General features: G+C 49.2%; 6 protein-coding genes and 2 long non-coding RNA genes across 16 annotated transcripts; 4 read left to right on the forward strand and 4 right to left on the reverse strand.

The window, feature by feature from the left end:
* Positions 1-18,908: 18,908 nt before the first annotated feature.
* BCAT2 (branched chain amino acid transaminase 2) lies at positions 18,909-33,360 on the reverse strand. Of its 3 annotated transcripts, none has more exons than XM_061172345.1 (12): positions 33,183-33,360; positions 29,781-29,965; positions 29,476-29,550; positions 28,945-29,148; positions 22,977-23,087; positions 22,780-22,899; positions 22,460-22,623; positions 20,897-21,039; positions 20,642-20,727; positions 20,252-20,392; positions 20,105-20,179; positions 18,909-19,321 (listed from the first exon to the last, which is right to left on the reverse strand). In XM_061172345.1, exons 2-12 carry the CDS (start codon positions 29,820-29,822, stop codon positions 19,283-19,285), a joined length of 1,200 nt encoding a protein of 399 aa, XP_061028328.1. In that variant the 5' UTR covers positions 29,823-29,965; positions 33,183-33,360; the 3' UTR covers positions 18,909-19,282. The 3 variants fall into 3 exon arrangements, with proteins under 3 accessions (XP_061028328.1, XP_061028329.1, XP_061028330.1); XM_061172347.1 differs by lacking the exon at positions 18,909-19,321 and adding an exon at positions 19,529-19,711; XM_061172346.1 differs by lacking the exon at positions 29,781-29,965.
* Positions 29,889-33,739, forward strand: LOC133077566 (uncharacterized). Its single transcript, XR_009697783.1, has 3 exons — positions 29,889-29,933; positions 31,143-31,262; positions 32,594-33,739. It is a non-coding gene; the product is annotated as an uncharacterized LOC133077566 (long non-coding RNA).
* An 806-nt stretch (positions 33,740-34,545) lies between these two features.
* LOC133079084 (uncharacterized) lies at positions 34,546-35,680 on the forward strand. Its single transcript, XR_009698038.1, has 3 exons — positions 34,546-34,687; positions 35,018-35,057; positions 35,603-35,680. It is a non-coding gene; the product is annotated as an uncharacterized LOC133079084 (long non-coding RNA).
* On the reverse strand, positions 35,016-51,251 carry HSD17B14 (hydroxysteroid 17-beta dehydrogenase 14). The gene is made up of 9 exons (XM_061174374.1): positions 50,719-51,251; positions 50,171-50,209; positions 49,898-49,980; positions 49,309-49,375; positions 45,836-45,927; positions 35,962-36,066; positions 35,642-35,709; positions 35,429-35,525; positions 35,016-35,338 (listed from the first exon to the last, which is right to left on the reverse strand). The coding sequence occupies exons 1-9, from the start codon at positions 50,804-50,806 to the stop codon at positions 35,165-35,167; spliced, it is 813 nt and encodes a 270-aa protein (XP_061030357.1). The 5' UTR covers positions 50,807-51,251; the 3' UTR covers positions 35,016-35,164.
* A 33-nt stretch (positions 51,252-51,284) lies between these two features.
* PLEKHA4 (pleckstrin homology domain containing A4) lies at positions 51,285-76,776 on the reverse strand. 6 transcript variants are annotated; one of them, XM_061174369.1, is made up of 20 exons: positions 76,275-76,776; positions 75,605-75,694; positions 74,235-74,342; positions 72,127-72,199; positions 71,912-72,012; positions 71,652-71,761; positions 70,860-71,069; positions 70,221-70,500; positions 69,511-69,597; positions 68,489-68,536; positions 68,288-68,368; positions 67,979-68,128; positions 66,591-66,689; positions 64,565-64,705; positions 63,180-63,279; positions 63,032-63,108; positions 54,591-54,752; positions 52,573-52,631; positions 52,051-52,163; positions 51,285-51,749 (listed from the first exon to the last, which is right to left on the reverse strand). In XM_061174369.1, the coding sequence occupies exons 2-20, from the start codon at positions 75,686-75,688 to the stop codon at positions 51,487-51,489; spliced, it is 2,346 nt and encodes a 781-aa protein (XP_061030352.1). In that variant the 5' UTR covers positions 75,689-75,694; positions 76,275-76,776; the 3' UTR covers positions 51,285-51,486. The 6 variants fall into 6 exon arrangements, with proteins under 6 accessions (XP_061030352.1, XP_061030351.1, XP_061030354.1 ...); XM_061174368.1 differs by having other exon boundaries at positions 76,154-76,776; XM_061174371.1 differs by lacking the exon at positions 74,235-74,342 and having other exon boundaries at positions 76,154-76,776.
* A 1,381-nt stretch (positions 76,777-78,157) lies between these two features.
* PPP1R15A (protein phosphatase 1 regulatory subunit 15A) lies at positions 78,158-81,320 on the forward strand. Of its 2 annotated transcripts, none has more exons than XM_061173639.1 (3): positions 78,158-78,391; positions 79,070-80,458; positions 80,897-81,320. In XM_061173639.1, the coding sequence occupies exons 2-3, from the start codon at positions 79,079-79,081 to the stop codon at positions 81,239-81,241; spliced, it is 1,725 nt and encodes a 574-aa protein (XP_061029622.1). In that variant the 5' UTR covers positions 78,158-78,391; positions 79,070-79,078; the 3' UTR covers positions 81,242-81,320. The 2 variants fall into 2 exon arrangements, with proteins under 2 accessions (XP_061029622.1, XP_061029623.1); XM_061173640.1 differs by having other exon boundaries at positions 79,075-80,458.
* Positions 81,321-83,003: 1,683 nt separating this feature from the next.
* TULP2 (TUB like protein 2) lies at positions 83,004-90,009 on the reverse strand. The gene is made up of 12 exons (XM_061174375.1): positions 89,978-90,009; positions 89,472-89,523; positions 88,921-89,047; positions 88,100-88,237; positions 87,740-87,904; positions 86,791-86,912; positions 85,828-86,139; positions 84,821-84,933; positions 84,185-84,299; positions 84,001-84,099; positions 83,592-83,763; positions 83,004-83,307 (listed from the first exon to the last, which is right to left on the reverse strand). Exons 1-12 carry the CDS (start codon positions 90,007-90,009, stop codon positions 83,174-83,176), a joined length of 1,581 nt encoding a protein of 526 aa, XP_061030358.1. The 3' UTR covers positions 83,004-83,173.
* Positions 90,010-90,900: 891 nt separating this feature from the next.
* NUCB1 (nucleobindin 1) lies at positions 90,901-112,267 on the forward strand. Its single transcript, XM_061172971.1, has 13 exons — positions 90,901-91,139; positions 91,528-91,664; positions 94,287-94,394; positions 97,109-97,241; positions 101,459-101,562; positions 103,992-104,177; positions 104,456-104,546; positions 109,535-109,593; positions 109,873-109,965; positions 110,056-110,148; positions 110,489-110,659; positions 111,162-111,258; positions 111,372-112,267. The coding sequence occupies exons 2-13, from the start codon at positions 91,539-91,541 to the stop codon at positions 111,482-111,484; spliced, it is 1,374 nt and encodes a 457-aa protein (XP_061028954.1). The 5' UTR covers positions 90,901-91,139; positions 91,528-91,538; the 3' UTR covers positions 111,485-112,267.
* Positions 112,268-120,942: the final 8,675 nt, after the last annotated feature.

Genomic DNA, 120,942 nt, shown 5'->3' on the forward strand with positions numbered 1-120,942 from the left:
TCACCCGTGTTGTAGCAGATGTCAGAATTTCCTTCCTTTTTGGCTGAATAATATGCCATTGTATGACTAGACCACATTTTGTTTATCCGTTCACCTATCAATGGGTATTTAGGTTGCTTCCACATTTTGGCTATTGTGAAAAGTGCTGCTGTGAACATGAATGTACAAAGATCTCTTTAAAAACCCTGATATCCAGAATTGTATTGCTGGATCATATGGTAATTCAATTTTTAATCTTTTGAGGAATTGCCTGTGATGGTTAATTTTATGGCTCAACCTGACTGGACTAAAGGATGCGCAGATAGCTGGTAAAACATTATTTCTGGGTGTGTCTGTGAGGGTATTTCTGGAAGGGATTAGCATTTGATTCAGTAGACTGAGTAAAGACATGAACCCTCATCAGTGTGAACGGGTGTCATCCAACCCATTGAGGGTCCAAATGGAACAAAAAGGCAAAGGAAGGGCAAATTCTCTCTAGCTCTTTTTGAGCCAAAACATCCATCTTTTTGTAAGCTTGGACATCAGAGCTCCTGGTTCTCAAGCCTTGAGATACCAGGCTCCTAGGTTTTCAGATCTTTGGCCTCAAAATGAGTTATACTACCCGCTTTCCTCCTCCTCCAGCCTGTAGATAGATTGTGGGACTTAACCTCCACAGCTATGTGAGCCAATTCCTATAATAAAATCTCCATATATATATATATATATATATATATATATATATATATATAGTATATATCGTATATATACTATATGATACGTATATGGTATATATACTCTACACTGATGTATTTTAGCTGTGGAAGTAGTCAGCGAACATTTAGAGGAAAGTTGATTGTTTGAAAATTAACTAATTACCAAAAAACCCCAAATAGTTGTCAACATTTATGTGAGGTGATATTGTAGATTTGATTTGCATTTCCCTAATGATTCGTGATGTTGAGCATCTTTTCTTTTCTTTTTTTTAAATGCAAAGCGCTTTATTTATTTATTTATTTATTTATTTATGGCCATGCCACATGGCTTGCAGGATCTTAGTTCCCCAACTAGGTATCGAACCCGGGCCCCCTGAGTGAAAGTGCCAAGTCCTATCCACTGGACTGCCAGGGAATTCCCTTGAGCATCTTTTCACACATATATCTTATATATATATATCATATAGATGTATATGTATATCTTCTTTGGGGAAATGTCTATTCAAGTCCTTTGCCCATTTTTTAATTAGGTTGTTTGCTTTTTGTTGTTAAGTTGTAAAAGTTGCGGAGCAGCTAAGCCTGTGTGCCACAACTACTGAGTCTGCGCGTCAAAACTACTGAGACTGTGTGCCACAACTACTGAAGCCCGCGCACCTAGAGCCCATGCTCCACAACAAGAGAAACCACCGCAGTGAGAAGCCCGCGCACCACAAGGAAGAGTAGCCCCCGCTCACCGCAGCTAGAGAAAGCCCGCATGCAGCAACGAAGACCCAATGCAGCCAAAAATAAATAAATAAAATAAATAAATTTATTTTTAAAAAACCTGGAAAATGTTTACTCTACCAGTCCCTGAAAGAACTACTGAAGAACGTAAATTTACCAAAAGAAACTGAGACAACCATGGCCTCAGACTGTTAGACAGCAAGCGTTACTTCAAGAAGAAAGTGCAGCAATGCTTGTCATGACCACAAGGAAATAAAGTGTGATCCTAAACTTTCATACCCAGACAAACAATATAATGTCAAGAGACAGTATTTTTTTTTGAATTTTATTTATTTTTTTATACAGCAGGTTCTTATTAGTTATCTATTTTATACATATTAGTGTATATATGTCAATCCCAATCTCCCAATTCATCACACCACCCACCCCTGCCACTTTCCCCCCTTGGTGTCCATACGTTTGTTCTCTACAACTGTGTCTCTATTTCTGCCCTGCAAACTGGTTCATCTGTACCCATTTTTCTAGGTTCCACATATATGTGTTAATATACGATATTTGTTTTTCTCTTTCTGACTTACTTCACTGTGTATGACAGTCTCTAGATCCATCCACGTCTCTACAAATGACCCAGTTTTGTTCCTTTTTATGGCTGAGTAATATTCCATTGTATATAGGTACCACGTCTTCTTTATCCATTAAGAGACAGTATTTTTGAACATGAAGCTTTGTATACCATATACGTATATATAATGTATGTATTATATACTGGGTGTGTATATATATGTAGATACACACATCTATACATTAGGTATATATACATATGCACACACATATATATTAGGCATATATTATATTATTATATTATTATTTTTATAATTCCGTATCTGTTTATGTATGTTGAAAACCATGAATTTATGACGATATAGCCAATTCAAGTCTGATACCTCTAGCTTTCTCCGTTCCATATGTACACCCTCCTTCCTCCGCAGTGAGAAATCTGACTTCCATTTTCCTTAATTTACCTCTTTGATCGATTCCCCTGTATGTTATCCTTCCCCTCCCCAACTCCCACCCATACCCTCATCATACAGCTGGGGTTTTTACTCCCCAAGCCAGAACCCTCTCCCAGCACACCTCCCACTGGGGTGCTCCCACTGTGCTGAGCTGCTCCAGAAGTAGATATCCTTTTTAACCCACTAAGGTCCTGACACCCCATTCTGGGCCATTGTCTCCACCTCCACCCCAAGCTGGCCTTGCCTGCCTCAAACAAGAGCCTTAGGACTGTATTGTTTAGGAAGAAAAGGAAAGGGAAGAGGAAGAATATTTGACCCTATTTCATGCATTTAAATATATCAGTGCTTTCTTTTTTTTTTTTTAATATTTATTTATTTATTTGGCTGCGTCGGGTCTCAGTTGCCGCACGTGGGATCTTCGTTGCCACGTGTGAGATATTTGTTGCGGCATGCAGGATCTTTAGTTGTGGCATGTGAACTCTTAGTTGCGGCATGCATGTGGGATCTAGTTCCCTGACCAGGGAACGAACCTGGGCCCCCTGCATTGGAAGAGGAGTCCTAGCCACTGGACCACCAGGGAAGTCCCTCAGTGCTTCCTTTTATGGCTTCTAGATTTTGAGTCATAGTTCAAAGGTTTTCTCCTCACCCAGGTTATAAAGGAATTTTCCCATGTTTACTTTTCATTCTTTTATGGTTTCATATTTTACATTGAAATCTTTGAGCCATTTGGAGTTTATCCAATGTATTATTTTTTCTCTTCCTCGTTTCTATTGGGTTGTGGGGTTTTCTTTATTCCCCTTTTTTCATATTTATTTTTTAATCAAAGTTATATATGCATCTGGTAAAGTCACGAAGTGTTATGTGTTCTGTTTAAACTTCCACATCTTGTCCCTTTGGCAATTGATCCCTGTAATTAGTGAAAACCATGTTAATCACTGAGGCAGATAAGCTCTGAAATATCTATGGTTTAGGCAATTGATTTTTAATTTTCCTTCATGTAAAGTCCAATCAGCAGAGAGGAAGAGGGACAGGAACCCAGGCTGATGGCAGCTGTGTTGTCTTAACATGTATCTCTCAAGGTCTCCCTGGATACAGTAGCCAGGCTCCAAGATGAACCCCAATCATTCCCACCTCCTTACAGCTACATGCTGTGTAGTCTTCTCCCACAAGAAGGGTTGGTTTATGTGACGGGATGTCACTTCTGCGATTAGGTTATAGAGACTGTGGCTTTCATCTTGGGCTCTTTCTCTCTCATCGCCTTCTCTGGGGGAAGCTAGTGTTACCAAGTCCAAGCTCATGCTGCTCACCGCACAATAGGCCAATAAATCGAGAGATGCATTTTTGGGGCAAGGAATAGCGACTTTTTATTCGGAAAGCCCACAGACTGAGAAGATGGTGGACTAGTGTCCCAAAGAACCACCTCCCCTGAGTTAGAATTTAGGCTTCTTTTATACTAAAAGGGGAGGGGGTAAAGTCCTCGTTCCAGTCAGACCCTGGAAGGGGTGTGTTAATTTCTTTCCTCCCACAGCCATTCACAGGTGGGCCTGGTCAGGAGGTTTCCTATGAGCTTAACAAAGATATTTTAGCTTAATGTTCATTACCTGGGAGGCAGGGTTCCCAGAGATGGGCCATTATGTATAATTTAAGGTTATAGGCAACATCCCTTTAGTGATTAACTTGTAGCAAAAGCAACAGAATACAAAGGTTAAAGTAAAGTAAAAGAAACCAGTCCAATATGGAGTCAGATTTGTTCTTCCCTATTGTACAAGCTCCTGTGCCATGAGGACACCCAAACAATCTATGGAGACACCTTCAGACAGAGAAGAACTGAGGTCTCCAGCCAACAGCCACATGAGTGAGCTTGGAACTGACTCTTCCAGCCCCACTGAGCCTTCAGATGACTGCAGCCCTGGCTAACAGCTTGACTGAAACCTCATAAGAAAGCCTGAGTCAGAACCACCCAGCTAAAGCTGTTCTGAATTCCTGACCCTCAGAAATTCAGTGAGATAATAAATGTTTGTTATGTTAAGCTGTGAGGAATTGGGGCAGGGGAGGGGGGCAGTAATTTGTTACACAGCAATAGATAACTAATACACTAGCATCCACATCCAATCAGCAGGTGGAGAAGAGAGATATGGACACATTGGGAGATTTTTATGAACCAGGCCTGGAAGTGGAGCAGAGCTCTCTTGCTTGTATTCCATTGGCCAGAACCAGTCACATGACCTCACATAACCCAACCTTCATGCAAGGAAGGCTGGGAAATGTAGTCTCTCCTTGGGCACTATGGAAAGGGAACACAAATTCTTGGTGGTCAGCTGACCTTCTCTGCCACCAACATTCCTCTGCCTGGAGGATTCCTCTCCATCATGACCCAGTTCAAATGTCACCTCTTTGAGGAGAACTTTCTCAGTCCATTAGCCCACACCACCTCTCAATGACAACTCTCACTCTACTAGATCCTCACTGAAATGTGTAAAATTGGGGTCAGGGCTGGGTTTGCTGCTAAACATATCGGATTCACCATCCATCTGTATATCCTCCCCACAGCCCTGTTTTCTGGGGCATTAAAAGTGTGTTTCAGCATTGCTTCTGGGATTTTTTTTCCAAGCTGCTGATCTCCACTCAGCACTGTGAAGCTCATACCTTTGATGCTCACACACAGGCAGGCAATGAAAATTTGTAAGACGCCATGGATTATAAGATGCATCCTGGGGCTTCCCTGGTGGCGCGGTGCTTAAGAATCCGCCTGCCAGTGCAGCAGACACGGGTTCGAGCCCTGGTCCGGGAAGATTCCACATGCCGTGGAGCAGCTAAGCCTGTGCGCCACAACTACTGAGCCTGTGCTCTAGAGCCCGCGGGCCACGACTACGGAGCCCGTGTGCCACAACTACTAAAGCCCACGTGCCTAGAGTCTGTGCTCCGCAACAAGAGAAGCCACCGCAATGAGAAGCCAGCGCACCGCAATGAAGAGTAGTGCCTGCGCACCGCAGCCAAGAGTAGCCGCTGCTCGCCACAACTAGCGAAAGCCCGTGCGCAGCAATGAAGACCAAACACAGTCAAAAATAAATAAATTAAATAAATTTTTTTTAAAAATGCATCCTTATTTCAGAGGTTAAAATGCGCCCCTTAGATCAATGAAGCAGGGTACATCAGATATTCTGCCTGTTGGATTCATTTTGCCCTTTCATGGCATCCAAGCTAGCAGGTGGCTGCTTTACCTATGCAAGACTGAGTCGTAAATTAGAGCGTCAATATTTTGAAATACTCAGCAGGAGAAAGTTCCACTGGGGTTAAAATCCATTTGCCTTATCACAAGAACTGTCAACATTACTTTTGCCAATGAAAGAAAAGGGAAAACTGTTAGGTTAATTTTTAAACTTTTTATCCTGACATATAGCATAAATACTTACTACATAAATAAAACTGAAATGTATGGTAGATTAGTTTCCTAAAGTTGCTGGACCAAAGTATTATTAATTGGGTGCCTTAAAATAACAAGAAATTATTCTCTCACAGTTCTGGAGGCCGGAGGTCCAAAATCAGAATCACCAAGTCGAAGTCAAGGTGTGGGGACTTCCCTGGCGGTCCAGTGGTTAAGACTACGTGCTTCCACTGCAGGGGGCATGGGTTAAATCCCTGGTGGGGGAACTAAGATCCCGCATGCCGCAGCACCATGCAGTGAGGCCAAAAAAAATTTTTTTTAAAAAGAAAGAAAGAAAGAAATCAAGGTGTGGGCAAGGCTATGCTCCCTCCAGAGGCTCTTAAGGGAGAATCTGTTCTTTACCTCCTCCAGCTTTTAATGGTTACCAGCAGTCCTTGGCTTGTGGCCACATGACTCCAATTTTCAAGGCCAGCATCTTCAAATCTCTCTCTGCTCCATCTTTACATCACCTTCTCTTCTGTGTGTGTCAAATATTTCTCTGCCTCCCTCACATAAGGATACATGTAATTGCATTTAGGACCTGCCCAGATAACCTAAGATTATCACCCGTCTCAAGATCACTAAGTTAATCAGATTTGCAATAATCTTTTTTTGTTATATAAGGTAACATTTGCTGGTTCCAGGAATTAGGACTTGGATACCATTTACAAGGACATTTTTCAGCCTACCACGTACAATTTAAGAAATAAGTATGAAGCAAACTCCTTAGCCACCACCACCCAGGTTAAACAATAGAACATTGCCTGACCCAATTTCTTCCCACCCACACTAGAGGAAAACTGCTGTATAGTCTAAGCATGAGAAAATATTAGACAGACTGAAACTGAAGGGCATTCCGCAACATACTCAATCAGTATCCTTCAAAACTGTCAAGGTCATGAAAGACAAGGGAAAACTGAAAACTCACAAATTGGAGGAAACTAAGGACATAGGACAACTATATACAATGTAGCATCCTCGATGGATCTTGGAACAGAAAAAGGACAATTGTGGAAAAATTGATGACATTCAAATAAAGCCTGTCGTTTTGTTAATAGTATCGTACTGTTAATTTCTTAGTTCTGACAAATACACCATTGTTATATAGTTTGTTTGCATTAAGGGAAGCTGGGTGAAGGGTATAGGAAGTTTCTGTACTAGCTCTGCAAATTTACTTTGTAAATATGAAGTTATTCCAAACTGAAAAGTTGATTTGTAAGAAAATCACTATCCCACCAGAACGGAAGGAAAAAATGAAAAAACAAAACACACACACAAAACCCTAAACTAAACTAAAAATATAAACAAAACTGAAAACACCAGGTGTTTAGCCATTCATCTGTTGATGGACACTTAGTTTGTTTCCATATCTTGGCTATCGAACATAACGCTGCTATGAACGTCAGGGTGCATGTATCTTTTCAAATTAGTGTTTTTGTTTTTTTGGGATATATACCCAGGAGTGGAATTGCTGGGTCATAACGTGGTTCTATTTTTAATTTTTGGGGAAGCTTCCATACTGTTTTCCACAGTGGCTGCAACCTCCTGTGTACTTTAAATCCTCTCTAGATTACTTCTAATACCTAATACAATGTAAATAGTTATAAATAAATACCATGTAAATGCTGTGTTAATAGTTGCCAGCACGCAGCAAATTCAAGTTTTCAATGAGCCAACTAATACAAAACAGCATGAAAAAAAAAATCTCACAAAACAGCGTTGAGTGAAAGAAGTCTTATTTTATTTCACTTTCGCCTCTCATACGTGGCTGGTAGGGGTGTGAATTAATACATCAGCAAATCCTGTTGGTCTGACCTTTCACCTGCACCCAGGATCCAATCACTTCTTGCCCCTGCCACAGTTACCAGCCTGGCTCTGCTGCCACCCCCGTCACCTGGACTCTTTCCATTTACAGCAGGTCAAGGTCCTTTTCTGCTCCGACCTCTTTCCTGGCTCTGGGCTCATTCCTAGAAAAGCTTTCATGCTCCCCGTGGGCTTACAAGGCTCTGAAGGATCTGGCCCCTCTCGTCTTTGCCCTCATATTCCACCCTCCCCTGGCTCGCTCACTCCGTTCCAGCCACACTAGCTTCCTCCAAGTTCCTGGGACACATATGGCACCCTCTAGACTTAGGGCCTTTGCACTGGCTGTTCTCTTGGCTTGGAATGCTCTTCCCCCCAGAAGCCCTCATGGCTCACCCCTCAGCTTCTTCAGGTGGCCTCTCCAATGCCACTTTCTACAGGGAATGAGATGCTATTAGGGAACTGTTAATTTCATTAGGTCTGGTAAAAGGATTTATAGCAGAGGAGAATGTCCTCATTGTTGGAAATACAATGTGAAGCTGGGGGTGGAGGGAGTGAAGACGTGTGAAATGAATTCTAATCTGGTTCAACAAATATAGAAATATCAGACAGAAGAAGCAAATGTGGCAAATTGCTGAATGCTGGTGGTGGGTATAGGAGTGAACTGTACTATTCTTTCTACTTTTCTGTACATTTGACATTTTTCGTAACAAAAAGGTTTTCTAAATGACACCTAAGTGAGGCTTTTCCCGACCACAGTATTTAAAATTATACTCCCTTCGGGCTTCCCTGGTGGTGCAGTGGTTGAGACTCTCCCTGCCAACGCAGGGGACACGGGTTCGAGCCCTGGTCTGGGAAGATCCCACATGCCGCGGAGCAACTAGGCCCGTGAACCACAATTACTGAGCCTGCGCGTCTGGAGCGTGTGCTCCGCAAGAGAGGCCGCGATAGTGAGAGGCCCGCGCACCGCGATGAAGAGTGGCCCCCACTTGCCACAACTAGAGAAAGCCCTCGCACAGAAACGAAGACCCAACACAGCCATAAAATAAAAATAAATAAATAAATAAATAAGCAAATATGGTTAAGTAAAAACAAAAAACAAACCCAAAAAAACCATTAAAAAAGAAAATACCTTGCTAAAAAAAAAAAAAAAAAAAATTATACTCCCTTCCAATACTCCATCATCTTTCCCTGCTTCATTTTTTTCCATAGCACTCATCTTTAACATACATGCATATGAGTTGTATATACTTTATAATAAATATATACATTTAAATGTACAAACATATTATACTTCATGAAATATAAATGAACTTCATGATATAACACCTAAACATATTATACTTAATAGTATATAAGTATGTAAATGCTTACTAATATATAATATATAAATACAGACTTTATAATATACATATATATACTTTACAAGAAATATAAATATATAATATATAAATATACTTATATAAATATACAATAGAAAGTATATAGTTTGTAATAGTAATTTTACCAATGTGTGGTATTTACTCTTGTCCCCTGCTGGATCTCCAATCCCAGCCTAAGGGCCTGGTACACAGTAAGCTCTTAAACAACATTTGTGGCATGAATTAATTCCTATTCCTGGGCCTCAGGAGCAGGATCAAAGCTCCCTGGGAGCAAGTAGTTGATCACCTGGGATGTTAGGGTGCCCGGAGGGCAAGGCCGCACTTCCTCTGCTCTGTGTGTGTCTAGCTGGGCCCCACCAACTTTTAGTGCCCTGTTGCTCCCGGTCGCTGCCTGGTCCCGGACAGTGTGACAGGCACAATTGTCCTATTTAATCTCCCAACAAGCCCATGAGCGAAGTGCTATTATTATTCCCATTTTATAGATGGGGAAACTGAGGCTCAGAGAGGGGGTCACTTTGCCCAAATCCACACAGCTAGAAAACGGAAGAGTTAAGATTTTAACCCATAGTCTAGCCGCGAAGTCCACGTTCTTAACCACTAAACCTTACTTCCTGGGGAGGGCGCGCGGAGGGGTGTGGGTTAAGTCTAACGTGCTTTGCACCCTCTTGCCTTTAATAAATTTAGTTTCTTGGAAGAAACATTTCCTGGCCACTGGGATTTGAGTATGTGTGTGGAGAGGGATCCCATTAACCCTCCCTGGCTGCTTGGACTGTCTACCTCCCAGTAACGAAGGCCCAATGCCACCTGGGTCACTTTCAGCATCCGCAGATTTCCACCGACCCAGAGCCGCGACCTGAGGTCTAAGCCTAGCGACCACTGACGTCATGAGATTTCAGCCATCCGATTGGCTACGCCTTCTACGAGCTTCTCCGTCAACTGAGAAATTGGCAGGGTGGGCTGGAATAGGGATTCTTAATCAGGAGTTATGGATCAGGGCTGGACTCCTAAATCTTTTGAAATCACATGCAAATTGTGGGCATATAGCATAAACCTTGGTTTAGGATATAGGCGTGGGTTGGTGAGGGGCTGGGGAGAGAGACATCCTGAGTTACCCAGCCCCTTATCACTGAAGTAACATGGGCAGAGAACCTCTGAATCTTAGCATTCCCATCTGCAAATGGAGAGAAAAGAAATACTGTAGGGTAGGTGCCTAGAACCCGTTCAGAGAAAGCCTCGGAAAAATGCTAGCTATTATTTGACTATTATGGGCAGCCTTTAGCATTCTGTACATTTAACACATTGTGCATGTGTGTTAAAATTCATATAACATAAAATTCACCATTTTAGCTATTTTAATGTATACAATTCTAGGAATTCCCTGGCCGTCCAGTGGTTAAGACTCGGCGCTTTCACTGCGGAGGGCCCGGGTTCAATCCCTGGTTGGGGAAATAAGATCCCGCAAGCCGTGCGGCCAAAAAAATAAATAAATAAACAATAAAAAAATAAAGTATACAATTCAGTGACATTTAGTCCATTCACAATGTTGTGCAACCGTCCTATTATCTATCTAATTCCAGAACATTTCATCATCCCAAAAGGAAACCTTGTCCCCATTAAGCAGTCACTCTTCTGTTCCTTCCCTCCCTCCTGCAAAACACTAATCGGCTTTCTGTCTCTATGAATTAACCTATTCTGGAGATTTCATATAAATGGAATTATACAATGTGTGGCCTTCTGTGTCTGGCTTCTTTCACTTAGCTTGATGTTTTCAAAGTTCATCTGTGTTGTAGTGTGTGTATTTCATTCATTTTTAAGGTTGAATAATATTCCACTTTTCCCCAGCAGCTGCACTATTTTGCAATTTCACATTCCCATTGGCAAAGCTTAAGAGTTCTCATTTCTCCACATCCTCACCAACCTTGTTTTCCTTTTTTTGTTGTTGTTGTTATAGCCATCCTAGTGGTGGTGAAGTGCTATTTCATTGTGGTTTTGATTTTCATTTCCTTAATGATTTGTGTGTTGAGTATATTTTCATGTATGTTTTGGCCATTTGTAGTCTTCTTTGGAGAAATGTCTATTCAAGGTCTTTGCCTGTTTTTGATTTGGATTGTCTCTCAAGTTGTAGGAATCTTGTGGGAGGAGCAAGGAGTTGTAGGAGCCTTTATAGATTCTGGATCTAGACCTTTATCAGGTATATGATTTGCAAATATTTTTCCCATTCATGGGTTGTCTTTTCACTCTCCTGATAGTGTCCTTTGATGCACAAAATTTTTAATTTTGATGAAGTCCAATTTATCTATTTTCTTCTTCTGTTGCCTGTGCTTTTGGTGTCCTAAGAAACCATCGCCAAATCAAAAGTCATGACGATTTATCCCTATTTTTTCTTCTAAGAGTTTTATAGTTTTAGCTCTTACATTTAAGACTTTGATGATTTAATTTTTGTATCTGGTGTGATGTAGGGGTACAACTTCAGACTTTTGCATGGAGATATCCAGCTGTTCCAGCACCATTTATTGAAGAGACTATTCTTTCCTCCTTTGAATGAACTTGGCTCCCTTGTCAAAAATCAGTTGGCTGGGACTTCCCTGGTGCTCCAATGCATAAGACTCCACGCTCCCAATGCAGGCAGCTCGAGTTCAATCCCTGGTCGGGGAGCCCGCATGCATGCTGCAACTAAGACCCAGCACAGTCATAATAAATAAATATTTTTTTTAAAAAATCAATTGGCCGTTGATGTATAGATTTCTGGACTGTCAGTCTACTCCACTGATTTCTATGTCTTTATGCCAGTACCACATTGTTTTGATTACTGTAGCTTTGTAGTCAGGTTTGAAATCGAGAAGTGTGAATCCTCCAACTTTGTTCTTTTCCAAGATTGTTTTGGTATGTGGGGTCTCTTGCAATTCCGTATGAAGTTCAGGGTCACCTTTTCCATTTCTGCAAACAAAGGCTGGGTTTTTGTTTTGTCTTGTTTTGGGATTTTGATAAGGATTGCATTGGATCACTATATTTCTTTGGGGAGTACTGTCATGTTAATAATATTGTCTTCCAGTCCATGAATGCAGGACACCTTCCCATTTATTTATGTTGCCTTTAATTTCTTTCAGCCATGTTTGTCAGATTTCAGTGCATGAGACTTTTCTCTCCTTGCTCAAATTCATTTACACGTATTGTATTCTTTTTGATGCTATTGTAAAGGGAACTGCTTTCTTAATTTCCTTTTCAGATCGTTCATTGCTAGTGTAAAAAATATAACTGATTTTTGTGTGTTGCTCTTGTATCTGCAACTCTGCAGAAATTATTTATTAGCTCTAAAAGGTTTTTTTTTAATTTATTTTTTGGCTGTGTTGGGTCTTCGTGCGCGCGCGTTTCTCTAGTTGCAGTGAGCGGGGGCGGGGGGGGTCTGACAGGTTTTTTTGTGTGGATTCTTTAGCATTTTCTATGTATAAGATCATGTTATCTGCAGATAAAGATAGACTTATCTGCCTTTACAACTTAACTGCCTTTTATTTGTTTTTCTAGCTTAATTGCTCTGGGTAGAACTTCCAGTAGATTTTTGAATAGAAGAGGCAAAGGCAGCATCATTTTTTGCTCCCGATGTTAGAAGGAAAGCTTTCACTCTTTCACCATTGAGTGCGATATATGCGGAGGGCTTTTCTTAAATACCCAAGCCAGTGTTTCTTTTCTAAAAAAAAATTATTGAAATATAGTTGATTTACAATGTTGTGTTAATTTCTGCTGTACAGCACAGTGATTCAGTTATACATATATAATACATACATTCTTTTTCATATTCTTTTCCATTATGGCTTATCACAGGATATTGAATATAGTTCCCTGTGCTGTACAGTAGGACCTTGTTGTTTATGCATCCTATATATAGTAGCTTGCATCCGCTAATCCCAAATTCGCAATCCTTCCTCCTCCCCCCACTCCCCCCCCCCCCCCCCCCCGCCTCAAGCCAGTGTTTCTTAAACACCTCCTAAGAGGAGTCTTCTCAAACAGGTGTCCCTCCAGATGTTTGTAAATTTTTATAGCGCAATAAAACTGTTTTTAGCCAATCACATTGAAAACTGCTGAAATTTTTTTGGGTGCTCCCACTGTAGATCGCCTTTCTGCTCTTTCCGCCTTTGAGGCTTTAGCCCAACATTGGCCGCCAGATGGCGGTGGAGGCATCTCGCAGCAGCGCCTGAGACCGGAGCTCGCAGTGATTGCTACTAATTTAGCTGAGATTTCTTTACCATTTATTTTATTTTTTAAATTTATTTTTGGCTGCATTGGGTCTTCCTTGCTGCGTGCGGGCTTTCTCTATTTGCGGAGAGCGGGGGCTACTCTTCGTTGCGGTGGGCGGGCTTCTCATTGCGGTGGCTTCTCTTGTTGCGGAGCACAGGCTCCAGGCGCGCGGGCTTCAGTAGTTGTGGCACACAGGCTCAGTAGTTGTGGCTTGCAGGCTCTAGAGCGCAGGCTCAGTAGTTGTGGCGCACGGGCTTAAGTTGCTCCGCGGCATGTGGGATCTTCCCAGACCAGGGCTCGAACCTGTGTCCCCTGCATTGGCAGGCGGATTCTTAACCACTGCACCACCAGGGAAGTCCCCTCAATTTAATTTTATTCTTCATTATTTTGTCTTATAACAAGGAAGAGTTGTTTATTTATTTGCTTATTTATTTATTTATTGAATATTCACATCATCATTTTTATATATTACTGGATGTTCCTGCATAGAACATAAGTGATTTTTATAAATTTCTTTGTTTCATCACTTAGAATTGGTGTTTAGCATTCACAGTTAGACTAAATCTGATTTTTTGGACTTATTAATTATTGTTTGCTTTTTAGAAACCAGTAACAGTGTTTGTATCCAAAAGCATGATTGTCAAACATGATTAGTGAAATTGAGGTATTTACAGCTTCAGATAATCAAATTTACAAAATGGCTTTATTATATATGAATACAAGGATTTTTTGGTGACCTTTTCAGAATTCTGATTAAACTAAATGAAGATTCCCATTTTGGTTCTTTCCACTTAGTGTATATTTATTTATTATTTTCTAATGAAGAACATCCTTAAGCATGAAGATGACATAATATTTTGAACAAAATCAATTTTCTAAAGCCATTAAGATCTATAGTCTCCTAAGTATTAAGCTGTATTAAATACCTTAATCTATACAAATGTTCATTTTTCCACAGAATTCAACAACTTTTTCAATAAAGCTGAAAAATCAGAATCACAAGGCAAATTCAGTTGTCAAAAATAGTAAGAGCAATTTTATAGTGCTTTCTACATGCCAGGCCCTGTTCTAAGCACTTTACATTTAATCACTCATTTAATCCTCAGTATAGCCTTAATGGGTGGGTACTATGATCTTCATTTTAGAAATGAGAAAACTGAGGTTCAGAGAGGTGCACTCACTTCCCCAACATCACACAGCTGTTAGGGGATTAAAAAAAAAAAAAGTTGATCTTTAATTAGGCAACATATGAGGGTTAATCTGAAATGTGAATGTGTGTACCCCAGTAATTCTTATCTGCAACCTAAGTGTCTTATTCACATTGAAAAGTGATCAAATGAAGCAATAATGATAAGTAAGGCTGCTGGAATCTTCCTACGGAATGTCTGTCTCAAACAGAAAAAGCTTGGACCCTTTAAAATGTCTACGAATGCAAAACAAGAAACAAAGTTCTTTTATGTGATAAATTGCAACCATATCAGATTTGTTGCTTATTTTGTTATTTAACCAACACTGACATCGTTTTGCTAAGTGCCAGGCATTGTCCGTGGACAGCAGTTCTTAAACCTTTTGGTCTTGAGACCAAAAATCACTTTACACTCTTAAAAATCACTGAGAACACTTAAGAGCTTTGGTTTATGTGGGTTACATCTATCCATATTTATAGAATAAGAAATTATGACAGAAAATTAACAAAATATTCATTCATTCACTTAAGAATAACAATAGTTAACCTACTGCATGTCAACATATGTCTCTGTTTACTCTCAGGTGCTTCTGCCTCAAGTGACTTTTAAAAAGTAAGTTTAGGGCTTCCCTGGTGGCGCGGTGGTTGGGAGTCTGCCTACCAGTGCAGGGGACGCGGGTTCGGGCCCTGGTCTGGGAGGATCCCACATGCCGCGGAGCGGGTGGGCCCGTGAGCCACAATTGCTGAGCCTGCGCATCTGGAGCCTGTGCTCCGCAACGACAGGGGCCGCGGTGGTGAGAGGCCCGCGCACCGCGATGGGGAGTGGCCCCCGCTTGCCGCAGCTAGAGAAGGCCCTCGCACAGAAACGAAGACCCAACACAGCCAGAAATAAATAAATAAATAAATTAAAAAAAAAAAAAAAAAAAAGTAAGTTTAGGGGGGCTTTCCTGGTGGCACAGTGGTTGAGAGTCTGCTTGCCAATGCAGGGAACACGGGTTCGAGCCCTGGTCTGGGAAGTTCCCACATGCCGCGGAACGGCTGGGCCCGTGAGCCACAACTACTGAGCCTGCGCGTCTGGAGCCTGTGCTCCGCAACAAGAGAGGCCGCGATGGTGAGAGGCCCGCGCACCGCGATGAAGAGTGTCCCCGCTTGCCGCAACTGGAGAAGGCCCTTGCACGGAAACGAAGACCCAACACAGCCATAAATAAATAAATTAATTAATTAATTAAAAAAAAAACCAAACTAGATGTTTATCCTCAAGCAACCGCTCTCTTTAAAAAAAATAAAAGTAAGTTTAGGGACTTCTCCGGTGGTCCAGTGGTAAAGAATCTGCCTTCCAATGCAGGGGACGCGGGTTGCATCCCTGGTCGGGGAACTACGATCCCACATGCCACGGGGCAACTCAGTCCGCGCACCGCAACTACTGAGCTCGCATGCCTCAATGAGAGAGGCTGTGTGCTGCGAACTACAGAGCCCACGTGCCCTGGAGCCCGCGCGCTGCAACAAAAGATCCTATGTACCTCAAAGAAGATCCCGCTTGCAGCAACTAAGACCCGACACAGCTAAAAAAAAAAGTCAGTTTATACTGTATAGCACAGATAACTATATTCAATATCCTATGAGAAACCATAATGGAAAAGAATATTTTACAAAAAGAATATATATATGTATAACTGAATCACTTTGCTGTATAGCAGTAATTAACACAACATTGTAAATCAACTATACTTCAATAAATATACATATATAAATAAAATTTTAAAAAAGAAATAAAAAGTGAGTTTACCTCTCTGAGCCTGTTTCCTCAGGAGGGCCTCTGCCTTTTTTATCTCATAACAATGGCTATGTCAATAAAAAAAATGTTGCCTGCCATATCGGTAAATAAAGGATGCTGCAGCCATCAAGCCGTTACATTACAGCCGCCCTAATGGTGAGCCCTGAGGGATCTCAAGATAGAAACAGGATGCCAGCCATCAAGCGGTCTACTGCTGCCGCCACCCCACGCCCCACCCCCCACGGTGCACCCAGAGGAGACTCAGGATGAGAAAGCACAGGATACTGGCCCCAGATAGCTGAGGTGCATATCAAAGGAATGATTTCAATGAGCCCAGACTCTTGCATCTTCCCATACATAGAAAAGTGTGGGAGTTCCCTGGTGGCCTAATGGTTAGGATTCTGGGCTTTTACTGCTGTGGGCCAGGTTCAATCCCTGGTTGGGGATCTGAGATTCTGCAAGCCAGCATGGCTGGGCAAAACAAAAACAAAAACAAGGCACTAAATTCCTTAACTTGAGGTATCTGGTTTTCTTTCTTTTTTTTTTTTTTAAGATTTTTTTGATGTGGACCATTTTTAAAGTCTTCATTGAATTTGTTACAATATTGCTTCAGCTTTATGTTTTGGTTTTTTGGCCACAAGGCATGTGGGATCTTAGCTCCCTGACCAGGGATCGAACCCGCACCCCCTGCATTGGAAGGCGAAGTTGTTACCGAGTCCAAGCTCGCTCTGCTCGCCCCACTACAGGCCAATAAATCGGAGATGAGGTGTTGAGGCAAAGAATAACGACTTAATTCAGAAAGCTGGCAGACTGAGAAGATGGCAGACTAGTGTCTCAAAATAACCATCTTATTGGGGTCTGAATGCCAGTTTCTTTTACGGAACAGAGATGAGGAGGGGGTGAGGAAGTAAAGTAAAAAGGCCATTCATTTGGCCTGGCTCGGCCAGCCTGGGGAGGGGATGTATTAATTTCTTTCCTGCAGCCATTCACAGGTGGGCAGGGTCAGGTTGTCTCCCTGTGAGCTGAACAAAGGCACTTTAGTCTAACATTCAGGCAGAGGGGCAGGGTTCCCTGAGGCAGGCCATTATGTATGATTATAATAACAAAAGCAATGAAAAGCAAAGGTTCAAAGTCAAAGAAACAGATCCAATGTGGAGTCAAAATTGACTGTTTCCTGTTACAAAGTCTTAACTACTGGACTTCCAGGGAAGTCTCTGGTTTCTTTAATTAACAGTGATCTTTTGATGTTCTGACTACCCAGTCTTCGTTGCAAAAACTCCTATATATCCTGGCTCCCCCCACCCCCTTGCCTCTTCAGAGCAGTATCTCAGAGCGATCTAAGATGCTGTGTCTCTGGCTTAAGTCCCCAGTTTTGTCTGCCAAATAAAACATAATTCTCAACTTTTAGTTTGCGTATTTTTTTCCCAGGCAACAGCTACTTACCCTTTCCTGATCATTCCCTTAGGATTCAAATCTAAGATAAAAATCTGGCCTAGGTCTTCATCTGGGACCAAGTCACTGGCCAGCAACCGAACTGGCTACTAGAATCAGGGATTCTCCCTGGATGCAGTCAGCTCTTGGCCATCCGGAGATGTACGGAAGCAAAGAAGCTTTTGACTGCAAGTCACACACACACACACCCACACACACAAATACAACTGCAAATAACAAAAGATAAAGGACCTGACAAAAGTGACTTAAATGGGTTTTTGTTTTGGCTTTTTTTTTTTTTAACAAAACAATCCAGAAATCAGACATTTCCCAGTTGGAGGAGCTGGGTCTTCTCTTCGTGCTTTGCCACTTTCAGTGTGCGGGCCTTGGCACTCTTGGCCAAGAAATGGCTGCAGCAGCTCCGAGCATCACACTTGCAGGTAATCCCAGACAAAGCAGGTAGAGAAGAAAAGAAGAGGTAGCCCTTCTGGAGTGTTTCATTGAGGGAAGACAGCTTTCCCAGAGGCCTCCAGGCAAATTTCTCCCTGTGTCCCCTAGGCCTGTGGCCTTCCCTTGAGCAACGATTGACAAAAGGGAATGAGGGGGCGTGGCATTGGTTGGCTGCTGCCCCCAAAATCAGAATTCTAGTCCCAAAGTTGATGGCTGCCGGACAGGCCTCAGATGGAGTCTGCCCAATAGTCCCACAGGGTCTCCCTCCAACAAACTGGATCAGAGGTCAGGTGGCAGACCCCAGGTTACACACCAAGCAGATAACAGAGGCAGGTTTGAAGCCAGATCTGCAACCAGTTATACCTGGTCCTGCAGGGGCAGCTCTGGGTGTAGAAAGACCCCTTCTGGGTCAAACTGGAGGCCAGGAGAAGGGTCCAGGCAGGAGACAAGCTCTGAGCTGAAGCCAAGAAGAAGAGACAGGGCAGAGTCTGGGGAAAGAGGACAGGGCTGGGGACTCATGGGCTTTGGGGGAAGGGGTACAGTGCTGAGGGGTCTGGCCTAGTGGCTGGAATATACTAGGGGGCTGTCCCCAAGATGTGGCAGCGGGGGAGGCACGGCTTAGTAGGGGAAGATGCTAAGCTCAATTTGTGAGGTAGTGGAAAAATCTCTCTTGTCAGAGAAACCGCCAGGACACTGGGGGCTTGGATTTCTGGGCTCTTGAAAATGAAATGGGCTGAACGCGGGGATTCCTGGTTAAGGCCCTAGAGTCCCTGAGTTGCATCATTGGAGATGACACCTAATGGCTTGTTCTTTGGCATTTTATTTCAAAATTGCAGCTAGGAAAAAAAATCAACGGCAGCACCGGTTGATCCGGCCTGAAAACGGAGATGCAGAGTCCGAGTCAAGGTGTATCCTTGACCCCACAACACGGAGCAGCGGGGAGTCCAGGTCCCCAAGGCCTGAGTGGCAGGGCTAGGGGCGAAGACGCCTGGGTCGGGCCCTTATGGCTTTGGGAGTGTAACGTGGGGGCACCGGAAACCCAGGCGTCCCGGCCCGCCGCCTTTTATTTCATATTGCACTTCAGGTGAATCACTGGTATGGAGGCGAAGGTCCAACAGGGACTGGATGCTACAGGTCGGTGGATCCGTGGGGTGGTCCAGCACAGCCCGCAGCATCACACAGGTAGCATCCACTCGTGGGCTTTTGTTCCATACTGCGGGATAACACAGGCGGAGGTGAGAGGAAGCCACACTACAACTCCCAGCAGGCCCTGCGGCGTCCCAGGCTGAGTGCTGGCGAAGTTGCACCCCAGGACCTTATGGGAAGTGTAGTCCACTTCCCAGAAGCCCACCAACAATCACGGGGAGGGGGAGTCGTGGCAAGGATGGCGCAGAGGCTCACGGGAGATGTAGTTCTGCAAAGAGGAGTTCTTGTAAGACCCTGAAGGCTCTGGGAAAAAGTCGTTTTCAGCTGAGTCAAGAGGTGTAGTTCTAGGTCCGGATGCACAGGAGTTTACAGACGCTCACACGAGTGCCAGGAAAGGCAAGATACCTCGGTCCAGACGAATGAAGATACCTCCAGAGGATTATGAGAGGAAACATTCCTAGGCCACAGAGGGGGCCACGGTCCAGAGGCTTGTAGGAGCAAGATTTTTCAGGCCAAAGGAATAGCCCGGGGCTCCTGGGGATCCTTGGGGATCCGACCTCAGTGGCCAGAAGGCTGGCTTAAGGTCCCAGAAGCTCATGGGATGGGGATTTCTCAAGCCAGGGCTCCAGAGGCGCACAGAAAAGGATCATTTAGCCCCAAGAAGTGTGCTAGGCCACAGAGGCTCAAGGAAAGCAAACTCAATCCCGGGCCCAGAGGCTGATGGGAGGAGCCATTATCAGCCCGTGGGACTATGGGGGAGGGGGAGGGGAGCCTCAGTCCAGAGGCTCACGGGACGTGAATTTCTCTGCGGAACAAGCATCCAGCCCATTTCCCAGCAAGTGCACCTCACCTGGATCGCCTTCAGCTCCTTGTGGAAGCGGAGGATAAGCTCAGGCCCGTTTTCCATGGTGGGAATGTGGAGGTGCTGGGGAAGAAAGGGCCGTGAGGAGGCGCCCCTCCCCCTTCTCTCTCATGGCCAAGAGCAGCCCTTCCTCACCTTGCCTTGGTACAGGATTCGGTGCACAGGGCAGACCTGGCAAGCGGTGCCTGAACCAAAGACTTCTCGAACCCGGCCGTCCTCCAGCGCCTGCAGGAACTCCTTCATGGTGATCTTACGCTCTGCCACCCGGAACTCACCCTGCGAGGCAAGACAGATACGTCTGAGCCCGGTGGGCTGCCCTGCGGCAGAGCCCTGTCGCTCCCTCTGTAAGGACAGTGAGAACGACAGAGTCCCCCCACCCCGCCCCGCCCTGTCCCGCCGGTGGGGCGGGGGAGGGAAGACATGCCACTGTGCCCCAGCCCCCCCCCGACCGCCCCTCCCATACTCTGGCCCCCCAACCTAGCAGTACCCCAGCACTCCAGCCACCCAAAGACACCGTGCCCTCACCCAGGTCCGAGCCAGGTCCAGCAGACTCTGTCGAACTACTCCAGGCAGGATGACACCGTCCAGTGGGGGGGTCACCAGTTCCAGCGCTGGGGCAGGTGTACGAGATGGGGGCGTTACCTCACACCCTCAGGCACACCCTCCCATCCTCTTAGGAACCACCCCACCCACCCCTAACCCCTGAGACCTGCCATCCACTAAGCATTCTGCTCCCACCCTCTTCGGCCAGGGCTTGGCTTGGGTCATGGGTGGGCTCACCCCCATCCTCGTGGGTCCAGAAGACGAAGATGTTCATGGTGCCCACCTCAGTGAGCTGGTGGTCAGGCCCGTACAGCCACAGGACCTGTTCACACCCCTTCTTTTGGGCCTCCTGCTGCACAAACACGGTGGGCCCGTAATTCCTGGTGGACGGCAACACGGTGGACCAGGGTAAGGCACTCCCATCCTCCCCCAGCGTGGCCGACATGGGTCCTTCCCGACCAGGGCTGACCCTGCTCCTCCCCAATTCACAGCCCTTCCATGGCTCCCTAGTGGCCCCAGGACAGAATCCCTGGCCAGTAGCCTGGGGTCAAGGCTCTCAATCACCCCTCCTCCATCTCTCCCCTCTCCAGATCACAAATGCACCACTGTTTCCTCTGCGGATCACCCTCCTCACCCAGTTCCTCAACTGACCAAATCCTCCAATGCCCCTCAAAACCACCTGTGATGTCACCTCCTCTGAGAGGCGTTACTGAACCTCCAGGATGGGTTTCAGGCCTTCTCTGGGCTCTCCCAGTAAACTGGGCCACCTCTGTGTTTTCCCATATCGCCCTGTTTTAACACTCACTGTCTCTCACCCAGAGCGGACCTCACCCCTTGCCTGCTCACAAGCCTCCCATGGCTCCCCACTGCCTCTGGGACAAGATCCCAGCCCTTCAGTCCAGTGTTCAGGGCTGGGCCTGGTCTGGGACTACCTGTTAAGCCTTTTGCAAAAACCAGACTCATTTTTCCTTCCCTGACTCTGCCCCTCCTCCCTGCCCCCACACATGTGTTCCGAGGATTAGAAATTGTTTACCATTTTTGTATCCAGGAAACCATCTCCTCTGTACCCATCAGACCTCCTCTGTGAAGACTTTCACAATGTCCCAGTCACCTCCACCAGAGCACATGCTGCCCCAGATACTGGGGCTCCCACCAGCCTGGGAGCCCCTGGAGGGCAGGTCCCGGATCTGATTCATCTGTGTCCCCCAGCTTCACCCAGCATAGGGCCTGGCCCTCAGGAGACCTCACAAGATGTATTTTGAAAGGACCCAAATGAACTCCCCGATGGGGCCATACTTGCTGTCCCAACACACCCTTACCCTGCCCTCTGCCTTATCCCCATCCTAAGTCTCCTTGCCCTGCTGAGCCAAGGACCCTGGAAAGACAGATGTACACAGAAAGTCCACACACAGGGTGACGGGCGCTGGAGCCCCAGGGAACTATGGGAGCTGGCGGAGCCTGGGTTTTCAGGGGAGGCTACCTGGAGGAGAGACCGGTGAGCTAAGTGTAAACTTCATTTCTGGAGGCTTCCCTGAGGGCCAGTCCGAGTCTCTCCACTTACCTCCACCCAACCCCTTCCAGTCTCTGGGCCGATTTGTCCACAGCACTTAGCACACACCCTGGTACCCGCCCCTCCATCCCCGCACCACGGTGCCAATGACAGTACATCCCAACATGCAAGCACAGCTGTCCCCAGCCACGTGAAACAGGACGAGAAGGCCGGTGGACATCCAAAGCCACACCTGTGTCTCTGACACCCAGTGCCCCAGACCCGCGGGCGGGGGGCGAGGGACTACTTACCCCCCCAGCTTGCAGTCACCGACCCCACCCACCCAGGCCCGGATGAATGATGGGTCGGCCAGGAGAGAGACGGGACTCAAGGCATCTCCAGGGAAGTACGCGCCCACCGGGCAGAGAATGACGAACAGGAGGGCTCGCGTGGGCTTGCCGACACCTAGCGAGGGCTGAGATGGGCAGAAGCGGGCATCAGGGATCCAGGAGTCCAGGCCCCTGGCCGCTCCCCTGACCCACGTCTGGGTCCCCAGCCCTCCCCTTCAGGAATGCACCCCTCCCCCAAGCGTGGCTCCCCACCCCACCCCCAGCCCTGGGAGCCAGCCCACCTCGTTCCCAATTAACACAGGCCGCACGTAGAGGCTGGTGCCGGAGCTGTCAGGAACCCAGGCCTTGTCCACTTCCACCAGCCGGCGGATGCACTGGAGCAACTCGACCTTGTCAAAACTCTGGGAGGGATGAAGATGAGTCAGGGGGCCCTCGCGACCCTGGACCCAGCCCGCCGCTTCCCCTCCCACCCGCTCACCGGCAGGCAGAGGCGCAGGGCCGAGCGTAGCATCCGGTCCATGTTGAGCCAAGGTCGGAAGAGGCGCACGCACTGGTCCCTGCCTTTGAACGCCTTCATGCCTTCAAAGAGCTGCAGGGACAGGCAGGCGGGCGATCAGGGCTCGAGGACCAGCTCAGCCAGCCAGACAGAGGCTGTTACACAGGGATACAGACACAGAAAAAGGCAGAGAGCGGCGGAAGAGACTAACCTACTAGCACAGAGAGGGGGAAAAAAAGAGAGAGAAAAGAACCAGAAAGACCAAGAGAGGAGAGAGCAAAGGGCAGAGGCCAGAGAAAGCAGAACAGAGAGACCCAGCGCAGGGAGAATGCTTTGCTTAAACCCTTCCCAGGTTATTAGGACTATTTCTCAGGAATGAGGATGCTGTGGAAGTTACTTTCTTTTTAAAATTTATTATTATTATTATTATTATTATTTTGGCCGCACCACAGGGCTTGTGGGAATCTTGGTTCCCCCACCAGGGATTGAACCCAGGCCCTCAACAGTGACAGCATGGAGTCTTTTTTTTTTTTTTTTTAAATATTTATTTATTTGGCTGCACTGGGTCTTAGTTGTGGCACACAGGATATTTGTTGCAGTGTGCGGGATCTTTAGTTGCGGCATGCGGGATCTAGTTTGCTGACCAGGGATCGAACCCGTGCCCCCTGCATTGGGAGCGGGGAGTCTTAACCACTGGACCACCAGGGAAATCCCAGAAGTTACATTTTTAAAGAGCCTTTGTGGGGATTCAACATCACTAGTGATGCTCAACATCACTAATTATTAGAGAAATGCAAATCAAAACTACAATGAGGCACCACCTCACACCGGTCAGAATGGCCATCATTAAAAAGTCTACAAATAACCAGTGCCAGAGAGGGCGTGGAGAAAAGGGAACCCTCCTACACTGTTGGTGGGAATGTAAATTGGTGCAGCCACTATGGAAAACAGTATGGAAGTTCCTCAAAAAACTAAAAATAGAGTTACCATATCATCCAGCTATCCAGACAAAACTCTAATTCGAAAAGATACATGCACCCCTATGTTCATAGCAGCACTGTTTACAATAGCCAAGACATGGAAGCAACCTAAATGGGCATCAACAAATGAATGGATAAAGAAGATGTGGTATATATATATATAATGGAATATTACTCAGCCATAAAAAAGAATGAAATAATGCCATTTGCAGCAACATGGATAGACCTAGATATTATCATACTAAGTGAAGTAAGCCAGAAAGAGAAAGACAAATACCATATGGTATCATTTATATGTGGAATCTAAAATATGACACAAATGAACTTATCTACAAAACAGAAACAGACTCACAGACATAGAGAACAGACTTGTGATTGCCAGGGGGAGGGGGAGTGGGGGAGGGATGGATTGGGAGTTTGGGATTAGCAGATGCAAATATTATATATAAGGATAGATAAACAACAAGGTCCTACTGTATAGCACAGGGAATCATATTCAATATCCTGTAATAAACCATAATGGAAAAGAATATGGAAAACATATATATATATATACATATATACATTAATATATAACCGAATCACTTTGCTGTACACAAGAAACTAACACAGCATTGTAAATCAGCTATACTTCAATAAAATTTAAAAAAATACCATGTCCAGGAATTCCCTGGCGGTCCAGTGGTTAGGACTCCACGCTCTCACTGCCGAGGCCCTGGGTTCAATCCCTGGTTGGGAAACTAAAATCCTACAAGCCACGTGGTGCGGCCAAACAACAACAAACAACAACAACAGCCAGGATTTGCTTCCAAATCATACAGAAAGGGTAAAGCGTTAGCGAAGTCCAGATGAAAGAAGACTGTGACCAACCAGTGCTAACTGATGAAGCAGGGGTTTGGGGGGATGGCGGAATTATTATTATACCTTTATGTTTTGAAATTTCTCATAATAAAAACTTTTTAAAAGAATAATTTTAAGAAGTTGGTCCCCACCCCCGCGCTATTGTTCTCAGGAGAAAGCCCAAAACCTCCCCTTGGCCTTCCAGGCCCCAGAAGGTCTGACCTCTCTCATCCCCAGCCTCCTATACTCAACGACTACCACTGCCTGCTGGGCCTCCGTTGTTGCCACCATGATGTAGCCTCACTCCCAGACAGGTCAGGGCACCCTGATTCCTCCCCCATGGTTTCATTTTGCTTCTTTCATGTCTGTTTCACTAGAGACCCGAAGTGCCAGGGACAGGGACCAGACCTGACGTGTCGCTAGAGAACCACCACTCCCAACCCCACTATGCCCAGGGCAGTGCTTGGCTCATAGCAGGCTTCTGTTGACTGAATGAATAGACGAATGAATAAAGAATGCAAAATAGGGCTTCCCTGGTGGCGCAGCGGTTGAGAGTCCGCCTGCCAATGCAGGGGACACGGGTTCGAGCCCTGGTCTGGGAAGATCCCACATGCCGCGGAGCGACTAGGCCCGTGAGCCACAATTACTGAGCCTGCGTGTCTGGAGCCTGTGCTCCGCAACTAGAGAGGCTGCGATAGTGAGAGGCCCGCGCACCGCGATGAAGAGTGGCCCCCACTTGCCGCAACTAGAGAAAGCCCTCGCACAGAAACGAAGACCCAACACAGCCATAAATAAATAGATAAATAATAAAGAATGAGGATTAAAAAATTTTTTAAAAAATTAAAAAAAAAAGAATGCAAAATAAGCGAGAATAGTCGGAATATTTTGGAAAAAAATTTAAAATAAGGGCAAGAGGTAGGAGGCGGAAGTAGCCTTATCAGATATTAAAACAGCTTATACACCTACAACATTTAAAACAAAGTGACACTGATATATGAATTGACAGATTGAACAATGGAAGAGACTAGAAAGGGCATTAGAGTGTAACTGAATCACTTTGCTGTACACCTGAAACCAACACAACATTGAAAACCAACTATATTTCAATAAAAATTTTAAAAACATGATTAATTCAGTTAAATGGTGCTGAACAACCAAATATCCATCTCTGGAAAAAACAAAAATTAAGTTGGATCCCTATCTCATACTTCACATCAGGAAAAATTCCAGGTGGATTAAAGGTTTAAATGAAAAAAAATTTTTTAAACCATAAAAGCAATAGAAGAAAACAAAAGATGACTGTTTTATACTTTGAATTGGGGATGGTGTTCTAAATAAGACAAATCACAGAAACCAAAAAGAAAAGATTGATACATTTCACTGCACAAAAATAAAACAAACTGGGTAGAGACTTTCAACACACATCACAAATGGTTTAGCTAATATACAAAGTACTCCTACAAATAAACAAATATTGAAACCCACCCTGATAGAAAAATCAGCCAAGAAAATGGACAGTTCACAGAAAGGAACTAAAAATGGCTCTTATGCTTGTGAAAAGATGGTCAACTTCATAATTAGGGGAAAAATGCAACTTAAAATTACTTTGAGGTACCTTTAAAACCACTTAGGAGATTGGAAGAGATCTAAAAGTTTGACAAGGGTCACCCAGGGTATGGGGAAAACAGGGCCGGCTGGTTAAGTGTGGAAATCGACACAACTTCTGTAGAGGTGGCTATGATTCAACATCTGTCACAATTACAAGCACACATACCCTTTGAGCCAACAGTTGCAGAAATTGAGAGGAGAGACACACTTGTTCTTAAGGAAATGAGGTGTTTCCTGGTTTATTGTAATGCTGTTTATAATAGCACAAGACTGGAAACAACCTAAGTGTCCAACGATAGGGGACTGCCTAAACAAGGCGTTGTTAGGATGGAATACTACACAGCAGCAAAAAGGAGGCAAAAGCTCTTCAAGGGCTGCTCAAGAATCTCCAGGCTACATTAACAGAAGGAAGCAGGATGCCAAAGAGTGAGAGTACCATATGCTGACTTTTATGGGGGAAGAATGGAGTGAGACAGTTATACACATCCGTGTTGCCATCCGGAAAGCAGAACTCTGGAAGGACCCGGGAACTGGAACTGGGTGGGGGGCTGCTTCAGGGAGGGTAGTGAGGTGGCTGGGGGGCTGGGGAGGTATATTTGTTCCCTCTTTTTTTGAACTGTGTAAATATATGAACATATGACCCCTTTTTCAAAAAAGGTGTTTTTAATTGAAAAACACTCCAAGTAACATTAAAAGTTTAAAAATACGGGGAGGAATTCCCTGGCGGTCCGGTGGTTAGGACTCGGCGCTTTCATTGCTGGGGCCCCGGGTTCGATCCCTGGTCGGGGAACTAAGATCCTGCAAGCTGCGTGGCCAAATAAATAAATAAATAGATAGATAGATAAATAGAGAAATAAATAAAAATACGGGGAGATAAGGACAGAAAGCAGATTAATGGTTGGCAGGTGCTGGGGTCAGGGTCTTGGGGAGTGACTCCTTAATGGGTGTGGGGTTTCTGGTTTGGATGATGAAAAAGCTCTGGAATTAGAGAGTGGAAATGCTCTCTGCCCAACATGGGGAATGTACTAAATGCCACTGAACTGTAGACTTTCAAATGGTTAAAATGGTACCTTTTATGTTATCTGTATTATTATGTATGTGCATTATTACCACGATAATAAAAAATAACAACACAAGTGGTTGGATGTTATTCCACAGAGTCCCCAGAGTCAGGATGACATGAGGATGTAATTTCCCATGCCCTCAGCTGGCCTCAGGTCCCCAGGCATCCTATGTGAGAGGCATCACAAAGAACGTTATGTTTTGGATGCCAGGGCCTTAGCTCAACCCCTTCATCTGCACTCACTCCACTAAAGTAAAAGTACTGGGTCCCCAGCTGGAGAACATCCTGGCGTGTTGGGCTGAAAAGGGAGGTAAACAAATGGTGGTCTCCAAAAGCCACCTTCCTGGGGGGATCTGTGGACATGTCCTGACTGTCCATCCTTCGCATCTAACTGCTCCCCAAGCTGGGTCTCCTCTGCACAGAATTGATCGGTTCTAGTCAAATGTCCCGAGTAGGTGGGAAGAAGAAAACTGTCAAAATTATGAAAAGAAAAGAAAAAAAAGGAAAACATCCCTAATGTCACAGAACCAAATGCCCTAAGGGACAAAACCTGCAAACCAGCTACTAGAACTGCAACGTGTTCATTCAAATTTTGTCACAATTAAAGCTTCCACAGAAAGACCTTGCTTTCGGCCATAGCATGAAGTCTGAAACCAAATGCCTCTGGGTCTCTCCTCACGGGTCCCTCACCAAGTCCTGCAAAGTCGATCCTCCTCCTGTGTCCCCGTATGGGGACAGTCCCGTGGTCTACATGGTCACCTGACTAAACATCTGGGCACTGTCCTCGGCCCTCCCTGCTCTTCTCTCGCCCAACCGGCCAAATCCCTCGTGTCCCTGAATCTCTCCGCCCCTGAATCTCTTTGCCTCCTGGCCATCCCCCCAGCTCTGGACCGAGCGCATCCTCCACATGGCCTGAGAGGGGTCTTTCTCTACCTGCTCCATGCCTGTTCAGAGCCCTCCAGGGCTCCCAATACCCTTGACAAGATCCCGGCTCCTCTGTGGTCCTGATGACATCTTCAGCCACCCCTACCAGGCTCCAACCCCATGCTTCCCCCCAGACATGCTGGGCTCTTCTTTGTACTATGTCTGTACTGATGTCTCTTCTCCCTCTAAGAGCCTAAGCTCCCCTCTTTGCAGGAAAGACCCCACTTCCTGTCAAAGTAGAGGGAGGGTGGGCATTCCTCCTCTGGTCTCCCACAACGCCTCGGCTGCCTCCATCTGAGCACAGATCCCACTGGGTGGGGTTTTCAAGTGAAGAAGCTGGGTCTGCTCATCTCGGGGAACCCTGCATCACCCAACACGGGGCCTGGAACATGACAAGCCTCAGAAAACGGATGAGGAGTGCACGGAAATGAGAAACACACAAAAAGCAAACCCAGAGAGGTAAACCCAGCAAGAGACACAGCAAGAGGGAAGAGATGCAGAGAGAGATGGGGATGGAGGGCAGCTGCCCTGCCACCTGCAGGGAGTAGTGGAGAGCGGAGCAGGCCGGGTGCAGTGTGAGGTTCTGGAAGGGCTGGATTCGGGGCTGGCCCCAGCCCTTCTCCCGGTTCCATTCCACCATCAGCATGTGGTCGGTGAATGTCTTCCCGAACAGCAGGGGCTTGCTGGGGTCAGGCTTCTTATGAGGCTCCTGTGTCATCTCCAGCTGCAGGTCTGCAGCCTGAGAAAAGACAGGTGTCCTGGAATCTAGCCACAACCTCCAATCTAAAAAACTAAAAACTTAGCCCCACGAATCCCTGGGGCTAAGACCCAGTGAGAAGAGGGAACTGTAGCCCCAGAGGCTTCTGGGACATGTGGTTTCTTCTCTTTCCCACGGCCTGATGGCGGGCAATTAGGCTACCCCATTGCCACCCACCTTCACCTTTGGACCTTGGACCTTTTGGAGATGCCCAAATCCAGCCCCCAGCCCTGGCCTCCCTCAGACCCAGTGGTCCAGACTCCCAGCCCCTCTTCCTTGAGATCCAAAAGTATAGTCCCCTCCTGTCACCTTGAAGCTGGATGAGTCATATCTTCTGGGACCACACAGAAGCCAAGGGACAGGGAGAAATTTTCGGGTCCAAATCTGGGGGTGGGGACAGAAGTAAGAAAGGTGGTGAGGCCAGCAGGCAGAGAGGGCAGGGGCCCCTGGCACCATCTTTGCCACCTCCTGCACTTGGCAGGTCCCTCCGGCTGGCTCTGTCCAAGGCCCAGTACATTCTAGACAGGGCACGTGGCCCTGGCCAAGTCCCTTCCCCCGTCCTGATCAGCATGTAGCAGGAGGAAATCCCAAAGGAGGCCAAGTCCCCTCCCTACCTCCACGAGGGCCATCCGATAAAGAGCTGAATCAGCTCCCATCCCTTACTCCATGCTGGGGCAAAGTCAAACACAGGCGCCTCCTACCACAGGGAACTTTAGCCCCAGCCCTGAGACCAGATCAGACAGAGGACGACACAGGAAGGTGTGCAGGTACGTGAAGGCCTCCCCGGGGGACCCAAATCCTGAAAAGAGTTAGAAAAGTGATGGGCCTATAGGTCATGCTTCCCCAGGACCCAGGAGCAGGGCCCCCAGGCCCCTCCCCCTTCAGAGCCAGGATTCCAGGCCCCCAGCCTGATCCTCCCTTAGATCCAGGATTCCAGAACCCCAGTCCCTCCTCCCTCAGACCCAGGATCCAGGCCCCCAGACCCTCCTCCCTCAGACCCAGGATCCAGGCCCCCAGTCCCTCCTCCCTCAGACCCAGGATCCAGATCCCCAGCCCCTCCTCCCTCAGACCCAGGATCCAGACCCCCAGCCCCTCCTCCCTCAGACCCAGGATCCAGACCCCCAGCCCCTCCTCCCTCAGATTCAGGATCCAGGCCCCCAGCCCCTCCTCCCTCAGACCCAGGATCCAGACCCCCAGCCCCTCCCCCCTCAGACCCAGGATCCAGACCCCCAGCCCCTCCCCCCTCAGACCCAGGATCCAGACCCCCAGCCCCTCCTCCGTCAGATTCAGGATCCAGGCCCCCCAGCCCCTCCCCCCTCAGACCCAGGATCCAGACCCCCAGCCCCTCCTCCCTCAGATTCAGGATCCAGACTCCCAGGCCCTCCTCCCTCAGACCCAGGATCCAGACCCCCAGCCCCTCCTCCCTCAGACCCAGGATCCAGGCCCCCCAGCCCCTCCCCCCTCAGACCCAGGATCCAGACCCCCAGCCCCTCCTCCCTCAGATTCAGGATCCAGACTCCCAGGCCCTCCTCCCTCAGCCCCAGGATCCAGACCCCCAGCCCCTCCTCCCTCAGACCCAGGATCCAGGCCCCCCCCACCCCTCCTCCCTCAGACCCAGGATCCAGGCCCCCAGCCCCTCCCCCCTCAGCCCCAGGATCCAGACCCCCAGCCTCATCCTCCTTCAGACCCAGGAGTCCAAGTCCTTCTCTTTCAGGGTATTAGATCAACTGGGCTCAGCTTACCTGAAGCCTCAGTCCCACACCTTGGACACCACCAGTTCCAATTCCCTTCAGTTCCCAGGGCTGAGGGGCAGCCACATGGACCTGAGGACCACCCCGGTCATCAAGAGACACTGCTCAGATGAACACTTCCCTTGTGGTCCTGCCCGAGGCCAGCAGGGGAGAGCAGGTCTGGCTGTGTCCAGCAGGATGACTTCTCCCCAGTGGTCTCTGACCTCATAATACCCCTTTCCCCAGCCTGGTGGTAAGGCAGCTGTGTCATGAGGTTTGGGGGAGACAGAACAGCCTAGCCGCTCCTGCCCTGTGAGCTGGGGGAACTGAGAACGGATGTGAATGGCAGAAGTCACTGGTCAGTAGGTGAGTCATGAGGAGAGGGGGGCTGCGGAGTTGTAATGTCCTAAAGTCTAGGCCATGAAGTCTGAGGAGTGGTCCTGAATGGTATGGGGCCCAAAAGCTTCTGGGATGATCAGAGTGTGGGTGTGGGTCCTGGACATGGCCTCTAGGTGGCGCTGTGTAGCCTGCCCAAGCCACTGGCCAGCTTCTTTCCAAGAGGGGACAGGACACCCATGGAATGGAGAAAATTGGGATATGCAGGGCGGAGGCAGCCAGCACGTGGGCAGGAAAGCAGCCCTCAGACTCAGAGGGAGGCCGAATGGGAAAAAATAGGGAAGCGCAAGAATGAGAAAGAGAGACATGGAAATAGAAAACTTTAAAGAACAGAAATCAAGGCCAAGAGATGCCAAAATAGATATGATCATAAAGAGAGATCGAAACTGAGACAAGAGACAAGAGGGAGAGAAATTCAGACAAGGTAAAGCCTGGAGGAATCAAGAAAAAATAATGAAGGCAGGATAAACAGAAGCCATGAGAGAGGGAACAGGAAAAAGGAGAGAAACAGACCAAGACCCAACTTCAGGTGACAGCACAAAGTGAAAGGGAGACCTAGGGAAATGAGGAAACACTGGGAGAGACAGAGCAATGCCAACAGCTGGAGAGAAACTGTCTCAGTGATACTTGGAGACAGAGATATCCAGGAGAGGCAGAAAAACACACCCACAAGGCAGAGAGAAGGTGCCAGGCACTGTTTCCAGATTATAAATCTGTACTGGCCATAAAGACCCTGTCACACTGGGAGAATCTGCCTTCATCCTCCCAGGACATTTTTCTGGGGGCAGGGGTCTCACTTCAGTTTGGGGAAGGTGCCCCACCAACTGATACCCCAAACCATGGCGGGGGGGGGGAAATTGGGCCCAAAGGAGATCTCAGATGATAGATGAGCCTTTGGGACAAAGAGTGTAAAAGGATTGGGGCTGAATCAGGAAATGAGAAATGGTTCGGAGTGTGGTGGGGTATGCACAGGGCAGGGCTCTGTAATATGATGGAACCTCCATTGACCCAGTCACAGCCCAGGGCTGACCTACCAACACAGCCCAGGAGTGTCATCATCAAAGCCTAGATTGTCCCAATCACAGCCCAGGCCTGTCTCAGTCATTGAGACTCAGAAAGTAAACATCTGTCCTGCTATCCATCAGGCTGGGATAAAAGTCCCAGATAAAGTCAGGTGCAAAGTTAACAGGAACCACTTCTCCCAACGTTATGCTACAGCTGTCAAGGGTTGTAAAGATCCCCTTCTTTGAGTTGTTATTGTTTCCTTCCTCACTGAGAAGCCCTGTTCTCTAAAATCACAGACTCTCAGAAGCTCTGCCTGTTGACATCCTATCAGTAAGAATGGAGGGTCCCACTCTCGCCTGGAGGATCTCCGTCACTGACAATGAGATGCTGCCTCGATTTCCAACCCAGGTGCAGAGTTTCAGATAAGGGGTTTCGGGGACACAACATTCTACTTCTATCTTTAGTTCCAAGAAAATAGGGCCTTGGGTCCAATTCCCAGTCCAGACCTGAGACTGAACTCTGTGCCTTCATCCTACTCCCACTCCAGAAGTTCTGGGCGCCTTATCCCGGCGCTCCCAAAGGCTGACTATTCCCTCCTAATCCATCCCGCCAACCCAACCCCATGCTTCTCCCATTACCGTCTCCTCCTCCATGTATCCTTCCTTATGTCCCATCTGGGTCCCCTTCCCACCGATTACCTCTCTCCCTTCACCCCCCTTAAAGCCTCGTGCTCCTTCCAAGGGGCCCCCTCCTCCTCGGCCCCGCAGCGGAACCCGAGTGCGGGAGGAGCGGCGCCGCGCCTGACTGGCCACCGGAGAGGGGTCCGCCCGGAAGTGCGCCGCACCGCAGGGCTCCCTAGCCCCCGGCACTGGGCCGCGAACCCACCTGCCTCAACGCCGCTGCAGCCATGGTCTGTGAGGCAAGTACCTGTGCCCGCCCAGGGCGCGGCCCGGGAGAAAGACGTTCCTGCCCCGCCCCGCTCACGCCTCCTCCCGTGGGATGGCTGCCCGCCTACCACCAAAGGCCGGCCTGGCCTTCCCAGTTACAGGGCGCCCGCGGGGAGCTGGGCCCTGCTGCAGAGCGCATGCGCTGGAACCCGCGCGGCGAAAGGAGTACGTGGAAATACACCCTCCTCCCAGCCCCCACGCTAGAGCGTGCATTCAAAGGTTTTCAAAAATGCATTTCAGTAAGTACAGTACTGTTGTGGAGCGCTGAAGAGGATAAGCAACCCGAGGGAAAAGAGGGGAAAGGCAAGGAGCAGAAACCTTCACATACCACGATTCTTGGTGAAAAGCAAAAGCACACTATAAATGTCGGTGGGCGCAGATATTATGTAAAAATGCATCGTTAAAGCGAAAGGACTCTGAAGAGGGTGGCAGGTAGGGATGAAGGGGGAGCTTCACTCTGTCCAGATACTTCCCTGTTTGAATATAGGTTTTCTTTCCAACGAGAAGATATATGTGTATTCTTTGTAACTTTTTGAGGTATAAACACACACTCGGTTCACCATGCCTCCTTCCAGCTCCCTTCATCAGTGACACCCGAAAATTTTCAATCCCCCAGTTCATCAATGAGCTTCAATGAGCAGCCCGTAGAGCAGGATTTCCTGGTTACTCCCCTTCAAGAGTGTCTCCCCAACTTCATGACCCCCAGAGGCAGAGTTAGACGATTACAGCCCCTCAGGATCCCTCTAATCGCTAGCAATTCAAATCTGCACCAGTGTCCCCTACATCGTGCTCCGCGGTCACTGTGCCCCCCAAACCTTCCGTGGTCAGAGTTCCCCCAACTCCTGCATCCAGGTTACTGTGACACCAAAATATTGTTCCTCCTCTATCCTCAAACTCCGGTCCCTAGGTCACTGAGTCTGCGTAATTCTACCCTGGGACATTTTGCTCCCAAATTCTGTTCCCCAGTCCTAAAAGCCACAGGCCCAGCCAGTCAAATTCTGACCCCTCCCCCGCAGGGTGTCTCCCTGTCTTCCTTCCCTCCTCCGCAGTCCTCCCCCACCTCCTCGGCTGGAAGCAGTCAGGGCGCGGCGCCGAGACAGCGCCCGCCTCCGCCGCGGCCAATCAGCGATTGCCTCACACGCCCCCACCACCCCCACCGCCGCGGCCAATCCGCAGCAGCGATGCAGCTCCACCTCCACACCTGGGGGACTTATGCCCAACTGGGCCCCTCACCCCACCTCGGGGAACCGAGTCCGCTTCCTCCCAGCTCGGGAGTCCACGCCCCTTAGTTTCCTCCTCCCTCCTCCCTAGTTTCCTCCTCCCCAAACCCAGGAGTCCGGCCCCCAAGCCTTTCCTCCCTCTGACCCGGGAGTTTCAACCCCCGGCTTTCTCTTCCATCAGGACTTTTGGTGCTGGCCACCCTCCTACTCCGCGGGCAGCAAGGTCAAAACTCCTTTTCCCTAAGGGCCAAGAATAAAGCGCAGATCTTTTTGCTTTGCCTCCTCCATTATCTCCTAATCGGAGCTTAATTTACTCTCCCCTACGGACCTTTTTAATTAGCGTGCTGGCAAAGCCGACCTGCAATACTTTTCCCAGGAGACCCTGGCTACAGGCTCCTGATGCAAAGCCTGCCGGGAGTTGTAGTCCCTCGGGTCCAGGCCACGCGTGGGAATGCGTGGGGCTGGGTGGGGCGGGGGGACGGGGTCCTGGTGTGGTAGGACTCATAAAGGGCCGAAAATAAATGTAATGATGGCTTCCTCCTTCTGGCTGCAGAGCGCTTTTATGGGAACCTGTGCGGTGGTTTGGCACATTGGTAAGTGGGCTTGATGTCTAGAGTTGGGGGGGAAAACTGGAATTTGGGAGACTGAGTTTTGGGTGGGAGAGCCCTAGTCAGGGAGGCCCAAGTGGAAATGTGGGAGATCACGAAGGGATGGTGGGGGCCTCCACGGGGGCGCCCCGACCTGCCTTGCACCCATACCCCAGCTCCGCACCCCCAGTCACTAGCAGCTCAATCCCAGTGCAGAAGCTGGCTTCGGAGGCCAGGAACACAGCGGCAGCCCCCACCTCCGCTGGCTGGCCCATGCGGCCCAGGGGCTGGGGAGAGACAAGGGGAAAAGGAGGGTCAAGAGGAGCCACCACCTGACCGCCACCCCCATGCCACCTGGCCCTGGCCCCCACCCCTACCTGGGCCAGCGTGCCCTCTCGGATTGTGACTGTGGGGTCAGGTGTTGAGGCTGCCAGCTCTTCCCACAGTGGGGTCCAGATGTTTCCTGGGGAGATGCTGGGGTGAGGCAGGAGAGGGGGTCAGGGAAGTCTGCCGCAAACACTGCCTCTTGGGCTCACTCCCAGTCTTCTCAGCTCCCCCAGGAGACTCTCAGCCCACGTGGAGCTGCTCACCAGTTGGCACGGACACCATATTGACTCTCATCCAGGGCCAAGGCTTTGGTCATGGCTGTTACTGCCCCCTGCAGAAGACGGGGCATGGAGAAAGTTCAGACCAGAGAAGATGAGGTTCCTTTTGTCCTCTCCTCCCAACCAGGGGGCATCAAGCAGGGGCATCAGAAGAGGGAAGTCACGCTCTCCCTGCAGGTTTCATTGGGCTGCACCAGGCTCTGTCTCTTGGGAGACCCTTGATGTATAACAACATGTCACAGGTGGCGGCCATGCCTCAGGGCTGAGGCTCCTGAAGGAAGGGGCAGGGTACCTCGGTGGTGTACCTTGGTGGCCACATAGGGAACCGCCTGGGACTGGCCAATTGCCCCGACCAGGCTGGAGATGTTGATGACATTCCCCCGGCTCTTGCGCAGGTGAGGGAGGGCGAGCTGGGGAGACAGAAGGCAGAGTAAGCCACCCAAGCCCCTGGATCTCCCCCCGCCCCGTTGAAATGCATCCTGATGACCATCTCCCGGGTATGCTCACTAGTTGATCTGGGTACCTGTAGGGACAGCAGCCAGGGTTCTGGGTGCACCTTCTCTGGTTTGCCTCAGGGTCTCTGGGTCTCACCCCTTAAGGAGTCTCTCCTTGTCTGGAAGGGATTTTTCTGTCTCTTCTACTGCCTGCCTCTCTCTCTCTGTCTCTGCCTCCCCTTTCTGTGTTCTTGTCCCCCTCTCTCAGGGTCCCTGTGTCTCTCTCTCTAGGCCTTTGTATATTACTCAAAACTCCTGTCCATAACAAGATAGGAAAATGCAAGAGAGACCAAGATGGCTGCATATTTTACAAAAATGTGAGGAATCTCTTTTATCCGTGGAGAGGAAGATGGTTTCTCTGAGTTTTAGGGAAAGCTCTGTGGTCAGAATGTGCCATGGGAAGACTTCATGAAATGTACTCCGTATCCTGCCAACAGAATTGGCAACCCCTGGCTATCCGGAGGTCCCTAAACTAACTCTCAACTCTTTCTCTCTCCCTTTCCTTCTCTCTCCTTCCCACTTGGTCTCTCTGTTCTTCCATTACACATGACCTTGAATAAACTCAAATTCTATCCCTCCTCTTGCTTGCCTTGGGCAAGGACTGTTCCTGCCACGAAAGATTAATGGACACAAGCTGGCTCACCCAAGGGATACTCAGAATGGGAAGCTAAATTAGCTCTCTCTCTCCGGTTCACCCCACCAGCTCTTTCTAACCTCCACTCCCTCAGAAACGGCCTCCACCCTGTCCTCAGTGCTGTATCTTCAAACACTCCCCAAGTTCCAACCTCAGGGCCTTTGCATTTGCTGTCCCCTCTGCTCAGAATGTTTCTCCTGACATAGCATGTGACTCACTCCTAGGGTGACCAACTTTCCCCAGTTTGCCCAGGACTGAAGGGTTTCTGGGGACATGGGACATTCAGTCCACAGTTTCAGGGCTAAAGTGGGACAATACTATCCCCTCAGCAACTTCAAATCCTGTTCAAATGTCATCTTCTCAGTGAGGATTCCCTGACTGTTCTATTTAAAACTGCAGCCTGCCTACCCCTGGGTCCCCAGCCCTCTTCCTGATTCCTTTTCCCTGTGTCACACACCTCCTTCTGACATGCCATATATATTTTTTTACTTACTTATTTGCTTATTCTGTGTCTCTCCCACCAGAATGCAAAAACCCACGAGGGACGGTTGGAATTTCTTATTTTGATTCATCCCCCGTACTAAGGTGTCTGGCACACCTTAGTGTGCCAGATATCATTGATGCCAAATATCTTTGGCATCAATGAATGAAATTTATTGAGGATCTATTATGCGCCTGCCCCTGTTCTCAGCTTTTTTTTTTTTTTAATAAATTTATTTATTTATTTCTGGCAGCGTTGGGTCTTCGTTGCTGCACGTGGGCTTTCTCTAGTCACGGTGAGCGGGGGCTACTCTTCATTGCAGTGCGCGGGCTTCTCATTGTGGTGGCTTCTCTTGTTGCAGAGCATGGGGTCTAGGCACGCGAGCTTCAGTAGTGTAGTACGCGGGCTCAGTAGTTGTGGCACGTGGGCTCTAGAGCGCAGGCTCAGTAGTTGTGGCGCACGGGCTTAGTTGCTCCGCGGCATGTGGGATCTTCCCGGACCAGGGCTCCAACCTGTGTCCCCTGCACTGGCAGGCGGATTCTTAACCACTGCGCCACCAGGGAAGTCCTGTTCTCAGCTCTTTAGACAGATTAGCTCATTTAATCCTCACGACAACCCCAAAATAAGGTCTAGTCGACAGCCCCTTCCTCCAGGTGAGGAGACCGAGGAGCGAAAGGGTGACTGATGCTCAGAGGGTCACGTGATCGGTCACGAGCCAGTATTTGTGGCTTGGCCATCTGAGACCAAAACCCATAAGCAAATAAAAACTTCTGACAACTTGGGACTTCCCTGGCGGTCCAGTGGTTAAGACTCCACTCTTGCACTGCAGGGGATACAGGTTCGATCCCTGCTCGGGGAGCTAAGATCCCACATGCCTGGCAGCCAAAAAACCAAAACATAAAACAGAAGCAATATTGTAACGAATTCAATAAAGACTTTAATAATGGTCCACATCAAAAAAAAAAAAAAATTTTTTTTTAAAAAAAGAAACTTCTGACAACTTTAATTGTTCTCCTCCCTGCCTCCCCTCGCTCTCACCAGCCTTGAAACCCTGCCTCCCCAGGCCCTGCCCTGGCCATATTTCTCTCCTTAACCCTCATCACTCCCTGCCCAGCTGTTTAACTCCCTCCCCTCCCCCAACCTGCAAAGGTGAGGTCCATGGGGGCTGAGACGGGTTTATTCACCACCCTCATCCCAGCACTGGGCACACAGCTAGCGTTCAATAAGTATTTGTCCCACACTCCTTGTGGCCCCTTTCCAACCCTAACCCAGGCATTCCTTGGCAGGCATCCTCCCCCACTCCTCCTGCCAAGGTCGCCTGTACCTCTGTGTAGCTGCATCAAGGACCTGCTGGTAAGAGACCTGCTGACTCCCCGTGTCCCTCCTTCCCTTCCTCCCTTCAGACGCCCGATTTGAAACAGCCTGGCTCGCTCAGAGAACTCCTGCAGGCTCTCCCTGGCCTGACTCCAGGTCTCCTAAATGTTCAGGTTCCTGGGTCTGCTTCTCGCTCTCCGCGCCCTGCCGTGGGACACCCCCCCCCCCACTTTGCTGGGTTTCCACCAGCATCTCCTAAATCTTCCTTGGAGCCCCCTTCTGGAGCTCCTGACCTGGCCCCCTCGGGCATTTTCATCTCCATGTCTCGAGTGCAAAACTTACCCCATTGTCTCCCCCTAAAATCTGCCCCTCTTCCTGGTTCCCAGCCTCTGACATGGGGCCCGCTCCCACCCAGTTTCTCAAGCCGGAGACCCGGGAGATCTGGGGGTCTTCTGGAGCCTCCCTCACCCTCAATTCCTCATCAGACCCATCACCAAGGAGCTCTTGAATCTCTACAATTCCCTCCGCCTCATTAATTCATTTAACAAACATTTCGTGAGGATATATTATGTGCCAGGTACTGGGGTAAATGCCGGGGATACTGCAGGAAACAAGACCGGGAGAGATTTCTGCCCTCGTGGAGCCCAAGTTCCATGGGGAGGCAGCAAGAAACAGATACAAGTGCACTATGGAATGTTCTAGAGTGTACTTAGGGATATGAAACAAGAAGGAGAGCAGGAAGAGGGGGAATGGTAGTGTTGGGCTGGGTGCAGTTTCAAACAGGGTGCCCAAGGGAGGGCTTTGGGAAGGTGAGATTTGAGATTTTTTTTTTCATTCTTTTTTTTTTTTGGCCTCTCCTCACAGTTTGTGGGATCTTAGTTCCTGGACCAGGGATTGAACCCGTCCATGCCCCCTGCAGTGGAAGCGTGGATTCTTAACCACTGGGCCACCAGGGAAGTCCCAGATTTGAGCATTTTGAGTCCAGGTGTGAGCTGTAGGCATTTCTTAGAGAAAACCATGCTGGGCAGAGGGAACAGCGAGTGCAAAGGCCCTGAGGCAGAACCAGGCTGGGTGTGTTTGGCAGCAACGAGGCCACTGCGGTGGGAAGTGAGATCAGAGGAGCAACAGGGGCCAGAGTGTGTGAGGCCTTGAAGGCCACCTCTTCTCACGTGCACAAGTGCGATCATCTCCTGATACGAATTCTCACCCCACTTTGCCCACAGATTTGTTCCTCATACAAGAGACAGAATGATCTGTTACTACTAATGATCTGTTAGTATTAATGGGCTCACATCACTTCCTTGCTCAGATATCTTCTATGGCTTCCTTTTGCTCTTGAGGTCAAGACCAGATGCCTCAGCATGGCCATCCAAGCCTGATATATCTGCCCCCCAACCCCCTCCTGTACCACCCCCTTCACTCACTGCACTCAGCACCTTGAGAGCTCCTAGCTCTCCCACGGCCAGGCCTCTGCACAGGCTGTTCTCTGCCAGGAACACCTGCATCTCCGTGTAGCTCCATCAAGGACCCACTGGACTCTTAATGGCCTGACTCCCTCCCTTTGCCCCACCTCTCCCCTAGTTAATGTCATTCATGTTTCACTTCCTCCAAAAAGCCTACCCTGACCCCCAGAACAAACCAGCACCAGAACACAGTCACCCATATAAACTCGTCTCTTGTTTATTTAGTAACACTTGGCTGCCCCATGACTATAAACTCCACAAGGGCAAAGACCACGTGGTGTATCCCCAGCACCTACGAATGCTTGGTCAGTCTTCGATGACTAAATAGATGAACGAATGGATTGGTCTCTAGGAACGAATCCAGCTCTGAGAGTCTACCATGGACACTCCTGCGCTCAAACATCTTCTGTGATCCCTACTGACAAGATCTCATTTCCTTAACTATATAAATATCCCTAATTCCTCTGTTGTTTTCTCTAGCCTAGGGAATGGCTAACTTTGGCTTGTGTCAGAATCCACCAGGCAGGCCAAAGACCCAGAGATTCTGATTCAGGAGGCCTGGGGTCCCAGAATCAACATTTAAAGAGTTTTCAAGGGACATTGGTGGTGGTGATGATGATGATGGTGATGAAGGTGATGATGATAACGATGGGGGGATGATGGCAATGATGGTGAAGATGGTAATATGATGATTTAATAATGATGACGATGATGGCAGTGATGGTTATAATGATGATGATGGTGATGATGGCAATGATGGTGAAGATGGTAATGATGGTGGTAAATGATGACGATGACGATGATGGCAGTCATGGTGGTGATGGGAATGATGGTGATGATGGTTATAATGATGATGATGGTGATGATGGCGATGACGGTGATGATGGTGGTAATGACAATGATGGTGAAGATGGTCATGATGATGGTTTAATAATGATGACAATGATGGTGATGGCAGTCATGGTGGTGATGGCAATGATGATGATGATGGTAATGATGGTGATGATGGTGATGTGATGATGGTTATAATGATGATGATGGTGATGATGGCAATAATGGTGAAGATGGTTATGATGATGTTAATGATGATGATGGTGGACATGGGAATGATGGTGATGATGATGATGGTGGTGATAGTTATAATGATGACAATGGTGATAATGGCAGCAACTTACACATGTTGACAAATTTCTTTACAACAGGCACTGGGATAGAGGCAGGAAGAAGCAGACAAAAGTCTCTGCCCTCTGAAAAACCAAATGCAATCGGCAGACTTTGGAGCTTGGTGTGAACAAACCAACTGTAATAAGACATTTGGGAACAACTAGGTGAATTTAAATAGGGCTTGGGTATTAAATGGTATTAAGAAATTACTGTTAATTTTCTTAGGAGATCTGATAGTAATTTGGTCATGTAAAAAAGTCTTAATTTTAATTATTAACATGAAGTTAATTTTTTTTTTTTTTTTGGTCACCCCACACTGCTTGCAGGATCTTAGTTCCCAGACCAGGGATTGAACCCAGGCCCTTGGCAGTGAACGCGCAGAGTCCTAACCACTGGACCACCAGGGAAGACCCCCAAATGTATTTTTAAGTTAAAACAATATTTGGCTCTCCCTTGCCTCTTAGATGGGGGGATAACTCTGAGGTGCATGTTTCTCGCTGACTCCCAGAGTGCCCCCAGGGGATGGTGCCCCACCTGGTGGTAACTTGCTTGGTGACGCCCTTCATCAGCTGCCTGGCAACTACTCCCCAGGCTGAAGGCAGCGATTCCTGGGATCGCCTTCCATCCATCCTGCCCTTCAATCCCCACCTGGACTCTGCTTCTGGGGGAACCCCAACTAACACAGGTGTGGCCACAGTACCATGATAAGAATTCTAATAATCTGAAAAAGAAAGTCTCTAGATTAGCTAAGATCATGATATCAATGTCAATGTTACTCTGATTGTGTAAGAGAATGTTCTAGTTTTTAGGAAATACCCTCCAAAGCACTGAAGGGTAAATAGACATCATGCTTGCAACTTACTCTCAAATAGAGAGACAGAAGAATAAAGCAAATGTGGTAAAATGTTAACAATGGGGAGTCTGCGTATACAGGACTCCTCTGTATTATCCGGGCAATATTTTGTAAGTCTTAAATTATGTCAAAATAAAAATAAATAAACGTTCTAATCCATTGGTAGTATTTATGAAGTTCTTACTAATGAAATTATATGATGTCCGGGTAGGGGATGGCAGGAGGCAATGGATAGAAGAAGCTTAACAAAATGCTTATAATTGCTAAAGGGAAATGGAGATGGAGGTTCTCCTGTTCTTAAAATACACCCAGGTGGTTTCTGCCCCAGGGCCTTTGCACACTCTTTTGGCAAGTGAAACACCCTGTGTCCTACTTCTCTACTTCCTTCCCTCCCATTCAAGGTTCAGCTCAAACTTCACCTTTTCCCTTCTACTTCTCCCAGGATTCATTTGCCCAATATGTATCTCAGAGACTGCAAACTGAGTGAGGTGGATTGGCTGCAAGAAACAGAATGGGGCAAGGTTCACGATAAACAATAATACCTTGCAGACAGTAAACTCTGTGCCAGGTATGTTCTAAGGGCTTTGTGGGTATTTAATGTAATCTCATTCAATTCTCAGGACAACGCTGTAAATTAGCTACCACTATTAGCCTCCTTCTACAGATGAGAAAACCTAGGTGCAGTGAGACTGAGTATCTTGCCTGACGTTACAAGTAGGAAGTGACAGAGAACCCAGGCAGGTGGACCCCAGATCTAGACCCTCATGTCTGCACCAGCCACTCACACGTAACAGAGTCAGGAGGCCAAGGAGGGAGAGCTGGGGATTGGGGTACAGTGGGGAGCCAGGCCACATTTAGCAGACTGTCGCCCTTGCCATGGGTCCAGTTGGCCAACTTTTCAAGAGAAACCAGAAATCCAGTTGTTTGTGAGAAATTTCTCTCTTTTTAAAAATGCTGGCAATTAATGAGGGAGGGAGAGAAAGAAAAACACACACACACACACACACACACATGGGAAGCCCCTGGTGGTCCAGTGGTTAAGGCTCCGTGCTTCCAATGCAAGGGGCTCAGGTTCGGTCCGTGGTGGGGCAGCAAAGATCTCACATGCTGCCAGCACGGCCAAGGAAGGGGGAAAAAAATACACACACACACATACACGTTACGGGCTGTGGTGTGTGCATGCCTTATTGTACGGAGGTGCCAATCTTATTATTATTATTATTATTTTGGCCGCGTACCACTGACTTGCGGGATCTTAGTTCCCAGACCAGGGATTGAACCCGTGCCCTCCGCAGTGAAAGCGCGCAGTCCTAACCACTGGACCGCCAGGGAATTCCCAGGAGGTGCCAATCTTAGAAGGTGAACAGAAACTGGGGACAGGAACCAGGGTTGATTGGTCGAGAGACAGATTATCCAACTGCCCGGGGATATTTCACCTGGATCTCGGATGAGATCTGGGGAAGCACCTGAGCTTCTCCACACAGGTGACCCCGGACCCACTCCGTGCCCCTCTCCCCTCTGTCTACATTCGCTTTCCTGAGCTCCTCTAGCCTCAAGCTGGTGCGCTCCAAACTGATGTCTCCAGGCCTCAACCTTTGCCCTAGACCCATGGCCTGCACGCAGATGTCTGGGGGGCATCTCTCACTCGACAGCTCCCCACCCCGCCTGCTCCTCCCCAGGCTTCCCCAGGGCAGCAGATGGCAACGCCTTCCTGCCGGTTGCTGGGGATTGGGGTTGGGGGAAACAAACAAACAAACAAAAACCCCACCCACTCCTTTCTTTCTCAAGTCTGCCGCCACATCTAGTCTATAAGGAAATCTTAACAAGTCTACCTTTAAAATGCATCCAGGGATTTCCCTGGTGGTCCAGTGGTTAAGAATCCGCCTTCAAATGCAGGGAACTCGAGTTCGATCCCTGGTCAGGGAACTAAGATCCCACATGCCACAGGGCAACTAAGCCCGCGTGCCACAACTAGAGAGCCCTAACACCACAACTACTGAGACCGTGCGCTCTGGAGTCCCAGCACCACAACTAGAGAGAAGCCCGCAAGCAGCAATGAAGAGCCCACTCGCTGCAATGAAGATCCCGCGTGCCACAACTAAGACCCAAGGCAGCCAAATAAAAATAAATAAACAGAAAAACTTATGAAAAAAATGTATGCAGAATCAGACCATTTCTCACCAAATCCACAGCCACCAGCCTGGTGGGATCAAACATCACCTCCTCTGGCCTGGACCATCCCATCGTCACCTCCTCACTGGCTTCCTGGCCTCTGCCCTTGCCCCCCACTCTGTTCCCCACGTGGCCACCAGACGGCACCAGATCCCACTTAATAGCAGTTCGAGGTCCTCTGCTCCGAACACTCTATGGCTCCCAGCTCAGACAGTGTCAAAGCCAAGTCCTCTCCGTGGTTTACAAGACCCAGCACGATCTGCCCTCAACTTCCAGCCTCTCCCTGCTTCGTCTGCTTCAGTCACGCTGCCTTCCTCGCTGTCCCTCCTACACGCCAAGCATTCCCACCCCAGGGCCTTTGCACTGGCTGTTCCTCTGCTGGACCGCAATTGCCCACATACCTCCTTGGGGTCTTGACTCAAATGTCACCTCTTAGGGAAGCCTTCTGACCACCCACCCTGTCTAAAAGAGCACACAGATACACATTTAAAAAACAAAAAAAAAAAAACCTTATCTAGTAAAGATCATACTGAATTATTTTATTTATGGGTGAAATAATGCTATCTGAGATTTGCTTTCAAATACTCCAGAAATGGTAAAGAAAAGAAAAAGTGAGGAGTCAACAAGAAGCAAGAATGACAGAATGGGGGCTTCCCTGGTGGCGCAGTGGTTAAGACTCCGCCTGCCAATGCAGGGAACACGGGTTCGATCCCTGGTCCGGGAAGATCCCACATGCCGCGGAGCAACTAAGCCCGTGCGCCACAACTACTGAGCCCGCGCGCTCTAGAGCCCGCGCTCCGCAACAAAGAGAAGCCACCGCAATGAGAAGCCCACATACTGCAACAAAGAGTAGCCCCCACTCGCCACAACTGGAGAAAGCCGGCGCGCGGCAATGAAGACCCAACGCAGCCAAAAATAAATAATTAATTATTTTTAAAAAGTATTATAATGGGGAATTCCCTGGCGGTCTAGTGGTTAGGACTCTGCGCTTCCACTGCAGGAAGCACGGGTTCGATCCCTGGTCGGGGAACAAAGATCCTACAAGTCCCGCAGCACAGCAAAAAAAAAAAAAAAAAAAAGTATTATGATGATAAATTAAATAAATAAATAAAAAGCACTTTGATGAAAATAAGTTGTTATCATAGAGAACGAATATGTACATGTAGGTGCCATATGAGCAAGGGTAGTCAGAAAAGGCCTTTCTGAAGAGATGGTATTTGAACTGAGATAGTTAAGTAGGAGGCGATTTTGGGAAGATTCAGAGGAAAGGCGTAGAGGTAGGAGATACTCTTTGCTCCTAATAGCTATTCACTGGGTAGCAAAGCTGTAACTGTCTATTACTGATTCCTTGTCCTAACTCCTTTCTCCAGATCCTTAACATCCCCCACCACTACCACCACACCACTTTGGAAGGTTCTGGAAGGTTCCTAAGAAGATCGGGCTATGTAGCAACACAGGTAGCTTTGGCCAGATGTAGGGATCTGCATGCATTTCTTTTCTACAGAAATGGAGTCCTTCTGGAATAAGATCAAAGCAAGGCACAGAAAACATTTGGCTCTGAGACAAAGTGGGTCTGACAATCTCTCTGTCAGGAGGCTGCTCACCTTGGTCAGGGTATACGTCCCCAGCAGGTTCAGCTCCAGCAGCTGCCGGAAGCCCTGGGCAGAGGTCTCCTCGGGCCACTGCGGAGGTGGATCTAAGGGTGGGGGTGGAAGAGAGAGAGAGGAGAGGATGAGGGAACCATGAAGACAGGAGAGCAGGGAAGGGAAATAGGCACTGCGGGGTGCAGGGGGGAGGAGTGGCAGACAAGAGGGTCAGGGGTCCTGAAAAGGAAAGGAGGCTGCATAGTGGTTACTAAAAAAGTCGTCTCAAAATTGGATTAAGAAGATGTGGTTTGTATGTACACTTGGAATATTAGCCTTAAAAGAAAGAATGAAATATTGCCATTTGCAGCAACATGGATGAACCTAGAGAATAGTATGCTTAGTGAAATAAGTCAGAGAAAGACAAAAACTGTATGATATCACTTATATGTGGAATCTAACAAATAATACAAGTAAATATATATGCAAAATGGAAACAGACTCAGATATAGAAAACAAACTTGTGGTTACCAAAGGGGAGAAGGAACGGGAGAGGGACAAATTAGGAGTATACAAACTACTGCAGATACAAACTACTATGTATAAAGTAGATAAGCAACAAGGATATACGGTATAGCACAGGGAATTATAGACATTATCTTGAAATAACCTATAATGGAATATAGTCTGCAAAAATACTGAATCGCTATGGTGTACACCTGAAGCTAACATAAGACTATAAATTAACTATACTTCAATAAAAAAAATTAAAAGGAGCAGGGACTTCCCTGGTGGAGCAGTGGATAAGACTCTGCACTCCCAATGCAGGGGGCCTACGTTTGATCCCCGGTCAGGGAACTAGATCCCACATGCATGCCACAACTAAGATTTCACATGCCACAACTAAGGAGCTGGCAAGCCGCAACTAAAGGAGCCCTGGATCCGCAACTAAGACCTGGTGCAATCAAATAAATAAACAAATATTTAAAAAATTAAAAGGAGCAGCAAAAGAAAAAACAAACAAACAAACAAAAAACCAGTCTCAAGACCAGAAGGCCTGGGTTCAAATCTTAGCTCTGACACTTCTTGGCTGTGTGACTTTAGGCAAGTCACTTTGCCCATCTGTGCCTGTTTCCTCATCTGCAGAATGAGGATAACACTTTGTTCTCAGGCTTAGAAACTTCACAAGTCAATATTTGTGCCTGACACTTAGTACTATAAATTTGTTTGTTAAATAAATAGAAGGAGGGGACTTGCCTGGTGGTCCAGTGGTTAAGACTCTGCACTCCCAATGCAGGGGGCCTGGCTTCGATCCCTGGTCAGGGAACTAGATCCCACAAGCCACAACTAAAAGATCCCACGTGTCGCAACTAAGACCCAGCGCAGCCAAATAAATAAATATTTAAAAAAAAAAATAGAACTGCGTGGATGGAAGAGGGACAGACAAATCAACATTCAGAAGAAAAGAAGCAGGAAAGATAGGAGTAAGAACAGGAAAAAAAAATAGAAACTGGGAAAAATGGACCCTGAACCTTCCAAAGGCTTTAAGAGTCAAAGTGGATGAAGGGACAGAGAGATGGGAAACAAGACAATGGAAAGTTAATGAAATATTGGATTATTCCTCCTGGAGACCCAGGGCTTATGGCCTTGCTTCCTTCAGAGAACAGTTCAAACATCTTCAGAGAATCCACCCCAGACCCTCTGTCCAAAACAGCCCTTGCCATTCTCTAAGCCCTCAATCAGATTTATTTTTCTTCATAGCCTTTATCACTACCAGACATGCTGATATATACAATCAATTCTCCTTATTCGAGGCAGCTATAGTCCACAAAGCCACAGCGAACACTGAATTAGTGATTATTGACCCATTGCTCCTAGGGGAAATACATATATATAATATTACATTATAACATATATATGCTATTAACTGAAAGTTTGTGTCCTCTCACCCCAAATTCCATATGTTAAAATCCTAACCTCCAATGTGATGGTATTTGGAGGTGGGGTTCTGTGGGAGTTAAGTCATGAGGATGGCTCCCTCTTGAATGGGATTAGTGCCCTTATAAAAGAGACCCCCATGAGGTCCTTCGTTCCTTCCACCATGTGAGGCCCCAGCAAGCAGGCCCTCACCAGACACCAAATCTGCTTCTGACTTGATCTTGGACTTTCCAGCCTCCAGAACTGTGAGAAATAAATGTTTGTCATTTAAGCCACCCAGCCCATGGTATTTCTGTTATAGCAGCATGAACAGACTATGACAGGACATATATGTGTATGTATATATGTACATATGTATATGTATATAGTTATATGGCTATCTAACATAAATATTATAATCTTAAATCCTAAAAACAACCCATACTGGCAGACTCTATTTTATTTATTTTGCAAATAAGGAAGTGTTAAGTGACTTGTCTGAGGCTGCCCCATTCACAAATGCCAGAGCTGGCATTCAAACCCATCCAGCTGGCCCCAGAGGGAGCTCCTTACAGACACTGCCCTCTCCCGTCTCCGCCTCTGGGCATCTCTCTGTTTGAAAGCTGAACCCAGAGGGCAGAGCACCACCATGTTTGACCTTAGCTGGGAACATGTGCTATGGGCAACTCAAATTTTTGCCACTCTGTGCATGTCCGTGAAAGCGCAGTGAGTACTGATTCTGGGGTTACAACCCACCCTGCAAGGAGGTGAGTTCGCAAATACGGAATCCGCGAATAATGAGGATTAACTGTATCTGTCTTTTCTTCTCTATTTCCTTACTCTACAATGTGAATCCCATGAGGACAGGAATGCTTGGTCAATTTTGTTCACTGCTAAATCCCCAGTCCCTAGGACAGAATGTGGGGCATAGTAGATGCTCAATAAATATCTGTTGAAAGGATCAAGGACACAGAGAGAAAAGATGCACTAGTATCTGCCGTCTCTAAATTCTTACAACAAGAGAAGGGAAGTGCAGCCCAGAGAGGGTAAGTCAATTGCTCAAAGTCGCCCAGCCAATAAGAGAGGCTTCTTTCTACCATGGCCTTGCTGTGTGACCCCAGTCCAATCAGTTCACCTCTCTGAGCCTCGGTTTACCAATGTGAGGCATTCTTATGAAGGGTTAGCATGAAGCTGATGGCAATTTCCCTTCAAAGCCTCCCCACCAAGCCCTATAGACCATGTGTAGAGAGTACATCTTCTCAGTCATGGAAAAAGAGAAGGGCCATCAGTCTCACTTCATAGATAAGAAACTGCGGCTACAAGATGGCAGCTATTTGCCCAAGACAGTTCCGGTAATTATGAGGCTGAGCAGTTTCGCTATTCAATACTCACAACGACCCTATAATGATGACCAGGATGGTGATTTTCATTTTAGAAACGTAGAAACGGATGCATAAAAGGGCTAAGGGCACAGGCCTGGGGGCACACAGCAGGTATGGAACAGAGCCAGCATTGGGGTGGGAAGCCAGGAGGTGGTTGACACCAGTGGAGAACAGTCCTCAGGACTCATGACTCACGGTAGCCAGCGTTGTTGACTACACAATCCAGGCGGCCGAAACGGTGGATGGTCTCAGAAATGAGGGTCTGGGGAGAAAGATATCTTGTGAGTGAGCAGTGCTGGCACCAGGCCTTGTGGAGCCGAGGGTCCCAAAAGTGAGGTGGGGACAGGAGTCACAGCTGAGGGGCCAGAGACCAGAGGGCTGGTGACATTCACACTGTGGTCACTACTCCAGAGACCTGGGGCTGCAGTGCGGGGGCAGATGTCAGAGATACTGGCTAAAGAGAAGGACTAGAAACCCTGAGGAAAGAGAAAAACTCTTACAGAAAGAGACCCACTGTGAGGAATTTATTTGTCCCAATCCACATGACAGGTGCGACAAGAGCCTTGAAGGAGTGGGAGATGAAGGAGAATCTTCCCAGGAGACACAGGACCTGGCCGGCAGAGTTAGGGAAAGCCTTGAAATGATACTGAGCTGAAACCTCTGGGACGGGTACAATTTAGCCAGGAGAAGGGGGAAAGGCAGAGGGAACAGCATGTGCAAAAGCCTGGGGCGGGGTGGAGAAACAATTGGAGATACCAGGGGTAGGGACAGAAAATACGCTCACCCTCACATCTTCTTCCTGAGTCACATCACAGAGCAGAAAGACAGTGCCAGGAAGCTCCCGCTCCAGCGCCCGACCCCCGGACTCTGCAGGAAGAGAAGGGCTAGGGGTCTGGACTCTTGGGTCTGAGGGAGGAGGAGGCTGGGGACCTGGTTTCCTGGGTCTGAGGAAGGAGGGGGCCAGGGGTTTGGACTCCTGGGTCTGAGAAAGGAAGGGTCTGGGGGCCTGGACTCCTCCTGGAGGGGTGGGGGTGAGGACTGAGGGACCCTCACTCACCATCTTTGTCACAGATAACCACTTGGGCACCGCTTTCCACTGAGGATGGGAAGAGAACAGGTTACCCCAGCACAGGCCTTTGCGAAGCCCTCTGCTGCCCTCTAGTGGCCACCTGAAGTGGGGCCGTCGCCCACTATGCTCCCCTCGTGACCCCAAAGTCTCATGATAATCCCCTAGGACAAAGGGCAGAAGTTTTGATACATATTCCCCTTGGCTGCTCCAGGTGCTTGCTGGAGCTCCTGAGCCTCCATCCCTGGGTTCCAGAGTAAACCCTAAATCTGCAAGAGGCATGTTCCCCCAAACCACCCGTTTTGTAGCTATTACTGAGATCCGCAGAAAGGGAGTCAATGGCGTTTGGAAATCCGCCAAAATCTCAGGCCCCAGGCTACCACTGCCTATCTTTTCATTAACTTTGTAAATGGGATTTTATAAGATAAGAATCTAGATCCCAGTACAGAAGATACTTCTTTCCACACCCATTAATTATCCCCCCAGGGGCCCTCCTCTCCCAGACTCCCAATATTCAGAGCCAGCCAGACCCCACTCACCGAAGGCTCGAACGATCCCGGCTCCGATGCCGCGCCCGCCCCCGGTCACGACGACCACCTTCCCAGCATAGCGCGTTCCCGTTGCCATTCCGCGTGAGACTGTCTCTCCCTCTGTCACTCACTCCAGGCTTCTATCCACCTCAAAGTCCGGTGAGGTCGTGGGGTCGAACGGTAAATAGGGGCTGGATCCTGGAAGCCCGGCCCTGGGGGGCGTTGCCAGGAAAGCCAGAAGCCTGGAAGGTTGGTCCCAGCCCAGTCCTCCCTCAGACCCAGAGGTCCGGATCCCCAAATTCCTCCTCCCTCAAACTCAGGATTCCTGGCGTCTGGCCCCCTCTGCCCTCGGACCCAAAACTCCAGGTCCCTAGTCTTCTCTTCTTTCAGATCCAGGAATCCGGGTATCCAGCCCCCTCCTCCCTCAGAACCAGTAATCTGGACCCCGAGCTTCCTCCTTCCTCAGACCTACAAGTCCGAGGTCCTTGTCCCCTCCTCCCTCGGGGCCCAGAAGCCCACGACTCCGGCTCTACCCCTCAGAGACACCAGTGTAACAACCTCAAACAGACAGAAAGTTCTTGACTAAAAGTTCAAAGTTTTAATCCAAATCTGGACAAGTGTTGGGAAAACCAAACTTTGGCCATAGAAACCCCTCCCCTTCTATGCCACCTGAGGGGACCAGATCACGCCCCCAGGTTCCCGGAGAGGCTCCAGATCTCCGGGAGGTACCTCCAGGCCACGCCCTCACTCTCTGATTGGTTGCCACTTTTAGGCGGGTCAGAAGCTGGACTGCAGCAGAGTGACTCGAAGAGGCCACGCCCCCTCCTCTTGGGTTAGGGCGGGAGGGGCGATCCCAGAATCCCACGTCGGCTCCCAGGAGGCGGGGCCTGCGCCGCGCCCACTACCTCTGCGGGAGAACCCCGAGGAGTGGGAATTGGCAGCTGGAGGAGATCTTGGGGGGGAGGACACCTGGGGCGGGGGCTCTGACGGAGGCGGCGGGGCAGGGGGAAGAGGGTCTCCTCGAGACTCCAAATTTCCACCTGCAGAGGACGAATGGGGTATGAGAATGGCAAACTCTGGGACCCAAGAGTCCAGACTCCCCCAGGCCTTTCCTCTCAGACCTAGGAGTCCGACCTCCCAGCTCCCTCCTCTCCCAGACCCAGAATTCCTGGACCCTGGGCCCCTCCTTCCTGGGATCTAGAACTCCCAAGCCCTGTCCAGCTCTTTCCTCATAAAGATAAAGGATTCCTCAGACCCCTACCCATCAGCACCTACGATTCCAGGCCTCCGACTCCCTCTTCCCTAAAACCCAGGAGCCCAAAGTCCCCAGCCCATTCTCACCTGTCATCATTCTGTGCCACTGCGACGCCTCAGTGGCCAGGGCTTGAGAGAGGCTGAGAACTCGCTCCCGGTGCCCTTCGGATGTCGGCAAATAAGGGGTGGTGTTCCTTGGACTAGAAAGAAAGAGATTTGGGGAACTTGTATAATTAGCCAGTACAGTAAGGACCACAGTGCCCCGCGTGTCCTTCTGGGAGTTGTAGTCCCTAGCACGTGTCTCTAAAGGATTTTAAACTGGGCGCGACCCTCTTTTAAAAAGCCCGCGTGCATTGTGGGATTTGTAGTCCGGTTGCCGGAAATTTTCTCTGATTTCCTGACGGAGGGGCGGAGTTTGATATCGACCAAGGAACTGCAGTTCTCACTGCGAACTAGGGCTTTCTGATTCCTCAGGAACTCAAGCGTCTCTAAAAGACTCTGCGATCTGTACTTTAGTACTCACGAGTACTCAGGAGACATTAATAGCAATGCTACTCTCCTCCCCTTTGCTGATTTCCCTGCTCCTTGCCCCAATCTCCAATTCCTTACCTGCTCCAGGACCCCGAGCTTCTAAGCCATTTCTGGGCTCCTGAGTGTCCCAAGACAGGCTGCAAAGGAATTGGGGCATTAGAATTCCTCATCTGGAAGTCCTCATGTTCTCATTTTGAGGGTGAAGGGGCTCAGAAAGGGGATAAAACTGCCCCAAAGACACTGCCAATTTTTAACTTTACCTGAGCTCCTGGAAAACAAGGAGAGTTCGGAAAATCACCGCCCGCCCCCCCACCCCAGCCCTTTTGCATTCTGGTAAAAGGCTTACTGCAAAGAACCCCTCTTCTCTATATGACTTACATAAGACTGATGAAGTAAAATTGCTATTTTAAGGCAGGACAAGAAAAATTAAACATAAAATTCTCTCTGTGTGCTTGAGTCTCCTCCCTCCCTCCCTAATGTGCAGTGTGCATCTGCATTACACATTAACCAGAGCTCCTCAGAGATGGCAGTGCCTGCTCTATCGTAAAGATCATTTTTTTTCCCCTTTCTTCCGACACTACCAATGTAACTTCTTACAGGAACAGTATTCTTTCCCAACTCTGTAGGAGATCATGGTGACTTGCTGCTGGCTTTGTATGTTCTTCCCTAGACTATGTATCCTTGGTGAACTTTTTATGTAAAAATATCAGTATGTCATTTTTTTTAAAGTTATTATTATTTTTTACATTTATTTATTTTATTTATCTTATTTTTTTTTGGCTGCATTGGGTCTTCGCTGCTGTGCTCGGCTTTTCTCCGGTTGGGGTGAGCAGGGGCCACTCCTGTTATGGTGTGCAGGCCTCTCACTGCTATGGCCTCTCCTGCTGCGGAGAACGGGCTCTAGGTGCGTGGGCTTCAGTAGCCGTGGCACGCGGGCTCAGTAGCTGTGGCACGCGGGCCTAGTTGCTCCGCGGCATGTGGGATCCTCCCAGACCAGGGCTCGAACCCGTGTCCCCTGCATTGGTAGGCGGCTTCCCAACCACTGCGCCACCAGGGAAGCCCATCAGTATGTCATTTTGATGTACGATCCTTTGTCTGGAAAATGGATATGAGTGTGCCTTTTGACTTCTAACACATGGAACAGTTCTCAGAGCTTTCTGAGAGTCTGTCTCCCAGGTTATAATCCTGTTTGGCTCAAATAAAATTCCCTTTTTTTCTTGTTAACTTGTTTTTAATAGAATTTTCATCGACAAGATTCACAGATGACCCCCCACCCCGTTTACCTGTGACAAGGCCAGAAACAGACCCTCCAAATTCACATTCCTTTTGTCATAAATGATTAGCTGAACTCTTTGTCCCCCCCAAACTAGCTAGACATAGAGATAAATGTTTGATGTTCAGCTGACTTGAGATGTTCCCTGTTTACAAAAACAATCCCAACTGTAAAATCACCCCACTTGTCTAATTCCTCCCTAGAAAAGTCTAAGATGAAACCATCCATGGGGAACTCCCTGGTGGTCCAGTGGTTAGGACTCCGCGCTCTCCCTGCAGAGGGCCTGGGTTCAATCCCTGGTGGGGAAACTAAAATCCCACAAGCCACTGCGCAATGGCATGGCCAAAGACAAACAAACAAAAAAAACCCCACCAACAACAAACCAACCAAACAAACAAAAAATACCATCCTGCCCGGACCACTCTCTGATCTTTGGATCTGGAGTCCTCTCCCCATCACCATAACGTGAATAAAATCTATTTCCTTACTTGATCAATTTTTCTTCTTTTCTTTTTTTGCCTCTGAAAACTCATAGTAACTGAAAAGGAAAATTGGGCTTCCAATCCAGACCTGTGACCCCCACCCGCTCCCCGAGGAGGGAGAACGCTGGTGAGGTGGAGATGTTGTCTCTGGCCCACCCTGTCTTCCACCGATAAGGGAGCCAGGATGCTGATTTCAGCACAGGTACAAGCGGGGTAAAATCTGGAAACCTGTTCTGGGTACGGAGGAAGGAAACATCCCCATTTTACAGAGAGGGAAACTGAGGCTCCAGCTAGGAACTAAGAACCCACTGCTGCTTCACCGCCCCACCCGTTTCCCTCACTTTTTGTTCTGCCTCAGGCTGGCGTCCGGCTGGGGACAGTGTCCTCCCCAGAGGGAGGAGCCGGGGGGAGGCTGGGCGAGGGAGAGGCCGTCCGTACTCCTGGTGTCTGCGCATTCTCTCCAGTTGCTCCTGAGCACTCATCCGGGGCCGGGCCAGGGGGACCTGGGGAGATGAGAAACACCGCGATACTCCAACCTTGGCCTCCGTTTTCTCTCTTCCCTAAACCTCTCAGCCCCCTGCCTTGCCCTTCCCAATAAGTTCACCCCGGATCTCGAGGGCTACTTCTACACCCAGAGCACAGGCTGTCCCTCTGCTGCTCAAGTCCTTCCATGGCCCCCAAGCGCTTTCAGGACAAAGGCATTGGAGGCCCCTTGTGGCCTGGTCCCTACCCACCTCTCCAGCCTCAACTCCATCAGCTGCCCTGTTCAAACCCGAAGCCCCAGACTGACAAACACCCGCACTTCCCTGGACAGATCAAGTCTCTTTGCAGTGGTAGTCAGGACTCCGGGTTGCTTGTGATTAAAAAAAAACAAAAAAATACTCTGAATCAGCTTTGAAAACATTAAAAGGAAGAATGAGATTTATCGTGTAACTAGATCGTCAGGAGGATCACTTTGGGTTTGTCTGAGGGAGGACTTTACAAGCTCTCTCTCGCCCTCAAAACCAGAGGGAAGAGACACACAGGGAGACTGTCATGTGACAATTGCAGTTATGCTGCCACAAGCCAAGGAACTTTACCAGAAGCTACCAGAAATATGGTTCTGATGACACCTTGATCATGATCACTTACTTATAGCCTTAAGAACTTAAAATGCAAGAGGACGGAGATAAATCAAGGGGGAACTTGAACTTGAACATTTGGAACATTCGCAGTCTATGTGTATTGCAAGGAAGCTTGTTCTGAAGAGAACACCAAGGGTGTGTCCGGAAAACCATTTGCTGAGAGATTAGGCATGTGACGATGTGTGGACCCAGTAAACCAACTCAGCAGAAAAGCTGCCAAGTCAAACTGAAGGGGACAGAGATGGGACAAAATGAAGGAAGGCTGTCAGACATCTGGGATGCTACAGGCAGGAAAGTGGCCAATAGAGCTGCAAACGTGTTATCCTTCTGGAAAGGGGGTAATTTGGACACAGACATGCACCTAGGGAGAACGCCACGTGACAACTGAAGTTATAATGCCACAAGCCAAGGAATGGATCCCTCCTTAGCTCCTTCAAAAGGAGCATGGCCCAGGACTTCCCTGGCGGTCCAGTGGTTAAGGCTCCAAGCTTCCACTGCAGGGGGCGCGGGTTGGATCCCTGGTCGGAGAACTAAGATCCCACATGCCGTGCAGCGCGGCCAAATAAATAAATTAATTAAATTAAAAAAAAAAAAAAAAAGAAGGAGCATGGCCCTGACAACACCTCGATTTCAGACTTCTAGCCTACAGAACTGTAAGACAATAAATTTATTGTTTAAGCAAAAAACAAAGGGGATGGGGGTGGGGAGAGAACTCTCCACTGCAGTCTCCAACTAGAACATTCTAGGCAGACAGCTTAGATCTGTTACTATTGTAGGACCAATCACTGCAGTTTACTCTACTTGACTCTGATTTGGTCGATCCTGAGTCACATGCCCACCTGTTAGATACATCATGGTCCCTGTAAATTGACCCTATGTCATTTATTTCTTCATGGCAGGCCAGACCACTGACCCGAAAGCCTGCTAGGGCCAAACTGAAACTTTTACACATCTCTTGTTTCAAAGATAGCTCAAGCAGACGGATATTTTTAGCCATTTAGAGCCTGCCTGCTTTGAATACTCCGTGAAGCTGTACCCAGCATCTGCTAGCCATAGGTGAGATCAACCTGTAGCTATAAAAGCCCCCAACAGGGGAATTCCCTGGCGGTTCAGTGGTTTTAAGGGCTCCGCGCTTCCACTGCAGGGGGCACGGGTTTCATCCCTGGTCGGGGAGCTAAGATCCCGCATGCCTCGCGGCGGGACCAAAACAAACAAACAAACAAAGCCCCCAACAGGCTGCTGCCCTTAGGAGCTCTCTGACCCAGAGACCCCCCTCTATGCTACTAAGCACATCACCTAGACCCTTAAGTCCCTTCTCTAATCTCCTTCTCTCCTGGGAGTTCCCTTGTCCCGCCCCCCACCCCCTCCTGGGCAGTGGCCCCCAAGCAGTAACCTCTGGAGGGTCTCATGCTGTGAGGGACTTTTCCCACAGGCAAATCTGTCAGTGTGGATCAACTAAAGCGCTGTGTGCTACTGCCACCTAGTGGTCATATCTTTTTCCTTGATCAGCTCTGAAATACCTAGAACCTTACACCATCCCTGGATGCTGGCCGCGGTACGGCTGAGGTAGGAGCCATTCCCAAGATTAAGTGTTATTCGGCGCAGCTCCAACAATCCATGTCCTTTATACACACCACTGAGAATAAAGTTCCTCTCCTCCTAAGAAAGGACAGATTGATTACTTGGTTTCCACGGATAATAAGGAAGCACCAAAAATGCTTTTAAACTTATTCGAGGGGACTTCCCTGGCTGTCCATCGGTTAAGACTCCGCGCTTCCACTTCAGGGGGCACAGGTTTCATCCCCGGTCGGGGAGCTAAGATCCCGCATGCCGCGTGGCACTGCCAAGGGAGGGGAGGGAAAAAACACCACCACCTATTCGAACAAGCAATCGTAACTGGCATCCCCGGAACCGCGCTCCTGAAAGCCAGCCAATCAGCGATGGCCCCGCGTTTCTGAAAATCAGCCAATCAGCAACAGACACAAAGTTTCCCATCTTAAGGTCGAACAACTCCTGAACCCGAAAGTCCACCGGTTTCCGAGCTCTACGCCATATGACATCAGCTCTCCGCTTTGCTCAGAGCGACTGTCTCTTACAAGAGGTCTGTCTTGCTTAAGCAAGTAATAAATTCAGCTTTGTTTCCGATACAGAGCTGCAGCTTCTTTATCCCCTCCATGCCTTTGCGTACATAACCTGTTCCCTGTTTGGAGTACTGTTTCCTGCATGGCCAAACTTTTTTCATTCATCCAGACTCACCTTACCTAACCTTTAAAAGGCTTCCCAATGCTCTGAGCCTCCCTATGAAATGGCTCATCCCTGTCGGATGTGTATGAGGATTGCATTCATGCCTCTCCCCCATCAGACTCCAGCATCAGGACTAATTCATGGCAGGGCGCCCCCAACACCTTCCACAGGGGCTGGTCCCTAGAAGACCAGTATGACGAGCAAATAAGGGAATTCGGGATTTCTTCCTGCACTGGCCAAAGTTTAGGGAGAAAGGGAGACATAGCAACTGCTCCTGTCACTTGGATTGGTCATCTGCTGATGGCTTAGTGGGCATCGGAGTGGTCCTGCCAAGTCCATCAGCCATACTTTTCCTGCCGGACCCCTTTGCCAGTTTCAGGATGGGGGAAGCCACAGAAAAATAGGGGTTGTGATGCAGAGATTCACTACACGGCAAACTCAGAAGAGTAGGTCCTTGAAAACAGGGACTGGTCTGGGGACCTCGCCTTGTAGAGCCTGGCAGTCAAGAAGGGTCTGAGGAATTTGTGGACCTGAATTGAACAACCCTGCCGTTGGCAGATGGCATTCCAGAGGTCAGAGCTCTGTGCTCCCAAGTGACCATGTGCGGTTGTATGGGTTGCTCACTGCCCAAGGGCTAAGCCCTCCATTGACCACGCCAGGTTCTGTCCACGCAGAAGGGGGCGCCTGTCTCTAATTCACCAAAAGGCATTCTGTAGGCTAGCAGAAGCCCTGGCTTCCTAAATCCCCACCTCAGTCTGGACGTTTGCACTAGCTGTTTCCCTGCTTTGCCAGGGATAAATTCTAACTCAATCTTCAAGGTCTGTCTGCCTGCAGGAGACCATCCCCAACATGCCCAGGCTGCCTGGGAGCTGTCCCCTGAAGTCCCCCAATGCCTCGTGCTTTCCCCATCTCAGCACACGCCTCCGCCTGTTCTGATAGTACTTGTGTCTGAGGTTCCTGATGCCTGGGATCTGGCCTGATTCAGTTCAGGAACCCCAGTGGCCGGACAAAATCCAGTCCACAAGAGGCCAAGGACCACCCCAGCACCAATGAGAATGGCAAACTTGTTGGCTCCACCTTCAAAGTCAGTTCCCCAAATCTCTTATCTGTCATTTCCAAAAAAAAAATCTGAAACTGATATTTGTTTTTCTAAATCGGTGCCAATATGCACCCAGTGTTCGTGATGTGAGGCATTGCCTGAATCACACCCATCGGGCTTCTGCCGTCAACTGCAATTTTCTTGCTTTGTGTTTTGCTTTGTTACTTATGACTTCTAGATTAATTGTTCTCTGAAGGTGTCAAAAAGAGCCAAAGATCGCCCCAAAGAGAGTGAAAAGAAACAGAAGCATCTGTCACTTCCAAGAGCTCAGAAAGTAGAATCACGTCAGGAACAGGATTGTGGAGCCTCTGCAGGGATATCTCACTAAATAGGACCCTCAAGATGTGATGTGACACAAACAGAAAGACACGTTGCAGAAGTTTTACTGGGGCAGTGACACCAGGAACTGATGACAAGTAGAGAAACTCTGCAGAGGGCAAAACCGGAAGACCCGGACCCTGTGTTCATGAGGAAGTAACTGGATGCCCCCTGAATGGCCTTTGGTTATGAAACAAGCTAGAACATTCCATGAAGACCAGAACATAGATCCTGAGCATCAGCTGGCAACACTAAAGAAGGATATGATGTAAAATATTTTAATACCTGGGTGGCAGAGCATCTGCAGGTCAGAAATTACAATTGATGAGTTTGCTAAGATAACAGCTGATGAAAACTGAGTTCTGAAAAAAATGTATACAGTGGATCAAAGAGCTCCATAATGTCGCTGCGCTCCTATAAAAATGTCACCGAGGGAATTCTCTGGCGGTCCAGTGGTTAGGACTCCGAGGACCCGGGTTCAATCCCTCGTCAGGGAACTAAGATCCACAAGCTGCACGGTGCAGCCAAAAATAATAACAATAATCGCCGACAGCAATGAGAGGTAACAATGACAGGCTTGAAGGATGCCAGGCTCAGGTGGCCTGCTCATGGGCGTGCTGGAGCCACAGGCACACACACAAGACACAGTTGGCAGTGCCTGGAAAAAGCCGACATCCGGGGCTTCCCTGGTGGCGCAGTGGTTGAGAATCTGCCTGCCAATGCAGCGGACACGGGTTCGAGCCCTGGTCTGGGAAGATCCCACATGCCGCGGAGCAACTGGGCCCGTGAGCCGCAACTACTGAGCCTGCGCGTCTGGAGCCTGTGCTCCGCAACAAGAGAGGCCGCGATAGTGAGAGGCCCGCGCACCGCGATGAAGAGTGGCCCCCGCTTGCCACAACTAGAGAAAGCCCTCGCACAGAAATGAAGACCCAACACAGCCATAAATAAATTAATTAATTAAAAAAAAAAAAAAAAAAAAAAAAAGCCGACATCCGAAATGTTTGGAACGTGTCTACAATTTTCCTGGGCATTATTATTATGCAAACAAGAAATTGTGGCATTTCCCACCCCCCCAATGTTCATGCAGCACTATTCACAATAGCCAAGACATGGAAGCAACCTAAATGTCCATCGACAGATGAATGGATAAAGAAGATGTGGTACATATATACAATGGAATATTACTCAGCCATAAAAAGAATGAAATAGGGGCTTCCCTGGTGGCACAGTGGTTAGGAATCCGCCTGCCAATGCAGGGGACACGGGTTCGAGCCCTGCTCTGGGAAGATCCCACATGCCGCGGAGCAACTAAGCCCATGTGCCACAACTACTGAGCCTGCGCTCTAGAGCCCGCGAGCCACAACTATTGAGCCCACGTGCTACAACTACTGAAGCCCGTGCGCCTAGAGCCCGTGCTCTGCAACAAGAGAAGCCACCACAATGAGAAGCTCGTGCACCGCAACGAAGTGTAGCCCCCGCTCGCCGCAACTAGAGAAAAGCCCGCGCGCAGCAGCAAAGACCCAAAGCAGCCAAAAATAAATAAGTTAATTAATTAATTTAAAAAAAGAAAAGTGCTATTTAAAAAAAAAGAACGAAATAAAGACATTTGCAGCAACATGGGATGGACCTAGAGATTATCATACTAAGTGAAGTAAGAGAAATACCATATGATATCACTTATATGTGGAATCTGAAAAATGATACAAATGAACTTATTTACAAAATAGAAACAGACTCACGGACATAGAAAACAAAATTATGGTTACCAAAGGGGAAAAGGGAGGGAGGGATAAATTAGGAATTGGGGATTAACAGATACACGCTGCTGTATATAAAATAGATAAACAACAAGGACCTACTGTATAGCACAAGGAACTATAGTCAATATCTTGTAATAACCTATAATGGAAAAGAATCACTTTGCTGTACACCTGAAACTAACAAAACATTGTAAATCAACTATACTTCAACAGAAAAAAGTTTTTAAATTTAAAAAAGAAATTGTGGCATCTCTACATACAGCTTGTAACAATAGAATTTCACACTCCGTGAAGAGCAAGGATAAACCACCCACCGCCTTAAAAAAATCAAAAAACAAAAACTGCATACTGGCTGCAGGCATCAGGAACCCAGGACCTTTTCCTTAGAAATAAAAAGCGCCTGGGGAAGAAATTGAGACACAGATGTAGAGAACAAACGTCTGGACACCAAGGGGGGGAAAGTGGCGTGGGTGCGTGGTGGAGGTGGGATGAATTGGGAGATTGGGATTGACATATATACACTAATATGTATAAAATGGATAACTAATAAGAACCTGCTGTATAAAAAAATCAATAAAATAAAATTCAAAAATTCAAAAAGATAAATAACTCTCCAAAAAAAAAAAAAAAAAGCGCCTGATATTTATAAGCTATTTTTATTCCCGACTCCATTTAAGTAATTCACTGCTATTTTTTTTAACTTGACATTTAAATGGTGATGTTATTTATAGCTTTTATCCCATTTCGTATGCATATTCATACATTTTATTGGAGAAATGGTAATGTGTTTGCTTAAGTGTGCTGCCCCAGACAAGGCAGGCGGCGTTATAGAACGCAGAGTACACAGTACACGCACCGAATTACTAGAATCTGCAAAACTTTGCATTTTAAACAACATCTGGTCCCAAGGGTTTTGAACAAAGTTTGAAAACCGGTATATCTAGAATCCGACTCTGTCTCGACATCTCCACTTTTTCTAACCTAGTGCAAACAACTGTTCTCTCCCCGCTGGACTAGCCTAGTCACCTTCTCACTGATTCCCTGCCTCAGCCTTTGTTCACTGTCTGTTTCCCCATGTGGCCGCCAGAGGGCGTTAGTTCCCATTTACAGCATCTCAGTGCCTGCTCAGATCTCCATGGCTCTGGGCTCACCCAGTGTCAAAGCTAAGTCCTCACCTTGGACCACAAGGCCCAGCACGATCTGCCCCTATTACCCTTCTGTCCTCATCAGCACCCCTCTCCCTCTTGCTCGGTTACTCGGTTATGGCCACACTGGCTTTCTAGCTGCTCCTCCAACACGCCAGAGTCTTCTGCCTCGGAACCTTTGCAAACACTGTTCCCTTTGCCTCTAATGCTCTTCCACCAGACACCCCCAAGGCTTGCTCCCTTACCTCCTCTGGGTATCTGCACAAGCATCACCTCTCCAGAAGCCTCCCCAGACCAAGCCATTGACAATTGCACCCCTTCTCCAAGTATCCCAAATCCCCTCACCGTGCTGTTTTTATTTATTTAGCACTTAGAACATATAAAGTAATTTATAGTAAATTATTTATTACCTGCCTCTTCCCACTAGAATGTCAGATTCATGAGAGAAGGATTTTTTTTTCTCATCTTGTTCACGTTTGGGTCCTGAGCACCTAAACAGCTCTCTGTGATAGAACCTTCCTGAATGATGGAAATGTTCTCTATTCTCACTGTCCAACAGGGTAGCCACTGGCCACTTGTGTCTCCTGAACACTTGAAATTTAGCGAGTGAGAGTGAATTTTTTATTTTATTTCATTTAAATTCATTTAAATTTAAATAGCCCCATGTGACTACTGGCTACCTTATTAGACAGTGACGAGGGTATTTAATAAGTATATATTGAATGAATGATTGATAAATGAATGAATGAATGAAGTGCTTGCTCTAAGGCACTACTTTCAAGCTTTATGGGCATTCATCTAATTTGACTCTTCACATCAGCCCTAGGTGGTAGACACCACTATTAGCTCCATTTTGCAGATGAGAAAATGGAGGCAGAGAGATTTCATAACTGACCCAAAGTCACACAGCTTGGAAGTGGCTGAGACAAAATTCAGTCCCAACGCTCTTAACAAATCTCGCTGTCTCTGCTCTGGGGTGTGGCCCTAAAACTCTTCTCTCCCAGATGTTTCCCCAAGAGTGGGGACAGGGGGTCCTTCCTGTGGTGGTCAAAGGGTTACAGTGGACCTGAGGAGGCCAGATGGACTGCCTACCTTGGTTCCTGGCTGTGGGGAAGGGGGGCGGCGACCCTCAGGGCTGGAAGCCCGGGAGACCCTTGGCGATCCAAGACCTGGAGGAGCAGAATGGGACTGGTGAGGACCAGGAATGCCGAGCAAGTCCCTCCCGACTCCAGACGCTCACCTGAGCGAGGGCTGGCCAGCTCTCTGTCGCCCCCTGGGGGCCGCCCCCAGTCAGCCTCAGGGGACCGGGGTAGGCTCAGTTCCAAGGACTCAGGCAGGCTCTGGAGAGGTCAGGAAAGGGGAATAATAATTATCATTACCACTATTATTACCATTTTCAAGCACTTAGCAATTGAGACACTGCATAAGTAGGATTAAGATTGAAAACCAGGAGCCAGATCTGGTTTCCAAACCTCAGCTCTGCCATTTTTTTTGCTGTGTGACCTTGGGCAAGTTACTTTACCTCTCTGTGCCATATTTCACCTTTTGATATGAGGATTTTAACCTACCGCTTTTTTTTTTTTTTTTTTGGCTGTGTCAGGTCTTAGTTGCAGCACACAGGATCTTCTTTGAGGCATGCGGGATCTTTCCTTGTGGCACGTGGGCTCTTCATTGCAGCACGCAGGCTACTCTCTAGCTGTGGTGCACAGGCTCCAGGGCACGTGGGCTCTGTAGTTGTGGCACGAGGGCTTAGCTGCACCGTGGCATGTGGGATCTTAGTTCCCTGACCAGGGATCAAACCTGTGTCCCCTGCATTGTAAGGCTGATTCTTTACCACTGGACCACCAGGGGAGTCCCTGAGTTGAGGACTGAATCGATACAAGTAAGGCACTTAGAACAGTGCCTGGCACATGGCAGGGCATTATACGTGTGAGGTTTTATAATGATTATGTATCTGGCACGGTGCTAAGTACTTTACCAGCATTATCTCATTGAATCCCCTCGGTAAATCTACGAGACAGCTATTATTATCCCTATTTGATATATGGGGAAACTGAGGCTCAGAGAATGAGGTCAATGACTGATATCACAAAGATAGCAAAGCTGAGATCTAAACCCAGGTCTCCCGGATACATGATCTGATGATCAGCTATGACCATTGTGGCTCCTGATTCCTGTCGGCTTACTCTATGTCAGGCACATTCTAGTCAGTTTCTCCTTCTTACAGTACCCTGCAAGGTAGGGGTTAAGATCAGCGGTGTCTGGTAAATGTTTAACAAATGTCCTCTGGGAGAAAAGAGCCCTGGTTTGTAGCATTTGCCAATTTCCATGGTGTAAATACTCCCACCATGGTCAATTTCAAGCTACCAACATGACATCACTGAATGTGGAGCTGAGAAGAGATGCAGACAATTGGACCTTGGGAGGTGTTGGGAACTGGGTCCAGCACACCACTGGAAAATTATCATAGTATAACAAATAAGAAAACAAAGGCTTCCAGAGCTTAGGATACATGCCTGAAGTTGGTTAGCTGCTCAAGGGAGAGAGAAAGAGGTGAGTAGGTAATGAGTTGGGCCAGGGGCAGATGGAACAGGAAGCTGGGGGTGAGAAAAAGGTGAGTCTCACCTCCCTCTCTAAGGACTCCTCGCCTTGGAGTGCAGGGGATGGGGAGTCAGGGTCAGTGTGGTGGGGTGGTTTCTGGGGGCCCCCCAGACCTGCCAGTGTGTCTTCCACCATCCACAGTTGCTGTTGAGCAGATGCTCTGTCCTGGGGAGAGGAAAGGAATTTGTTACTCACAGGTGGGAAAATGCAAGGAGGGTTAAAGTTGATAGGCCATGGAAAGGGTCTGAAATTTCCATTTAGATATCCCACTTACCCATTATCATTTATCATAAACATGGTTTTTTCTGTATGGCTCTGTAGTGTTACCTCTGTTATAAATAGGTGACCATAGAAATATATGTGAGTCTGTTTCTGAATATTCTATTCTTTCCTTTGTTCCATTTGTCTAATGTGTCAATACTATACTGCCCTCTTATTAACTATAGCTTTACAGTCAGACTTGATTGATATCCAGTTGTGTTAGTCCTCCAGCTTTGTTTTTGCAGGTTGCCTTGTCTACATCTGGCCTTTTGCACTTCCAGATAGAATTTAGAGTCAGCTTGTCAAACTCCACATAAAAGCCTTCTGGATTTGTATTGGGATCGAATATCCCCACTGGGGAAATCAATTAGGGGAGACCACATCTTTACATTAGTGTCTTTCCTATCCACGAACATGGTACATCTCTCCATTTATATCGGTCTTCAATTTCTCTCAATGACATTTTGCGGCGTTCAGAGTAGATGTCGTGCATATCTTTCATTATATTTCTCCCTAGATATTTAATCTGTTTATGTTAATTGTAAACACTATTGTTTATGAATATTTATGTTCTAATTGTTTGTTATTAGCATACAGGAAGACAATTGATTTTTGCATGTTATCCTTGCATTCAGTTACCTTGCTGGATTGGCTTATTCTACCAATCTTTCTGGAGATTATTTTGGATTTTCTACATAAACAGTTTTGTCATCTTTAAATAAAAACAGCTTTACGTCTTCCTCTTTGGTCCTTATACCTTTGATTTATGTCTCAGACTCCCTTGTACTGCCTAGGATCCCTGGGACAATGCTGACTAGAACTGGCCATAGCAGACATTCTTGTCTTATTCCAAATACTGGGGAAAAGTTTTCAACATTTCACTGCCAACAATAATGTTTGCTGTAAGTTTAAGTTTCTTATAGATGCCTTATCAGATTAAGGAAGTTGATTTATATTCCTACTTTGCTGAGAGATTTTATCATGAATGGATATTAAATTTTTAAAATGTTTTTCCTGCATTTATTGAGATGACCATGTGGTTTTTTTCCTTTATTTTATTAAATGTAGTGAACTACATGAACTTATTTTCAAGTGTTAAATTAACCTTGCATTCCTGTAATAAGCCTAATTTGGTTGTGATGTATTGTTCTTTTCATATATTGCTGGTGCTAAGGAATATCGAACACCAGTAGGTGAGGGATTAGCGTTGAGGGGTGGATTTTAGGAGGAAGTGGGAGGGGGTTAGTATGAAGAGGGTGGGGCTTAAACCTGTGAGTACGCATTTAATACTAGAAGCCAGAATTTTTAATTGAGGGTATATGATTTAGAAACTCTATTGCTAGGCTTAGAATGAAGACGTGGGTCTGAGGCCAAGCAATGGGGCTTCAGGAGTGGGGCTGGAACTAAGGGATTGGATTTAGAACTGCAGCCTCCAGAGGATAAATTTAAAAGTGAAAGTCAGGATGCAGAATGCAAGAGATGAACTTGCAGGATGGGACAGGGCTGAGGGGCAGAGTTTTGACCCCAAGGGTACGGCTTCAAAGTAAGAGGAAAGATTTAGAACCAGATGGGGCAGTGGTTCCGAATCTGAAGATAGGTCTTGAAATTAAGGGCACTGTCTTAATTATTGGGTTTTAAATGAAATGAAAAGGCAGAGGGGGAGGGGCTAAAGATAACATGGGAGGGGCTTTGATTCTATGGGAGGGGCTTAAATGCCAAAAGGGTTTCTGAGTGATCTTGGAGTGCAGGGTGGGGCTTGGGGGCTTGGGGGCTTGGGGCAGGGGTGTACCTGGGGGGACCCGAGGTGCAGCAGGTACTCAAGGGTCTCTCTCAAGGTGCTCAGCTCCTGCTCCAGGCTGTTGTACGTGTCCCAAACCCGCTCTCGCTCCTCAGGTCCCAGAAAGGGGGAGACACAGAGTTAGCATGCCCTCCCACCAGATCTTTCCCAATCCCATCTTTTCCTAGATTAGCAGGAGGAAGGGTGGCCTGGCCCCAGATGCCCTGGGGGGTATATGGACTGCAATTCCCAAGGGCCTCTTTGCTCAGACTACTGGGAACCCCAGAGTCTGTATTGAACCTGCCATTCCAATGAACTGCTAGTGTAGACAAATAACAGCTTTCCCTGAATCTTCTGGATTACCTCTGCACTCCTCTAGGGCGGCAGAGTCTACAGATCTAATGAATTCTTGAAACAGACAAGACCACGAGACCTATACACCCCTGGGCAGCAGAAACTTCCTTGCCAATACCAATAACAATAGCAGCTAACATTTATTTGGCACTTACTATGTGCCAGGCACTGTTCTTAGCTCTCATTTAATTCTTTTGAGGTAGGTACTATTAATGTCTCCATTTTACAGATAGTAATAATTACAGCTAACACAAGTATTGCTTACCACATACTAGGTACAAAAGTGTTAAACATTCATCCATTTACGTATATTTATGAAAACTTCACAATAGCCCTATGAAGTAAATATTATTTTTATTATCTCAAGTTTATATGAGAGGCATCTAAGGCCCAGAGGGATTAAGTAAATTCTCTAAGGTCACACAGCAACTATGAGTGGAAACTGAGATTCAAAGCCAGGAAGTCCGTATCAAAATCACCCCCTTGGGACTTCCCTGGTGGCGCAGTGGTTAAGACTCCACCTGCCAATGGAGGGAACACGGGTTCGAGCCCTGGTCCAGGAAGATTCCACATGCCGTGGAGCAACTAAGCCCGTGTGCCACAACTACTGAGCCTGCGTGCCACAACTACCAAAGCCCGTGCGCCTACAGCCCGTGTTCTGCAACAAGAGAAGCCACTGCAACGAGAAGCCCATGCACCACAACGAAGAGTAACCCCCGCTCGCCGCAACTAGAGAAAGCCCTCGCGCAACAATGAAGACCCAACGCAGCCAAAAATAAATAAATAAATAAAAAAGAACTTACTAGACTGGAAACTAAATCTATCTCAAAAAAAAAAAAAAACTCCCCCTTAAATGGCTAAATTAAATACTACTGTTTCTTGGCTGCTTGCCCCTCACCCTCTAGGAATGTCAAGCTCATTGGCTTAAAATTGGGGGGATTTTCAAGAACCACCTTCCCAAGAGCCTTTGGGGGCAAGTGCCCTTTAGTAACAACCTGTAGAATCCTGGGGTCTCCTTGGAGTTATGCCCCTTCCCAGATGCTCACCTGGGTCAGGTGACAAAGAGCGGCCCTCACGCTGACTAGTCGGTCCTGCAGGAGGCGCTGGCGCCCCCAAGCCCTCCCAGGGGCTGCAGCCTCCCTGGTTGTTTGGCCCAGCTGCTGTCGAGTCAATTCCAGGGCTGCTTCTAGCTGCTCCTGCACCGAAAGGGAAGATGGTTAGACTTTTGAAACCACCCCCAGCCTCAGGAAGAGAGAAAAGGTGTCTTCCCATATCCTTGGGTATGCTGGGGATCAGGATGGGCTAAGGGCAGATGGAGAGGCCAGATGTCCCTCCCCTGTCCCAGAGCCCTGTACCTTCTCCTCCTGCCTCTGATCTATCTCCTCCTGCAGCCTCCTCAGGAGCCGGTCCTGCCCACACAACTTGGTCAACAGAGTCTGGAGAAAGGAGGACAGGAGCTATTTATGGACCAGATCTGGCTCTTCCCCCACCCCACAATTTAAACATTCTCTCCCCAGCTCTGGGAACTCAGCAAGGGTTCGATCAGGAGAACTTACATCTGTCTCCAAGCTTTGGTGGAAGGTTGAGTCTAGAGGGGGACTCGGCTGAGGAGAAAGAGAAAAGTTGGAGGTCACATGCCCAAACAGGTCCTTATTGTAGCTCAGCGCTGAGCTGAGCCCTGTTTCTACTAACAGACACCCCTGTCCTTATTAGCTTTGTTCCAAGCTTTAGCAAACCTCAGTAGACCAATTGCCAGACTTTTGGCTTTAGGAAGTGGTCTTTGCTACCAAATAGCTATAGCAAATAAATAATTAATGGAGAAAACTTAGAGAGTTCCTCTATGACTGAGAATATAATAAGGATGCTCACTACCACTGTTACAGTTTAACACACTATTAGAGATCTTGACCAATGCTATAAGATAAGAAAAAGAATAAAAGTGTAAGAATAGGAAGGGGAATGATAAAACCATCATTATTTATAGATGATGTGCTCATCTACCCCCCAAAAAACAATAGCATAAAAATTATTAGAATAAATAAGAGAATTCAGCAAGGATGCCAGATGTAAAATGAAGTTACAAACATTAATAGCATATCTCTACACCACCAATAACTAGAAAATATTTTTTAAAAAAGAAGAATATACCATTCAAATAACTATAAAAACTATCAGGAGGGAATTCCCTGGTGTTCCAGTGGTTAGGACTCGGTGCTCTCACTGCCAGTGGCCTGGGTTCAAACCCTGGTCAGGAAACTAAGATCCCTCAAGCCACACAGCGTGGCCAAAAAAAACCAAAAAACTATCAGGAATTTAGGAATTACCTTAACTAATAGCACACAAAATCTCTATGGAAAAACTCAAATGACAGACCTAGAAAATTATATGAATGAATGGAGAGATATTCTATACATATATGCCACCCAGTTTTCAGCAGCCCTAGGAAACTAATATATATCCAGGCACCTTGAAATACCCAGTCTTCTCTAGGCACACTAATCCAGGAGATGACATTCACCATAGCAAAGAAAGCAAGGGAGGAGGCTCTGGCAGATTCGAGGTGTCCCAGGATACCTACCAATAAAACCATGGAAGCTCGGGTCCCAGGAGGCCTCGGAGGGAGCTGGAGATATGTGGAGGAACCAGAGGGGGCCTGGGAGGAATACTGAAATAGAGATGTTTAGAAATTGACATGTCTTAGTAACAAATATTAGAATGGACGTGTCCGGAATTGCAGTGCCTTAGGAGACTCTTTGAGGTTCAGAACTGGGCCCCCAGAACTTCCTCAACTATCTGCTCTCCAGCTGTGTGCCATTGTGGGGACACAGAGAATGATAATAAATGGAAAGCCTGGCAAAACAGTCCCAGGGACCAACGGAAGTTGCAGGCTACTCTCACTCTCACATTCGTGGTTAGCTGTGGATTTTCTGGACTACAGTCCCATGATGCTCAGAGGAAATAGTAGGTGACCAACTTGGAAAGATAAACTGGAGACACAAGGCAGATGCAATCGATGCTACCGCTCACAGCATTGTCCTAGAGGAGAGTATTCTGGACTACAATCTCCATAATGCTCAACGGGTAATGGCCAAAGACCAGCCTGAAGAGAGCCCTGAGAACTCATGGGAGTTAAAGTTCACTCTCCCTTTCACATCTGAACCCAGCTGTGATTATGCTGAACTACAATCCCCATGATACCCAGGGGCCAGTGGCCTAGAGACCAGCCTGGAAAGACAGCCCCATGGCCAAATGGGAGATTTAGTCCCTCTCCCCATCACCTCTGCTCACCGGTGTTCTGGCCTCCTGACTCCAGTGCTGGGGACTCCTAGGGTCCCTTCCTCCCCCAGCCTCGGAGGAGGGTCCTCGTCGGGGAGTGGGGAGCCTGGAGAGTGTCTGGCGCTGGGGGCCCCAATCCAGGGGAGGCCGGACATCGATGCGACTCAGGGGGGTATGGGGTCTGGCAGAAGGTGCTGTGTCTCCAGAGGAGAGAGGGGGTCTGCGCGCAGGAGCAGAACGGGGCCGGGGGAGGCTCAGAGGGGAGGGAGAGCGAGAGAAGGGTGTGAACAGGCTGTAGGGAAGAGAGAATAGGCGAACTGCGTCAACTAGAGCCCCCTCATCCCACTACCTATCAAGCCAGCCTCAAAGATGTGTCTCCCTTCAGGGTGTCTCACTGTCCCTCTGGAGTAGAACCCTCCTCTAGTAGCCAGATCCTGAATAATTTCCCTCTTTGTGGCATCCCCTCCTTAAGACTTCTCCCCGACAGGCACTGACCCCACAAGAACCCAGCAAGTCACACACATCAGTGAGAAAGCACTAAGTCACTCCCCTAATCAGTCCCAGCCCCGCCCTTTGGCCACGCCCACAGCATTTCCTCTGAAGCTCAGCCCTATAGAACCTTCTCGTCCCAGACTCCCTCGTCCAACTCACTCTGGGCTCCTTGTCCTCCGAATTCGGGGTCCAGATTGGAGGTCAGCCATGGGGCTGGGAGTGAGCAGCCGGCCACGACCTCTGGAGAGACGAGCCACCTCCGGTGATTCTGAGCCGCGCCCCTCTTCCCCTCTGCTCACCTCTGGGGGACCACCGGGGCCGCCAGGGCCCTCCCCAGTCTGGGGACGTGCAGATAACCTGGGTTGCCCACTAACGAGTGGACACAGAAAAAGACATCACTCCTTTGAACTTTATAACAGTCCTTATTCCCATTTCACAGATAAGGACACAGGAACCTACAAAGAAAAAAGGGGAGGTAGTGCACTGTAAATTGTTTTCCCCATTTTGCAGATGGGGAAACTGAGGCCCGAGTTGGCAGTGACTTGTGCAGGGTCACAAGGTCCATCCAGGTCGCTGGGCCCAATGCCCTAGACTATGCGTCTCCAGCCTGAAAATTCGGTCAGGCAGACAGAGCCTGGAGCCTTCCTTTTTTTTTAATCTGACATTTTTTAGGTGGCAGCCTAAGGGGGTGGAGACTTCTGCGGGAGCCAGTTAGAGAATGAGCAATACTGATGGACCAAATGGTGGGCGGAGCTTACAAGAGATAGACTCTTTGCTGATTGGAGATGAAGTCCCCTGGATGTGGTGCCTGAAGGGCGGAGTTTCATAGCTAGAAGAATAGTGATTGGACACTGAAGAGGGCAGGGCCTCAAGGGGAGGGGTTAGCCGGATAATTTGCAGGATCCAGACTGGAGGTAGAGTGTCAGGGGCGTGGCCTGTACTTATGCTCACCAATCGTCCCCCTCCGCGCGGGAGGCCCGCCCCAGCGCCCGTAGCCAGCCCCTCAGGTCCTCAAGCGTGTCAGCCGCCAGAACGTAGGTCCTCATGCCCGGGTGCTCCGCCTGCGGGAAGAGAGAGCTGGAGGGCCCGGCCGCCGGGCCCTCTAAAAAGAAGGATGCCATGGACCCTGGTCTTTATCTCCAATAATGGATGCTCCATGCCTGCCCCCTTCGCCTAGTGCCTTAGTGCCCATGGGGGTTGGATGGACTCACGGTGAAGGTGAAGCGCCGCCCTCGGGGCGCTCCTGGACCATCTGGCCTGATACTGTAGCTGGGGAGCAGGACGCTTCCCAGGACGCTCTCCTCGCGGCTGTCTGCAAAAGACAGGCTGGGGTGAAGTGTCACACAGGGATCTAGAGGCCAAGAGGCTAGACGAAAGGGAGGGTGGGAAGGGGGCCCGCCCACCCCATGCCAGCTGGGGCACTGACCCTTGTAATAGAAGAGGCAATGGCCAGAGAGGACGAACCAGCGGCGTTTCCAGAGCCGGAGCCCGGAGCTGTCCTGGAGAGACAGAGTGGGAGTAGAAGGGGGAGGGAAAAAAGGAGATGGAAACAGTGACACTTGGGGCCAAAGACCCAAAGAAAGGAGAGGAGCAGAGACACATGTTTGGTGCAATAGATTCAGATGGCGAACTGGAAACCAGTGGGTTGCAGTTGAGAGGACATAGATTCTGGACACAGGTGGACCTGAGTTTGACTCTTAGCTCCACCACTTTCAAACTGTGCCCTTAAGCAAGTCATTTCCCCACTAGGAACCTCATTTTTTCCTCATGTGTCAATTGGGGATTGAGAAGTTACAGGAATATTCGGACAGATACTGTACCACACACGGGCAGCGGCTTTATATAGGAAGACTTGGCCTGATCATTATGGAGTGTGAGACACAGAGAGGCCAGGAAGGTGATGCTGAGCCATACCCTGAATCCTGCATCTCCCCATCTCCTCTTCCAGAACTGCTCCATCTCTAACCTGGTGCCCCTCTTCTCCTCTTCAATCCATTCCCACAGAAGCAGCATGATCTTTTAAAACTATAAATCAGACCATGTGAGTCCCCTGCTCAAAACAGAGCTTCCCGTCACACTTAGAATAAATCTCAAGTTCCTTACCCTAATTTGCTGGCTTACAGGGAATCTAAAACTTGGGTGCACATAAGAATCACCAGGAGGGCTCATTAAAACACAGATTCCTGGGTCCCATCCCCAGAGTTCTCCAGTCAGGAGATCTGAGGTGGGAGCTGACAATTTGCATTTCTAGAAAGTTCCCGGGTGATGGTGGTGCTGCTGGTCTGGGACCACACTTAGAGAAACTCGCCCTGTCGCCCTGCCGCCCCTCCTCTCTCTCACCTTGGCTTGCTCCAAACACCAAACTTTGGCCTGCTGCAGGGCCCTTTGCTTTCAGATTCCCTCTGCCCCCCAGATCTTAACACAATGGGCTCCTTCTTGACATATAATTCTCAGCTCAAATGTCATCTCCTCAGAGACGCCCTCCCCGACCAACAGTCAAAAGTAGCTCTCATCCCTCGCCACTTTCCAGCACATTCTCCTGCATTATTTCTTCACAGTGCTTCATTTCCCACAATCCGAAATCACTTAGTCCATTTGTTTTTTGTTTTGTTTTTTAAAATTTATTTATTTATTTTTGGCTGCGCTGGGTCTTCGTTTCTGTGCAAGGGCTTTCTCTAGTTGCGGCAAGCGGGGGCCACTCTTCATCGCGGTGCGCGGGCCTCTCACTATCGCGGCCTCTCTTGCTGCGGAGCACAGGCTCCAGACGCGCAGGCTCAGTAGTTGTGGCTCACGGGCCCAGCTGCCCCGCGGCATGTGGAATCTTCCCGGACCAGGGCTCGAATCCGTGTCCCCTGCATTGGCAGGCAGACTCTCAACCACTGTGCCACCGGGGAAGCCCAGTCTGTTTGTTTTATACTAATTTATTATCCATCCCTGTCCAACCCCCATCTTGAATGTAGATAGATACTTATTTGTCTTATTTGCATGGTATGTGACCCAGGGCTTGGCACGTTGTAAATGTTCAAGAAGTGGTCATTGGACTTCCTTGGTGGCACAGTGGTTAAGAATCTGCCTGCCAATGCAGGGGACACGGGTTCGACCCCTGGTCTGGGAAGATCCCACATGCCGCAGAGCAACTAAGCCCGTGCGCCACAACTACTGAGCCCGCGAGCCACAACTACTGAAGCCCGCGCGCCTAGAGCCCGTGCTCCGCAACAAGAGAAGCCACTGCAGTGAGAAGCCCGCGCACCGCAACGAAGAGTAGCCCCCACTCGCCGCAACTAGAGAAAGCCCGCGCGCAGCAACGAAGACCCAATGCAGCCAAAAATAAAATAAAGCATAAATAAATTTATGGAAAAAAAAAGCGGTCATTGAATGAATGAATGAATGAAAGAAACGACAGAATAAGAGAGGAAGCAGTGATCAAAAAAAAAATATTTGGAGAAGACTTGGAAGGAGAGAAACAGTGGACAGCCAGGGGCACAGCCTCTAACATCGCTTGGAGTGTCCTTTCCCCTCTCCCGCTCACTCTACCTGCTTATGAAGCCAGCCTCGGATGTGCACGGGGAGGTTAGGGTCCCTTCTGAGTGCATTGCCCCTCTTCCCGAAGGCATGCACCTTGCTTACCGCCCGGGTGGACTTCTGAAGAGACAAGGAGGACAGAAGTGAACATGGCCTTGGGATGGGCTTGGGGAGGCGGTGCAGTGGGACTCAGGCAACCCGAGGCCCTCCTCAGCTGCCTTTAGAAACTGGGTCAAGGAGGGAGCTGAGGGAGTTCCCTGGTGGCCTAGTGGTTAGGATTCAGCGCTTTCACTGCCGTGGTCCGGGTTCAATTCCTGGTCGGGGAACTGAGATTAAAAAATAAATAAAGAGGGATCTGAGTTTGGGGATGAGAATTGCATGTGCATAGTGCAGAGTTGACAGACACTTTTCATGCGTGGAGGGAAGTGTCTGGAGGCAAGGAAGAGGCTACTGGCCACTGAGGAGGGAATTTGGGAATCAAGGGTCCACTGCCAAGGAGAAGATGCTCTTAGCCACCAGAGCCAGAGATGTAGTAGAGCCTTTGGGACCCGAGATGGCAATACTGCCTGGGAGGTCCCCATAATCAGGAAGGACCTCTGTGCTGAGTCCCTGGTGGTGGGTCAGCTGGAATCAAAGGATACCTCAGTGCCAAGGAATGACATTCCTTAGCGATCATGTCCAGGGTGGCGGTGGGAGCTCCAAATCCCTTCATCCCAGTAGATGGGCCTCCCTCTCCTGTCCACACAGATATCCCAGGCACCCACGGCCAGATTCCCACAGGATGCCCCTCCTTGGTGATGATGCTGATACAGGTCAGGATCAAATCTCCAGAATCTGAACTTGGGAAGCTAGAAATGAGTGAGGGGAATGTCTGGAGGACAAGAAAATGAATGTCATGACTGAACTTTGGGCTGGGGTGATGATTTAGGATGCAAGAATCTCAGGCCACATGGGGCATATTTATTGTTGGAGAAGGGTCTTTCCTTTATCAGATTTCAGAATTGGGTAGATGGGATGGCTAGAGACAGGACACGGATTTCTCAGTCCTAATAAGAGTAGCCACTGAGTTCCTGGCTGGGGAGAGGGGAGGTCACGGCTGGGGAGTGGCCTTATCTTAGCAACCAGAGTTAAGCAGGGTTGTTACTCTGGCTTCGAATTAGGAAAATACAAGGGGTGGGGACAGCTGGGAGTGCCTCTGAATTCCTAGCTGTGGCGGGTGGGAAATTTGGGACCTTGCTAGGTTCGGCACACCCCGTTGCTAAAGATCCTTGCTTTTGACAACCAGAGTCCCTCGGGTGGCACCGAAACCAGGGTTCGGAAACAGGAGTGTGGGGCAGCCCAGAGCACCCCCCTCCTCCCCAGCCCCACCAAGAAGCTCGAACCTTGGTGCTCAGGCTGCCGAGCGAGGAGATGGTAGAGGCGCTGCTGGCCAGGCTGAGGCTGCTCCGAGGTCTGCCTTCCTCCATCAAGGGCTTGGGGAGAGAAAAAAAGGGGCTGTGTGTGCCTCTCTGCAGATGACCCGGCCGGGGACAGAGACAGGGTCAGGGGCTTGCAGGTCGGAGGAGGCGGAGGAGAAAGAGCCTGTTGTTTGGGGCCTGGGGGGACCGGGGGAGGCCCCGGCCCGGGACCGCATACCAAGAGTGATGCCAAGAGAGGTGGGCGGCACTGGCAGCTGCGGGGAGGGGGCAGCTGTCTGCAGCCAGAGACCGAGAATAGGAGCCCCTTTATTCTTGCCCCCCCCTGCACACTGGCCAGGAATTTGACCCTCTCTGTGCTCAAGACCCCCCATTCCCTGTCTCTTTCCAGCTGCCCCCCCAGCTACCTGTCTCCTGCCCTCCCACGTGCACCCCCAGAACATCCCCACTGAGACCCGGGCACCAGGAATGTGTACCCAGGCAGCTCCTCCCTCCCAGCCCAGCCAGGGAACTTACCAGCTCTGGGGTCCCAAGGGCAGAGAGCACAAGAGGGCAGCGCGGATGCTGGGACACCCAGGCACAGTCCCCCTCCTCTTCTGCCCCTTAGGGGATGCCTCTCATAGCCCTCAGTTCTCACCTGCTCATTCACACCCTTTTGTCTCTTTGTCTCTGATAGTGAGTCTTCCTCTCACGCTCTACCTTCCTCTTATACTCTCTCTCCAGTCTCACCTTCTGTCTCTCTCACTCTCTAACCTCTGTCTCTTCCAGTCTCTCTCTTACTCATTCCCTCCTCGGCAGCATCCCCACCCCCATATCACTTTCTCTCCCAATCTTTCTGTTTCTGTCCAAATCTTTTCTGGGACTCATGGAGTCTCTTCTTTAAGTCTCCATCCCGTTCTCTCTCTCGTTCTCTCTCTCGTTCTCTCTCTCTCTCTCTCTCTCTCTCTCTCTCTCGCTCTCTCTCGCTCTCTCTCACTCTCGCTCTCTCCCCCTCTGTTCCCCCTTGTCTCTCTCTCTCCCGTACACTCAATCTCTTTCTCTTTCTCCGTGGCCCTCCACGTCTACTGTTTCCTCCTCGCTCAGATTTCCCTTCTCACTTTCTCTCTTCCCCGCTCTCCCAGTTTCTCTTTCCTCTCTGTGGGTCCTTCCCTCCGTCTGCCAGCCGCCCACGCGGCTGCCTCCCCTCCCAATCCCGGCTGACCCCGCCCCTCTTGGCCTCCCCACCACAGCCTGACCTCTGGCTCAGCTGACCCCATGCTGAGGGGCCACACACACCCGCCTACCCGATCCCTAGGTCCCTGCTGGACTGGAGCCTGGGGAGCCAGGGTCCCGTAAAGGCTGAAGCTGGGATTCCTAAACGTTTGGAGAGTAGGAGCTGGGCCTGGACTCCAGGGCCTCAGTGGGCTGGTGGTAGTCAGGGGCCTAAGTCATGGGCACCACGCCCCTCCCCCGAAAGGAGATGGCTAGGATCTTGGAAGGGGTGGGGGCTGAGACTCCTGGGTACCTGGGAAGGTGTGAGCTAGGAGTCAGGGCTCCGGAGCTGTGAATAGACCTGGGGGTCTGGAAGTGTGGCTTTAAGTGGATGGATCCAAGTCCTCCAGTGAGGAGGGAGTGGCCCTGGATTCCTGGGTGCTGGCGAGAGAATGGTCAAATGGCCAGTGTCAATCTCCACCTCAGTTTCAGATGAGAATTCTCTTCTAGACTGAGGTTGACCCCCTCAGGAGGGAGACATGGGTTCTGGGTGTATTTTGAGGGAAAACATTACGGACCAGGTCAGGGGTGGGTGGTGCGGCTTGACTGGGGTTGTGTCCCTGGGCCTGGAATTTGTGGCAGAAGACCCCACTCTCCCATGAGGTTCCGTTGGTGCTCCCCAGCCAGAATTCCAGTTTGTGTAAGCAGAGGTTTTGTACAAATTTGAAGCAGGTGAAACCTAAGAGTGGAACCTTGTGCCTGAGACAGGGAAGGGGTCTGAGTTTTTGGTTTAGTATCCCCTCACCACATATTTGTTGAGCACCTACTATGTGCCAGGCAGTGAGCAATGCAGGGTGCCCGCCTTCAGGGGGCTTACACATTCTGTCTCTTTTGCAATGAATCTAGACTCTGCTGTGATCACCTTGAGCAAGTGATTTCATTCCCAAGCCTCAGTTTCTCCATCTGTGAAATGGAAACAATAATACTCTCCCACACCGGGTAAGAAGCCGACCGGATGGGAAAGTGGGAGACCCTAGACTGGGGCCTGCTGGTTAAATAGGGGGGGAGGCATTTGCCTGGAACAGGGGTTAAGCGAGCTCCCTCACTGCTTAAGCAGTCCACGTGTTTGAGTGACAGCTCGCTTGCTTGGGGCGTGGCCACGCTTGGAAACGCCGCCGCCGCCGTGACGTCACAAAGCCTGGAATCTCCGCGAGAAGTCCAACCTTGTTTTCCGCTCAGATCCTCACGTTTACGTTTTGAAACCCCGCCTCCCCTCTTGACGTTAGCACGTCCGGCTGCGTTGGCCTATAAAAGCCCTGCGGGTAGCGTCAGCGCAAACCCGTTCTGTATCTCACTTGTTTGTCTTTATGCGTCTCCCGGCACGATCCCGCGCCCTTTTGTCGCGATAGCACTTGCAGCAGCCGGTGACAACTTGAGTCCCCCGAGCCCAACGCCGGAGGGCGAGATGAACGCGCTGGCCTCCCGAGCCATCCGAACCTGTGATCCCTTGTGGCAGCCCCAGCCGGCGCTCCTGCCCCCAGGGTGACTCACGGTCCCGAGCCGGTGAGTTGGGGGGTCGGAACACCTAGGTCCCCAGGGGTTTGGGAGCTGGGATCAGACTGCTGGTCAGTTATGAGGAGGGAGCTCAGACTTCTGGGTTCCGAAATAGGAGGGTTCGGGGCCCGGACTCCTGGGTCCTAAGGAGGGCCTGGGAACCTGAACTCTTGTGTATGGAGGGGTGGGACGGACCCCAGGGCTCGGACTTAGGAAGCAGAAGGAATTGGGAACTTGGAGTTCTGAGCCAGACGGAAGAGGGGTCTGGGAGCCAGGCTCTTGGGTCCCCAATGAAGGAACCATCTGGGGATCGGAATTTTTGAGTCTCCGAGGGAGGAGGGTGATGGGGGTCTGATTTGTCAATCCTCAGGAGGGTGCGAGAAGCAGGGACCAGGACTTTGTCCCCAAGAGAAGCAAGTAGAGGACCTGTGTTCTCTCTTCTTGGGACTAAGACTTATGGGTCTGAGAGCAGATGAGGCTAGGGGCTTGTTGAGCTAAGGACAGAGAGAATGGGGAGATGGGAGTGGCTGGGATCAGAAAGGAATGTGGGGCGGGGACTCTCCTGTTGCTATTTGTTACTTTGCTATTTGTTACTATTTCCGTTGCTATGACTCAAGGTCATCCTCTGATACTATCTCCTAAATGGCTTCTAAACTTGATTCCTTTTTTTTTCTCCCTTTTTCCCAGTCTAGACAGATGGCCCCAGGCCAAGCGCCCCATCAGCCTGCCCCCTGGAGGGATACCCACCCCTTCTATCTCCTGTCCCCGCTGGTGGGCCTTCTCAGCTGGGCCTGGAGCCACCTGAGAGGCCCAGGATCTCCAGAGCCCTGGTTGGTGGAAGCAGTAACCAGAACAGATCAGGGAGAAGCTGTCCCGGAGGGAGAAGCTAAGGCTTCTCTGGCCACTCACCATGCCCCCAAGGTCAGGCACCCTCAAGAGGAGACTGGAGACAGTGGAGCAGCTGAGGAGGATGGAGAAGCATCCCGGGGGGCCTGCCCTGACCTGGAAACCAAGTGTTCTCTTCTTGAAGGCTGGGGACTTTCAGATGATGATGACGAAGAGTATGGCAGGGAAGAAGCAACCAGTGTCCCTAGAGAGCAGGGAAGTGAATTTATGGATGGCCAGCCTGCTCCCCTGTCCCCCAGCCTTCTGGTAACATCCCTGCAAGACCTTCCTGGGGAGGAGGAATCTAAGGAAGAAGGGGTTACTGAAGATAAAGAAGTGATCACGTTCTCTTTTCCTCCATCACACTGGGAGTGTTGTCCAGGGGTGGAGGAAGAGGAAGAGGAGGGGGAGGAGGAGGATGAAGAAGCTGTAAATAAAGAAGCTCCTAGAACATCTACCTCTCCCTTAGCTCTGAGATCCAAGCCCAGAGCTTGGGTGTGCTGCCCCGTGGATGGAGCCACAGAAGAAGAGAGAACAGAGAATAAAGCAGCCACGAAGACCTCCATTTGCCCCTCATCTGCAGGCTCCCACCTCAGGGCCCGGGAGTGTTGTTCAGGAGGGGAGCCTGAGGAGGAGAAGGCCAAAAAAGCTGAGAAAGGAGAAGCTGACCCAGAGCCACACTCCTCAATTCTAGCCCAGAGGCCCCCGCTCAGGACCTGGCAGCATCAATCCAGTGCGATCACAGAGGAAGAAGAGGAGGAGGAGGACCGTGATGCAGGAGAAGCTGACGCCTCCTCTTCCATCCCACCCACAAGTGCCTTCCTGAGCGCCTGGGTGTACCGACCAGGAGAGGACACAGAGGAGGAAAGTGAGTGTGAGGATGAGAATGAGGATGAAGACGATGAATCAGAAGCAGCTGACTTGGAACCAAGTCCCTCCCTTCAGGCCCAGAGTGCCCTCTTCAGGGACCGGATATATCAGCCTGGAGAGGAAGCAGAGGGAGGGGAAGCTGCCACAGAGTGGGGAGAAGCTGAGCCCTGCCCCTTCCGAGTGGCCATCTATTTACCTGGAGAGAAGGCCCCACCTCCTTGGGCTCCTCCTCCGCTGCCCCTCCGTCTGCAAACGCGGCTCAAGTCTGCAGAAACCCCCACCAGGCATCGGGACCCTGAGCCTCCCCTAAAGACCAGAAAGGTGGGTGCTGAGGGCTCAGATTCATGAGGTTAGCGAGGAGGGGGCTGGGAACTGGAACTCAGCCCTGGGGGCCAAAGGGCTGGAGGCCCCGATTCCTGGGTCCCCCGTGTTGCAGAGGGTTGCATGTGAGCTCCGTTGGGACGGCTGTGTTCACTGTAATGCAATCCTTTGCAAGAGGCTGGGCCCTTGTGGGAGGGAGGAGCAGCTGCGCTGATGTCAACCCCAGGGAACTACCTCCATCTTCAGTGAGTCAGATGGAGGATCCGCTGGCAGGTGAATGACTAGCCAGATAACAAGCGTTGTTGTGCAACTAATTTTTGTTTGGTTCTCTCTCTCTCTCTCTCTCCCTCCCTCTCCCCACACCCCCCAACCTGTGGCCGTTTGTATCTTGTGTCTGTATCTCTGTGTCTCCCCATGTCTGTGCCGGTCCATCTCCAGGTGCGCTTCTCTGAGAAGGTCTCCGTCCATCTCCTGGCTGTATGGGCGGGACCCGCCCAGGCCGCCCGCAGAGGCCCCTGGGAGCAGTTCGCCCGGGATCGCAGCCGCTTTGCCCGACGCATCGCCCAAGCCCAAGAGGAGCTGGGTCCCTACCTCACCCCTGCCGCCCGGGCCAGGGCCTGGGCACGCCTCGGGAACCCTCCCACTTCTCTGGCCACCATACCTGCCCCTACCCCGACCTTACCCATGTCGCCCATGCAGACCACGCCTTTGAGCCACATTCTGGCCTCTCCATCTCCTCCCTGTGTGTCTCCTTGCCTGGACCTCAGTGGGGGGCGTGGCTAAGATGAAGTAGTTTTCGTGTTATTAACTATTTATTTTTTTAAGTGTTGGTTTATATAAGGAATAAAGCTTTTCATAGTGAGCAGCGTCTCCGTGTGTGTCTGAACTGACACCATCCACTACTCCTGGGTCCCCAAAACAGTTGCGGGGGAACAGCATAAAGGCGAGCCTCTCAATAGAGGATAAACTACATTTCCCATCATCCCTTGAATTTGCCTCTTCCCATTCCGAGGCTTCTTTTGAACTAAGGAGTGGTGGGTTTTGTCGTTTTTCTTTGGCTTCCACCTAAATTTGATTAAACCCCGGACAGTTATCTCCCCAAGGCGGCTGGGAACTGGACTCACCAAAAAAGGGTTAAGCTCCAGTTTTCTGTGTGTCCCTGGAATACAAAGACTCATCCTCCTACTGGCAGATGTGCTGAGTTCCTCAAGGCTTTCACATTTATGAGTGGGCCTGATTTCACATTTATAAATCCTGTGTCCATAGACTCAGTTTCCTTATCTGTAAAATGCGGCTAACAATTGCACATACCTTATAAGTTTGTAAGGCCCCAAAGGAAGTCATAATTAAAACAATGTTTGTCAAATAACATATAAGTGTTGGCTAGTATTTATTCTCACTCTCAGGGATGTCTTCAACTACCAATCCTACTTTACCTCACCAGCTTAGAACTCTTCACAGCAGTTCAAACAAAGGTGGCCTGGGGGGCTTCCCTGGTGGCTCAGTGGTTAAGAATCCGCCTGCCAATGCAGGGCACACGGGTTCGAGCCCTGGTCTGGGAAGATCCCACATGCTGCGGAGCAATTAAGTCCATGTGCCACAACTACTGAAGCCCGCGCACCTAGAGCCCGTGCTCCGCAATAAGAGAAGCCACTGCAATGAGAAGCCCGCGCACCGCAACAAAGAGTAGCTCCCACTCACCACAACTAGAGAAAGCCCGTGCACAGCAACGAAGACCCAACACAGCCAAAAAATAAATAATAATAAAAAAATATTAAGAGGAACTAACGAGTAAAAAAAAAAAACAACAGAGGCTTGGAAAAAAAAAAAAAAAGGCCCAGGCTTCCCTGGTGGCGCAGTGGTTAAGAATCCGCCTGCCAGTGCAGGGAACACAGGTTCGAGCCCTGTTCCAGGAAGATCCCACATGCCATGGAGCAACTAAGCCCGTGCGCCACAACTACTGAGCCTGCACTCTAGAGCCTGCGTGCCACAACTACTGAGCCTGCATGCCACAACTACTGAAGCCCATGTGGCTAGGGCCCGTGCTCCGCAACAAGAGAAGCCACCAGGATGAGAAGCCCACGCACCGCAACGAAGAGTAGCTCCCACTCACCACAACTAGAGAAAGCCGGCGCAGAGCAACGAAGACCCAACGCAGCCAAAAATAAAATAAATAAATAAAATTAATTAATTAATTTTAAAAAAAAAAGAGTGGCCCAAACGTCCTGCACCCTATCCAGCCTCATACCTTGCCCCTCCCCATTGGTTCCCCAGGCTCCTGCTACACTATCCTTTCATTCCCAAACCGACCAAGCCCCCTTCCACCTTAAGACCTCTGTATGAGCTGTGGCTACTGTCTGTTCCCGTCCCTGACTCCTCTGGCTCAGCTAGTTCCTTGTGATTCTTCAGATGTAGATGAAAAAATTTTTTTTTAAAGAGATATCTTGCTCTGACCCAGCCAACTTGTGTGCCTTCCTCGTTCATAGCAGATGAGCATTTTGATTTTTTTGTTGTTTAAGACCCATTCCCCATGATCGGACTGTGATTTCAGGAGAGCAAGTGCTGCCGAACAGCCCACTGCCTAGAGCACAGGACGGGGCACCCAGGCGGCGTCTAATAAGTGTTGGTTATTAGTAAACTGGTGCAAAAGAAGGCACGCTGGGGCCCTTTCTCCAAATGAGCAGGCACACAAGCTGATGAGAGTATTTCATTGAATTACTCACATGCCAGCTTCCCATCAAAACTGGACAAGCAGATGGCGAAGGCTTGGAGCGGACAAAGTGGGAAGCGGAAGTCCATGGTGAACGTGTCTGGGGCTACGCGACCGAACTGGAGCACCAGGTAGTCCGCTGAGAAGGAAGTCAGGAACTAAGAGGAGCGGGTGTCATTTCCCTGCCGCGGGCCTCTGAGCCGCGAGAACTACGACTCCCGAGAGGCTGTGCGGCGCCCTCACTATGCGCGGAATCCTCCGGAAGTGCAGTTTACATGACAGAGGGCCTTGTAAACTACACTTCCCAATAGGCTTTGCAATAGCGTGGAGTCGGCCCTGCCTAGAAAAACGCTCAAGTGCTAATGGGAGAAGTAGTTCTCGTCCTGCTCCCTTGCCCAGGTAAACCAGTTCCTAGGAGCTCACGGTCATCCGGATGCATGATCTGGAAGTTCTTGACCGACGTCCTAGTGACGCGACCATGAAAATTGAGCACGTAGGCGCCGCTCTCGTCGCTCCACGATGGGGCTTTATTTTGCAGCAGGACCAGCCCCTGGCTGGCCCCCCGTTGGAGGCGACTCAGTAGCGACTCCTGTTCCTAGAGGGTAAAGTAGGGGACGTGGTTAACCAACTACCAACCAGCTTTTTTTCTCCAGACGCAGAATTTTGAGTCCCTAGGCTCTCCCTCCTGAGAAACATAAGTCTGACAAAGTCCTCCCGGCTTCATATATGACCCTATGCAATCCATCGGCTCCCTCTCCCCTTAGGACCTATGGCCGGTCCCCCAGCCCTTCCTCCCCATTGACCCAGAGACACTCAACCTTGGCGGACTCACATTTTGTGGCTGGACACTGATTCTCTGGTTCTGGGCGTCGATTCCTGGAATGATCACAGTCATTTTCCGGGGCCCTCGGAATCCCAAGACGTTGGTCTCCTGAGGGTAGTATGCTCCATTTGGCCTGCTTCTTTCTCCCTCCCCACCGTCCTGCTCCACTCTCTCTCGTCTCCCGGACACTCACATAACACACAGCCCCCAGCTCCTCCCTGATCCGAGCAGTCTCTGGGACAAAATTCTTCCTTTCTGGATTCACCCCATTGTCGAAGATGGTGAATTTGGTGCCCAAGACATTAGATCTGCTCCAGGAGGGAAGTGGTCAGAATAAAAATAATAATTATTCCTGTTTTACATTAACTGCTTTCCCATGTCATCTCATGAACTCTTCCGATCAATCCTCTACAAAAGACTCATGTTCCATGTTCCATGTATCTAGTCCCAGCCCCCTCTCTTTCTTTGGTGAGCCATGATTTTAGCCTCCTGCCTTGGCCCTTTAGGAACGCTCTTCCAAGACAAAAGAACTCACATATCCCAGCTCTCTTCTCCCACAGGAACTTAGGAATGCCAGCCCCGTGTCTCTCAAGAAGTCAAATGTCTTAAATGCCAGCCTCTGCTCCAAAGCCTTCGGTTCTATTCCCAACCACCCCGGGGTTGCAACTTGAAGAACTACAAAACCCATCAGTCCCCAAGAGAAAAAGTTCTAGGGCAGGTGGAACTTGTACTCTACAGCCCGCTGGGAAATGTAGTTCAACTGTCCCCTCCCCCCCAACCCCCGGCCCTCTGCCACCTGTTTTATCACACACATCAGGACTCTGCCCACCTGACTTTGCCCACAAAATTGTCCCCATCCCGAGATAGGTCTGTGGGGTCCAGGGAGACGAGGTAATTAGAGGTTTTGCTCCTTTTTCTCTTGCGCCCAGCCAGAAGGAAGTGCTGTGGATGTGAGAAACAGCCCATTAGAATCGATTTCTGGTATTTGGCTAGGGCGAGGGGTCCAAAGCAAGGAAACACCATGTCCCCAAGACAGAGGAAAGGGTAATGGAGCAATAAGCGTCCCAAGGCTTGCTGGGAGATGCGGTTCTCACTGAAGGAAGTCATCAGCTGGGTCCTGAATGGGGAGCTTCATTTCACATCTTAATATCTCCCCCTTATTCCTTCGGCCATTGGGTGCAGGGTTGGGGCTGAGCCCAGGCAGGGCCTGGCTTTGGAGAATAGGGAAGAGCCTCACTTGGAACATCGCAGCAGGACTTCAGTAGGTGTTTCATCTGGGAAAAACCAGGTCTGGCACTGAGTAGGGGAAAAGCCTCTTTCTGGGAGAGAATGAGTAATTGAGGAGAAGCGGCCAGACTTGAGAGAGGAATGGCCAGACTGAGAGGGGAGTCGCTTGGCTATAGGTGGAAAATCCACGAAGGAAGGGGCTTGGCTCCTGAGAGGCGGGGCCTGTCCCAGGATTGGGTGGGGCCTGATAACACAGAAGGCTCATTGAGGGGCCAGACTTGGATCGACAAAGATGGGGCCAGTACCTCACGAGGGTAAGGGGTGTAAGGGGTGGGGCTTGGGACCTCCCGACAGGGCGTGGCCTAGCTTTGAGAAAGGCGGGCCCAACTCGAGAGTGGACAGGGCTATATTATGGGATGGGGAGGGCCTATCGGTCTCTGAGAGGAAAGAAGCCTAGTGTTGTGAAGGGCAGGACTTGGCGCTGGAGCTGACTAGTCCTAGTTCAATGACGAGCAAGGCCTGGATTCGCCTAAGTCTTGACCTCGCTCAGAAAGGGGCGGGACTTGCCCTTGGGAGGTGGGACTTGCTTCCGAGGCTGCCAGACCGCACCTTTCGGCCGTCGGCCGCCTCCAGGTAGAGATAGTAGAAAGGGAACATGCCCTTGTCTACCCCGCGCTTGTCGCGGCTGATGCGACACTGCACCGTGCGACCGCGCAGCGCTGGCCGCAGCACATACGCTTCCATGTCCTCGCCCAGCCGAGGGCCTGGGGCGCAGGGAGGCGAGCGGAGCGAGCTCCCCACATCGCTGTTGCCCGCGCCGCCCGCGCCTTCCGAGGCCTCGGACACCTCCTCGTCGGCCGCCCATGGGGAGTTCCTCACTGTAGACTCCGACTCCTCTTTCTTCTCTTCCAGGTCTTCGCCCTAGCCCACGCGCCAAATTCAAGTTGAGGGACAGCCGAGACCCGCCCTCCCCCCGCCTTGCCAACTAGCGATTGGCCATCCCAGCTCAGGGTTACGCCCTCTCTCGACCCAGTTTTCTGTCTATTGGTCAAGCATCTCAGCCACCTGCTAATTGGCCAATACGTTCAAGGGGCCCACCCCGCCAAGCCCTCTTCATGTGTTGATTGGCCAGCACCATTAGCCTCCCTCTGCAGCCACACCCATTCCACCTACCGATTGGAGAATCCCTTTGAAAGCACTGCCCATTCCTCTAATACCAATGCTCATTGGGTCTAGATAACATATAGTACCGCCCAGAGCTACTCAACTGAAACTATCTCACTTTCATCAGTAGCAAAGTGATTGCCAATTGGCCCTTTCTCACCGTCTCCAAAGCTCGCTGCCTTTCGAGGGGCTGGGTTTTAATGTATATGCTCACATCAATTCAAATCCTCTAGATTGACTCAATAAATGGTGCACCCATAGAGCCTCTGCTAGCACAAACATAACAGGTTCCACTCACCAGTAAAAAGGGCCCTTGACTGGGCTGCAGAATTTTAGAGTCCCGTCCCCCCTAGAGTCCGAAACTAGCCCTCCTCCTCCTATATCCTTATTGCCTGTGCCACCTCCCACCTTGTTGGAGGCCAAGTCTCCATGGCCCCCGTCACCATCCATTCCAGGGTTTGGTCTCGGACTGGGCACCTCGTATTCATCTCCAGCATCCTGGGATTCGCTCTCGTCCTCAGCACTGCCCCCTAAGGGGTGGAAGAAGCCCGAAGAAGACTGAGCTCAGGACACCTGGGTCCCAGGAGCTCGGGACAAGGTCATCAGTGCTAGCTGGAGAAGGCCAGAACTCTTGGGTTTCCGACCCCTACTTATTTCTCATCAACCTCACTTGCCAGGTCCTCCTCCTCCCCCATGTGCACAGGGGTCTATACAAGCTGAGAAGTCTCTGACTGCTCTGGATCTAAGGACAGGGAGGAGTTAGAGTCCTCTCTTTCCCTTGTCCCAGAGAGAGCATCCGGGAGACTGGGGAACTAAAATGGGAGGAGGGAGCGGAGTTTGGGGTGATAACCCAGAGTCCTGTTATTGAAATCGTTGGTCATGTCGTGAGAATAAAAGGAAATGTCACCACAATAGAATATTAAGAAATAAAAAGGAATGAAATACTGATAATGCTACAACATAGATGAACATTGAAAGCATGCTAAGCAAAAGAAGCCAATCACAAACGATTATATACTGTATTATTCTATATATGAATATAGAAATATCCAAAATAGGCAAATCTAAAGAGACAGAAATTAGATTAGTGGTTACTTAAGTCTGGGAGAAATTGGGGCGGGGGTTGACTGATAAAAGGTATAGGGCTTTCTTTTGTGGGTGATGATAATGTTCTAGAATTCATTGTGGTGATTGTTGCACATCTTGGTAAATATACTGAAAACCATGGAATTGTAAACTTTAAATGAGGGAATTGTATAGTATGTGAAATATATCTCAACAAAGCTGTTACCAAAAAGGGGGAGGATTTGCCACATGGACCAGGGGGCCAGATTTCACCCAATGTCCCAGAAATTACCAGGTCGTTGGCGGGCTGGCCAACCCCTGCGCCGAGTCCCCGGAGGCTCTTCATAAGGAGGTGGTGAGGAAGGAACATCCTCCACGGAGACTTCCTCCAACTCGAGATCGGAACTGTCTGGTAACCAGGATAGGGAGGGGGTCTGGAGACTGGGATTTCTGAATACTGGGGGAGGAGAGGGCTGGAGATTCAGATTCTTGCGTGTTGGAGAAGGAGAAGGTTCAGGACCTGGACTCCTTGGTGTGAAGGATAACGGGGCCCCTGGGGGTCCTTTGGAGAGCAAGGGCTGAGGTTCCAGACTCCTGGGTTCTAGTGGGAGTGGAGTTCTAGTATATAGGCGGCCCAAGGATTTGAGATTACCTGCTTCTGTCGGCGATACCAGGGGTCCACGCTCGCCACTGCCATCTCCACCGCAGCTCACGGTGCTCAGGACACTGGGGGCACCAGGGCGCAGATGTGCCTCTGGCACGTTCTCCTGAAGGAAAGGGTTCCCGGGGCCTGGGAGAAGGTGCGGCGAGGCCCATTAACACGATGTACAAATTCCGGTCATCTGAGAAGATCCGCCTCCTCACTGGTCTCCGAGACATCGTCCCTGATTGACTGACTACCCAAACCCCCGAGACCCACTCAGAACCCTAACTCCATCCCAAGACTCAAACAAGCACAGCCCTACCGCTAAATTGTCTCGATTCCGCGAGTAAACAATCCCACGCGGGCTCTCCAGTACCTCGGCTCTAAATAACCCAGTCCCGGCCCTCGGGCTTTGCCTACTTCAGCAATGAGGTTTCTGCCTAACTGCAATCCGGAGCTTTTCCAGGCCCCGGCCCAGCACTCTCTGGGCGGTCCCCGGCTCCCCCAGGCTCCGCCCCGGAGCTCTAACAAGCCCAATCACAGGACTCTTTCGGGCCCCACCTCTAGTTGCACCACACTCCGCACCCGCGCTCTCCCTGACCCCGCCCCCGAACTCTCACAGGTTCTGCCCCTGGGCCCTCACAGGCCCTGCACTCAGGCTCTGCTGGGCTCCACCCAAGGGTTCTGTCAGGCCCCGCTCCCGTGCTCTACAAGTCCCCGCCCCAGGGCTCCGCCAGGCCCTTCCCCTCTAAGCCCTTTAGGCCCCGCACTCCCACAGACCCCTCCCTCCAGGGCTGTGCTCCTGCCCGACCCTGGGAACCTTTCCTCACCGCTGTCACCCGAGAAGCGCTCCTCCCGCTGCCGCGGTCGCCGGGGCCGCAGGGAAGCGTCAGGATTGGCCTGAACCATGAGGGGCTCTTGGCGCTTCCGTCGCTGCTTCATCTCAAACAGCCGCCGCTGCGGGAGCGGGAAAAGGGTGTATGGGCGGGAATGGGAGGGTTGGAACCGGACCAGAAGACATGGGTGAAAGGGGGCCTGGGGCAAGGGGCGTCCTGCATCGGTGGGAGAGTTCCAGGCCTTCAGTCCCTCAGCAACTCCTTCCTTAGATCCAGGAGTCCTGGCTCCCAGGCCCCTCCTCCCCCAGGACCTAGGAGTCCTGCTCTCCAGAACCCTTGTTCCTTAGACATTTTGGAGTCTCATCACCAAGGTTTGCTTCTTGAGGATCCCAAATTCCTATTTTCTCATTTCCCAATTGCAAAACTTGAGGCTCCGAGAGAGCCAACGAGGACCAGGAGTCCCAGAGCAAGTCCTGGGGGTGGGGCTCCTGGGGAGGTATGGAAGATGGAAGAGTCGGGAGTGGCAGGATTCCTGGGCTCAGTACCTGCTGTTCCAGCTTCTGCAGCCTCATGGCGGCAAGCTCATCCCCCAGGGCCCTGAGAGAGGTGCAGGTTCATAGTGACAGCAAGCAGGGCACCCTGGTTGCCCAAGAGCCCCTCCCCTTCTTCCCCCTGCCCAACTTAGGGTTCTGAACATTTGTGAGGACACAGAAGAGGCAGAACCCGAGCCTGCTCCACCAGTTCTGAAGCTCTTTCTCACAGCACTGGCCTGTCTAGAATCCAGGAGTCAGAGATCCCAGGCCCCTCCTTTCCCAGGACTCAAACCCCCCATCCCTTCCTCTTTCAGACCCAGGAGTCCTCATTTGTAGCTCCCTCCCTTTAGGTAGGACCCAGAAATCCAAGCCCCCAGGCCCTTCCTGCAAGGCCAATGGTGCTGAACCTGCAAACATCATTATGAGACCAGAGCTGAGTAGGTGTGGGCATATTCAAACTTTGAGTTCCCCCTTGCACCTCCATCTCCACCCCTGCCCATCTCATTTCCCCCACTCACTCTTTCTTCCATGTGTCATTCTCCTGAGACATCCTGGAGAAGCAAAATGAGGAGTCAGGACCCAGACCCAACATCCCAATGGACTCTTCCCTTCAACACCTGATCTTAAGCTTTAAATTTTCCCCTGACCCAGGCAGCCCAAATTCCAGCACCAACACTTGCTAGGGACCCAGCAGCCTGTTTCCAGCTTTCATCACTATCAGGAGCCCAGGAGTCCAGCTCTCTCTTCCCCAAATACCTAACTCTCTCCTTCACCCAGGCATGAGAACTCAGGACTCTGGACCCCAAACACCCCATCCCCAGTGATCCTAGATCCCCAGCACCCACCTGCCTAGGATCCTGGAGACTCCCTCTCCTCCTCTCGTGCCTGGAGAGGCTTTTCACATTCACACCTCAGTTCCTTGCCTCTCTGGCCAATTTCTAAACATACCTGACCCTATCTTTGGGAACCAGTGACGTAATCTCTGGGTCTCTGGGAAGTAAGCAGGGGGGAAAAAGAGGACTTAGAGGGAGGGGGGATTCCCACTGGGACCTGCCCTAATCCCCTCCCTCCTGGCTCCCCACGTTCCACTTCCAACAAAGCAATGACCCCTGGCCTCTGCTGCAGCCAGGCAACCCTGCTCCAGGGGTTCTGAATTGGAAGAGCATGCAGGTGTTCCTTAAAGGGACCTGACAGAGGCCGCATCGCAGGCTCGCTCTACACCTCTCTCTTATATAAGAAACTTATAACGTGACCTGTGCCAACTACTACCGATCTGTAATTTACAGCCACTTCTAGGAGAGAAAATAAATGGGAAAACTACAACTCCCATGAGGCGAAGAGGCCAAGATGCCCGCGGAAGTTGACTAATTTTCCCCCGGCCCAACAGGGAGTTGTAGTTATCTTTGAAAGTCTCCGTTCTTTCGCCTAAAAAGTAGGATATGTGGCGTCAAAAGGTAGGGCTTCCGAGAAAGGAGGCTCGGCTTTCGAGAAAAGGCCAGCGACTTCGACAAGGGGCGGGGCCGCTAGACAGGGGCCCGAAACCTGGAGCCAGCGTGGACCAATCAGGCTGCTGAGAGCGGATCCTCTGCGGGGGGAAAGTGGGCGCGGCCTAGGGGGGAAATCGCAGAGAACACACCGGAGGTCCTAGCCCCGGAAAACGCCCTCTGCGGTGAAGGAGAGGTAAGGGGCTGGAGGGTCCTGGACTCTTGTGTCCTGGGGAGAAGGGAAGCGGGGCACGAGAGGGCTGGAAAACTGAGTCTCGGTGGAGGACACCGGTACCTCCAGATCCTGGGAAAAGAGGAGGCTGGGGCCCTGGACCTTTGGGCCTGGGGAAAGAGGGGGTCGAGATCCCGGATTCCTAGTCTAAGCGAAGAGGGTGCTGGAAGCCAGGACTCCTGGGTCTGAGGAAGGAAAGGCTGGAGGCTCGGAATCCTGGCTCCCGGGAAACGAGACGCTTTGCGTCTTGATTCTTGGAAGGAGGCAGGGAGCGGCGCCGGGAGTCCAGACTCCTGGGTCCAGGGGAGAAGGCGGCTTGGGACAGACTTATTCCACCTCTCCGCCCCCACAGACCACGCCGCCATGCCTCCCGCTGGGCCCCGTGCAGCCCTTCTTCTCTTGTCACTTCTGCTGCTGCTGCGCGCTATTCTGACCGTGCCCCTGGAGCGGGGGGCGCCCAAGAAGGAGAATCCCGCGACCGAAAGCCCCGTGAGTGGCCCTGCCCGGCTCGCCAGCCAGGTGTTTGCAGTGGTACTACAATTCCCGTGCCCCTGTGGCCCCTGGCTGGCTACGGATGCGACTTGGAGTTTGCCTGCCATTCTTTGCCGTCCCAGGGCTTTGACGTGGTGAAAAACTTGGGGGCGGGTGTGTGTGTGTGTGTGTGAGATTTCTAAGCCCCTGACTTTGAGATATGGAAAATCAGGTCAGATTTTAGATGAAAAATCTGCATCACCCCCCCCCCCACCTAAACCTCTCTGCTCTTTTAAGACGCCCTCCCCTCAAGAAGGACTCTGGAAAAAAAAGAACTACATTTCCCAGTAGCATCTTGAGCAGGTGGTGTTAGCTAACTGGGGTGTTCTCACATCGTGGAGCTCATGGGAGTTGTAGTTTAAATTATGATGGGGCACGGTAACTGCTCATTTATTCCAACGTGTGTTTATCGAACACTATGAAACCTTTGGTCTTAGGGAATCTGGAACTTGAAAAGATCCTCAAGGCCAGTGCCCTGATTTGTGGCCCGAATCCTACAGCTCCCACTAGGAATGGACACACCACTGTCTCTGGAACAAATCATCCCATGCTCCTGTATGACAGGTCCCCACCCAGCAAGTGAGGCCTTTGCTCCGTGAAATCTTTGCAGGCACAGAAGGGCAGCTTGAGTCCCCTTGCCTTTCATTCATTCCACACATTTCTTGAGCATCTTCTAGGAGCCAGGCACAGTGCTAGAGCAAGCCCCCTGCCCTCACAGACCAGCTTAGTTCGCTGGGAAGACAAACGACAGGGCCCTCTGAGAATGGACACCAGGGGTGATGGTCAGGGAGGAAGGAAGGGTCATTTGAGCTAAGATCTGAAGTGCCGGCAAGAATATTCCAGGCAAAAGGAACAGCCTGGGCAAAGGCTGCGTGGTGGAGGAGAGCATAGTGCGTAGAAGGACTTACAGGAGGCCAGTGTGGCTGAAACAGAGTGAGCGAGGGGGAGATGAGGTCAGAGAAGGAACAGGGGGAGATCCCACGGGGCCTTGTGGGCCATGGTGGAGACTTTCTTTATTCTGAGGCTACTAGAGGGTTATAAATATCCGTAACAACAATCATAATAACATTGACAGCTCTTACTACGTGCTGAGTTAAATATTTAAAGATATTAACTGCTCTAATCCTCACAACAGTCCCTATGAGGTGGGTGCTCACTAACCTTACTTTACAGGTGTGGAAACTGAGGCTCAGAGACGTTAAGTAACTTGCCCAAGGACTAAGATTGCCAGACTTAGCAAATAAAGACACAGGACACTCAGTTAAAATTGAGTGGGTTTCAGACAAACAATGAATAATCATTAGTATAATATACTGAAAGTTATTCATTGTTTTATCTGAAATTTAAATTTAACTAGGCATCCTAGCAGTCCTAACAAGGTCCCATAGCTAGTAATTGGCAGATTTGGGATTCCAGCCCACTGTGTTTGGCAGAATGATGGCCCCCAAAGATGTCCATGCCCTAATCCCCAGAACCTGTGAATATATGGCAAAAGAGTGTTTGCAGGTATGATTGAGTTAGGTGGAGAAATTATCCTGGCTTATCCAGGTGAGCCCAATGTAATCACAAGGGTTCCATATAAGAGCCAGGCAAGAAAGTCAGGGTCAGAAGTGATGTGATGATGTAAGCAGAGGTCAGAGTGATGCAAGGCCACAAGCCCAGGAGTGTAGGCAGCCTCTAGAAGCTGGAAAAGGCAAGAAAGCAGATTGTCCCCTAAAGTCTCCAAAATAAGCTCAGCTCTGCTGAACCATTTTGGACTTCTGACCTCCAGAACTCTAAGAGAATAAATTTTTATTGCTCTAAGCCACTTAGTTTGTGATACTTTGTTACAGCAGCAATAGGAGATAAGTACACCCACAGTGCCATAGCTGGGTGATCTGCTCCCATTTATCACCTATGGTGTGTTCCTCAGCAAATGTAATGATAGCTATAGTAGACTGAGTATCTTCTAAAACCTTACCATGGTGCCAGGCTTTTTTTTTTTTTTTTTTTTTGGTGCCAGGCTTTTTATCTCTTACTTTTCATCATAGCTCTGAGAGGTAAGAAATTTATTGCCTATTTTACAAATGGAAGAGTGAGGCCCGGGAAGAGGAAAGTGCCAGCCAGCTACATATGGCAGGACTAGGACCAGGAGCCCAGGGATTTTTGTCTGTCTTGTTCACTTGCTGTGCCCCATAGAACAGTGCCTGGCACATGGTAGGGGCTCGCTGCATGCTTGTTGAATGAATGAATGTACGTTTCACTGCTTTCCAACAAATACCAGTGTGTCCACTCTGTGGGCAGTGTTGGGCTGGGTGTTTACCCTTGTGATTTTAATTTCATCTCCACTACAGACAGACCTGGGAAGAGGTAAGAGCTGTGGCCCGGAGGATCAGGCAATTTGCATGGGGTGACAGAGCAACCAGGGTCTGCTGGCTCTAGAGCCTTTATCCCATGGGGCAGGCCTCCTGATCAGGGTTGGGGGCTGATCTCTGGGTCCCTCAGCAGGTGCCCAGGGGAGCAGAGCCTGGGTCCTACCTGCAGGGAAGAACCAGAGAGGGACCAGGGCTGAGGCTACTATGTTCATTCTTGTTGCCTCAGGACACAGGCCTGTACTACCACCGGTACCTCCAGGAAGTCATCAACGTGCTGGAGACGGACGGGCACTTCCGGGAAAAGCTGCAGGCCGCCAATGCTGAGGACATCAAGGTGAGGCTGGGTGCGAGCACACTGGGAGGGCATGCATGCTCAGAGGGCAGGATTCCAGAACGGACCAGGTTCCCTAAAGGGGAACCTTCCAGCCATCACAAAACTGAGACTAGGGAGAAGTCACTTCTCGGGGTCACATAGCTGGGAAGGGATCTGGGGAAGACAGAATGTGTGGTTAAGTGTGGATGTGGATGGTACATGCCTCCCAGTGTCAGCTCTACCAGCTGTGTGGCCTCCCTTCACTGTGCCTCAGTTTCCCCATCTGTAAAATGGGGTAATAATAGAACCTGCATCATAGGACTATCTGAGGTAAGACGTGTAAAAGGCATGGATGTGCACAGTGGCCATTCTCAGTAAGCGCAATGTGAGGGCTGGTTCTGCGAGTTCTCAGCATAGTGCTCTCTACGCAGGAAGAATTCAAAACACGGGAGATGCTGTCATCACTCACATCATCTCTAACTCTCATGTTAGGCCTCTAGAGGAGCTGTGATTCTCCCCATTTTACAGAGGTGGACACTGAGGCCCTAGTAGCAGTGTTTGTCCTTCCTGGAGGCCTGGGTCTCAATCCCTGGACTGACTGAGCCCAGAGCCCACATCCCACCCCATCCCCCAAGCAGTGTTCCTCGGAAAGGATGCTCACACACACACACACACGCGCCATGAGGAGACAACACTGCCTGCCACCACCCCACCCCAGCTAGACTCCTCTCCCCGTTCGGGTGCATGTTGGAACATCCCACCTGGGGGATCCACCCCGAGTTCTCCAAACACCTTGGCCCAGAGGAGGCCCCAGGGCCTGGGACTGATGGGGGGAGGGCAGCCCTGCTCTCCCCAAAACCTCCCAGCATTCCTTGGGCTCTTGTCCATCCCCAACCACCTGGCCCCTGACAATGGACGGGCATAACTAGAGACTGCTGAGCCCAGCCCATCCCACTGCCCAGCTGAGGAAACGGAGGCCCTAGAGGTCACCCAGCTTGTCCAAGGTCATACAAGTGGGAAATGACATTAGAAACAGTGGCCACGTAGGCAGGCAGGTTCTGGAGTGGGACAGTGGCAGGTTCCAATCCCAGCTCCACCTCACACTCTTCTGTGCAAGTGGTCACACCCCTCTGTGCCTTGGTTTCCTTCTCAGAAAACGGGGAGGCTCATGCAGCACTTTCACTGTTGGGGGGAGATGGGGGTGGGGTTGTGTGAATCAGCGATAATCCCCACTTTGAGGCTTTGGTCCAGCCTGTCATCAGCCTTCAGTAAATGTCAGTTGTCCTTGTCACTGGTGGTGATAATCTCAGCCCCATTTTTGAGGTCCAGGGTAGGGAAACAGTGTGCTGGGGTCACGCAGTGCAGTGGTGCCAGGCCTGGGATTTGAACCCAGGCCCCAGGAGTCTCACTCTGGGGAGACATGACCCCACCTATGTCACCAGGCTGGAAACTGGCCTCCTATCCTCACTGTCTGAGGAACCTTGGGCCAGGGGCTTCTCCTCCTGAGCCTCAGTTTGTTCATCTATAAAATGGGGTTGTGGGCAGGATTAGAGGACGGACTCAGTGAGTCCAGTGCAGGACTTGACTCATCGTAGGTGCCTGACTGGTTGAGGTTAACATGACTGGCACTGCGGTCCCTTTGTCCTGCTGCTTCTGCAAAGGCCACGCCCCCTGCAGGCTGGAGAGACCCAAACGAGCGGCTGAGAAAGCCATCTGAGACAGTGCAGGGTGCTGGGGTAGCCCGGAGGAGGGACCCAGTCCGTCTGACAGTGAGAGAAAGCTTCTAGGGAATGGATTCTCCCGAGTGAGGTTTGAATTCTGAGTGGGAGTGTCTGGTATAAAAGTTGAAACGGGGGGGAGGGGGGAAGGGCGACGTTTCAACAGTAGAACTGTGTGTACCAGTGAAGCATTCTGGTACCTTCAGCTGTCTGCTGGTGGCTCCTTATAACTGACATAAAGACAGAGGGATGAGGCTGGAGCGGGGATGGCCGGGAGGAGGGGTAGACATGGGCAGATGCAGGATCTTGCAGGATCTTCAGTGCTAGGCCCAGGGATTCGGTCCTGTGGGCACTGGGGAGCCATGGGGGTGGGGGTCTGTGAGCAGGAGAGGGGTGGGGTCAGCACAACTGAGAAACAGACATAATCCAAAGTGATGATAGAGGTAACTCAGCAGGTAACCCTGCTCGGCACGTGTGTGTGTGTGTGTGTGTGTGTGTGTGTGTATGTGGTGGCGTCAAGGGGGTTGTCGGGGATTCTTCCAAGGGAGGTGCCGTCTGCTTTGAGTTTATTTTGCTTGTTTGTTTTAATTTTATTGAGATATAGTTGGTTTACAATGTTGTGTTAATTTCTGCTGTACAGCAAAGTGACTCAGTTACACGTATATGTATTCTTTTTCATATTCTTTTCCATTACGGTTCATCACAGGATATTGAATAGAGTTCCCTGTGCTATACAGTATGCTTTGAGTTTTGAAGGACTGCAAGGATCTGGTTAGGCTTGGAAAGCAGTGGCAGGGGGAATCCCAGGCAGAGGGACCAGCATGGTAAACACCTAGAGGTGGGAAAGAGCCGTGAGTGTGATTTAATGAGTGACGGGAAATAAGAAGGGCCTCCAATGCCAGGCTGAGGAGCTGGAATCTTGTCTTGGGGCCTCTGGGGAACCCCAGGAGACATCAGAAAGCTGGTAGAAGGCTCCAGAGAGGGCAGCCTGATTTGTGTCCCCTCTCTCCCGGGCAGAGCGGGAAGCTGAGCCGGGAGCTGGACTTCGTCAGCCACCATGTCCGCACCAAACTGGATGAACTCAAGCGGCAGGAGGTGTCGAGGCTGCGGATGCTGCTCAAGGCCAAGATGGACGCCCAGCAGGAGCCCAGTAAGCAGGCCAGTGGGGTGGGCAGGGCCGGTGGGGTGGGTGGAGCTGGCAACGTCGGGTGTCATGGGGCAGCCTCCCTCCCCGCCCTCCAGGTGATTTTGGCAGGTGGAGCCAACTGGGGCCTCATTCTCTCCACCCCTGTAAAATCCACATGGAAGACTGATCGAGTTTTCTTCCTAGCACAATCTACTATTAACATTACTCGGGAGATGTCAGTAATCTTAGTTGCTTGGGTGGTTTTTGATTTGTTTTTAATTTTTATTTTAACAAATCAGGGTCATTTAAAATTTTGATGTTACTTCAAACTTACAGAAAAGTTGCAAGAATACTACCAAAAACTCCCAAATACCCTTAGCCCAGATTCTGTAATTGTTAACGTTTGCTCCATTTATCTGTAGTTCACATTTGTGAGTTCCTTGCAGACACCGTATTCCTTTATGCCTAAATATTTCAGTGTGATTTTTCTCAGAACAACAATGTTCTCCTACAATACTATAGTACCGTGATCAAAGTCAGGAAGTTCAACAGGTTACACTGTATTTTTCCTTGCTTACTTATTATTTCTCTCCCCCACTAGAATGATTCTAATTTCCTGGCATTTATATGTGAGGCTATATTTTATAGTCTAATTGTATGGCTAAAAAAGAAAAACAAAGAAAAGAAAAAAAATGTGCCTGGAAGAGGGAGATTTGAGTGGATTTAAATTCCAAGATCCCATCTTATTTCTAACATTCCTAGATACAGTTTCTTGGAGCGTGCGTCTGGACCATGCATGCTATTTCTTTTAAATGACTATTGAGATATGATTCATATACCAAACAATATACCCATTTGAAGTGTACAGTTCAGTGATTAGTATATTCACAGGTATGTGCAACCATCATCAAAGTCAATTTTAGAACACCTTTATCACTCCAAAAAGAATCACTAGACCATGTAACTATCACCCATTCCCCCCCCCACCCCTGGCAGCCTACTTTCTGTCTCTATAAATTTGCCTATTATGGACATTTCGTATAAATGGAATCATACGATAAGTGATCTTTTGTGTCTGGCTTCTTCTAGTGTAATATTTTCAAGGTTCATCCACACTGTAGCATGTATCACTGCTTTATTCCTTTTTAGGGCCAAGTAATATTCCCTTGTCTGGATCTACCATATTTAGTTTGTCCATTCATCCATTGATGGATATGCGTTGTTTGCATCCATTGGCTACAGTGAACCATGCTGTTTTACTCATTGTAGCTTTGTGGGTTATTCTGGTACTGCTGGGGCACCTTTTGGCTCGTCACTAAGTGTAAGAACAAGCCCACTTTATTGAGATTTACCTCCATCTTCTTCTTTCATCTCCTGACACCCTTGAGGCTCCCATGTTACAGATGGGGACCCTGAACATTGGTAGATGGTGTTAAGGGTCAGTAAGAGAGCTGAGCTTTGTTTTCATTCCTATCTGATGCCTCTTATCCATTGATCAAATATGTCTTGAGTTCTACTCTGTGCCAAGCACTGAGCGGGGTGCTGGGGCTCTAAGGTGACCAGACGGGCATGGTCTCCAGCCTCCTTCTGCATAACCATCCACGCTTTCTCTGTCTTGCTGTTTTAATTACTACAGTTTCAGAGTCTGACTTGATCTCTGGTAAACTGGATGTTCCCTTGTCATGAATGAGAAAAAATCCCTCCCATCAATTGGTCGCTTATTACATCCCATACGCTAAGCTATGTACTTCAACTTTTGTCCCTTCAACAACTCAGGAATCTCCAGAATCTGACTACTCTCCACGTCCATTGCTGTCACTGGGTCCCACTTGGATCAGCGCAGTCTCCTCCTCCCTGGGCACCCTGCCGCCGCCCTTGCTTTTCCCACTATTTGTTCTATTTCCCGTAGAACAGCCGTTCTTAACAGAATCCTGTTACTATCTGGATTCATTTCCTGTGGCCACTGTAACAAATCAGCAACAACTTAGTGGCTTAAAACAACACACATTTATTCTCTTTACTTTTTGGAGATCAGAAATCCAAAATCAGTTTCACTGGACCAAATTCAAGGTGTCAGCAGGGCTCTGCCAGTTCTGGAGGTGCTATGGGGGGAAATCTGTTTCCTTGCCTTTTCCAGCTTCCAAAGCTTCATTCCTAGGCTGGGAACCTCTTCAAATCGAGCAGCGTAGCGTTTTTCTCCAGTCATCACATGGCATTCTTCTGTAGTCAGATCTCCTGCTGCTTCTCTCTTACAAGGATTGCATTTAGCCCCCTTCCCCAGTTAATCTAGGATCATCTCCCCATCACAAGATCCTTAATTTGATCACATCTGCAAAGTCCCTTTTGCCCCATGAGATCACATATTCACAGGTTCCAGGGATTCAGATGTGGACATCCTGGTGGGGGCCTTTATTCAGCCTATCACAGCACCCCGTTCGAGTCCTGTGCCTCCTGTGCTCAGAACCAGCCATGGCTCCCCAGTGCCCTCAGGATCAAGTCCACACTCCTTGCTAGTTGGAGGCCAAGCTGAGCCTTGCCACGCCCGTCCCAGCCCCTCCCTTCACATGTGTGCCCTCTCACCCGACCCTCTGGCATCAACATTTTTAGTACGGAGGGTAACACATCTTTCTCACCTTGGGACTTTTGCCTGTGACATTCTTTCTCGGGGCTCTTGGCATGGCCAATGGAGCTTTGGTCTCAGCCCAGATGTCGCCTCCCTCGTCCTGCCCTGACCGTCCTGCGTGAAGAATCCTCCATTTGTTTGAGTCCTTTGTGGTCGTGTGTTTGTCCCTTACTCACCTGTTCTCCATCTTGACTGGGTGCTCCAGGGGACAGATGCCGTCACCGTCTGGTTCCTGCTGTGTCCACAGTGCTAGCCACAGGGTCGGGCCCAGAGTACGGCTCAACACATATCTGTGGCATGAATAACAAATTATGAGGCTTGATCTGTGCCTGTCTCCTGGGTCTGTCCCTCCTCTGGGCTCACCCAGGCCCAGAGCTGCCGCCACTACAGCCTGAGTCACCTGGATTCCAGCTGCCTGTGTGTGTGCCTTTCACCCCCACCAGCCCAGGAGCCACTGGAGGCGCAGGCCCGGGTCTGATTCACATGGGGGCCCCCAGGAGGCCTCTCAAGATGTGTGTCCAGTGAATGAGTGGGTGCCAAGTGTGTCCTGCTCTCTCCCTCTCTGCCGGGAAACTCTCGTACAAGGAGGCTGCACTGCTTTGCTAGGGCTTCTGTAACAAAGTACCACAGACCGGGTGGCTTAAACAATAGGCATTGATTGTCTCACAGTTCTGGAAGCCAGAATTCAAAACTCAAGGTGTCAGCAGGGGGTGGTTCCTTGTGAGGGCTGTGCGGGAGAATCTGTTCTGGGTCTTTCTCTTTGATTTGGAGATGGCCACTCCCCCCCCGCCCCCGCCCCCGCCATGTCTGTTCACATTGTCTTCCCTCTGTGTGTGTCTCTGTGTCCAAATTTTCTCTTTTTATAAGGACTCCTGTCATATGGGATTAGGGCTCATCCTCATGACCTCATTTTAACTTGATCCCCTCTGTAAAGCCCCTCTCTCCAAATAAGGTCACATTCTGAGATACTGGGGGCTATCAACCTCCCTGTGAATTTGGGGGCACGCAGTTTAACCCATAACAGAATTAAATGTCATGTGCTCTGGAACCCAACTAATCCTCACTCTGCCTCTTCCTAGATGGTGACCTAGACGTCACTTCCCCTCTCTGGGCCTCAGTTTTCGCATCCATAAAATGGGATAATTACAGAACCTATGTGAGATTTTTGTGAAAAGTAAATGCATTAATATATTTAATATGTTTAGAGCAGGGCCTGGCACATAGTACATGTTTGATACATGTTGGTTATCATCATGGTTATTATTTTCAGCATCAGACTCAGTTGTGGCATCACCTCCTCCAGGAAGCCCTCTCTGATTGCTCCAGGCTCATTCAAGCCATCCTCTGTGGGCTTCTCCTGTGCCCTCTGTGACCTCCTTTATAGCACATCCAGCCCAGGATAGTTTTTGTTTGTTTGATTTTTGTTTGTTTTTTTGCCGTGCTACGTGGCTTGTGGGATCTTAGTTTCCCAACCAGGGATCGAATCAAGGCCCCCGGCAGTGGAAGCCTAACCACTGGACTGCCAGGGAATTCCCGCAGGATAGGGATTTTGAAAGAAAGAACGTTCCATGAGTTGTTCATCCCCCCCCCCCCACACCCCGTCTTCCCTCTCATCCAGATGTACAGTTGGATCACCTGAGCCTCCTGAAGCAGTTTGAACACCTGGACCCTCAGAATCAGCACACATTCGAGGCCCGGGACCTGGAGCTGCTGATCCAGACAGTAGGTTGAGGGGGACCTGGGGGCAGAGGACTGAGAGAAGCTTTGTAGAGGGGGAGAAGGGAGCAGAGGCTGGGATGTGAGCCCACTCACCCCTGCCTGGTGTTCTCTGAGGCCAGCGGCTGCAGAAGGGCTGGTTGTGCCTAAAAACCTTCCCCAGATTCTCTACAGGAAAGCGGGGTTGTGTGCGTGTGTGTCGGGGTCGGGGGGTTGGCTCCACTCACACCTGGATTCAAATCCCTCCCCTATGACTGGGGGCAGGAATTCCCTCTGTGTCCTTGCTGTAGGCAGAATAATAGCCCCTCAAAAGACATCACATGCTGTCTGCGGAACCTCTGGCTCTGTGACCTGATGTGGCAAAACGGACTTTGCAGTTGTGATTAAGCTGAGGAGCTTGAGATGGGGGGGATGAGCCTGGGTTATCCAGGTGGGCCCTAAGTGTCATCACAAGGGTCCTTGTAAGAGGGATACAGGGAGTTCTCTGGTGGCCTAGTGGTTAGGATTCTGGGCTTTCACTGCCAAGGCCCAGGTTCAATCCCTGGTTGGGGAACTGAGATCCCGCAAGCCATGTGGTACGGCCAAAGAAATTAATAAATAACATAACATAACATAAAATTTAAAAAGAGGGAAGCAGAGGGAGATCTGACAGTAGAGGGCGGCAGTGTGACGACCAAAGCAAGGTGGCTCTGCTGCTGGCTTTGAAGATGGATGACGGGGCCACAGGCACGTATGCAGCTCTAGAAACTGGAAAAGGCAAAGAAGAGGGTTCTCTCCTAGAGTCTCCGGAAGGAGCACGGCTCTGCCAACACTCTAATTGCAGCCCAGTGAAACTGATTTCAGACCCTGGCCTCCATGCTATAAGATGATAAGTGTGTGTTAAGCCACGATAAATAATAATTTGTTAGGGCAGCACAGGAACAAATGTGGTCTTTGTGTGAGAAGTAGGATCTACAACCCTGCCTCGTGGGGAAGGCCAAGTTCGGGGTTGGGGAGTGGCAGGGGATGCTCAGGTCTGCCCCTGCCTCTTCCCTGCTCACAGCCCTTCTGTAGCTCCCCAGCACCCCCAGGACAGAACCTACCTCTCTGCCTGACTTGAGCCTCAGCCTGCTTTTCTGGCTGACTGGAGCTCCATCTAGTGGCCATGAAGATAATAGCAGCCATTTGATTGAGTCCATGCCTGACCTTCGTCCCCGAGAGATGGTTCTGCCGCTTATTTCCAGAACATTCCAGAAACTGTTCGCTTTCCTGCAGCCGCTCTGTCATTCTCCTGGTCTCAACCCCAGAGATGGGCTCCTTGCTTCTGCCTTCCACACTCAACAGCAGGGTTTCTCAGCTCGGCACTCTTGACACTTGGGGCTGGATAATTCTTTGCTCTGGGGGCTTTTTCTGCATTGTGTGTTGTTTAGCAGCATCCCTGGCCTCTACCCTCTAGATGCCAGTAGACCTCCCCTAGTTGTGACAACCAACAATATCTTCAAACATTGACTGCTGTCCCCTGGGGACCGCAGTCACCCCAGGTTGAGAACCTCCGTCTGTTCCCCACACAACAGCTGTATTGGTTTTCTATTGCTGCCATATAACAAATTACCACAGACTCAGTGGCTTAAGACAACAGAAAGCTATCCTCTCACAGTTCTGGAGGCCAGAAGTTGAAAATCGATATCACTGGGCCAAAACCAAGGTTTCCTTAGAGGCATCTGCTTCTTGCCTCTTCCAGCTTCTGGGGGTTGCCAGCATTCCTTGGCTTGTAGACACATCACTCCAGTCTCTGCCTCCACCATCACATGGCATTCTCCCTGTGTCTCTCTGTAGCCTTCTTGTAAAGACACTAGTCATTAGAATTAGGGCCCACCCTAATCCAGTAGGACCTCATCTTAACTAATTACATCTGCAAAGATCCTGTTTCCAAGTAAAGTCACATTCTGAGGTTCTGGGTGCACATGAATTCTGGGGGGACGCTATACAACCCAGTATAGTATTATTATCACCATTTTCCAGAGGCAGAAACTGAGGCACAGAGAGAATGAGTAACTTGCCCAAGGTCACACAGCTAGCGGGATTTGTTCACATGGCAGAGCCTAGATTTGAACCCTGGGCAGAATAATTAGAGACCTCATGTTGTTTACCCCCTAGCTGTACTGCTTTCCATATTAAGTCACCTCATGTGCTGTTCCTTATTATTTATTCCTCCAAGATCTTGAGATTGTGGAGGGCTTGAAAGAAGTGAGTTAAAGTTGCTATTGTGTAACCATCCTCGTCTTTTGACCGAAGAGGGGAGGCTATGTATTATGCGACAAAAGTGACATCGGGACATAAGACCCAGTACACGTGGAAGTTGGGCCAGGTTCAGAGCCAAAGGCCTGGCATTCGGAGGTTGGAATTAGGGGCTGGGCATAGAAGTGAGGTGAGAGTGACCGTCTGCCTTTCCCCAGGCCACCCGGGACCTTGCCCAGTACGACGCAGCCCATCATGAAGAGTTCAAACGCTACGAGATGCTCAAAGAACACGAGAGACGCCGTTATCTGGAGTCCCTGGGAGAGGAGCAGCGAAAAGAGGCAGAGAGGAAGCTGGAAGAGCAACAGCGCCGGCACCGAGAACACCCCAAAGTCAATGTGCCTGTAAGGACCCCCATTCATGCCTACCCCCCCCCCACCATGTCCAACTTTCCAAGCTCCATAAGAAAGTAGCCGAAAAACTACAACTCCCAGCAGACATTGAGGCAAAAGGCCCCTTTTAATGTACCCAGCTATCTCCAGGGGCTGCTGGGAGTTGTAGTTTTCTTAGTTTTCTTGCTTGAGGGCAATGACATTTGAGGGATGGGGGTAAAGGGTTCTCTAGCTTTATCCTATGGAACCCAGACCTCTTGCTCATGAGCCCCCGGCTCTCCCTTCCACAGGGCAGCCAAGCCCAGTTGAAGGAGGTGTGGGAGGAACTGGATGGATTGGACCCCAACAGGTTTAACCCCAAGACCTTCTTCATACTGCATGGTAAGGTGGGGAGGGAGTCCCAACACCCAGGCTAACGCTGAGGCTCTGACCTTTCTGGGGCCTGAATGCTAAGAAGGGGTCTCCCTCACTCACGGGGCTTAGGGAGGCCAAAGAGGTCTGAGCCCCTCTCCCCTGGTGGTCTAGAAGGCCCTATCCCTCCCTGTTGTTGGGAATAGGATCTTCCATGGAAGAGCTGGTCCTTTTTTCTGGGATACAACAGGCCTCTGGGTTCTAAGGACTGACTGGTGTCCCTAACTGAGCAAACCAGGCTTGGCTAGGCCTGGGCCCCCCTCCCATGGCAGCCCAGAAGCCCCGGTCCCTTCTGGGGGCCCTATCGCTAAGCAGGGGCTGCTCCCTAGTAACCAGACCTCCAGGGACCCGGGAAGCCCCTTCTCCATGGTGATTCAGGGGCATGGTCCCCTTCATTTTCTTCCTGTCTGGAAACATCACCTCTATGTCCAGCCTCTAATTCCAATCTCCAAATGCCAGGCGTTTGGCTCTGAATCTGGGTCTTATGTCCTGATGTCACTACTTTTTTTTTTTGCACCGTGCGGCTTGCGGGAGCTTAGTTCCCCGACCAGGGACCGAACCGGGGCCCTCGGCAGCGAAAGTGCGGAGTCCTAACTGCTGGATCACCAGGGAATTCCCCTGATACCACTTTTTGCCAGGCCCCCTCAGGTGTGCCCAGGAACCCGAACCAAATGCTATAGCCTGTCACCAGAGCTTAGCAGGGTCTGATTCATTCATTCAGCAAACGTTTACTAAGAGACCTCTAAGGACCAAGCTTCACGGAGACCCTGTGTATACAGCTGTGAACAAAAGAAAGTCCCCCTGGCATCACAGAGCCAGTGATCAGGCAAACAGATAATTCTGTATTTCAGTGAATCTAAGTGACCATGGAGCATAAGATGAACACTTGAACACTTGAATTTTACATAAACTGCCCATTAAACTAACACATCATCGATGATAAGATGCCTCCCAATTTTATGGATGATAAAATATGGGGAGAAAAAAAGTGCATCTTAGAATCAGTGAAGTAGGTTCTATAGTAGATGATCAGGTAGTCACATTACCATGGAAAGGAGGACAGCGTGATTAAAGGTCTAGAATGATGATTTTAGATAGCCTGGTCTGGAAAGATTTTTGCTAGACCAGCACTGTCCAATAGAACTTCCTATGCTGATGGAAGTGTTCTGCAGCTGTGTTGTCCAATACAGCAGCCACCAGCCCCATCTGGCTTTTTTTCTTTTTTTCTTTTTCTTTTTTGTCTGTACCGCATGGCATGTGGGATCTTAGTTCCCCGACCAGGGATTGAACCTGTGCCCCCTGCAGTGGAAGCACGGAGTCCTAACCAGTGGACCGCCAGGGAAGTCCCTTTTTTTTTTTTTTTTTTAAACGAATGAGGCAATTTATTAACCCAGCATCATTTGTTCTTTTTTTTTAAATTAATTCTTATTGGAGTATAGTTGATTTACAGTGTTGTGTTAGTTTCTGCTATACAGCAAAGTGAATCAGTTATGCATATACATATATCCAGTCTTTTTTAGATTTTTTTCCCATATAGGTCATTACAGAGTATTGAGTAGAGTTCCCTGTGCTATACAGTAGGTTCTTATTAGTTCCCATGTGGCTATTATTATCAATTAAGCACTTGAAATGTGGGTTTTACAACTAAGAAATTGAATTTTTTTTAATCAATTAAATTTTTTTTAAATTTATTTAATTTATTTATTTTTGGCTGTGTTGGGTCTTCATTGCTGCGTGCGCACTTTCTCTAGTTGCATCGAGCAGGGGCTACTCTATGTTGCAGTGCGTGGACTTCTCATTGCGGTGGCTTCTCTTGTTGCAGAACACGGGCTCTAGACGTGTGGGCTTCAGTAGTTGTAGCACGCAGGCTCAGTAGTTGTGGCTCACGGGCTTAGTTGCTCCGCAACATGTGGGATCTTCCCGGACCAGGGCTCGAACCCATGTCCCCTGCACTGGCTGGCAGATTCTTAACGGCTGCACCACCAGGGAAGCCCCTGATCAATTAAATTTTTAAAAATTTGTAATTGTGGTAAAATACACTTGACATAAAATCTACCATCTTAGCCATTTTTAAGTGTACATATCAATAGTGTTAAGCATACTCACATAATTGTGCAACAGTCTTTTCATCCTTGCAAAACTGAAACTCTGTATTAATCATCAACTCCCCATGACCCCTCCCACATCCCCTGGTAACTTCTATTCTCTTTTGTCTATGAGTTTGACTCTTCTAGCTACCTCATATAAGTGGAATTGTACAGTATTTGTCTTTTTTGTGACTGGCTTATTTCACTTAGCATAGTGTCAAGAAAATGCATCTTTCATTGTATTTGATGGTTACTCATTTAAATTTCATTTGCCCCATGTGGCTAGTGGCCGCTGGATTGGACAGCACCGCTCAAGAGAGATGACATTTGAACCAAGACCTCAGTGAAGTGAGGGGGTGAGCTTCGAAGATATTTGTCTAGATGGGGGGCATAGCAAGCACACACAGGGGAGAATGAACTTGGTGGGTTTCCGAGGTCACTGGAGCTGAATGCTTGAAGAGAAGAATGATAAGAAAGGGAATTCCTGGGGGCCGTGGGATGAATTGGGAGATTGGGATTGACATATATACACTATTGATACTATGTATAAAATAGGTAACTAATGAGAACCTACTGTACAGCACAGGGAACCCTACTCAGTGCTCTGTGGTGACCTAAATGGGAAGGAAATCCAAAAAAGAGGAGATATATGTATACGTATAGCTGATTCGCTTTGCTGTAAGTAGAAACTAACACAATAGTGTAAAGCAACTATACTCCAAAAAAAAAAAAAGAACTCATAAATAAAAATTACCAGACTTCCCTGGTGGTGCAGTGGTTAAGAGTCTGCCTGCCAATGCAGGGGACACAGGTTCGAGCCCTGGTCCGGGAAGATCCCACATGCCGCGGAGCAACTAAGCCCGTGCGCCACAACTACTGAGCCTGTGCTCTAGAGCCTGTGAGCCACAACTACTGAAGCCCGTGCTCCGCAACAGGAGAAGCCACCACAATGAGAAGCCCACGCACCGCAACAAAGAGTAGCCCCTGCTCGCCACAACTAGAGAAAACCCGCGCACAGCAACAAAGACCCAACGCAGCCAAAGATAAATAAATAAATAAATTTATTTAAAGAAAAAATTACCAATTTAACCATTGTTAAGTGTAAAAAAAAAGAAGAAGAAGAAGAAAAAGGAATTCCCTGGTGGTCCAGTGGTTAGCACTCTGCACTTTCACTGCCGAGGGCGCGGGTTCAATCTCTGGTCAGGGAACTAAGATCCCACAAACGCAGCCAAAAACAAAAAAGAAGAATGATAAGAAAGACTGCTCGGGAGGTAACAGCCACCCTACAGCCAGGGTAAGGAATTTGGATTTTATTCTGTCTTGGGTGAGACACAGCAAAAGGATTTTGAGCAGAGGAACTGACCCCATCTGCTTTAAGGGTTGGCAGGATCCGTCTAGGTGCCGTGTTGAGGACAGGCTGTAGGGGCCAGGGCCAAAGCCAGGACCCTAGTTAGGAGGCATGAGATGCTGGTGACTGGACCATGGAAATAGGGAGAGTGGTCAGATTCTGGATTTGTCTTGAGGATGGACTTGATGAGGATTGTAATGGAACAAGAGAGTCAAGGGTGACTCCGAGGTATTTGGCCTGAGCAACTGGAAGGATGGAGAGAGAAGGGCAAGCATGTTTGGCAGGGAAGATTGGGAACTGGGTCTGTCCATGTCAAGCTAGAGATGTCTATTAGACATTTATGTGGAGATGGAGAGTAGGCAGTTGGGTATTCAGGTGTGGAGGCAGCTTGCGGATGGCATTAAAGATGAGGGACTTGCGCTAGGCCCGTGAGCCACAACTACTGAGCCTGCGTGTCTGGAGCCTGTGCTCCGCAACAAGAGAGGCCACGATAGTGAGAGGCCCGTGCACCGCGATGAAGAGTGGCCCCCACTTGCTGCAACTAGAGAAAGCCCTTGCACAGGAACGAAGACCCAACACAGCCAAAAATAAATAAATAAATTAATTAATTAATTGAAAAAAAAAAAAAAGATGAGGGACTGGAGGAACCCATCTAAGGAAGTCTTGCCAGTAGAACTTTCTGTAATGATGTTCTCTGCTGCCCAATATGGCGGCCACCAGCCATATGTGGCTATTGAGTGCTTGCCATGTAGCAAGTAGGACTGATAAACTGAAATTTTAATCTTATTTAATGTTAATCAATTTAAATTTTAAACAGCCCATGTGGTTAGTGGCAACCGTATTGGACAGATCTGAATATGTGATAGGGAAGAAGTCATTGTCCCCTGTCCCCTACACCACCCGTAGAGGTCAGGAAGAGGACAGGGCCAGTGAAGGAAAATAAGGGCAGCTGGAGAGGAGAGGATGATGTTCTGAGAGCCAAAGGCAGAAAGTCAAGTAAGGTGCAGGCGGAAGCTTAACCACTGGATTTGCAAGGTCAGGGCTCCTGGCTACCTCCCTGGGACCAGTGTGGGTGCTGATCTGAGTGAGCAGAGGAGGCGAAGGCAGTGAGCCAGGTGCATGTGGCGGAGGAGTCTGATTGGCAGGGAGAGGATTCTTTGGTGATTAGAGTCAGCCCTGGGCTGGTTCTCTGGGAGACGCCCCTGACACCCCTGTATCCTTGGCAAAGGGCTGATCCTGTGCCCAGATCACTGGGAGCTAGAGATCAAGTCATTCTGCATGACAGTGGGCCCAAGAATGGTCCCAATGGAGTCTCAGGACCCTGGTAGGGAAAGGGCTGTCTTAGCAACGGGCCAATGGGCGCTGAAGCCTGAAGGCCACCATCCTACTGTCGGAGACCCGTTGTTACCTATCCTCTGAGAACAGACCTCGCATCAGCCCAGAATTCCTTCTCCAACAGGTCACTTAGGAACTGACCCACTCCGTCTTCAGTCCCCCAAGACACCTTGTTGTCTCTTCCTCAGATATCAACAGTGATGGTGTCCTGGATGAGCAGGAGCTGGAGGCCCTCTTCACCAAGGAGGTGAGTATCTTGGAAGCCATGGGCGCAGAGGATGCCCAGGTCAGCGACGTGTCCCCTCGGGATCCTAGTAGTCCCCTCAGGTCCCCCTGGATGTGAGTTCAGGGGGAAAACTACAACTCCCAGCAGCCCCTGAGGCAAAAAGAGACTGCCAGGAGTGGCAGGGTGTCCCAAGGACTGATGGGAGTTGAAGTTGTCTGTGTGTGTTAGGAGGTGGGGTAGCCTGGGAAGGAGCTTGCCCTGGACCTCTCAGTACATCCTGCTTTTTGCTTGACCCTGCAGCTGGAGAAGGTGTATGACCCAAAGAATGAGGAAGATGACATGCGGGAGATGGAGGAGGAGCGGCTGCGCATGCGGGAGCACGTGATGAAGAACGTGAGAGGAGGGACCCGGGCCGTGGGTGAGGGTGGGGGTAGGGGTGGAGGGAGGTCCAGCTCTGTTGCTTACCCTTACCTGGCTCCCCAGGTGGACACCAACCAGGACCGCCTCGTGACCCTGGAGGAGTTCCTTGTATCCACGCAGAGGAAGGAGTTCGGGGACACCGGGGAGGGCTGGGAGGTGAGGACACGGAAGATGCTCTGGATCCTGACTGTATCTCTCTCTCCCAGACCTAACCCTTCTTTCAGGGTCTCTGGCCACTTCTCTTTCTCTCTGGGTCTCTGACCTCCAAGCCCCCCAGCTCTCTGTCCCCCCAACCTCCTGGGTCGTTGTCTCCCCCGCTCTGGGTCCCTGTTCTCCCACTGCTCCACTCTGGGTCTTTATGTCCCTTCCCACCTCCCACTCAGGTCTCTCCATCCACACGCATGGCCGAGGCCTCCCAGCCTTCCCTGAACCTCCTCCATTAGCGGGGCCAGGGCTAGAGTCACCCTGCTGATGGCCCCTGTTCTCACCCCGGCAGACAGTGGAGATGCACCCTGCCTACACGGAGGACGAGCTGAGGCGTTTTGAGGAGGAGCTGGCTGCCCGGGAGGCAGAGCTCAATGCCAAGGCCCAGCGCCTCAGCCAGGAAACCGAGGCTCTGGGGCGCTCCCAGGGCCGCCTGGAGGCCCAGAAGAGAGAGCTGCAGCAGGTGACTGGCCAGGGAAGGGGGTCCATCCTCTGAGTCCCTGGTGGCCCTTGTCCTACTGTGTCCAGAAGTGAGGAAGGCTTGCAGCCACTGTGTTAATCACAGTGTAAAGCAACTATACTCCAAAAAAAAAACAACTCATAAATAAAAATTACCGGACTTGGGTAGATCCTTGGGTAGCAGCTGCCATCTTGAATAAGGGCAGACGTTGTCCCCATCCCTGGCTGCTCTGTGGCTGCCATGTTGGATAAGGGCAGTGAGGTTGTAAGCAGGAGAGAGGGGGAAGGCCGAGGAGGGAGGAGGAGGCTTCCCAGTCCCAAGGTGTGACCCAAGCCATGACCAGGGAGGGAGAACTGGATCTTTAACTAGTATTAAGCCCAGCTCTCAATGAGGGAGAAAAACTGAGGCCCATGGAGAAGGGACTGGTCCATGACCACTTAGCAGGTTGCCGTGGAGACTCAGCATCATACCCTCTTGCCTCTGTGATCTCCCCCACCCCCTGCAGGCCGTTCTGCAAATGGAACAGAGGAAACAGCAGCAGCAAGTCCACAACAACCCAGCACCCGGCCCCGAGGGACAGCTCAAGTTCCACCCAGACACAGGTGCTAGCCCCCGGACCCAGGGGGCAGGGAAGGAGCTGGGGGCCCAGACTCCTGGGTCTGAGGGAGGAGGGGCTGGTACGTGTAGTGCTACCATTTTCTTCCTCCATTTCCAGGTGATGCACCTGTCCCGGCTCCAGCCGGTGACCAGAAGGATGTGGATCCTTCAGAAAAGAAAGTTCCAGAACAGACCCCCGAGCTGCCCCAGCTGGAGTCACAGCACCTGTGATCCTTTCGGGACCCCAGTACTCTGGGCTCCTACTGAAGCTGATGGGAGGGGGATGAGGTGTCACAATCAACCTCCTTTGGGGGCCTGGCAACACCTGTGGCCTGCTGGGTGGGGTGGGGTGCGGGGACAGGATGGCACTTTCCATATTGCTGCCCAAGCCCTGTATCTGCTGCCTCAGCTTCCACAGCCTTCCAGTCTGTGGTCCCTTCTTTCTGTCCCCCTCCAAGGGATCTGCCTTCGCTTGTCCAGTCAAGTGCTCACTGGCTCAGCCTACCTTAGGGAAGCCCCCTCCCTCCCAAAAGGGTCTGCTCCATGCCTGCCTTTCTAGTTGGTTTGGCCTCAATGCCCAGGTTGTGGCCACTCTGGCATCCTGCATCCCCACAGCTACTGGAATCCTGCCTGCTGCTCTGGGCCCAGCTTCTGTTGGTTTATGGGGCTTGGGTGGTCCCTTAAGACCTTTCTCTACCTTTTGTGGGACCAGCGATGCCTCAAAAACAGTGTCTCCCCCACGGCTGGGTGTGAGGGCCAGAAGAGTCCTCAGCATAGCTGATCACCTCTCATACCAGGAGCCCTGACTCTCCTGACCCCTGGCTTCCAGCCACCTCAGCCTCCTCCCTGACATCTTGGACCCTAACCCCTTCCCCACACAACCCCAGAAGGGTCACAGAGCTGACTCCACCCCAGGATCAGGTTCCAGCCCCTCAGCCTTTCTGGCCTTATCTCACATGGCTCCCTGCCCTGCTCTGTACTCTGGTTCCAACCAAATACACTTTCTGGAACAAATCCATGTGTCTGTTTCTTTGTAAATCCTTTTCCTTCTGAAACTTCATGCATGCTTCACCTGCCAAAGTCCTCCTCATTCTTTAAGAATCAATTCAAGCATCATTTCTGAGAGGCTCTGTCCTGGCATCTTTGTCCTCTCCTGATGGGTCCACTGCCTACACACACGCACACACACACACGCACCTTCAGTAGGATCCCTTCAGCCACAAGGACAGAAAACCCAAACCTAGGCTTAAACAATAGAGAAAAATGTATTATTGCCCAAAACAAGAAGTCCCAAGGTAGGGTGACTCCAAAGCCTTCAGGGAACCAGCTTCTCCCATCTCCTAGCCCTGCTGTGGGAGGTGTGGGGGCTGTACTCCTCTTGTCCCAAAGTGGCTGCAGTTGCTCTGGATGTCACACCTGTCTGCCCTAACAGCTGACAAAGGAAATTGGCAGAGGCTACAAATCAGAGCCTCCTCCCACCCCCCCAGAGCCTGTTTACCAACATGTCACTGGGCATGAGACAGGTCTAGTTTAGTGTCCAAAGAGAGGAAGAAATGTGAAGGAGGCCCCAGTGATAAAAAATTATCTGGAAGGCTCATTAACAATACATATTCCCAGACCCTGGAATGTCCAAGGAAGTTTCCTGGGAAGGTACATGTGCCACGCCCACCCTTCTCCCCTGCTGAACCTCAACAACAATGACCTTTGCAAACATTAGCCAGAGCCTCTCTCTGCTTCTCTTGGAAAACTGGGAGCTGGGCCTTAGTGACCCAATCTGGAAAATGGGCATAAAATGGTAGCAGCTTTCCAGCATTCTTTGAAGGATCTGAAAATAATAATACACATGAGTGGCATAGCTTCTGGGCTGAAATTTGAGGTTAGCAAGTAATAGCTGTTATTGCTATTAAATGGACATGTCTATGCAACTTATGTCTCTGGGAGCCTGTCCTTGACTCCCATATCTAAGGAAACCCATTCTAGTCACCCAGGATGCTTTTTACATTTTATAATCCTTTATTTGGAAGTGTGTCCACTTGGTTACTCTCTGTCTCCTCCAATAGACGCCAAATTCCAAAAAGAGCAATGGGAGAGGTTCACATCAAGTTCATTGCCCTATACAACAGAGTGCCCTGTGTATGTGGTCAAGAACAGAGTCACCTCTGCCCTGGAGCAACATCCCCCATCCCTGCCTCCTGTCTGACCTTTCGTCCTAGTCCTAAATCAACAGTTATTTTGGCCCTTCACGTTTAATCTGAAAATGATTTCCCTTTTGACCTGTCTGCACAAATGTTTTAAAATGATTACTGTCTCTTTGGAATGTTCTGTTGCATAGGAGCTGCAGCTTGTGCTGTAGATAGGACTCGGAGTTGACAGAGAGAGGATTTGGGAGTCACAAAGGGAAGAGGCAAAAATGGGGACCCAGGGATTCCAACTCTGCCTTCACCCCATATTCTGGGTCTCTGTCCCCCTGTGTAGTAACCATGTGATTCTGATGTTTTGAATTCTGGGGGCTTGCATACACTGGAGGGACTGCCCCTCCCAGAGTTAGCTAGTTTCTAGAGACAGTAAACCACTCACCTGCTAGTGACTGCACCTTTCCTATGCAAACCAACCACTCCGGAGCCCAGACTCCAACCACCTCCTTTATGGAGCTCCTACAGTCTCCATAGTCCACGGCAATATTTCCCTGCCCTAGTCATGCCACGACCAGGTACCAGACAACTCAGACAACCCCTACACCCCAGGGTCTGCTGAAATTATTCAGACTTGCCAGTCCTAAACCTGCTTATCCTGAATTGCTCATTCCCTCCCACGGAAACCACAATAAAAGCGCTTGCCCACATTTTCACCTCATTCCATCTCCTGACACTTCCTCATGTGGCCCTTTGTAGCATGGCATGTCCCCTCCTCTTGGAAACGATGAGTAACTATCTTTTCAACAGCAATTGTCTCCTGGTTTGTTGGCCTCACCATACCTGAAAATAATAAGACGTGCATTTTTAAACACTCTCTCTGTGGGTCTCCATGGTGGACAGAATAATGGCTTCTCAAAAGTGACCATATGCTAATCCTCAGAACCTTTTGCGGCAAAAGGGACTTTGCAGATGTGATTAAGTTAAGGCTCTTGAGATGGGGAGATGATCCTGGGTTATCTGGGTGGGCCCAATGTCATCTCAAGGGTCTGCATGAGAGGGGGGCAAGGGGATGACAGACAGAGAAGGAGATGTGACCACAGATGGTCAAAGTGACTCAGGGCCATGAGCCAAGACGTATGGGTGGACTCTTAATGGTGAAAAAGGCAGGGAAATAAATTCCCTCAGAGTCTTCAGAAGGAACCAGCCCTGCTGACTCTTTGATGTTAGCACACTGAGACCCATTTTGGACTTCCCATGTCCAGAGCTGTAAGAGAATATTTGTGTTGTTTAAAGCCACTAAGTTTGTGGTAGTTTGTTAAAGCAGCTGCAGGAAACTGATACAGTTTTTATCCTCTCTCCAGGTCTCTGTTCCTCCCACCTTCCTTCTCTGAGTCTTCATTCATTGCATTCATTAAAACACTCTATCATCAAAAAGTCTACAAATAATAAATGCTGGAGAGGGTGTGGAGAAAAGGGAACCCTCCTACACTGTTGGTGGGAATGTAAATTGGTGCAGCCACTATGGAGAACAGTATGGAGGTTCTTTTAAAGTTACCATATGATCCAATAATCCCACCCCTGGGCATATATCTGGAAAAGATGAAAACTCTAATTCAAAAAGATATATACACCCCAATGTCCATTGCAGCACTATTTGCAATAGCCAAGACATGGAAGCAATCTAAATGTCCATCAACAGATGAATGGGTAAAGAAGATGTGGTATATATATATATATATATAAAATATGTTTTATATATATATATATAAAATACACACACACACAGTGCAATATTACTCAGCCATAAAAAAAGAATGAAATAATGCCATTTGCAGCAACATGTATGCACCTAGATATTGTCATACTAAATGAAGTAAGTCAGACAGAAAGACAAATACCATATGCTATTACTTATATGTGGAATCTAAAAAAGATACAAATGAACTTATTCACAAAACAGAAATAGATTCACAGACATAGAAAACAAACTTATGGCTACCAAAGGGGAAAGTGGCGGGGGAGAGGGATAAATCAGGAGTTTGGGATTAACAGATACGTCCTACTATATACAAAATAAACAACAAGGACCTACTGTATGGCCCAGGGAACTATATTCAATATCTTGTAATAACCTATAATGGAAAACAATATATATATATGTATATATATATATACATATGTATGAATCACTTTGCTGTGTACTTAAAAATAACATAAAATTGTAAATATACTTCAAAAAAACTATACTTCAAAAAAAATTGTTTGTTTTGAAAAAAAAAAACACAGTCTAAACTCTCCATCATCTCTCTCCTCACCTCTTTCATGGTCAGAGCTCTGGGCAGCCACCAGAACTCTCATAGTATAAGCGGTAATATTACCACTGATGGTGGGTAATTTCTTATAGCAGCAGACAAACTAGTACATATGAATACATAGTAGCTAACAGCCTCATAGCATTTAGAATGTAGCAGGTGCTATCTCAAACACATTATATATTATAAATAAAATTCATTTCATCCTCACAAAAGCCCTGAGAGGTAACAGCCATCATCACCCGCATTTTACAGATGAGGCATTTAGGGGAAGCCAAGACACTTGCCTGATGTCTCACAACTAGGAAGTGGCAGAGCTGGGATTGCATGGGATTGCAACCCCGGCAGGCTGGATCCAAAGTCCACTCTCTGAAGTATCATGAAATGTTTTGTTTGTTTGTTTTGTTCTGTTTTTTGGTTTTGGGGGTTTTTTATTTTTTATTTTTTTTGGTACTGCATCTGTGCTCAAAAAATCTGATGAACAAATGAGTTAATGAATAAATGCTATGCTCTCTTCCTAGCACACTGTTCACCCATTCCTTGCATGGTTGACAGTTTCTGTGTGACCTTTAATTTCACAGGTATTTTTCTAACACTTGAATATGACCCGGGTCATCATCACCTTTCCCCCCTCCTCCACACTCCATCACCTTCAGGGTGAGCTCTTTGACCCTTCACAAATGGCCCAGTTATTCTCTCTAGATTGATCTTTCATGTGTCCCCCACCTTCCACCCTGGGTTCCAAGCTCTCAGTTCTAACTGGATCCAGTTTTTTCCTGCGTGGGTTGTTTCTTCTGTCTGGAAGCCCATGTCTCCTTCTCTACCTGGAAAACCTCCATCAAAATCTTTCAAAATGCAGTTCAATCATGACCTCATCTGCCCAGGCTTCCCTGGTCCTCAGGTTGGGCTAGGAGTACCCTCCACCCTGGCCTCTATACTAGCGTTTCCACCATTATGACATATATCATCCAGGATTGAGACGATTGGAGCTGTGTATTAGTTTCCAATTGCTGCCACAACTGAGGTATCACAAACTTAATGGTTTAAAACACAAATGTATTATCTTACAGCTCTGGAGGTCAGAAGTATAAAATGGTCTTGTTTGGTTAATATCAAGGTGTCTGCAGGGCTATATTCCTTCTGGAGCTTCTAGGGGAGAATCTCTTTCCTTGCTTTTTCCAGCTTCTACAGGCTGCCTGCATTCCTTGGCTCCTGGATCCTTCCTCCATCATCAAAGCCAGCAGAGTAGCATTTAAAAATCTCTCCCTGAGACTTCCCTGGTGGCGCAGTGGTTAAGAATCAGCCTGCCAATGCAGGGGACGCGGGTTCAAGCCCTGGTCCAGGAAGATCCCACGTGCCGCGGAGCAACTAAGCCCATGCACCACAACTACTGAGCCTGTGCTCTAGAGCCCACAAGCCACAACTACTGAGCCCGCGTGCCACAACTACTGAAGCCCACGCGCCTAGAGCCCATGCTCCGCAACAAGAGAAGCCACCGCAATGAGAAGCCCACGCACTGCAATGAAGAGTAGCCTCGCCGCAACTAGAGAAACCCTGCGTGCAGCAACGAAGACCCAACGCAGCCAAATAATTAATTAATTAATTAATCTAAAAAAAAAATCTCTCCCTTACTCTGTTTCCTTGTCACATCTCCTTCTCTGATTCTGACCTTCCTCTCTCCCTCTCATCAGGACGTTTGTATTTATATTGAGCCCACCAGATAATCCAGGATAATCTCCCCATCTCAAGATCCTTAACTTAATCGCATCTTCAGTTAAGACCATTTTACCATGTAAGGTCACGTATCCACAGGTTCTGGTGACTAGTAAGTGGACATCTTTGGGAGGGGGAGTTTTGGTTTTTCTTTGAATATTTATTTATTTATTTAGGCTGTGCTGGGTCTTCGTTGCGGCATGTGGGCTTCTTAGTTGCAGCATGCCCGTGGGATCTAGTTCCCTGACCAGGGATCGAACCAGCCCCCTGCATTGGGAGCGCGGAGTCTTACCCACTGGACCACCAGGGAAGTCCCTGGGAGGGGGCGTTATTATGCCTACCACAGACTGTGTCTCTTTCCGCCACCAGAGGGGGGCAGGGAGTGGAGTGAGGTTCATCTCTGGTCCCCAGCATTGCCCAGCACATGGTCCTGTCAAGAGTAGAAACGTTTGCAGAATGAATATAGGAGTCATGTCGATCGTCAGTGCCACAACCAGAAGCCGCCTAAATTAGAGAACGCCCCATTCCTTCGGGTCCTCTCCGAGTGAGCCCTTCAAGACATCTCTCCCGCCAGCTTCCCCAGCCCCACCTTCCATCACACTCACCCGCCATCTTTCTTCTTCAGCCATGCTGGCCTTTTTTCAGTTCTTAGAACATATGGAGCTCTTTCCCACCTCAGAGCCCTTGATCATGCCATTCTCTCTGCTGCTGTTCCCCACACTATCAACCCCCCTGGACTGATTGATAGCTCCATGAGGACAGAGAAAGCATCTGTCCCATTTCAGATGTGTCCCATCTAATCTGGCACAGATTAGATGCTCAGTATTTGTGCTCTGTGGGGAGGACTGTCTGTTGAATGGCCCTGGAAGCTCTTTCTGGAATTCCTGGCTATGGGCTGCCTGGGATAGGGCCTTCCCCTCTCCCTATGATTTCAATTTCCTTTGAAGGTCTCTAAATGGTGTTGCCAGCAAGTCCTGGAGAGTGCTGGCACCCAGACTCACACAATTTGGTACCCAAGCTCAGAGTGGATTTGCCACATTTCCAACATCATCGTTTTGCTTGTCTCTTTAAAAGACTAAGAGAGCTAGGCAGTGGGGGACTTTTCTTAGAGTACAGTCCCACAGCATGGTTACCTGAGCCCCAGTCAAGCAGCCCTTGCCAGAAGACATCCAGAGAACGGGCTCCTGTATATTCACTGACCTTCTGCCTCTAAATTCCACTTCACGTTCTATGCCCTCTGTTAATTCCCTGGCTCTCACTTCGGGTCCCAGAATTGCTGTCACATGCTTAACCCCCGTGGTCTGCCTCCCTGGCATGGAAGGTGCCTGATCTACTGAGCAGAGGATTCCCGTCCCGGGTCAGTGATTTTCCTTATTTAATTATGAGTTAAATCAAATGCAGCAGACACAGTTCAGTGCGTGGACTCTGGGGCTACGCTGGTCGTGCTTCAATCCAGCGCTTCTGCTTGCTAGATGTGTGACTTCCGGCAAGGTTCTTGACCGCTCTGTGCCTCAGTTTCCTCATCTGCAAAACGGGGCGAATAACAGGGCCTGCTTCAGAAGGCTGTTGTGAGGATTATATGAGTTAATATTCAGGAAGCCTTTAGAACAGAGGCAGGCATAGATGACCCCACGTAAGAGCTTTGCTGAATAGATTCCCAGGCAAATAAAAGCATAGAGAAAAGTCTAGAGAAAAATTATAGACACCCTTGGACATACTGCCCAGATTCATCAAGCCTTAACCTATTGCCAAAATGCTTCAGATTTCTTTTCTTACGACACAGAATGTTACAGGTAGCGTTGAAGCTCCCTATGCCCCTTCTGCAACCACACCCTCTTTCTGACTTCAGAGAAAACCACTGCTCCTGAAGTTGGAGTTTTTCATTCCCATAAATGTTTCCAGTTCTTTATTAAACAGGAATATACCTATGAACAATGCACGGTACTCTGATACATGTTTCTAAAGTTCACATGAAAGAACTATATCCCTGTGACATCACTTGGTTTTTTTGGGTTTTTTTTTAACCAAGTTTAAGTTTTCCAGATTCCATGAAAACAGTGTGAAATTAGTCCCCATCCAGTTTCCTTGTTACATGGTATCCTGTTGTTAGAATTTACCACAGTTTATTCATCCATTTTTCCACTGATGGCTGTTCCCAATTTTGAGCGATCACACCCAGCGCTGCGATAAACGTTCATACACATGTCTTTTCAGGCACAGGGTTGAGAGTTTCACAAGGATTTATATCTTCTACCCAGGATAGAAATCGCTAGACCACGACATACTGCAGATTTTCTACTTTACTGGATATTGCAAATGACTCTTCTGGGGACCCGAACTCACTGCCAACAAATTTCAATTATGACTTTTTATTTTGAAGTCTTTTAAGAAGTTGCAAATAGTACAGAGAGTTCCTTTGTACCCTACACCCAGCTTCCCCCTACACACCATGATGATATCATAGGTAACCATTATACATCCTCGAAACCAGGAGTTGATATTGCTATATTATTGATATTGATATTGTTACATTATTCAATCAGGTACAGACCTGATTCAAATTTCAGCACTTGAAATTTTTACACGGATTTACACGCACTTGAAAATTTTTGTATGTGTAGAGTTCTATGAAATTTTATCAAATGCGAAGATTCTCATATCCATCGTCACAATCAGGATACAGAACTGTTCCATCCCCACAAAGAAACTCTCGTGTTACCCCTTAATTGCACCATCCCCCAAACCCTAATCCCTGGCTGTTCTCATTGGTCTGTTCTCCATCACTATAATGTTGTCACTTCGAGAATCTTACATAAATGGAATCGTACAGTATGCAACCTTTGGAGATGGACTTTTCTCACTCAGGAAAACGCCCTTGAGATCCATCCAAGTTGTTGCTCCTATAATTGTTCATTCCATCTCATTGTATCTATATACCAGTTTGCTTATCTGGCCAGTTAAAGGACATTTGGGCTGTTTCAGCTTTGAACTGTTACAGATAAAGCTGCTATGAACATCTGTGTACAGGTTTTGTGTGAATGTTAAGCTTTTACCTCTCTAGGATAAATACCCAGGAGCACCCATTTTTTAAAATGTCTTTTTTCCTTTTCTTCACGGTAGTGATATTGTGTCCTTGGTGCAATCCATTAATATTTTTACTCAGCAGTTTGTGTGATTCCCTGTGTGAAACTCAGATCTTAATTAAATGTCTACAAGGGAAATTGACTAATTTGCTGTGGGTGAAGTTGGCTGGCTTTTGCCAATTAACTTAGACAATAATCATTTGCTATGTTTTACACAATAGACCCCAGAGCTCAGTTAATCCTTTTAACTCTATATAGGTAGATGCTGGTGCTTTTTTTTTTTAAATTGAAGTATAGTTGATTTACAGTGTTGTGTTAATTTCTGCCACACAGCAAAGTGACTCAGTTATACACATATGTACGTTGTTTTTGGGGGTTTTTTTTTGGCTGTCTTGGGTCTTCGTTGCTGTGCGCGGGCTTCTCATTGTCGTGGTTTCTCTTGTTGC

Source organism: Eubalaena glacialis, chromosome 18, assembly GCF_028564815.1.
Source record: "Eubalaena glacialis isolate mEubGla1 chromosome 18, mEubGla1.1.hap2.+ XY, whole genome shotgun sequence".
Lineage (NCBI taxonomy): Eukaryota > Metazoa > Chordata > Mammalia > Artiodactyla > Balaenidae > Eubalaena > Eubalaena glacialis.

Coding starts and splice junctions, on each gene's coding strand:
- BCAT2 (XM_061172345.1), bottom strand. CDS start 29,822: ATGGGAGCTGATTCAGCTCTTTATCGGATGGCCCTCGTGGAG. Junction 29,149..29,475: donor ATGACTCATCCAGCTTCAAG/GTGACAGGAGGG, acceptor GTCTTTTCTCAG/GCTGCAGACCTGCAGCTGGA. Junction 20,728..20,896: donor CTGGACCCACGAGGATGGGG/GTGAGCCCACCC, acceptor CACCTGCCCCAG/CGCTGGAACTGGTGACCCCC.
- TULP2 (XM_061174375.1), bottom strand. CDS start 90,009: ATGTCTCAGGAGAATGACACATGGAAGAAAGA. Junction 86,913..87,739: donor GCCAGCCCGCCAACGACCTG/GTAATTTCTGGG, acceptor TCCACCCCTTAG/GGGGCAGTGCTGAGGACGAG. Junction 83,308..83,591: donor GATCATGCATCCGGATGACC/GTGAGCTCCTAG, acceptor CTTCCTTCTCAG/CGGACTACCTGGTGCTCCAG.
- PPP1R15A (XM_061173639.1), top strand. CDS start 79,079: ATGGCCCCAGGCCAAGCGCCCCATCAGCCTGCCCCCTGGAGGGATACC. Junction 80,459..80,896: donor CTCCCCTAAAGACCAGAAAG/GTGGGTGCTGAG, acceptor GTCCATCTCCAG/GTGCGCTTCTCTGAGAAGGT.
- NUCB1 (XM_061172971.1), top strand. CDS start 91,539: ATGCCTCCCGCTGGGCCCCGTGCAGCCCTTCTTCTCTTGTCACTTCTG. Junction 110,660..111,161: donor AGAAGAGAGAGCTGCAGCAG/GTGACTGGCCAG, acceptor CACCCCCTGCAG/GCCGTTCTGCAAATGGAACA. Junction 111,259..111,371: donor CAAGTTCCACCCAGACACAG/GTGCTAGCCCCC, acceptor CTCCATTTCCAG/GTGATGCACCTGTCCCGGCT.
- HSD17B14 (XM_061174374.1), bottom strand. CDS start 50,806: ATGGCAACGGGAACGCGCTATGCTGGGAAGGTGGTCGTCGTGACCGGG. Junction 50,210..50,718: donor CGGGATCGTTCGAGCCTTCG/GTGAGTGGGGTC, acceptor TCCCATCCTCAG/TGGAAAGCGGTGCCCAAGTG. Junction 49,981..50,170: donor GGTTATCTGTGACAAAGATG/GTGAGTGAGGGT, acceptor CTCTTCCTGCAG/AGTCCGGGGGTCGGGCGCTG.
- PLEKHA4 (XM_061174369.1), bottom strand. CDS start 75,688: ATGGAGGAAGGCAGACCTCGGAGCAGCCTCAGCCTGGCCAGCAGCGCC. Junction 74,343..75,604: donor TCGGCAGCCTGAGCACCAAG/GTTCGAGCTTCT, acceptor TTGTCTCTTCAG/AAGTCCACCCGGGCGGTAAG. Junction 68,369..68,488: donor ACCAAAGCTTGGAGACAGAT/GTAAGTTCTCCT, acceptor TCCTTTCTCCAG/ACTCTGTTGACCAAGTTGTG.